General features: G+C 46.5%; 2 protein-coding genes across 2 annotated transcripts; both read right to left on the bottom strand.

The window, feature by feature from the left end:
- Nucleotides 1-37,683: 37,683 nt before the first annotated feature.
- LOC119406583 (L-lactate oxidase) lies at nucleotides 37,684-55,598 on the bottom strand. The gene is made up of 8 exons (XM_049420150.1): nucleotides 55,468-55,598; nucleotides 52,483-52,634; nucleotides 49,572-49,827; nucleotides 46,931-47,094; nucleotides 43,962-44,053; nucleotides 41,401-41,559; nucleotides 38,701-38,770; nucleotides 37,684-37,772 (listed from the first exon to the last, which is right to left on the bottom strand). Exons 1-8 carry the CDS (start codon nucleotides 55,596-55,598, stop codon nucleotides 37,684-37,686), a joined length of 1,113 nt encoding a protein of 370 aa, XP_049276107.1.
- A 13,562-nt stretch (nucleotides 55,599-69,160) lies between these two features.
- LOC119406582 (uncharacterized) lies at nucleotides 69,161-121,240 on the bottom strand. The gene is made up of 11 exons (XM_037673318.2): nucleotides 121,041-121,240; nucleotides 120,203-120,354; nucleotides 112,373-112,628; nucleotides 111,280-111,520; nucleotides 100,832-100,891; nucleotides 98,239-98,417; nucleotides 95,660-95,823; nucleotides 85,314-85,405; nucleotides 79,546-79,704; nucleotides 76,600-76,669; nucleotides 69,161-69,319 (listed from the first exon to the last, which is right to left on the bottom strand). Exons 1-11 carry the CDS (start codon nucleotides 121,238-121,240, stop codon nucleotides 69,231-69,233), a joined length of 1,662 nt encoding a protein of 553 aa, XP_037529246.2. The 3' UTR covers nucleotides 69,161-69,230.
- Nucleotides 121,241-144,179: the final 22,939 nt, after the last annotated feature.

Genomic DNA, 144,179 nt, shown 5'->3' with positions numbered 1-144,179 from the left:
TTATGCCATAAAGGAAGCGGACATCCTGTGTTCTCGTCAAAAGTAATAGCAAAAATATTGAGAAATTTTCTTCATATTAGTCGCTTGAAACAATCCACTACATTTCTCATTACAATAAAAAGTATTTCAATTACTGTAATTTCATCACTGCAATTCTATTACCGCCATGTCAAACAGGCAGGGTGTACAAACCTTCTGAAAGCCTCGGTGTTCTCCCTTAGGGTCTGTTCATGGCCTGCCCCGAGGGAGATGTAAGTTCTCGTGCCCTCTTCCAGCTTTGCCTCTGCCATGTTCTGAATATCTGCCATCGTGAACAGTGCCATTGCGCCTGCTGTCACAACGTCCCGATACTCAACCTCGTTGCACTGGAACATGCAATTCGCAGTTGTTAATCTCGTATGTGAATAAGCGTGCCATTCGTAGCTCCAGTTTAGCTTTATTTCGTATCACCCGTTTCTGTGAGACTCAGGGCGTACGGTTCAGTTTTATCATTAAAGAGCAGCTTAGTTACATGACAGGTTAAGTGAAGAGTTAGTGAAGGATGAGCGAATAAAGAGCAAAGGTCACTGTTACCATAAAAAAAAGGATTGGCAGGATGCCATGCAGGCGTCAAGAAATACCGAGGCGTTCTGGAGTTCATACATCACCAATGAATGCGTATATAAGTAGTCGTGCTCTCACTATATCCTAAGCGCCAGCAGATAAAGACCCTGTAGAGGTACAGAACCGCTTCAGTTCTCTGAACTTGAGGCGCTAAGGCCTCTGTGCTTTAAAGGAGCCACGACAACCAATTATCGGCCATAATCTGTGTTAACTCCACAAATAAGCTGGCGAAATAGCGCATTTGGTCGAGCCGTAATTTAATGTTGAATATTGTTGTAAACAAGCCAGCGGCCTGAAAGTTGAGCGACACTGGAGCACTCAGGAGCCGTGACGTTGCAAGCTGCCTACTGTGCGAGCGTCTGCATTCCTGCGAACGATTTTGTTCCATGGTCTATTTCACCTTTTTTTTCAGCTTGGCATTGAAAGTGAAGGAATTGCAGCAGCTGAAACCTTGGTAGAAGACGACGGCGCCGCTGTATGCAGCAGATGACGTCACATACACCATGGCAAAATGGCGGTCGCCGACGGTGGGCGGGGTTTGTAGGTGGCGTCTTCTGGGGATTATTTTGCACTGAAATACTCTTGTACAGTGCATTTTTCATATACGTATAGGCACAATAGACCTTCTACTCCTATTTTTCGGTGAAAACTGCAGCTTGTTGAGTGACCGTGTCACCACTTGTTGCAACTTGTTGCGTGACTTTAAGATGTGCAAAACATCAGATAAGTCAATTAAAGTATAGGGACATAATTTGTAGTGCTGAACTGCAATGTGTTAATTAAGATATATAAATGTAAAGAAGTTAGAGTGGACGAACAGACAACTTACCGCTGGTAGGGACCAGCCCCAAGATATATTTCCGCCCGCTTTAAGTTCTTTACATTTATATGTGATAATTACCACATTACAGTTCAGCACTACAAATGATGCCCCTCTACTTTCATTGGCTTCATTGTCTGTTGGTTGCATTAGCCTGCACATAGCGAAAAAAAGAACGAGCCTTTGATCGATTCTCCTTCCTTCGTGTATTCATAGCTAGTGTCTCGTCCCGGCAGACTTGATGGCCTGATATAGTATGTGAGGGATTATTGGAGAATTGCCACCACGTAAAAACGACCACGTGCTACGTGACGTCAATTGGCAAAAAAAAACAGCGTTCAACACTCGCCGTCATGGTTACGAGAGGTGCTGGCTAACATTCCCACGCTTGCATGCACAGAAATACCCAATAAAACGGACGGGAGGATGACCGCCGCTGTAACGCAATCGGTAGAGCATCGGACGCGTTATCCGAAGGTTATAGGACTGGTCCCTACCTGCGCCAAGTTGTCTTTACGTCCACTTTAATTTCTTTATATTTGTATAATACAATTGTCACACTACAGCTCAAAACTATAAATAATGCCCCTATACCTTCATTGACTGTTGGTTTCATTAAGTTGTACATAACAAAGAAAACGAGCCCTTGATCAATTCCCATTATTTAGTTTATTTACAGCAGCAATGAGCATTTTATACTTGCATATAACTTATATCCTCAGCGCAAGGACATACGTACACTTCATGTAATGGTAACTCTTTAGCTGGTCGAACATCGCGCGTAAGTACCTCCGTGAGTTAAAGCGGGAGATATCATTGTAAAGCCACACGTTTTCACAGTTTATTGGATGCTGTCAGCTGGAGCCTCACTAAGCTGCGCAACAGTTTGTGTTTCTAGACGAATTCCTCGCACATTAATTAGCATTTGTTCATGTCGTTCTTACCAAATAATTATGTTGTTTAAATGGATAACTGCAAGCATACTCTCTCATTTTATACGGCTTTTAGCCTATGCACTGTCCTTCAAGAAAAACCACACTACGTAGTCAAAAAATGCGCAAGTTTATTTCGATCAGTTGTGTAAGTTTTGTCATCATTACACATTTTCTCTCCGTCTCGTCGTTTATGTTTATCAGTGCTTTGGTTTTATCTGTTTAACATCGCAAATGCTTATATTCTATTGGAACTATGTTCTAGCATTACAGTTATTGTCTTGTTAAAACCGTAATACAAGCATTTGTAAAACCATCTGCGCTGTGTCGAAAGTCCCATACTCAGTAATAATAAAATGTTTAATTTAATTGTCACAAGTATGCTGAGGCTCGAATAAAAATTACAAAAGGAGTCGGTTATAAAAATACATACATGTACAAAAATTCATATTTTGCTATATCAGCTGAGATTTCCATGAACCGCTGCTGAACTTGAATGGTAACAATACGCCCGGGAAGATGGTTTGACACTTTCGCAGTGGACAAACGGCAAAATATGTTGCCTCTAAATTTTGAAATGCCGACCTTAAGACAATTCTGTAGCGGCTGTGAAATGCAACCACGAAAATCGATCACCTTGTTACGAAGGCAACGATAGTGACATAGTTTGCGAAATTATCGTAGACATGTTACGGCCAGATGAGACAGGTTGCAAGCTTGGGAGGCTGTAATTAAAGTGACTGCGGCTCTAATTAAAAAGAGTTAAACGATCAGAGTTATTTTGTGTGGACCGTGAAGGGGAGAAAGAACCAGAATAGGAACACGAAAAACATTTACGAACATTTTCAGTGCCGATGTAGTGTCGCCGTTATTGCAAGTGGACCTGCTCGCAGGCGGTAGTGTTCCACGTTTGCATTTTTCTGCGAGGAATTTATGGCGCACATACGTGCATTGCTGGATAACAAGCGAAGGCATTCCGCTGTCATCGCAGACGCAGCTGGCCGCAATGTAAGCGATTAGAGAAATTAACCCTAGCCCTCACAACGTAGAAGGCTAGGCAGCCGCGATGGGTAAACTGATATCTTCATGTGCGACCTCCTGACTGTACTCAGTTGTAAACAGGGGAAAAAAATCCCAGCTGCATGTAAAGCATTCCATGGCCCTGTTGCATCGTCCTGATTACTTTATATATGTTCCTTGATAAGGTAGGCCTGACCGCAAAGCCTTGACAAAAAATGTTTTATGCGTAAGCATTTTTAGGCTACTTCTCCAGGGAATCTGTCCACCTGGAAACGTCATTGGGCAAGGGTAATCGTGGATAACGGCTCGAACTCACGACTAAACAAGTTTTTCGCGGCTAAAACCCGCCACCTTCTGAGCATGTAGGATAAAGGCATAGATATAGTTTAGACATAGACGTAGTCTATTCGGTATTAATGCCTTATCGAATCTTTCGCAACTGAAGTGCGCAGCAAGTCGAACCCAGAACCTATAAGAAACGTAGGATATCCAAGGCGATAGAGATGAGCAAGCGGTACAACACAATGCTTACTCATAGTTAGACAACTCCAGTGGAGCAACCCCACCAAGATTTATCTTAATTGTATTCTAAAGGCTGACATCAATCGAAACTTTCATTGATAAAGGCTAAAGACACTTCTGTCAACCTACCTCGCGCACTGCACATTTTACACACATATGAGTGCATGTCCCATGGACAATACCAAAACATTTAGGAGTGCGATCCTATCGGCGCAGACAAATCGATAGGTTCCTAGATTGTGGCTTCGCAGTAAAAGGTAAAAATGAAGATCGCTGCTAGAGGCGACACAAAACTTCAATGAAGCAAGCTTTTGCAGCCGAGTTCTCATGTCAGACATTAGTGCACAGCCCGCAGGCATCCTTAAATATCACATTGTCTTCAACGGTGCCTTTTATCATCGTGTATATGCTGTTATACACGCTAAAAATTTAATAAAAGCTTCAACTGCGCCCAACCGGATGACTCTGTTATCACTTGCTGCTATGACCCTGTTTCCCTTCCACTCCACTTCCCTGCTCCGCCTAGCCCTGGCCTGCCCCTGCCCTGCAGTGTCAGGCATTGTCCTGCACTACCTCTGCCATTTCCTTGCCCCTGACTGCCCGACTTGCCACGAGCGTGTGTCATACCATACCTGCATCTCCTTTTTGTTGGATAGACTGTGGGCAGTATAGCATCACTTAAGGTAGGTCACCACTTTCGAGTAAAATTTATAGTTGTAGTCCAGAATTTATAATTATGCTAGTAGCTTGTAGGGCTTAGGTAAATTTAAAGTTTAAAATCACGCAATTGCTCAAAATCTGAAAAATAAGATTTATGAAATTCGAAATGTGCCAAAATATGCATGTTGCGCCAACAGTCATAACTACAAAATGATCGGTATGGCTCACACAGGACTTGGCAGATACGTAGTGAGGACAATATCCTGTGCATCTCACCTCGACGATCACCCCATCTCTAAGCGGAGGAACGTTATGATAAAAAGACTGATAAAGTTGATATTCGGCAGGTTTTTTTGCATAAAATTAGCCATGGTAGAAAAAGTTACCGCTTGGTTTCAATGATTCTGCTTGTCTATAAAAACATCGCACGCAAAATTGTAAAATATTTATTACAAAGAAAGTTATCACTGTTCGCGTGGGTATAGAATGCAAAAAAGGATGTTTTTAGAAATGTAGCTTTAAAGACTTGAACCGAATGTCTATGTAATAAAGAACATTCAATATTTCTGAAATTCACCAGGATCATAGCTTGGGACCTCCTTCGAAGCGGCACAACCTCCTTTTGAGCGAGCAGAACTACGCCTTTTTTTCTAGCTCGTTTTGCGTCTCCAACTGACTCTTATCCACGTGCTCCACAGTTTGTCCACACTTGGTATATTGATTCTCTAACATGTGTTGGCGCTTTTTTTCGTTCTATACTTTGGCATATTTCCTGGAGTGCTATAACTTTCTCCCTAAAATTCTGAAACTAAGTCGCAGAGCAGGAAATGGCGTACGAAAAAGCACAGACAATTCAGCGAATACGCGCGCGACTTAAACAACAGAATGCCGCAGCCATGCAGTGGAAATTTTTATATGAATCAAAAACATCATGTCCCACAAGCTTTAGAACGTGCTTAGACAATGTAGCATTACGCATTATGTGTACGAAGAGACATCTATTATCAGACGGGAGGTGTTGTAGAATCAGAAACCTTCAGTTTCGGTTTCGGATACGTCTCGGAGGGGTTGGAAAAATGATCATTACTTTCGAACGGATCAAGATAACTACATAATTATTTTTTCCAGATATTCTTGAATAGCCAGGGAGCATGAAAATACTGAGTACGAAAAAAACACTTTTTTTTTCAAAAATGCGTTTTTGAAGGTGGTGACCTACCTTAATGACCTCGGTGTTCTGAATAATGGATTGTCAATCACCTGCCCCAAGGACAATGTGCCTTCTCGTTCCGTCCTTCATCTTGGCCTTGGCAACATCCTAGATATTTGCCACTGTGAGCATTGCCATTTCACCTACCCTCACAGCGTTTTGCCACTTAGCGTTGTTGCTTTAATGTAATTCACTCTTTGCAAAGTCACTCGAAACTAACAGAGTCCGGCGCAGCTTCATTTGCACCACTTCAGTTTCATTTTGTGTGAGTCGTTTCAGTCAGCGTGGGTGCACAAGCTTCAGCGTTGTCATGCGGGAGAGGTTTAATTACACGAAAGGCAAATTCTGAGTTAGCAAATGAAGCGTGAATTAAGCGTAAAACTTATTGCTAAGACGTGAAAATAGGGCCAGGGGAGCCTTCGAATTGTCAAGCGAGATTGAGGCTTCCTCGAATGTTCACTGCACCAATGAACACGTAAACAAACTGAAGTAAAATTGCTAGCCGGCCTAGTTGGAACGAATTCATCTTTTAGCCACTTTGCGGGAAACAAAGACGGACGAAAAAAAGAGCACACACGGACAAGCGCAATACGTGTGTGCGCTTCTCTTCGTCCTTGTTTGTTTCGCGCAAAGTGGCTAAAACGTAAATAACTTGTCGTGCTTTTAATATATCCTCAGTACAAGGAAAGAAACACTCTGTAGAGGTACTGCTTTATATGAGCTGAAATTCGGGCGCTAAGACCTCTGTGCTTTAAGTTGTGTGAAATTCTCTTAAAATGAATATATTTTTTAAAGAAGTGCTATTGGCGAGGTATTTTGCGAAGTTGCATGGTTAAAATTGACACCATTGAAGGAGTTACTAAATCATTTTCCTGCGCTTCTTCTATACAAAGCGCTCAAGTTATGTGTGCACGTACTTCTGAACACGAAGTTCTAAAATTTTTAAAGTGATCAAATAAGGGCTGCATTTGGCCACTGTCCAACGTCTCGCCCAGGATCAAGGTTGGAATACAAGGAGGCAATTGTGTCTCTTCGCGTTATTTGGGTTGTTTACGTGTAGGTGTCTTTTGTGCACTGATTCATCAATATCATGGCTCACCAACTAACTCATCAGTACATATTGAGTAAGGTCTTTCCATCGCAGCGTTTATATAACACATTCTCCCTTGCCTGTAGAGAAGGAGTTACATAAGCAAGTGCGTTGTACACGGTGTGGGAAGTATATGCGTTAATGAGGGGTTGTCCTGATGCAGCGAGAGCAATACCTAGACCATTAACAGTAAACTGCAGAATATGGCACTGCGGACTACTACTCACTCTTGCAATCAATTCTGTCAGTTCGTTTCAGCGTAAGCCGCGCGAGAATTTTTCATTTTTTTTTCACGGAGAGTACTTCTTAATAATTCTTACCATCTGAAATTCCATTTTCATTAATTTTATTCTTGTCGAAGAGTTTTGTTGTTAAAAAAATAGCATTAAAACTTGGACGTTGAACCATCCGTCTCATAGCCAGTGCACTGTCGTTCAAGGAAAAGCGAACCAAGGAGAAGAAAATGCGTTAATTTATTTTTATCAGGTATATATTTTATTTCCTAAAAAATGTTTTTCTACGGATATATCATCTCGTATCCATGTTCTAAAATTACTGTTCGCCTCGGTTCAAATGTGGCCGCTCCGACCGGGATTGACTTCCTGGGAATGTAGATTAGAAGAATATCAACGCATTAAACATCATCTTTGAGGTTTTGCGGTCTACCTGTATTTAACAAAGAACATATAAAAAATTCGGCAGATCCGACGTACCGTGGGAGTCGATGTTATGCGAAGCATGCGGCGGGAAGGTGACTGTGGCGTAATTTTTTTACTGAGCGACACGTCACAAAATGACGCTAAAGATTTGTATAATCTTTATACCCACACATATATGTTGAAGAGCCGCATATATATTATATGTACCAGTTGTTTACGGTTGGGTAACACTGCCAACGGAAACGTGGGTATTACCAACATCACAAGCGGTAAGCTGATATGTAGTGCTTGTACTTGACCCTTATGATGGAGAACGCACGCACGTTTCACAAACCCGTGAGCTTGTGTGGAAGAAGTTCCTGACAGTTCTTGAACAAGGTCATCATCACCGTGATCAGTGAGCACCAGCAGCTGGTCATGACTTGATATAGGATTCGGCCGTGATCGCGGTGATGAGGGCCCATGTGTAGTGAAGCATGTGGTATAGTAGATCTGTTGGAATTCGTGGATGCCTCGGTCATTTCGTCAACAAATTGTGAGTCTATAGAGCCGGTGACATGTCGGAACCTGAAACCACCCTTCTCGTTGGTGAGATATAGGCCGTCGAGGCTGGTAGGTCTGGATAGTGCTACGTAGACCAACATCAGTGGATGACGCTTATCGTATTTGTAGACTAGCTCGGCGTATGTGGCCTACGTTGCCTAGTCTACAAAGCGGCTGCCAACCAATCGGCATCACCCTCGGTCAGCATGAGGCCATCGCCCCGCCTCGTAAGAAATGAAGAGGACACTGCGTCATTCTGGCGGACGAAGTGCACTTTACGGTGCGGTGATGTGGATATCATACGTAACTTTCGTTAATGTATTCCTGCAGGGTCGAGCAATGCTTCAATATAGCTTGCTGAATCATAGGAATACAAATGTAATGTTTATTACACTGCTATAAAAGCGGAGCCAACAGTGGAACCACAGACGTTAATCTGATATGACGCCTGTATCGTGGGAGTACACATCGTAGGAGTATCATGTAGTGCTCATTGCTTTCTTGTAAGATAGATAGCAAGCACCACAACCACAACTGACGTTGCACCGATATTACGCCTGCGTAGGCGGTTTTTCCAAACCAGTTTACATACCTGGCGTGGCTCAGTGGTACAATACCTGATTGCCACGCAGAATGCTTGGGTTCGATTCCTGCTGGGATCCTAATTTTCATTCTTTCCATTCGGCAAGTCAACGCTGCCGATGTTGATTTTTCTTAACGCTCTTGCATTTAAATTACCAATGTCTCTTCTCGCAGTTCCTGGGTAGATATAAACTGTCAATCACCTGTGGCGCATACACGTACACTGCGGCCCGTGGCAAACGGGTATGTGCCACACGTGTCTAGTGGAAAGTGTTTCACGACGTACGCGACAGGATTTGCACATTATTCATGTCATGACCCTATAATAATATTCATCAAATCATCTCACCCTCCCATGCCAATTTTGGTCATCACTGGGTTAATGAGGCGACCATGAGAGCACCCAGACGTAGGCGGCTAGATAGATAGATAGATAGATAGATAGATACGTAGATAGTAACGCTCAAAGTGCCAAAGGTTCGCTAAGAAATGCTTCACATTTAAAAGGAACGAGAACCATGCAATGGGATGGCAGAATTATTGAATTGCAGCTGGCACTTTACTTCTTGTTTACAACCGAGCAAAGCGAAGCAGCACCACATGAGCTTAGCTCTTTAATCGTCGAGGCTACGGAACTTTGTACGCTCTCGTTAATATTGCTAATAAATATTGCCTCACGTCGACAGGTTCTCGTACACCACACCCATCGCACATTTAACAAAGAGCTTCTGGCGCTCACAGCGAGAAACGTCAACGTACATAAAGCCCCCAGAGCGTGAGACGACATCTTGATATACGGCCCCCTGATGGCGCTGGGGTGCGCCAGATGACACGGAATATACGGACCTCGTAAAGTATGCTTGCGTCTACTACAACTAGCTTTAAGGTTGTAGTATCCACAAACGTAGGTGTTTCGTACTGAAGTATTTGTGCACGCTTTTATACGTGTTCGGGGCGTTCAAACTTTGTAGATAACTATAATGCGCTTAGTGTCTCCTGATGTTTTCGTGTTCAGATACCATGCCATCTAAAATGCTGAAGTATTGAGAATAACGCAAAATTAAACTCCGAAGTTCAGGTAATTGGAAATTTCGGAGAAATAACACACGATAAACGCCGAATTTCTGGCAAACAAAAAATACTCCAACAAACATCCCCCGAATTTCAAAAAAAAATTAAGCTCCGTAAACACGGAGCCCTAGCTATACATAAAACGTAATTTAGTTTTTTGTTGTATTTGCGTAGTGTATCACCCACACGCCTTTGTAATTTCTATTGAACCCTGAAGGGTATTTGTAGAATATAAATAAATATCTCAATATTACAAGAATAGAGGAATCATACAAGAATAAAAATAACTATTCGCTGGAAGACGTTGCACAAGAAGCACGCGGTTTTCCCAGCGTTTACATCAGAGCTCTAACAAAGAAATCAACAGTAATTTTAGAACATGGATACGAGATGATATATCCGTAGGAAAACATTTTTTAGGAAATAAAATATATATCTGATAAAAATAAATTAACGCATTTTCTTCTCCTTGGTTCGCTTTTCCTTGAACGACAGTGCACTGGCTATGAGACGGATGGTTCAACGTCCAAGTTTTAATGTTATTTTTTTTAACAACAAAACTCTTCGACAAGAATAAAATTAATGAAAATGGAATTTCAGACGGTAAGAATTATTAAGAAGTACTCTCCGTGAAAAAAAAAATGAAAAATTCTCGCGCGGCTTACGCTGATACGAACTGACAGAATTCATTGCAAGAGTGAGTAGTAGTCTGCAGTGCCATATTCTGCAGTTTACTGTTAATGGTCTAGGTATTGCTCTCGCTGCATCAGGACAACCCCTCATTAACGCATATACTTCCCACACCGTGTACAATGCACTTGCTTATGTAACCCCTTCTCTACAGGCAAGGGAGAATGTGTTATATAAACGCTGCGATGGAAAGACCTTACTCAATATGTACTGATGAGTTAGTTGGTGAGCCATGATATTGATGAATCAGTGCACAAAAGACACCTACACGTAAACAACCCGCAAATAACGCGAAGAGAAACAATTGCCTCCTTGTATTCAAACCTTGATCCTGGGCGAGACGTTGGACAGTGGCCAAATGCAGCCCTTATTTGATCACTTTAAAAAATTTAGAACTTCGTGTTGAGAAGTACGTGCACACATAACTTGAGCGCTTTTATAGAAGAAGCGCAGGAAAATGATTTAGTCTACTATGGTGTCAATTTTTAACCATGCAACTTCGCAAAATACCTCGCCAGTAGCACTTCTTTAAAAAATATATTCATTTTAAGAGAATTTCACACAACTTAAAGCACAGAGGTCTTAGCGCCCGAATTTCAGCTCATATAAAGCAGTACCTCTACAGAGTGTTTCTTTCCTTGTGCTGAGGATATATTAAAAGCACGACAAGTTATTTACGTTTTAGCCACTTTGCGCGAAACAAACAAGGACGAAGAGAAGCGCACACACGTATTGCGCTTGTCCGTGTGTGCTCTTTTTTTCGTCCGTCTTTGTTTCCCGCAAAGTGGCTAAAAGATGATTTGGATACAGAATGACGATCTCGTAACGCAGTTTCTGTCATTTGTGACTCCTTTATCTGACGAAGAGTGTGAGTCTATTAGTGGGCCAATCACTCTAAAAGAAGTAGAACTCGCCGTTGACCAGTTACCGATGTCCAAAACGCCAGGACCCGACGGAATGTCGGGCGAGTTTTACAAAACCTTTAAATCCTTACTCTGCCCGGTACTGCGGGACATTTTCACGCAGACTTTGAATCTGGGGACCCTTCCCCAATCTTTTACAAGAAGCCACACCATCCTAATTCCGAAATACTCATATAGAGAAAAGCTTCGTCATGTTGACGGCTACAGACCGATTACACTGTGTAACGTTGACTATAAAATTTTTGTAAAAATACTATCAAGCAGACTACAATTTGCAATATCAATTCTTATTGGCTCCCACGAGACTTGCGGCCTGAAAGGTCGTTCAATACAAACCAACATAAACATCGCCCGCACAGTATTGGAACATTCTTCCCGCTCGTATGACCAAATGGCAATATTACAAGTGAATTTAGCGAAGGCGTTTGATCGGGTTCGTCATTCCTTTCTATTTTCTCTTCTAGACAATGCTAACATTGGTTCCACTATATTCAAAGGTATAAAACTATGCTACAGTGATTGTTCAACTCGTTTGATTGTTATTGGCCACCTGTCAAAACCTGTGTCGATTCACTATCCCGTGAAGCAAGGCTGTCCGTTGTCCCCACTGCTTTTTGCCCTCTATTTGGAACCACTGTGCTTAAGCGTGATTCGATCTTGCAATGTTCATGGTTTCAGTGTTTATGGAAATGAGGTGAAAATATTAGCGTATGCGGATGACCTGGCGTTCTTTTGTAAAGACATTTCCAGTATAAAACAGTGGTGTCCACTATTCGGGAATTCAGAACCATTTCTGGTGCACGAATGAACTTTGCTAAAAGTTTAGGACTGTGGTTTGGCCCGTGGGCTTAAAAACCAACGGATTTCGAGGGTATTGCATGGTCTTATGTGCCACCAAAATACCTTGGCGTTCCATTGGATGCACATAAGTCAAGCGCACGTTATTGGAAAGAACGTGTACCCAGCCTAAAGCGTTACGCCCAGACGTTTATTCCTCATAACCTCTTAATTTTTGGCAGAGCTAAAGCATGCAATCTATTCCTGGCAACAAAATTATTCTACGTACTGCAAATACTACATTGTTCCAGGGTTTACATTCAGAAGTTTCACCGAATCTTTGCTACCTTTATTTGGTCATCAAGGTACGAGGCGATGAGGCGTGACAATGTTTTTAGACCCGTTTGTGCAGGTGGTCTTGGGTTGGTGCATCTCTTTATTAGACAATTGGTGTCCCGTTTTTTCTATTTTCGGGACTGCGATCATCCGCTGCTTCGAACATTTTTACAAGTGAATCTCGTCGATGTTTTACCAAGTTTACTGGTATCTTCTAATTGTGCCCCGCCTCCCTATTTGCAAGGATTCATGCGTGAAGTTTATTTATTCTCTAGTTCACAAAAATATCTATATAATGACATATTAGATATGTTGTTTCCTGCACCGTTGTACCGCTCACTATATGTTGGATTGCCGGGACACGACGTGCTTGTGCGTGTGAAGAAAATGCCTATTTCAGCAACATCCAAGACATTCATCTACAAAGTGCATACACAGACGCTGCCTGTGAAGACCTGGTTAAGCAGCAAAGGCATCTTTGTATCTTCAGTTAATTGTCGCCTCTGTGAAGTTCCGGAAACTATAGAACATTCCTTCATTAGCATTAAAGATGTCATACCCTTTTGGGAAGTTCTACAAAGGGCTTTTAAAAAGCAACTCGATTTAAATTCGTATAGCATACGTTATCTCATGCCACCCAAAAGCCATGCTATGCCTGTTGACATGCTATTACTAACGGGTATGCACAGTTTATGGAAAACTCGCATGTTAGACAGGCATGCGGAACTCATGGTATCATCGCGGTTGCATGTCATTCAAATGGCCCTTCAACTAAAAGACTTTTATCAACAATTAGGGTTTCAACCGGACTGGTATCCACTCATCATGAAATGTATGGCTTTAATACCCTTTTAGGACTTCTGTGTAACGTTTGTACGCTGGTAGAGAGCGCCTTGAGTATTTTGTTCCATACTTATTGTAACTGCGCAAAAAACGGACGGAAACACGAAGGGCAAGAAAAGGACAGGAAAAGAACAAGGAAAAGGACATTTTTTCGTCGCCGTCTGTCACGTTTACTGCGTACACAGCTTTGATACTGAACAGACTGTGCACCGACATCTTCAGTGTTTACATGGTGAATCGCAATGCGGCAAACAGCAGCTCTTGCTCAGTACAAAGGCTTCGCCCAGGTCCCTGATGTCCGAACAACCTAGAATGAAAATATCACACAAGAGAGAGAAAAAGTATTCTGCGGTATTCAATGAACAAAATGGATAGTGTTATATTAACTACGCAGAAAATAATGACGACAGTTTGTGCTTGCATAGGTCCATCGTGTGTGACAGCGGGAAATCACAAGAGCAGCCATGAGGAAATACGTCGTAGGTGCGTAAAGGGCAGCTCACTTTTTTTATTCTGACATATTTCGTTACTTATGCAAGCGGCCCGTTGTAGCAACATTGGCTGGGCCATGATGAAGAAGGTGACGGGCGGTGATACGAAGAAAGAGTCAGCATTGTGGCAGCAGAGTGCACATCGTCACACATATCTGTCCGTCTTGTGTATAATGTTTGTTATTCACCGTGTACTTGCGCCACAAACATATACTTGATAAGAAAACGTACATAGGCTCACTCTCTGGCGCAGTCACTGGCCTCATAGAGTAAGGAAAGACCGTGAATGGTTGATTAGTGAAAGCTATGGTGGCGTTATCAGGCCCCGACCAAAGTGGAGACAGCGGCGTCTGTCAGCAGTGATGAAATACAGAACACTCAGCCGACCACGATGGTGGACTGGTGGTAAAAGCTTCACTTGCATATTTACTTTATACACGCTATAGATCCATCAAATGTACAGTCAGTGCAATGAGGAAAACTACGAGCAGCATACCGAGGATTTGCATGGTGCGTTCCACTTCCTCCCTAAGTATCTGCAAAACTCTGTCAACACCTTGCTTGCCCTGTAAGTAACAAACATCGAGGAAAAAAGCAGCAAACACCGAGGGAAAAAGTTGGCTCTCGCTTTATCAGATAGTATGAGCAATCTGTGCTAGCATTACATCGGGGCATGGAGTGCATGCGGGCTCGTAGAAGGGTCGTTTTTAGTAGCGATCAACAGTGCTGCCAGCAGTAATCCAAGCCGCGTACCTTGATGGTGTATGAACGAGATTAGATTCACGGCGAACTGTCGGCGTTGTGGGAAAACCCGTGAACGTCTGAACGCGGTTCGTTGCACGCAGAATATTCTGAAAAGGGTCCTCAAGCACATTTCCAAGTAATCATGGAATGAACTCAGTGTAGGAGTTTATCGCCCCACGAATTGATTGCCGCACAAATTTCTCGAATCCGCCATAAACGAGCGGAGTTACAGGACGTTGTCGCGCGCTTTACTCGCTTTCTCTCTTCTCTCGTCACGACGCGCGCGCTGGAATCTACGAAGGGAGGGATAAAAAGGCGGGAGGGGGAGAGTTACTCAGCGCATGTCATGACCTTGAGTGCGGGTGATGAAGGCGGTTCCTCTATCCCGTTGTGATTCTTGCGCGAGAGTGTGACTCACTGTGTAATATCACGAGAGCGTGGAGCGCAGCTCTTGCACGTTTCAGTTTCACTTTATTGATTTCGAAAGGTAATACAAGATTAGCGAATATACAGGCGAGGGTCCCAAAGTAAAAGAATTGTAGTGGGACCCTCGGTTCATTGAAAAAGCATTGTAGGTAATAACTAGCAACAGCAAATGAACAGAAATGTTGGAAAAAGTCAAAACATATTAGATACACCATTTCAATACAGATCGGTTAAACATAAAAAAAGCAAAACAAAAGAGCTTCAATGTACAAGCAAAAAAAAAAAAAGTCGGCGACACCCTGTGGCAGAAATCGCATTTGATTCAAACGCCGCTCTTGATTTATGCAGGCCATTGGCCAATGACATACTGTCCTGTGTTTGACGTCCAACAGCAGGCGCAAGCAGCTTCGAAGAGAGTGAGCGCAGGCCTCTCTATGAAAAGAGAGCGCCTGAGAAAATGGCAACTTGGCGCTCCGCATGTAAACTCTCCTTGCCACGCACGACTGCAAGCGTTGGCTCAGATATTCATGGCAGCGTCTGTTATCTGCAGGTTGTGTTTTCTCGCCAAGCTCGAGAGGTAGTTCATTAAGAATATTTAAAGGTCATCTGTGGCGTACGGGTTGGAGCATCTGGCTTGTGTACGCCATGGAGCGCGGGGGTCGAATTTCGACGGAGGCGAAGTACTAGAGATCCGTGTACTGTACGATGTCATTGCGCACTAAGTGGCCTACGGATAGGTCACCGGACAGGTAGTTTAGCACGCGCTGTCATGGTTCGGAAACTTTTGCGGTTGACTACGTGCATGTTGGAAAGCCGCCGTCTACACACCTCTCACCTCTGTTTCATTCAATGCACGTGGTACGCAAGTCCCCAGAGCACTGACCGCCCAACTGAGACCGACCGTGCGCTGCAACGCATTGAGGGCTGCAACATACCAGTTGCCGATATACCGGCTTCCGCAACAGCTGTAAGCAAAACTGGCAGTTGGGCTAGTTGGTAATACATTTCCTTAAAACTTATAATGTTGAAACGAACGGGGTGCAGTGGCAGAAACACAACACAGGGCCTGTATTGTATTTCTTCCACTACTTCCCATCCGTTTGGCCGCTGTAAGTTTTCAAAAAGAGCTTTAAGCAACCTTTGTAGCAGCCAGCACCATTCCTTGCTTCGTAACGCATGCATTCCCACATTGGCTGCAAGGTCCAATGTTTACTGCAGGTGCGTGCGTGCGTGCCTCAATTTGTTAACGGTCATTCTTTAACAGGTCCAGGTATACCGCTCCCTTGGAAATATCTAGAAAACTTCAGGAGCCCTTCCTCTATCCGTAAAGCGCGAGCAAGTGAAGCTTGCATGCGCACACCTGACATAATACCTCTCTTTCTTTGTTCCTTTCTTTATATCATTGTTTCGTTCTGTTTTTTTTCTATTCCCGGCGGAAGTGAAACGCGTCTGATTAGTTGCGAGAGTGGCGTGAGGGCGTGCCTACGCAGCTGGCATCGTGCCTGATGACTCGCGTTCCGGCGCCGGCGCCGGAACGTGTGGTAATAATAATAATATCGACGGCTTTACGTCCCAAAACCGCGAATTTATTATAATAGACGCCATAGTGAAGGGCTCCGGAAATGTTGACCATCTGCTGTCCTTTACGTGCACTAACATCGCACAGTACACGGGCCTTTAGCATTTCGCCTGCATCGAAAATGCGACCCCCGCGGCAGGGATCGGACCCGCGACCTTCAGGACAGCAGCCGACCACTATAACCACTGCTCCACCGCGGTGCACAAATGTGTGGTTATGTCTTGATAACCAGGCAGAAATGAAATGTGCGAACATAAAATTGCAAGTGAACTTGACAAAATATCTGGTTGCAAAATAAAAAAAAACCCTGATAGCTGACAAGCCGACGATCAAGAGTGCATGGATTAGTACGAAACAGCGCATACAAATGTGAATGTGACCGGCGCGTCTACGAGAGCTGGATTTCCGTACCCGGTCGGCGCCGGGTTTTTTGCGTACGACAACGCCTCCGACGAAGTGTGTAACTCATAACAAGTTTCGCTTGAAAAAAAAAACCGGCTTACGTCATACGCAAGTCCCCAGAGCACCGGCCGCCCCACGAAGACAGCCCGTGCTCCCAGCGCGAGCGCCTTGACCACGTCGGCGCCCGTGCGCACTCCGCTGTCCAGGTACACCTCCATCTTGTCACCCACGGCGGCCACTATATCGGGAAGGACATCGATCTGCAACGCTTGTGTCAGTGGCTTCAAAGTATCAGAGGAGCGTTGCTTATTGGTACACGCTTACTCGGCTTCCGGCGCCGCAAGGCTAAGCACATTATTATTCATGAATGCCGTCATTTTGATGGCACAACTAAAGTGTACTAGAACAGGGGAGTGTTCGGAACGAGTTTCGAAAAGTGAAGCCCAAACAAGGTCAATCCGCTTGTGGCGCTGCGATCGGTAGTCTGCAATGTGTCGTCGTTTAAGAGTTGCGCGTGGCTCTACTGAAGTAGTGCAGGGGTGAAATGCCCGTTTCTCACTCAAAAGACCCGGGTTCGAATCGTAGCTGTAGATGTTGGGTTTTTACTCTTAGTGTCACCTCTTATAGCTGTATTGGTTTTCCTTTGTTTCTTGAAACTGGCTTCAGTTACTACGTGTTGCTCCAAAAAGGAACGCGAAATGTGAAGTAAAATAGAACTTTGACAGTCAGCGAAGTTATTTGCAGTCCTACTGCCCGGGATTCAACAAAAACGTAAAGTATCGAGACTCAAAATATTTTTTTGAGTCTTGTATTTGCGAAAATCTCGGAGGCCATACTTTACGTTTTCGTTCAATCCCAGCTGGTGACGCTGCAAATAACTGCGCTCACTGTCAAATTTGTTCTATTTTACTTCACATTTTCCGTTACTTTTAAGCAACACATAGCAACTGAAGCTAGTTTTAAGAAACGAAGGAAAACCAATACAGCTATAAGAGGTGACACTAAGAGTAAAAAACCCACCATCTACAGCTGCGATTCGAACCCCGGTCTTTTTAGTGGGAAGCGGGAATTCTACCCCTACGCCACTTCGGCGGAGCCACGCGCAACTCTTAAACGACGACGCATTGCAGACTACTGATCGCAGCGCCCCAAGCGGATTGACCCTGTTCGGGCTTTACTTTTCGAAACTCTTTCCGAGCACTGCCGTGTTCTAGTACACTCTACTCTAGCACGACGTAGCTGTCTTCTGGCTACCATGCTGAGCCGGAATTCCGAGACGATCAAATAGAGCGAGACCATCAGTTTTGCGAGATCTTACGAGATCTACGCTAATAGCCGTGCCACTAGGCAAACCCACAGACTAAACATTATTCCTTTCAGGACACACATTGACTGTTTTAAATTTTCGTTTTTTTCCATTCACTGTTGAAATCTGGAACAACTTGGATGGTTCGCTTCGCGCATTGACTCATGATGAGTTCGTTGAGAAACTACGAATACACATCTAGTTTTAATCTGTTTGCATTGTCTTAGCGGTTGTCTTTTTCTGTATTCCCATCAACGTTTGTACTCGCACCTGATCAAAGATTTTGTTGTACAGCTATGTAAGCATATCGTATCTTTATCTGTTTGTATAATCTTAGCGTTTCTTTAATTTGCTGTTTGTACTAATATATGTACCCACTCCTGCTATGTCTCGAAATCGAGACAGCAGTATTTATTTTAAAAAAACAAAAAAAAACAGCGGCGGGTGTTTTCGGCCATCACCGGCTTACAGCATTTAGGCACTGTTCCAAACCTGGTAAGGTAGCAGGGCAGAAATGCTGTCGCTCGTAGATGTCCACGCGCCCAGTGCACATCTATCTTGTGAAATATCGCGAAAGGTACAATGTCGCAAAAAATCACAGTATTGCCGTAAGGGCGAAGCAATGAACGCGATAGCAATAAATTAGAATGTTATACGAAGTAAGGCTAGCAGCTAACGCGTTTTTATTCGACCTCGCGTAATTCTGCAAAAGGTTGGTTTAAGCGAATGCGAACACTCCAGGTAGTGAAGCAGTCTTCGTGCTCCGTTTGATCTGAAAACAAAGAAGCACGAGCGCAGCACGTATACGAGCCCTCTACTGATGCCTGTCAAGATAGCGCGCGCGCCAGCTCTCGCGACTACGCTCTTGTGATCAAAGTTCATAGTCACTGCTCAAGCGACGCAACCCCCACCGGTGACCGTTAACGCTCCATGTCCCATGAAAGATTGGCGGGACCTTTCCACTTTGCATGAGGAGCATCGACGGCAGGCCTCGCAGGCGGGCCGATGTTATCTCATGCGCCCTTCGTGCGACGAAGATGGCCGGCTCGTTTGATCTCTGCTGCAGCCGCGTTCCTCTCCACCACTTGCACGTTTTTCCTAGCGTGCTGAACCTACGACGCGCAAGCCGAGCTTATCGATTTAATCTTCGTACGGAACATGACAGCTACAGCGAAAACCTCCCGGGAGTGTGTAATATAATTGAAAAAGTGATCATCAAGAATGTACGCAATATACGGCGCCTGCCATCTCGGATTGCATGGGTGGCCGCGCAGTGACGCAGAGTAGTTGCTGAGGTAGTGCAACATTTCGCTATTTTCGAAGGGATCTCAAAAACATTTTTGTTTTGTTTTCATGGTGAAAGTTCCTCGTATTTTGCCTTTGCGCCGCCTTCACTAATAACTGGAAGGTAGTGAAGCGGGAATGTACTCATACGCAGCATCCCCACTGCTTAATATGTACAGTCGCATGCATGCTTAGCGTGAACAGGGCAGCGCGTGCGGCACGGTGCTACCGACGATAGCTACCTATACCAACACGAGGCTTCCCGTGCCACTCTCAGAGGAGTTTCTACGTGAATGAAAATTCACTGGGTTACTTCTTCGGCAATTCTTTTATGTGATGCGTAAGCCTACAGGTTTACCGCAGGAAAGACTGTGTTGGCGCCCGTCCTTAGAACATTGTTTTCGGGAGGCATCGGCAAATTACTAGGTTTTCTTTTCTCTTGTTTTTTTGTCTCTTGGAATTGAAGTACTGCGTATACATGGGGTGCCACCACACCTAATACCACTACCGCCAGCGCCCCCCCCCCCTCCCAGACAACGTGTTACATTCGGAGAGCCTAAAAGACGCACAGGTGATGAAATTGGCGGCAGATTTAGCGTGGCCGTCATAACTACCGTTACGCACCCATAGAGAGCCGGCACAAGATTCCACTAATGATCTCTGCGACGAAGACCTACGTGTCATCGCTGTGTTGAGGCCATTGATAAGCGGAATGCGCACACGCCCCACGGCAATGACAACCCCATCAGCTCGAAGCGCACTGCAAGATCTGAATACCCTGTAGCCAGTTCTTGCAAACCTTCGTTGGCATCATAGATTGCAGTCTACCCGTGCAGTTGAAGTCTGCCAATACAGTCGAAGTCGAACCGTACTCTATGCCATTTTGTAAATTGAAACCTTCAGGGTATGCACGGGGAACGCTGCTGGCATGTGAGCGTATTAGTTGACCTCTCTTTCCTTCTTCCCTTTTTCCATTATTTTCCTCCACTTTCCCCCTCCCCCATTGTAGGGTAGCAAACCGGACGCAATATGGTTAACCTCCCTGCCTTTCCTTTGCTTTCCTCTCTTTCTCTCTCAATTTGAAGACCCTCAAAGTCTTGTTCACGCTGTTTCGGTCGTCATTGGTCGTTCATACATGTCTCACTCACCGTGGCCGGAGTTCCGTCTAATTGGCGACCGCCATGGTTGGATACGATGACAGCGGCTGCACCATGCCGGTGTGCTGCGAGTGCCGCTTCGGCTGCAACCCGAAAATTTGTATATAAGCACGCAGTACGCGTTATCTCATTTCAGGACAATAGCAAAAATAGCGCCTAAGACGAAGGCGAAAGGCTTGGTCCTGTGTTCTCTGAGCATGTGGTAACGGTTGCTTTCTTATATATTTTTTTCGAGGAGGTTTGCCTTACCGTACATAGTAAAGAACTCACAGTGTTATCCCCTTTCCATGCACGACATGCAGATTTTGGGTAACACATCCTACAGCTTCTCTCTGCATTGAGGAGTTTCTACGTAATTTTGTTCTTTAAGATTACGCCTCCCGCTAAACATCGGTGTTGCTCCGCAGCCAGAGCTCCTCCTAAAGTGCGAAATTGGGTGGAAGTTTCCTTGAAGGTGCACATTTGTTCGCTTATTTATTTATGGTTACTGCGATCTTGCACGATACCTCGGCAGCGTCGTCGATACGTAAGCGTACAAAACAGGAAAAAGTAACAAGGGGGAAGAACAGTCAACGAGCTTCACTCATGCTCCGGAAGCGTAAAACAAAAATTGTACGCAACGTTATTGCAACAATATTAAAGCCAATGGACAGTCAGATATAACGTGATCCACCGTGTCCTCTCGTACCCCGTTCCTGCAATACTTGGAGGCCCTTTTGCATGACGAAAGCCCAGTGGTCTGCGGGGCCTTCTCCGTAAGGCACGGGACTTCACAGCAGCTATTTGGGCTCTGGACTAACAGTCCACCCAACATCTTTCCAATTACCTCGCAAAAGGTTATCTGTCTTTCTCGCGCTAAACGGGCTGAAGACTACCAATATTGATTAGATGGGCATTCGGATCAATTCATGACTTTGTTTTTATCTATAACCTCTCCATGCAGCCTCTCCATCAATAAAAGAGTTTAAAATATTTATGTACCCTCATTCAGATCAGCGGAAAACGGGATTCACAAACACAGCAGTGTCATCCTTCAGCGCGGAGCCACTAACGCATCCGCGTTCTGACTGATTAATGCTCAGTTTTAGTACGCCCCGGAAATTTCGGAGGCGAAGACAACGTACGCGTACTTCACACGTGCGTTACTAGGTAGCAGAGCGTGTCCAGATGAAAGTGCGACCAAAGAGCCCGGCTGCAGTACAGAGCTATGCATGATACGTTTTAGTGGTGCCGCTACGGTGTTTCACTATATTGGTTAGACGCTGATGGCGTTAAGTTAGGAATACGTCGAAGCACAAGGTTAGATAAGTGAACAGCCTGAGAGCCAAAGAACTGCTGTGCTCCCAGATGCATGTTCGCGCATTTGTCCTTGCACTGCAAGAAGTGTAAGGAGGGCAGTTATAAGCGTCTTGCTGGGCAAACAACGGTCATGTAGCGGCAAGAAAGACAATACAAAGAGGAAGAGAGTCGAAGCCTTCTACGTAGGCTAGGAGCAGTTAGCCGTATAAAACAGCCTTCGCCTAATCTGCAGGATGCCGAGATTGTCTTTCTCGAACGACACGCGAAGTGATTACGCCGAGTTTCGAGTGCTTTTATCAATTTTGCTGTCCACACGTAAGAGGGTATCGCGATGAACCGTGTTATATATTTATGTGTTTCTGAATAAAATATGTCATGGCATCTAGTTGCGCGTCTTCCTGTGTTTTTTTGTTATTCTGTGTGACCATCTCTTTCGCGCCTTTTCACGTCATGAGTCCAAACCAACTCGCTCTTCGAACTTTCTATTCTGCTGAATCTAGAAACAATCAACTTACCAGTGAGGACACCCTTAACAACTACAGGTAGATTCGAGAGACGGCATAGCCATTCGATATCGTTCCAGGTGGCCGAAGGTAGAGCATCCAATACGGACGAAAATTCGTCTCGTGTCTCGCGTCCAGTGAGACCATTCGGCAGTGAGGCGGCGACATTGGCGAAACTGCGAAAGTACACGAACGTTTAAGGTCAGAGGCTTAGCCGTGCTCAGGGTTCTCTGATTGAGGGAGGGGGGGTCGAGCTTTACCGCAGCGCACCGCTCCCCCCCTCCTCCTGCGGTAAAGTTCGAAAAAACAAAAGCTTTGGGATGGGTGCAAAAACGAAAATGAAGCAATGTCGTGACAACAGCCTGCCTCTGGCCCCTAGCTTTCCGCGTGGGTAAAGATGGGAACGAAACAGTTCCTGGAATGCAAACAGTTTCTATGGTCAAGGATGCTACTTCTCCGTTGTGCATTGAGTTCAATGATTTGGGTGGTGAAATAGAGCGCTTCCCCTGGTCCTGCGTGCGCTTCTGTCTAAAAAGGTCGAGCTTTACAACCAACAAGTGAACAGAGAAAGCAGGGTTTCCAGCCAGAACCACTGTTAACGAATAATTGTATTGTAATCACTCGTAATTTTTGCATATTTTAAAGGGTATCATGTGTTGAGATTTTTAGACTAGCCACGTTTCTTTTGCCTTCATCCCAAATAAAGAAATTGTCTACCGCTCGGAAAAAATTTTCTGATTGTGGTGAAAATGAAAAGATCGTTCGTCAAATCGGCGGCAACGAGCATGCTTTTGCCCAATAAAAAAAGAAATTATATTTTTAATTTGATGCTGAAAATCGTGAAAGAATGACCGCTAGCGTCATCCAACAGCGATGTGGTCAATCTACTGGTAGGACAAGAAATTCTCGCAGGTAGCCTCATTTTGCTTAAAAACAAACATGTATAAGTTGAAATGGTATTTTGCGCGCTTGAGGCAGCTTTCGGTTGCGCGAGAGAGTAATTTTTTTCTCACGCATCCAAAAAGGCGCCCTGTGGCGCTGCTTGCGGCGCCGTCTTCGATTTCGTCTGCTTCAACTCATGCGCTATGCCATGCGGCTCCCCGCGCTGGTCGTACTGTGCCGCTGTATTGTTGTTGGGATGTCTCGCATGTGCTGCGCTGGGAAGGCGTGCATTTATTGTCTCGTTTTGATGGATTGTCTTGGCTTGGATTGCGGCAGCAGCGCTAAAATAAACGCATAGGCTGCTATTACAGCAAAACAAGTGTTCTGTAATCGTATAATATCGCTTCATTTAACCGCTACCGCTCTGAAAACGACTGTTACATTCATTACAACAGTGTTCAGCGAAAATAATGTAATCCTACAGAAATCACATGTGCTTCCGGTTTTAATTTTTTACCAGCACTACAATCGTCATCGCGTCCACCAACCAGTGTTGTGGGCATGTTTCACGCCAATGGAAGAAAACCGAACGCAGATCGAAAAATTTTGTTTTAAAAATTCCTGTTCACTTTCCGGAGAAGCCGCTGCAAGGTTGGACACTTCAGACTTTCTATTGCGCTACAAAACAGAAAAGCGATGAAGGACGGTAGACAGTCCCTTTAAGCGCTCTTACGTGACCATCAACCTCATTATCGTTATTTAAAAGCGGCTCTACATGTTTACAAGTAGTCAAGGGAAGTAATCTCTTGCCAACACCATAAGCAAACCGTAGTCCGCGGATACGCTGTCCTTGGCCGCGCAAGTAGGGAGCTTAGTTGACTCATGTTTGAGTCCAAATAAGAGAGAGAGAGAGAAATTGAAGAGGAAGGCAGGGAGGCTAACCAGAAGGTAGCATCTGGTATGCTACCCTGTACAGGGGTTGGGGACCTTGTATTGCGGTTACCGAGTATTGCAGTCGCAACTACATGGCAAAAAAATTCAGTACGCGAGCGTTGACTGTTGGGTCAGTTGGTGAATCACTCTGCAATCCTTTGTGGGCATTCTGTCGACGACGTTCCATCCTGCAGTGTGTTTTATTTCGTTCAACGATTTCACAACGATTTAGTACAGCCACAGGCTTTTGTAGAATTCGTGGTTGGCAAATTAGTTCGGTACTGTGAATCACCAATGTGCAATTTATATTCTTTCGGGCCTATTTGTAGCAGTAATAAAAAATAGTTGAACGTCAACCATTGAAAACGATATTACTGCGACTGGCATATATATGGGACAAATTGGACAACACATAAACACATCAAACATAAACACATAAAAGGTAAACATCGCAGTTCATTAACTGTACCCAATTCCCTCTTCTCTTAAATTTACTGCCTCTGCTTCTGTAAGTAAAAGGTTATTCGTTCAAAGTGCTGTTGTTTTTGGTAGCAGTTCGAATATACACCAACTTTGCTTGCTTGATTGCCTACAAATGCAAAACGAGTACTATACGGGCAGTGTAACTTCCGGAAGTTTAAGTTTCGACACACTAATCACTGTAAGTATTTTGACCGACAGAGCCGAGAGGGAGTGCTCTGACCAGGCGTACTGATCACCTACTCCGCGCTTGCGCAGCTTCCCGACATTCAAACAAACGAAACTCTCGCGGTAATTTAAAGCTTTTTACCTGCCTAGACCGAAGGTCGACCTTTTTTTTCTGAATAATCAAACTTAAACAGAGTACTCTTGGTCAACCATGTCAATATACTTTATTGATTTTGTCTTCGTTATTTCGATTATTTCGATGATTTTACAATGACATGCTCCCTCGAAAGGAAGCGTGGAATGCGCCAACACACTCCCGCGTTCTCTCAATGCTTGTATGCCACTTTAATGTCGCCATAATAATTGCTTCCGACTCCTAACACACTGCTGCGATGAGCCATTCTTTATTCGACGTCACCCCCTAGAGGACTACACGGGCCGGGGCCTACCCAAATCGTGGGGCAGTCCGGACGGGTAATGTACGTTTGACGAAAAGCCCTGTAAAAATGAACGTAGAACATAATTTGAAATTTGCTCACGCACCTTTTACTATGCCTGCCAAAGCACCCTGATGTCCCTTTTTTTCCGGTACAGCAACGCATGGGAGGTCTTAATCATTATATCAGGCAGAAAAAAAAAACCAGCATAAAACCGTGACGGACTTCAATCAGGTCAGGCCGGGTGGGTGATTTTTTTTCCGGACTCGGGCCAGGTGCCGATGTGTTTTGAGTCACCGGTTCGAGCTCGCGCGTTTAAATCTTCACAATAGCCGGGCAGGGCAGGGCAGGTTCAGGTCGAGAATCGCGGCCCATGCAGTGCTACACCACTGCCTTTCTTCTCTATGGGCTATCAAACTCTGAAATTTGCAAAGTACAAACTGCTGGGTTTGTCAAATTTGCACACGTGATATTAGAAAGATTAGCCCGAACAATAGGGCAAAGAATTAAACGAAAACAAGTACACTTACCTGTTTACTAACGGGTTGTATTTAAAATCCCCTTGATCATGCACTTGTGTGCCTTTGGTGCTCGTGTGGGGCAAGATGAATTTGTCCCGGTTCGAGCCCCTGACAAGGAGAGCAACAACTTTCGTTCTGAGAAATCCATACGAATTTTCTTGTGGCTTCGTGCTACAAACGGGTGGTTGCCAAGTTCCCTCTCTTATCCCTTCTGCCACCTTGCTGGATTCCGCCAAACTGATTTTTAATATGTGTTCATGTACTTGCAGTTGTCGATGAACTCGCTCGCGCGCTGCCAATGGCTAGCTTCCTGGTTAGCTCACTTGCTAGAGCGACAGCCCCTAAAAGGAGTTGGTACTGGGTTCGATCCCCAGACCGGGAAGAATTTCTCGGCAGATAGGAAAGTTTCTTAATGACAAATCCGCAGGTATTTCTTGGTGGCTTTGTGCTACAAGCGGGTGCTTTGTAATTTCCCTTTCTTAACCTTTCCGCTACCTTGCGCTATTCCGCAATACCGATTTGCAGTAGGACAGATATATCAGTGAAACGTTTTCCACAATAAAACAGTTGAAAATAGGGCTTGGCTACGTTTGCCGCCTCGTCTGCATGCCGGATTTCTCGTGCTAGATTGGCCCTGAGGAGCAGTCTTCTGGAAGTGTGTTGCACGTGTTCATCACACCAATGCTTACCATGCAATTACCTTAAGCACTTAGGTGGATAGCAAAGCACCGTGCGAACGAAACAGAAATGAAATGTCTCTTACATGACTAAGTTCTCTAGGGTAAACTACGAAGTCAAATGGCGGCCGACTTTTTCTAAGACAGGCACAATACCAGCATTCTCACAATTTAGGAGCAAAGGCATAATCATGTATACTTCGAGCCTACGAGCCTATCTCAGGACATTCCACAAGTCGATGCTATTTCAAGTGGCCTAGTGTGTTCAATGCTACACGTTACCTGAGACCTTGCGGTAAATTGTATGCATACGCGTGGCGCTGCACGCGGTCTCCGTACACAGGCGAGTCCGCGGTGACCACGATGGCCGAGAAACCCCTGGCAGTAGCCCTTTCGACCAGAGACTTGGTAACGGTCCGGTCGCGAAAGATGTACGTCTGTTGCCATAGGAGACAGCCAGGCGCAGCAGCCCTCACGTCTTCGAGCGGCACGGTGCTGAAGCTACTCAGGATCATCACCGTGCGGGCGTCTTGAGCCGCTGTGTCACATTGAAAGAAAGCGACCTTTAGGTTGAAGTACTGTTGAGAACAGTGCTGAGTCTTTTCCGGATTCTTTAAACGGGTATGTGCTACGTCGCATGAGTAAGAAGACAAGTGCGCGGCTTCGGCGTGAACGCGAATGGCACCAAACTTTCCCGTTACCAAGTGGTTGCCTCATACCATGACGTCATAACGACGTTATCAGGGGCATCTTTGTGTTTTACTGGGATATTTGGCGCATTATGAAAGAGAACAAAACAGCGCTTTGTACAGGACAAAGTCAAAATCACAGGCACGGTGTTTGACGTCATCACTTCTTCATGTCCAAAGCGGTACCTCGTTCCCGTTCAGAGGCGCCATGTTTCACCGTCCTCTTTCTCGGCACATTATGACGTCGTGATGACGTCAACAAGTACATCATCAGGTGACATCATCGATTGCGATACGCTCTACGATGCATTTCGTATGGCTGGAAACAGCCAACAGCCACCAGGGGAACGTGCATAGACCTTGTCTTTGCCAACTTCAGGATAGATCCGATCGAAGAACCATTGGCTCTACGCTTCACGGACCCCAAAGCAGTAATGATGACGGTAAAACGGAATGAACAACTGAACACGACATACGAGTTATGGCCAATAAACATTGCATATACTGTACACACGCGTTGTCACTCATTTGCATGCGCGAGTGGGCAATGTTACGGATGATTTACGGTAACACCGAACGATCCCCAATGCTTCACCCACTCCAGGGGTGTAGCCAGGGGGGGGGGGTTAGGGGGCTGAAACCCCTCGAAATTTTTCGATTTTGCATGTGTATATATACACGCACACATACAAACGCACGCACGAACATTAAAGAAGGATGGTTGAACCCGTCCCCCCCCCCGAAAAAAATTTCTGACTACGCTTCTGGCCCACTCGTCATGATTCACTTCATGGAGATGCGTGGATTTTTTCACAAAGTTCCATCAACGCTTAGCAAATAATTCCTGGTCATGTTGGCTAAAGATAGCTAAATGGCTGCTTACGTTGGCTGGCGCTGGCTAACTATTCTCAAATCTCGGGTAGCGTTGCTAAATGCTAAATGATGAGTAGTGATGACGAGTGTTGGTCAAGTGTTGACCTAGTTTCGGCTTTCCGTTGATACAACAGCAGATATAGCCAGCAGTACTGCCCACCATAAAACTCGGTAGACAATGAGGATTTAATTGTCTGCGCAAATTATTTTATGGCGAAGCTGTCTTTCGCTGGGATCATATATTTTGGTAGTCTGCGCTTACGGAACAGAATGCCGTCCTTCAGAAAGAATTCCGTTTCATGCGACTTCGCAATCAACTTTTTCCCGACTGCGCTGAAGCAGCGATTCAACGAGACGTCCTCTTTCTGATAACGTCGTAAGGTGTTGCTATCTATACTGGCAACAGAACTCGCTAAAACCGGGAGAGGGGCGTCGCTAAGTTTCGTTCCGCCCGTTGCAGCTACCAGTTCGCAGTCTTTCGCTGCGACTGATTCATGCAATGAGTCATCGCTGTTGTGGAGGTTCAGCTTCACCCCTCCTTTTCGTACTTCACCCTCCTTGCCATCGTCGCTACTGCAGGGTACCTCCTGTTCAGTGACGTCATTGGAGTGCTGAGGCGCGTCCACTGGGTTTTCGTCGTCTTCCGTACCTACAGTAGTGGCTCCGTTCTCGGCGCTTGTCGATGTGTCCAGTGTGACAGCTCCTTTTATGTTTCCTAAGACCACATCGTACAAGGGGTCTTGCATGCACTTGGCTCGAACTTCACCACTAAAAAATGGTGTCTCCAAGAAGACGACAGCTTCGGGTAAATAACGTACTGTTCGATCAAGTAGGAATACCGGACTATAAGTCCCGGTCATTTTTCCCTTAGATACCAGCGCCTGTCGAACTACCACAGTGTTACAGCCTGTGTCTCGCAGTACTGTAACTTCGTGTTTATCCAAGAGCCCTTTCGCAACTGGCATGTCTCCAGTTCTACCAGCCGTAGCTCCTCGGCTCACCGTGGCATTCACGATCGGAATCGTCTCTCCGTCTTGTAAGACGACGTAACCGCCGTGATCCGTTGTGCCTTCTTCTTTATCTACTGAGACCACGCACGATGCCTCTCTCGTGCCCTCTCCTCCGGTGGCAAACTTCTCCCTTCTAAGACGCAACTTGTCGCCTGTTCGCCCCTGGTCTCTGTAATTCCCTTTCGTGCGCGACCAACATTCGGCTGCCCTATGCCCCTTCCTGTCGCATAGGAAACAGCGATTGTCTAACCGAGGTGTCTTCTTCCTTTGCTCTGCTCTCATACCGGAGCCTTGGGGCGCTTCCTTCTCAGGCCGCTCTCTACCAAAGTTCAGCAAAGACTGATCCTCGACGAAATTGTCGGCTGCCTGGGAGAGTTCCTGTATTGTTCGGCAATTTCTTTCCTTCAGGAAAACCCCTAATGCGGGGGAACAGCCGTTGACGAATTGTTCCGCAATGATTAGCTCTCTGAGGCCATTAAAGCTTTTCTCCACCTCTGCAAGCTCCAACCAATGATCGAAGTATCCCGAGGGCCTCGACGCGTACTGCTTGGCGGTTTCTCTATCTTCGGGCCTTGCATTACGGAATTTCTCCCGGTACCCGTCCGCGGTGTACAAGAACCGTTGGAGGAGTGCCCGTTTCAGCGTGTCGTAGTCCAAGGCAGCGGTCGGGTCCATGCGTCCGATTACAGTCAAAGCTTCCCCCTGTCATACAAAGGCTTAATTGTAGGTACGCGTCTAGGTCGTCCTTTTTGTCATTGAACGCAGGTATGAGCGTGTGGGGGCTGCACACGTTCGACGCAACGGACGCGTTCGTGGTCGCAGAATTTACGTTCTGTGCGGCCTGCGGACTAGCGACACTTTCTTGAAGCCGAAGCTTAAGTTCGAGGACCTTCATTTCCTGTTCTAGCAGCTTTTTTTGCTGCTCCGCTTTCTCGCGAGCTGCCGCGCGCTCCTGTTCCATCAGCCGCTGCTTCAATGCCATTTCCTCCTTTATAGCATTTCGCTCTTCGGCACGCTCATCGCGTAACCTTATACGCTCTTGCTCCACCCATGCCCTCAATTCCGCATCTTTTAGTCTTAGCTCTTTGCCAATACTGACGACGTTGTCATTATCCATGTCGCACCCTTGTGTTTGAGCGTTGGCTATAGATGTTAATAGCCAATCCTGGCAGGCTCGTCAATTGCGGGATGTTAGTGTGGGCCCAGGCGCTCAACCGACAAGGGATGGGTCACAGACAAGGACAGGACGTTTATACACATTGACATAAATACATAAATGGTCTAACTAAATACATCAGCTCAAAATCTCGGCCGGTACAACCGTCTCTAGCGTTCTAGTGCATGCGCTGCACGGTTCTCGCGGCCCTGACACCTCGCGTCTAGTCCGCGCACCACTCGACGTCACACACTCACACGTCCCTGTCGTCGAGATGGTCCGACGTGTCGCCGTGTCTCATGGGGTGTGACGCCGCGGGGTTGGTGAACCACCACGGCAGTCGTTGGGACGGCCGCTTCGCTGCGTGGTGGATGGCCAGACCCGTGTTCGGCCCCGTCCGAGAACACCGGTAGTCCGGCCCAGCACTGCTCAGCTTTCCTGGCTCGGCGCTCCGCGTAACCGCCCACTCGCCCGCAGGTCTCGACTAGAGTGACCTAGAATAGGGGGAGTGTCCAAAGCGCCGGCTCCTGCGTGGGCCTTTTGCCGTGAACTCCCGCGCCGCGCCGCTGCTGCGCCGGACCCGTGGGCTTTCCGCGCTCGGGAAGCGCGCGGAAAGCGAGGGGCGTCTCCTACGCGCTGTAGTTCCTTGAGCCGCGTTTCCACACAGGGCACTTGAAGTCTACTTAACTTTTATAATGCGGTGCGGAATGGAGTTTATCCATCTTTAAGCGTTGTGTTGGTGCTGGGGCAACAACAGAATGCAAAAAATCATGTGTCAAGCGGCATCAGCGTGGCCTAGTTCCGGTCACAGAGTTCGAGAACGAACGTTGGTGCGTGTGTAAAAACGCGCAAAACGGACACGCACACGCAAAGAACGAAAACAAAAACCTTATTCGCACGAGTAATCGGGCAATAGCATCACGCATGCTCGAATTAAGAGTAATAAAAAAAAGTAAATTGCACGCGCAGTCAGCTGAAATACTTGCGCGCAGTGACCGCTTCACACTACGAGCTTTTTACTCATGGTCACCACTGGTTTACTAGCCATACGCACACCGCTTTATTCGACAATTCATTAGCCTCCACTAGCTTTTTATTATGGACGGAGCACACCGGGAAGACGCAAAGGGAAAAAAAAGAGTAGAGACGGCCATACGACCGCAATGCTGTTGGCTTATGTTTTTGCTTCTGAGGTAGCGTAGAACAAGGTTCACTGTGCGCAAACATTTGAATCAAAAGCAATGCCAGGTAAACTAACTTTATTCCACAAGATTTTGCATAAAAGGCGTAATATAGAAGTTGCTTTACAAATATCCAGATATCACGCAACAAAGTTACAAATGCCCCCATTTTTGCTGTACATGCTGCCTGAACGAAAATACGGTAAGAAATCGACAAATAGAAGTGTAATATCTCAATCACTTCAGAAAATTGTTCAAATGCAGAGATCCCTTATGTACATAGCCAGAAAAAATGCAAAAAATGCACTTCGCATTGGATCGCTGACGTCAGTATGAAACGTTCGCGCGAGATGCGTGCATTGCTTCAAGCCTTCACTATACGAAATGAAAAGTTTCAAACAACTTATTCTCAACTTCAGATGTTTTCACGGTTCCCGGAGGTTAGCGTTCGCCCGGTTCAGAGACTTTACAAAAAGATGTGGACGAGTAGTTACATAAAATACAATTGTTTCCGCGACAGTTGAATGCGCGCCAACAGGGCACCCGACCGTAATTTCCCGCTTTTTCCTGATGACCTCAATATAGCGTCCACCACAATTTCGTGCTGAAGCTCCGGAGTACTTAAATAGCGAGTCTGGTCATCTCTTGAATAAATATAAAGAGATGACCAGACGGGTAAAGCAAGCCTCTTTTGTCCCGCAGACGCGTGCAATCAGCTGCTCTGAACTGAGAATCACGTTTGTTTTCGGGCGATCGCTCATAATATGAAGTGAGGCATATACACGATGATGTACTGATATCGTTTCATTTACTTTGATTTGTCTTGTTTTTTTTAAGGTTGAGCCTTAGATGCCTCATCAAACACGAAAATTGACCGTCGGCGTCCCGCGTAGCCAACACGAGTGATGCACAATATCATCACGCGATGACGTCGACAGAACTTGTGACGTTACTATGACGTCATTCAACGTGACGTCATATGATGACGCCATCACATCACACGGTCGCTTTGCTTTGCCTCCGTGATCGGGGGCCGATCACAGAGGCAATGTAAAAGCAGGTGAGGTGCAGAAAGCTTGCAATGCTTTCGATCCTGTCGGCAGCCTGTCGGCAGTCCTAAACACCGTTATGTACAGATAAAAACAAAGAAAATAATAAAAACAGCAATGCACCCGGTCCCGAGGATCACCCTTCAGATTTCTTCGACGGCCTGCAATTTAAGAAAGAAAGAAACCTTTCGGAGAGGGTTGAGGGATGATCAATGCATCGACTGACGAAAAAGATGGCTTTCGTTTTCGAGTCATCTCAGGCGAGTGCATAAGAGACCATGTCTTTTTTTTTCATGTAATTTTTTCGCATACATTTTACCCATGCGGTCAGTTCTTCAAAATGTATGGGTAACTCTAAAATGTTGACATCGATATTGGTGACCACCAAGTTTTTTATAACCTGACGGAAACAAATCGTCAGACCACACATCGTTCTGACGATGTGTGGTCTGATTATATTTCTGGATACAGAAAGCGGGTTTGTGCGCCACACACCATATGATTATTGTTAGTCGTTACGCAAATGGCAAGCATGTCAAGTTGCATGTCGATAGGTCATGGCATGTATGCCATGACCTGTCGGTCGTGTGGGCATACGTACATTCGTGCCCCTCTGTGCCAATTTTCGTGTATACCAAGTAAACGAGACGCAAGTTATGCGAGTAATTTTTTTACCTTTGGTACCGCGGCCACGCCGACTGAAACATTCGGCTTAGCATGAATAAATGGCTTGAAACAGCAGAGCGCCGGAGGCAGCCTTGTAAAACAAATCGAATGCACGAAATAAAAGATAGGATATGAAGAGTGCAAACGCGTTAGCATGCATGAGCTAGTTACTACGTGCATATGTGCTACCGTTCTCCTGGTTATCTCCAGTTTATTCTTTCCTGCAGCAAGTTTACGTTCATCATTACCACACGAAAGTAAGTTAAGCGCCTTTTCTCACGATTAATTGCGCGCAGGATGCGTTCCTCAAACAGCCGCGGAAGTGTGGACCAATGCGGTGACAAGCCAGCTGAAAGGATATATACAAAATCCCCGTTTCACAGCACACAAACACACAAGCGCGTGCTCTGTGTGATGAGTCGCTGCAGTATTATGTTGCAGTGATGCAGTATTAAATATTGCCCAAATTGCCGCAATTTTAGCTACTAGCGGCCAAAATATCACGCGCGTAGCAGACTCTCGCCGCTTTGACGCGGCTTCCGTCGCGGAGAAAGCCCACGGGTCCGGTACGGCAGCGCCGCGGCGCGGAAGTTGCGCAAAAGGCCCTCGCTCCTCCCATGTATTCCCGCGGCGCTTTGGACACTCCCCCTATTCTAGGTCACTCTAGTCTCGACCGTGACCGCGAGCACCGTCGTCGCCTGATGTAGCTTGTCGCCCGAGTCCGTCCGCAGTCCACCCGTGACAGGTTGAGCGCCGCAACGGGCCGGTAGCCGCCACGAACCCTCGTTCTGCCACTGCTGCACTGACTGCTTCGGCCCGACTTGCTGCTCAAGCGTTCCACAATCTTCTTCTTCGCACTCCCTCACGAGCGGCGCCGGCGCGCACCACACACGCACTTTCTTCTTCGTCTCTCTCCAAATTCAGCTTTCAGTCAAAAATGTCCCCCACTCGTCACACTATCTATCTATCTATCTATCTATCTATCTATCTATCTATCTATCTATCTATCTATCTATCTATCTATCTATCTATCTATCTATCTATCTATCTATCTATCTATCTATCTATCTATCCTGCCGCCTACGTCTGGGTGCTCTTTTGGTTGCCTCTTTAACTTGGTAAGGTCTACAATTAGCAAAGGACTGGCATGAGTGTATGACGAACACTATTCACAGGTCGTGATCTGAATAACTTGATTTGCCTGCGGCTTACGCCGTGACATTCTTTCACCAGTCGCGTATGGCACGTACCTGCATAGCACTGCCTGATAAATACGGGTATGAGCCACAGGTTATTCACGGTATATGTCAACCCAGGAACAGCGACAATACACTAGAAATCTTACCTTGAAAGCATCAAGGAGCTCGTGTAGCAGAGGAGCTCCTTGACGGCGTGGTCGAGCGAAAAATTCTAATGTAAGGAAGGAATAAGAATCCCACTTCAAGCCGCAATCGAACCTAAGACTTCTGCATGAGAGTCAAGTATTTTCTACCGCAAAGCTACGCCGGTGGTTCAAAATTCTTTGGGAGAATTTCGAACCACCACGTGCCAATTTTGTAACATATTTATGTGTGCTCTTTCAATAAACCTTGAGCTGCGAGTGTGCGCTTTGTGTCGTCGGTTCCTCCTTTCTTATGTTCCCGCAATGCGCCTTATTGCTTTAAGATAAGACCCTACACCAGCGTCTCATCGGGATAACGCCAGTTTTGGTTTATGTGCTGGCTACCCGCTTTGATAAAAATGTAATAAACATTGACTACGCCATCTATAGTCAAGCTTTGCTCCAATGCGCCGGCGAATGGTACTTGTCATATGCACATCATCGGACCGTTCGCGATAAAACTTGCATCTCGACTCTAACGTAAGCGCAGCGTTTTAACGCCGATAGGAGTGGGTGCTCGGCCGTCCCCCGGCCGACACGCACACGCTTAGGGTGTGCGGTCAAATCTTTAGTACAAAGTAGCTGGTTTTATATTTTGCTGCTAACGTACAAAATAATGAGACCTTCATGACGTGTCCCCACAGTTCAATGAATGAACTTTCGTAGCTCTCACTACCCAATTTCCGTGTTAGAAATTTTGGCGCGCGCAGTCCCACTTTCTGGATACACAAAGAGTGCAACTTTTCGACTGTGTCTTTTCTCGTCGCTTATGTGTATTTACAGGCTACAACTTTACTAGCAGTCTTCATTGCACATGACACCATGATATCACATGGCGTTCGCTAAGTGTGCAATAATTTTTGTAGGCTTCCTATAACCCTAAAGGGCCTATAGGTCCTTTAGGGTTGTACGGTCGCCCTACAATTTACAGTTTTCAGCGAAAAATAGATGTAGAGGGTCCATTGGTCCTATGCATATATAAAAAACAGTGTATATCAATATTTCATTGCAACATAAGCCCTAGAAGTCGCCGGCTATTAACCCCGCCCACTAACGGCAACAGCCATTTTCCCATGGCATGTGTGACGTCATGTACTGCATGGAGTGCAGCCATCGTCTTTTACCAAAGTTTCAGCCACTGCTAAGCATTCAATTTCATTGCCAAGCGGAAGAAAGCTTAAATAGCTGGATTGCACACGCAGCTGATCGTGAAACAAAATTGTTCGCAGAAATGCAGACGCTCACACAACGAGCAGCTTGTTACGTCAATGCTCGCGAGTGCACCTGTGTTGCCCGACTCTCAAGCCACTCGCGTGTTTATGAAGATATCCAATTATAAATCAAGTGCCTCACCAAATGCGCTAAAATTTCGCCAGCTTGTCAATGAACGCACAAGCATTTATTCGCGTAACACAGATTAGGATGGAAAATTGGGTGTCATGGTCCCTTTAAAGGTAAAGGTGCATGTATGGAACATCAAAGAATGTGATGACGAAAGCCTTGTTCCACCTTCTGTTGATCTGCTGTGGAACTCTCCCCAAGAAATTAGGGCCGACTGTTGTCGCAGCTTCATTAATAGCCGCCTTGGCAGCATCCTACGCTCTCTGTAACACTTGAAGGCGAAAGCCTCCAGCGCGAGGACCAGATTTTGTGCACTACATAACTAGCCGCAGTGTTTAGAGACAAACAATAAATATCCTTCAGGTTTTGAGCTGGGTGTATCAATTCCCCCACTCCGCCCCATGACGCTTTCTGCACCCGACGTGGTGTATCTCTGCTTCAGCTCCGTTCGTCCCTAGCCGTTCTATGTTTTTAGTGGCGCGTAGAACATAAGATTTAGGGGGCGATGTTATCGATTTCGACTTTATACGGGGCATGACAGCGATGGCGAAAACCCGCCGTGAGTGTTCATATAATTGCTACCGCAATAGAAGTGCTAGCACCACTCGATCGTCTCATTCCCTCAGTGATCTCTCGTTTACTGCGAGAGACAAAATAATGGCTGATCCCTCCGTCATAGGAATCGGAATAACACGAAAGTAAAGCGTGCCCTTACGGAAGTAACTGAATGTTTACTGTACATTGACATAAGAGAGTTTGCACAATGTATATTGATGTCTGACAGCAATAGCACCGTTCAACGTGTATGCACCCACTCTGATGTTTGGTAGTACATCCCCATGCCGATGACTAAAGTCCATGTAAAATTAATAAGCAAACCCTTGTGGTGGCTGTAGTAGTTAACGGTGAAAGCGTAATCAGAGAACGAGGTGTGATAGCCAGAACAGCGTCGCTGATTGGACGCAGAACTTGGACGCCATCCAGCGGCATGTTAAAACGTGATTGCACACCACGGCCGCAATAGAGAGAAACGCAAAGCGCGTCGCGAAGCCCCGGTAGCCCGGTCGCGATTTTTCTCGGGGCGAGCGCGTGAGCGGGGAACGTGGTGTTATAGCCAGGTGAGGCAGGCGCGCGTCGCAGAGCTATTTTTGGTTTGGATTAGCGTGGTGCTATGAGCGACGCCGACGCTTTTACGACGCTTAGGCTAAGATCGCCACCTCGCGGAGTGTCAAGGCACTTACAAAATTGAGCTTCTATTGAAAACACACCGAATAGGACGGACGTGTAACGCGCTGCAGATGCTAAACGCTGAGGCCACAGTAATGACGAATTACTTTACTTTAGCGCTCCCAGAGGGCACCACCACCCCGCCAACCGGGAGAGTGGTAGATATAAAAGGTGCCTTTGTAAAGCATGTGGAGTCTGTGACCGTGGCGCAGTGGATAGCGTGTCCGGCATCTGTTGTTGCGGACCGAGCGGTCGTGGGTTCGGTGCCCGTCGACGGAACTTTTTTTCTTTGCCATCTGATCGTGTGAATTTTTTCGACGTCATTTCCGTCACGGAAATACGTCACTGAAGTCTTAGTGGACCCCGGCATAAAACACTTCCGTGTTAAAAGAATAGGACATAAAAGTGTCAGTCGTAGTTATCAACAACAGAACCTTCAGAACAGAACTTCCGGTGTCATCGTTGTCTTACATGTTTACCGCGTACACATGTTTATCACGTACACAGCCGTCCTACTGTACAGATTATTCTTCATTTTCTTCAGGGCATACATGGCGAATCAGAATGTGCCAAGCAGCGCTTCTTCCTAATGACGAAGTCTTCGGACAGGTCCCGGATGTCGGCACAACCTAGAATGCAAATATAAAAAAAGAAAGGAAAACGTATTCTGTGGTATCCAATGAACAAGATGGATAGTTACATCATCTACACAGAGAAGCTTCACCACAGTTTGCGCTCACACTGATCCATCGTGTATGACAGCGGAAAACCACAAGGGCGGCCATGACGGAAAACGTTAGCGCAACATAAGTGAAGCTTTCTTCATGGCTTGAGACATCTTTCCTTAGTTAGGTCGACGGTCGGTTGTAGTAAAGTTGGTTTGACCAGGATAAGGAAAATGGCGGGCAGCGATACGAAGAAAAGATCAACATTGTTGCGGCAGATTCAGCGTGAATACACATAGCTCTCCGCATTGTAGATAAACATTGTTATTCACTTGCGCCACGGACATTTACCTGATGAGAAAGCACAGATGCGCTCACTCTATGACGCAGTCACCGGCCTCATAGAGTAAGGAAAGACCTTGAACGATTGATTCCTGAAAGCTAGAACGTTATCAGGCCGCGGCAAAGTGGAGACAGCGATGCCCGCCACGAGCGACGCGATACGTAACACTCAATCGGCCACGATGATGCACCGGAGGTTAAAGCTTCACTTACACATTCAATTTCATAAGCGCTATAGATATGTCAAGTGTACCGTCAGTGCAATGAGGAAAAATCACACCATCTCCCGCCAAAGGAAACCATGAGGCGATGCGAAGCAGCGTTTCGGCATGTCGAGCCCGCGTTTCAGAGAGGGAGTGGAGAGGGGGAGGAAAGGGGAAGTGGAGAGAGGCATGGGAGAGGGGAAAATGAGAGGGAAGTGGAGAGGGGGAGTGGAGAGGAAGTGTGTGGAGAGAGTTTGCGCATGCGCAGTAAGAGTGGTCACGCCGCACACCACCGGTTTGAACTCCGCCATCAGATGCTTCGCATCTAAAAACTAGAAACAGCTCACCGAGGAGTTGCATGGTGCGTTCCAGTTCCTCCCTTAGTATCTGCAATACTTTGTCGACACCTTGCTTGCCCTGCAAAGAACATAGTGCCGCGGAGAAAACACCGAGGATAAAATTCACTCTTGCTTCATCGGCAAGTGTGAGCGAAATGTGTTAGCATTAGGTTGGGAGATAGAGTTCGTAGAAGGAGCTTTATATAAGAGCGATGAATAGGGCTGCCAACAGTAATACAAGCGCCGTACCTTGATACTGTATAAATGGATTAGATTTACGGCGAACTGTCAGTGTTGTGGGAAAACCCGTGAAGCCTGTGAACTCGGATCATTCCTAAAGGTCTTCTGCGGCGTACTGGTCGGAGGGTAGGGCTTCGGTGCTGGAGGCCCAGAGTGGAATTACAACCGTAGGGAAGTTACTTACGTTAATTTAGTTACGCCGGTCCGCCGCGGAGGTGCAGTGGTTACGGAGCTCGGCTACTGACGCGAGGTTCGCAGGTTCGACCCCGGCAGCGGGGACCGCATTTCGATGGAGGCGATATGCGAAAGACCCGTGTACTGTGGAGATGTCAGCGCTCGTTCGGTAGCGCACCGATAGGTTGTGCGGAGAGGCAACTTAGCACACACTCGTGGGGTTAGCGAACTTTAGCGTTTGACTGTACACGTTGGAAATCCATCATCTACACACTTGTTATTTCTGTTTTATTAATAATAATTGCTGGGGTTTAACATACTAAAACCACGATGTGATTATGACAGACGCCGTGGTGGGCGGCTCTGGAAATTTCGACCACCTGCGGGTTCTTTAACGTGCACTTAAACCTGAGTACAGAGGCCTCGAGCATTTTCGCCTCCATCGAAAATGCGGCCGCCGCGGCCGGGATTCGATCCCGCGACCTGCGGGTCAGCAGTCGAGCGCGATAAGCAGTAGCCACCGTGGCGGGGTTATTTTTGTTTTATGGAATGCACTACTTTCTGTAACACTACATGCATGCTATAATATTGAGAAGTGCCCTAAGGGGAGGCGCTTATCATCATCAGCCTGTCTACACCCACTGCAGCGCAAAGGCCTCTCCCATGTTCCGCCAATCTACCCGGTCCTGTGCTTTCTGCTGCCACGTTATGCCTACAAACATCTTATTCTCATCTACCCACCTCATCTTCTGTCTCCCCCTCACGCGTTTGCCATCTCTTGGAATCCAGTCAGTTACCCTTAATGACCACCGGTTATCCTGCCGACGTGCTACGTGCCCGGCCATATCCATTTCTTCTTCTTGATTTCAACTATCATATTTTCACGTGGTCTTGACGTCGACGAAGACAGCAGTCGGCGTTTTCAAGATGAAACTGTTTATTTGGCCGAACTTGTGGCCGGGAAACGAAAAGTTAATTTACAGCAATACACACGGTATACACTGATAGCGGCGAACAGAGCGTCGACCGTCGATCAACTCACAAGCGGTGAAGCGCGTCGGCATTTTTACATGTGCCGTCCAATATTCCAGCGTTATCGCTGGTTGTCGCGCAAGTTCTAGAATAAGTTCGAGTGATCGCGTCTGGCGCGCAATCTTAACAAAACGATCTACAATAATCGCGAAGCTTCTCGAACAATCAGGCGCGGTTTGCGCTGAGCGTTGCTGACAGTCTTTGTGGGCGAAAACCGAATACAGCAAAAGTGATAAGAAATGCACGGGGCAATATCCTTAACCCCGTTTGTTCCCTGACCCACTCTGCTCTCTTCCTGTCTCTTAAAGTTACACCGATCATTTTCCTTTCCATCGCTCGCTGCGTCGTCTTCAATTTAAGTTGAACCCTCCTTGTAATTCTCCAGGGTTCTGCTCCGTAGGTAAGTGCTGGTAAGATGCAGCTGTTATACACCTTCCTCTTGAGGGATAGTGGTAGACTACCATTCCTGATTTGATAACGCTTGCCGAATGAAAATTAATATGCATAAAACTAAATTAATGTGGAAGAATCTTGGCAGAGAACAGCGCTTTGCGATAGGTGGCGAGAGACTGGAAGTTGTAAAGGAGTGCGTCTATTTAGGACAGGTAGTAACCGCGGAGCCGAACTATGAGAGTGAAATAACTAGGAGAACAGGGATAGGATGGGGCCCGGAATATGATTCGCCCCAAAAACGTGGTTCACAGGCTCAGTCTTTGCAGTGGCCAGGCAAATGCGCTAAATCGTCCTTTTTTTAACTTTTGGTTTTGAGCGACCTGTGGTGCACACCACGGCCCGTGGTATACGGGTATGCGTCACGTGACTAGAGAAAAGGGTTTCATGACGTACCTGACAGGCCTGTCATTTTATTCAGCTCATGACATGACAATAATTTTGGATACACCTTCAACCCACATGACAATTTTCGCATGTGCCAGGATAAAGAGGCGACCACGAGGGCTCCCATACGTAGGCAGCTAGATAGATAGATAGATAGATAGATAGATAGATAGATAGATAGATAGATAGATAGATAGATAGATAGATAGATAGATAGATAGATAGATAGATAGATAGATAGATAGATAGATAGATAGATAGATAGATAGATAGATAGATAGATAGATAGATAGATAGATAGATAGATAGATAGATAGATAGATAGATAGATAGATAGATAGATAGATAGATAGATAGATAGATAGGAACGCTTAAAGTACCTTTGGTTCGCTAAGAAACGCTTCACATTTAACAAAACCGGCTTACGTCATGCGCGAGTCCCCAGAGCACCGGCCGCCCCACGAAGACCGTCCGAGCTCCCAGCGCAAGCGCCTTGACCACGTCGGCGCCCGTGTGCACTCCGCCGTCCAGGTACACCTCCATCTTGTCGCCCACGGCGGCGACTATCTCAGGAAGAACATCGATCTGCAACGGTTGTGTCCATGGCTTCAAAGTATCAGCGCAGCGTCGCGCATTGGTACATGCATACTTGGCTTCCGGCGTCGGCAGGCTGCGCACAATTTTATCCACGGATGCCATCATCTTAATGGCACACCGTATCTGTCGCCTGGTGCGATGCCATAGGGAAATATACTTTCATAAAGAGCGGATACTCCCGTAGAGCCCTGTGGCCGAGCTACTGCACTGCGGTCAGCGCCGAGAGCGGCTGGTTGGATCCGCATTTTCTTCCGAGATCTGGGGCGATCATCGCCATCAAAAGTAAATGAATAAAATAAGCAACATTTTCTTTCCGGCGCTGGAGTTTGAACCTAGACCTTCATGCTTCCAAGGAGAGTCTTCATCAATGTGAATACATGTACATCTAGACCACACGAACTTGTATCTGCAGTCCAAACCAAATGTAGAAAGAGCACGCTTTTTATGCACACTTTCCTTTATTTTGCTGTAGTGTATTAAAACTTTCTATAAGACTCGATGCAGAGCTGACATGGAGGAAACTGAACATCAGCAAAACATTTCCTTTGCAAAAATTAAATGCCAAACTCACGTTTCGGAGGTCCTCCTGAAGCTGCTGTTAGACATATTAAATAACGAGCGAAAGCACTTTTACCTACGCCACCTGGTGGGTATTCAGACCCTTAGTTGCTCAGCCGCAAAACGGCATGAGTGGCCGCTTTTTACAAAAGTGTATTTCTATATGGCCACGCTGGGTTGAATTTCCGAGGCGATCAGATTTAGTGACACTGTCACTTATGCGAGATCTCACGAGAACAGCGTCAGACCCGTTCGGCCGTCTGCTGCTTACAGCATTTTGGCACGATTCCTAACGTTATAAGGCAGCAATGCAGTAATGCTATCGCTCTTAGATGCCGACGCCCACAGCACACACCTATCTCGTGAAATATTGCGAAATTTACAGTGTCACAAAATTAAATCAACCCAGAATATGCGCAATGTATGGTCCCTGCCGTCTCGGATCGCACGGAAGTGTGTGCAGCGAGCGCGCTGCAGTTGCTGAGGTGCTGCAACTTTTCGCTATTTTCTAAGGGATCTCACCAAGATTTTCACATTTTTCCCGTTGTGAAAGTTATTTTTATTTTGCCGTTTCCCCGCCTTCACTGTTAAGGGGCCTCTAAACCACTATGAGGTCAAGACAAAAGAATGGTTTCTTCCTCGCCTTCAATAGCCTTCCTAAAGCCGCTATCTCCTCCTCTACATTTATTTCTTCATAAAACAAGTGGAAAGTGTCAGCACTAAGCGTTGGGCCAATCAGAGTTTCGTGCTTTTCGGCCACACGCCGTTACTTCGGCTAGCGCACTTGAAAACGCCCGAAACGAAGCAAAATCATTTGATCGCTCACGACACTCACGCGATACAAGGCAGAGTGGGAATGCATGGCAAAGCAGGGTAGAGACTATTCAGAACCGGTATTCCTCGTATATGGACCAATGGAGAGCTGATTTTTTCATGACGTATTGGGAACAAACTCGTGGCGTCACGAATAGCGCCGAAAAGACGGCCGCCTGAAGAGAATAACGCGCTCGCTCTTTGTAATTTCAGAGGTTGTCCAGGAGCCCTCTAACTCAGAAGTGGTGCAGCTGGCACAGTATTCAACCGCCGCGTTGCCACAGCTGAAGATGTACAGTCGCGTGCATGCTTAGCGTGAACACGGTAGCGCGTGCCGCACGGCGTTGCCAGCGACAACTATCAATACCAACACGAGGCTGCCCGTGCAACTCCCACATGAGAATCTACGTCAATGTCAATTCTCGCTCAATCTCCTTTGGCAGTGGTTGAAGCGCCGCGTAAGCGTATAGTTTTACCGTAGGAAAGACTATGTCTGCGACCTTTGACGAGAGAGAGAAGGAATGCAGGAAATGTAGGGTGGTTAACTAGACTATGCGCCTAGTTTGCTACCCTACACATGGGGAGGGGGAATAGGGGAGTAAAAGAGAGAGAGAGAAAAGGATAGACACATTTCCCATCACACACACAGTGCTGAGTTTCACAGGCGGCCGCTCAATGAAGTTGCTTTCAAGTACAGCACGAGGGCACGAATGATGTCGTGTGCTGGTGCTTCCCAACTTCACAAAAATTATGATTTGTGGCGTAGTGCGTGCGTTGCTAGTGTGCTTGTATTAGCATCCACACGAGAGGTTATAACAGGCTCTAGAAATGGCGCTCTGCCAGCTTTAGCTGTGACTGTGCTGCGCTTCTCGCGCAGGCTTGGCGTTTTTTTCTTTTCATCTCTTGTAATTGATGTACTGCATTCATATATACGGATCATAGCTCAGTTTTAAAACCCTGAACTTCTTGTTCACGCTGTTTCGCTTGTAATTTTAGTCGTTCATGCATGTCTCACTCACCGTGGCCGGAGATCCGTCCAGTTGGCGGCCGCCATGGTTGGACACGATGACCGCTGCCGCACCATGCTGGTGTGCAGCGAGTGCCGCTTCCGCTGGAACCCAAAAACCTTGTACATAACCACACACTGTGCGGCACCTTAGTTGACGGCTATAGCGAAAAGTGGCGCGTGAGATGAAGCCGACAAGCTTCGATGCATTGAGTTTTTTTTTTCCCGGGCATCGGTAGTAGGCAGAAAAACACTAATACGTACTGATAGGAAGGAAAGAAGTGGAAATCTTAAGGGCTTGTTTTCCTTTGTTATACACAATATTAATGAGCACTAACAGACAATAATGCCAAGGAAAGTATAGGGGATGTTATTAGTAGTAAATGTAAGGTAAATGTGAAGAAAGAAAAATTGACGAAAAGATAACTTGCCGCGGGTAGCGACCAAACCTGCGACCTTCGAATAACACGTCCGATGCTCTACCAACTGACCTACAGCGGCGGCCATCCCCCCGTCCACTTTGTGAGGTATATATGTACATTTTAAACGTGGGAGTGTCGGTCAGCGCCGCCAGTAGCCATGACGGCGAGCGTGGAACACTCTTTTCTATGCCTGTTGGCGTCACGTAGCACGAGGACTTATTACGAGCTGGCAGCTGACCAATAATCCCTCGCATACCACCTGAAAGCGTCAAGTCTGCTAGAACGAGACCCTCGCTATGAATGAAGGAAAGAGGTGGAAATCTTAAGGGCTCGTTTTTCTTTGTTATACACAATATTATTGAGCACTAACAGACAATATAGCCAAGGAAAGTATAGGGGATGTTACTAGTAGTATAAGGTAAATGTGAAGAAAGAAAAGTGGACGAAAAGATAACTTGCCGCGGGCAGGGACCGAACCTGCGACCTTCGAATAACGCGTCCGATGCTCTACCAACTGAGCTACCGCGGCGGCCATCCCCCCGTCCACTTTATGGGGTATAATAAAATTTCTTGCGGGGCTAGTTGGTGCATAGTTAAGTATAAGACGGTGGCGCAAAAAGGGACAAGGACGAAACAGGAAGAAGAGATGTATACAAGCGCACAAGTGCGCTTGTATACGTCTCTTCTTCCTGTTTCGTCCTTGTCCCTTTTTGCGCCACCGTCTTATACCTAATTATGGGGTATATTTGTACATTTTAAACGTGGGAGTGTCGGTCAGCGCCGCCAGTAGCCATGACGGCGAGCGTGGAACACTCTTTTAAAGACGATAGTCTTTCTTGGGGAACATAAACGCCGAAATTTTGGTCTGTCTTTCTGTCTTTCTGTTTGTCGGCACGTCCCTCGATTCAGCCACCCGGCCAAAGTTGAACCACTTGCCCAAGGGCCAGCCACCTTGAACGGATGACTAGGTTCATACTTGTGTACATTGTTGAGCAAAAAGCAAACATTACGCATATCTGAGGGGCAACATCACTAGTTAAGTATTAGGTGCTGTGTTCCTTTAATAGAAAATACATAGATACGTAATTCTAGACACCCTAGTTTCTTAAGCTGCGCTGAAAATGCGACTGCGCTGAAACTTTTTTTCTGCCTGTTGGTCCTTAAGGCTTCCACCTCTTTCCTTCATTCATAGCGAGGGTCTCGTTCTGGCAGACTTGATGCTTTCAGGTGGCATGCGAGGGATTATTGGCCAGCTGCCAGCTCGTAATAAGTTCACGTGCTACGTGACGCCAACAGGCGGAAAAAAGAGTGTTCCACGCTCGCCATCATGGCTACTGGCGGCGCTGACCGACACTCCCACGTTTAAAATGTACAAATATACCCCATAAAGTGGACGGGGGGATGGCCGCCGCGGTAGCTGAGTTGGTAGAGCATCAGACGCGTTATTCGAAGGTCGCTGGTTCGGTCCCTGCCCGCGGCAAGTTATCTTTTCGTCCACTTTTCTTTCTTCACATTTACCTTACATTTACTACTAATAACATCCCCTACACTTTCCTTGGCATTATTGTCTGTTAGTGCTCATTGGTATTGATAGGAAGTAGGAACTGCTAACTAGACATTTTGCAAACCGATATATACTTTTCATTGAAATTGTTTGCCCACCTTCCTTGCTATAAATGTCGATTAGTTAATCTTGCTTAAATAGCAAGTACGATAAACACATAAAATAGTGGGACTTACTCCGTGCAATGGTCAGCAACATGCATTTAATCGCGTCATCATAGAGTGCGCTGGCGTATTTTTAAGCTCAGGCTAGTTAGTTCGGGAACACTGTATCAGCTAAGGATTGGCTCAGTGTTCGCGAGCGTTTATACCGTCATGGACTTGTGAACAGTGCGTCGTGTAGGTCTTGTAGCTCCTGTGCGATACACCTTATTTTAAACTGTCCCACATTGCTTACGCAGTGTACGTTGCCAGTTAAGGAATATAGACTAATTCAAAGTAAGTGTGCGACCTTTGATGGTTGCTCATTTCTGAGATGGTGTGCTGCTCGAAGTGAACTGGTCCATCGAACTCTGCTAACTTTCACGAACAGAGAAGAGATAGAAACTTCGCATCAAATACGCGCAAGAACAGGCAAGAGAAGCATATACAATTCAATAGCAATAGAAATATGCGTGTAGGTAACACAAGAAGCGGTAACACAAGAAGCGGTAACACAAGATGAGGTAACACAACAAGCGTGGGAGACAGAGAGAAAAGGGGGGGGGCGGTATTTAATATGGCAGACAAACTGAGGCGTCGGACTCATGTCATAGGAAACAAACTAAGTTAACACTGGTGAAAACGGCAATGTTATTACCGTGTGCCCGTAGAATTGCGCAATCAAAAAAAAGCCACAAAATGCAAATTAGGCGCAGCACGAACTAAGTGAAGATATGCGCTTTAAGTGGATGTTCGAATGCGCAGCAGCATGGTTTGGTAGGAATGCGTTTACAATATGTTCGGCTGCACGCACTGCAGTATACACAGCACTCGCATCTCGAAACGATGCACTTACCAGTGAGGACACCCTTGACGACTACAGGTAGCTTCGAGAGACGACGTAGCCATTCGATGTCGTCCCAGGTGGCCGATGGCAAAACATCCATGTCACTCGAATATTTGTTTCGTGTCTCGCATCCATCGAGTCTGTTCGAGAATGCGCCCTCGATATTGGCGAATCTGTGACAAAACATGGACGTTTAGTGCGAGGGCTGCTACTTCTCCTTTTTGCACTGAGTTCATCGAAGTGGGCCACATACAGCGCTTCACCTGATCCTGCAAGCGCTTCTACACTGAAAGGCGGAGGCTTAATGACAACGCGACAACAGAGGGTTTCCCAGCGCCGTTCACGAATTAATGTATTGAAATCGTTCATTTGAGTTTTTGTATTCCTCAAAAGTTGCCCTGTCATGAGATTGTTAGAATAACCAGTTTGCTCAATTTAATCACAATTATGTGCTCTTACGTGATCACTGACTTCGTTGCATTTTACGTATACAGTTGGTTCTACAGGTTTGCATATAGTTAACGGAAATATATCTCTTGCCGGCACCATAAGCACAAAATAAACGTCGACCTCGGCCTCCGTCCGGACTCTGTCGACTCGAGACAACGGTGATTTGCCGACCGTGGCTTTGCCTTCCTAATCGGCATGGAAGACAGTGTTGCTTTCAGCCACTGCGGCAGCGAAGGAACGATAAACCACGTTGTTTGTAGCTGCCCTCGCTACAGCTCGCACAGACTGCCGCTAGATGATGTGTTGGACCACCTTAACCACAGACCACTGTCAGAACAGACAGTGCTAGAATGCCGACCCGAACTGTCTTGACACCGAAAATCCATCAAGGCCTTCCTGAACTTTTTCGTAGCAATGTCCTATTCAATAGGCTATAGTACTCCCTCTCTACACCTTTTTTGTTTATTCGTTATTTTTTGCGCGCTTTCTCTCTGTTCGCTTTCCTTTCCATCTTTCTTTCTCCCTCCCCCTCTTATTGTAGAGGAGCAAACCGGATACTACAATTCTGGTTGATTTCCCTGCCTTTCTCTCATTTTATTATCTCTCTCTCTCTCTCGGATATGCTTTCCTTTTTTACACAAGCTTAATTGACTCATGTTTTGTATTTATGTAGTGATGTAAAAGAGAATTTTAGTTTGTCAGCAGCCTTTTTGCCATATACGTTTTTTTTACGGGTTAACGGAGTAGTATACGCGCTGTTAGGCAGCCCGGCGAGAAAACGAGAGCTTGCTGTTGGCAACAAGGCACTGCAACCTATAAGGGAGTAGGTATACGTAGGCGTATTATTAACAGAGGAGCCTTCCTACCGATGTTAAAGAAATTTGCCGAAGAATAAGGATGGGTTGGGTGGGGCGCAATCGTTAGGCATTCGTATTTACCAAAACGGCCACTTCATACCACTATCCCCAAAGCATAAAGTGAACAACCATCACACTTTGCCAGCAATAACTTACGGGGTACGAACTTGGAGAATGAAGAACCTTGTGCAGTCGACTAGAAAGCCACTACACGCATGTGCGCCGTACCGCCACCCACGAACACGAACTGCAGCAACACAGCCTTGATAAACTCAACGCTACTTTCTACTTGATAGAGCCTCGTTTGTGTGCCGGCGTATAATCGCTATCGTGCTCACCTACCAGTTTGCGGCATGTATTGCGTGTACGACTTATGGGCGCTGCAGATAGAAAAATTTCTGATCAAAAGTGTTTTATGGCATTTTTGTCGTTAGCATTCTATAATTAGCCCCTCTGATCGGTAAGCTTTCCGTTGCACTAAAGAAAACAGGTACTATATAAATTAGTTGTCTCTCCCTTTAAGCAAATAACCTTCACGTGAGCAAGAAAACTCCATGCCAACAAAAATAAAATAGCTTGTGTATCACCAAGTTCACTAGCTGAACTGCAGCATCACTTGCTATTCCATTTTGTTTCTAATACAGAACCCGCTGTTGAAAACGATATTCTGAGAAGAAGCAGAAGAAGTAGAATGGTAATATATGGCCCCCAGCCCAGATAAAATGGTCTTTTTTGGAGACTCTCGAGGGAGCACGCCACCAACCCCTCTGGCCGTACCTGGCACCATAAGGCAGCTGCGGGTAAAGAAAAAGAGGGCGCCGGACAGCGGTGTGACCATCGGGGGAGACAGGACGACGAAGACGACGGTGACCGCTTCAGTCGCAAATCGCCATCCGTGTCCGGAAGAACTCTTTTACTCATTGTCCATTCGTGCCGCCTAATTTGTTCTTAATTAAACAGTTAATTTGTTACTGGAACAGAAACATCGTTATGTGATTTTAACGAACCTGAACGACACCGACACTGTATTTCTAACATATGGCAGCGAAGTGAGGATAGCATACTGTGATTGTGCGGATCTAACCAAAGATGCGAAAACTAGAAGCAGCGCGAAAAAAACGGCGACAAAAATAGGAACACACACAACAGGACTAGCGCTGAACTCAGCGCTAGTCCTGTTGTGTGTGTTCCTATTTTTGTCGTCGTTTTTTTCGCGCTGCTTCTAGTTTTCGCATCATGAAGCGACTCGCCCAAACCTACAAGTTGTTGCTAACCAAAGATATTTCTTAAACCAAGGATATGTCAACTGTCCCGAGTGTGAGGCCTCGAAAGCTGAACGGTACCTGAGACCATGCGGCAAGACGGTTAGATACGCGTGGCGCAGCACACCGTCTCCAGGCACGGGCGAGTCCGCGGTGACCACGATGGCCGAGAAGCCCATGGCAGCGGCCCTCTCGACCAGGGACTTGGTAATGGACCGGTCACGAAAGATGTACATCTGCTGCCAGAGAAGACAGCCGGGCGCCGCTGCCCTGACGTCTTCGAGCGACACTGTGCTCAAGCTGCTCAGGATCATTACCGTGCCTGCGTCCTGAGCCGCTGTGTCAAATTGAAAGAGAGCGACCTTTAGAACACGTGCTCCCTTTTACATGACCGTGTCATTCGCCGTGTTTCTGGGAGGCGTGACTGAAGTGATTATCAAAAGCGAACGCTAAGAGATAACGCTGGAGGAAGTGGCGACACTGGGCACCGTCTTTCAGAATGGGCGATGCAGTCCAGCGCCCAAGTTCCTTTTCTGCTGAATGGCTATCGAACAAAATGTCTTCTGGCAATTTAAGATTCTGTTAAGCAATGAGATGAAAATTTCTGACCAAATTTAGAAACCCTAATTATTCGCATATTTCCGGCGCTCATCAGCGAGAGAAATCAGAGCTAAATCGCGGCTAATATTAAGCAGTACTAGGTATACTGTGTACTAAAGTTGGCCGAATGTAACTATATATATAAATAATTGCTAATGTTGGCTGCTGCTCGCCAAGTATTGGCAGATGTCTGTGATGATGACTAGTGATGACTAGTGATGAGAAATGTTAGGACAAATGCTAGTATACTCTGGCTAGTCTTGGCTATTGTCGGCTATTCGTTGACACAATAGCTGATAGCCAGCCACCAATTTGGTAGAGAACGACGATTGAGTTCTCTACGAAGCTTTCATTTTGAGCGTTTTTCTGTGCACTGGCTTGTTTGCTTACAAAGGCGTGCTTAAAATAACAAATAGCTGAGCTAGTTGATAGCTATTAAATGCGAAGCATTTCTTAGCGAACGTTTGACACTTTGAACGGTTCTATCTACGTATATATCCGCCTACATCTGGGTGCTCTCCTGATCACCTCCTTAACATGATGTAGACCAAAATTGGCACGGGAGGGTAAGAGGATTTGACGAATATGGCTGTCGGGTCGTGATAGGAATAACGTGAAGATCCTGTCGCGTACGTCGTCAAACCCTTTCCTCCAGACACGTGTGGCACATACCCGTTTACCACGGGCAGCGGTGTACGGGTATGCGCCACAGGTGATTGACAGTTTATATCTACCCGGGAACGGCGAGAACAGACATTGCTAATTTAAAAGCGAGAGCGTAAAGAAAAACCGCCATCGGCAGCGTTGACCCGACGAATGGAAAGAATAAAATAGGATCCCAGCAGGAATCCCCAACCCAGGCATTCTGCGTGGCAATCAGGTATTCTACCACAGAGCCACGCAAGGTCTATAAACTGGTTCGGAAAAGCAGCCTATGCAAGCGTAATGACGGTGCAACGTCCATTTTGGTTGTCGTGCTTGCTATCTAATTTTACAGGAAAGCAATAAACACTACATATGTGCTCCTACGATGCAGGCGTCATATCGGATTAACGTCTGTGGTTTTAGTGTGAGCTCCGCTTTTATAGCAGTCTAATAAATATTACATTTGTGTTCCTATGATTCAGCAAGCTATAACGAAGCATTGCTCGACCCTGGAGGAATACATTAACAAAAGTTACGTATGCTATTCACATGATACTTGAGGGCTGACGTGACGTCGCACCATAAGTTACCCTTTAAACGCCAGTGTTGTCGACGTGCCTGGTAAGACTACGATGTGAGCACAACTACTTCACTTACAAAAGCAGGTCGATCGAGCTCGTAACGCTTGGCTCAAATCCATAAAATACAGCGTAGAAGTACTCGCTGACTGCTTCGCATGAAACCGATTCCCACAACGCGCGGGATCTGCCGAATTTTTCATGTGAAAGAACGGGGCACACAGACACGATCACAAATACATAAGTGCAAAGAAAGAGAGAAGCGTTGTGTTGAATTCTCTCTTTGTGTCCGTTTTTGCATGCCCCGTCATTTAGCATGAATGCGTGCTTCACTAGCAGTTCAAGCAAAAGAGAACTAGTGCTATATATTGAAGAGCAGAACACTTCCAGGGCTGTTGAAACAGCCTCGATCACAAACATGATCCCCGAGTCTCTCAATCACTCGAACTACACTGTTCCTCGCCCTGGTTCACATACCCCAAGGTGCACGTACCTCAAGCAAATTGAAGCCTTTGGCCGTCTCGTGGAGCTGACACGACAAACTAGCACTTGAGAAAAAAAGTAAACTAATTCAATGAATCACTTAATCAATCATTCAAACGCTCTTCTTTCCTTCGACCTTTTACCTTGCGCTGTTTACAAAGGATATTAAGGTAATTTCATAATAAGGTAGTGGGTGTCGTGGTACTAATAAACTTGCTACCTGGGTATTTCTGCTTCCTTGTTGGTAGTAAGTGCAGGTAGTAAAATTACTAACTTGGCTGTTACTAGCTGTAAATACTACATATGTAGTGAATGTTGTGACAAGCGCTATGCTAAAGCAGGTAAATACCGCTAGTTTTTTTAAAGAGTGTTCTCTCTGTCTAGTATCACGGATGCTACGTTCTACATTCACATCTGCTAGATTAAACACAATAGTTTCATTAGACTTGAACATTGAAGCATATACCTCAGCATTAAATGATATTTGTGTAAAAAGAATACAAGTACAATGTCAAACGTTTCAGATTTCCTGTAAGAAATGATAATAAACATTGAGAATGCTTCGCACTGCTTGCCCATTTAGCATCGTTAGACCAAGGATAACAACACCGGAAACGGCGAAACGACAATCTTCAACGAGCATTCAATGACCCGTGAAGTTCACTGGACAAGGTGAATGGCCTTGCCTTTCGCAGAGCCGATCTCCCCTCCGGGGTGCGTGATGTTGTGAGCCGCTGATGGAGCCAGCCCTACCGGGAAGGATACTGCATGTCCCAACAAGGTGGTCGACGTGTTGACCCTCTCCACATCCACGAAGATCCGTGGTCGGAAAAGTATCCTGGATACACGTGCAGTGTACGATGGTGAGTGAGCCTAAAGTGCACAGTGCAACCAGAGTGAGGAACCCCGTACTCTGGCACACCCACGGAAACGTTATCAGGGCTCTTGTTCTTTACCACCGATGAGATGATACTAAAGAAGTAATGGCTGAAATCGTGATACCGGCACGACAGCTTTTGAAGTCGCATCAGCTGTCGTAAGCACAGTTTTGACTCCTCCGAGTGACTATGAGTACAAATGAAGGAAGGAAGGGAATTTTGAGGGCTCGTTCCTCTTATTTGGCACTACCATAATGAAAAGTAGCAGATAATGAAGCCAAGGAAGGCATAGCAGACGTTAATTGTAATATTTGTAAGTGTATTGTAGTAACTGTGATAAAGATGTGAAGAAAGTAAAGTGGACGAAAAGACAAATTGCCGCCGGCAGGGACCGTTGCAGGTTCAGTTCGTGTCGACGGCAAGTTGTCTTTATGTCCAGTTTACTTTCTTTACATCTTTATCAAAATTACTACAATACACTCAAAAACCTTGCAATTAACGTGCCTTATACCTTCCTTGGCTTCATTATTTGCTAAGGCGGTTGCCTTACGATTCGATGTCTGTACGCGACGTACGGCTCTATTGCCGGATACGACTTGAAAAGTCCGGAGAGGCTCCGCCCAGGTGACCGAAGTGTGGCAGCCAATCGCCTCCGCGACTAAAGAAAAAGTCCCGCTCGCGCACTCGGCAATTCTCTCCGAAGGCGGTGTCACCCGCCACCCGACACGTAACACAGTGATACCAACTTTAGGTATTTATATCTAGATCCCGGGGTTTTATATTTCTTTGAGGTAATCGGCGCCTCTTCATTGAATGTAGAGATTTTTTGAAGCCTCTGAAAATGTCACATTACGCAACTTAATAGGGGGCGTTACTGAGTAGTCACAATTTTCCAAGTTGAAAGGCTATAAAAAAACGATGGGTTTCGTTACTTGCTGTTTTTAATTTAAGAGAGCTGCGTGTTCTGCTGGAACAAGTGAAGGCGAGATCATCACACGCTTGATATCGGGGAGAAATTAAACTCTGCCTGTCAACATGGCTTTTTGGGCTAGTTGGTTAAATGCATCAAAATTTGTCATAGCTCCAGCAGACACGGACGAGGAAGACTACAGCGCTCGTCCCGTTGTGCCTTACACGTCCGTCTCTGTTAGCGCTGTGAAACCTTTTGAAAATGGTCGTCGTAAGTTTTCAGCATGAACGCGCGTATCATCATGGGCGCCGTGAGTGAATGCTGCATGCTGCTCTTTGAAACAAAGAGAAATTTTGTCTTGTTGTGCACATGAAAACGTGCCAAGTTCACGCTCGCCGCGTGCCTTCACCGTCCAAAATCTCCATGTCTAATAACTTCTGAACCAGCAGACTGAGAGAAAGAGAGCGAAAGTAGGCCTGACAGTTGGGCGAGCTGCTACGGGTTCCTTATTATGAAAACGTCGTGACGCAAAGAGACGAAAAGACTGCTCGCCCGTTTTCAGTCTGTTCGTCGGGCTGCTTTCATAGGAGTGAAAATAGTTACAAAAATATTTGACCACAGGTGAAGCTGATCGAAAGTACACAGGATGGCTACCAGCCAGTAAAAAAGAGCCCCTGAACAACAACTGCCAATTATGCAACGGTGATTGCTAATGTGGAACATTAGAAATTGACCGCCACCTCGCAAGCTGCAAGCACAAGAAACTACTGTCTGTGTAACAAGTGGCCAAGTGGCGCCATCTGCAAGCCCTTTATGTGCAATCACTTCACAGAAAACGTAGAAAAAAGGCCTTCGGTGGCTGTTAATATGTTGCTTTTCCTTCCTATAAGACGAAATGGGCCAGAGAGCAAACTATCTTTCTACTTTCTTAAAGGTGAATTAGCTTGAGTAATGACAATTAAAGTCAATCTAGGGATTTTTATTGCAATCCAGGGTATTTCAGGGGTCAGTCTAGGGATAAAACGTTCACATTAGATGGCATCACTGAATAAGTATGAAGTGCATGGCCATTTCGGCAGGGTGGCGTGAAACCGCCTTTGAGCAGGAAATGCCCCAGACTTCTAATGTTGTCACCTCCTACAGACAGGATGTTCGCACATAATTTCCATCACCTTACTGGAATGGCTGACACCTTCTGCCATCGATATTGTATCGATCGAGGTCGTGGGACGCGCCATAGCAGGATCATGGCTGCGGAGTGTTGCGGCTCACAACGTGTCAGGTTCGTTTGCAAGCACTGAATAAGTGATGGATTGGTGCACAAGGAAAACGTAGGCCTGGCCACATGCGCGCCTGCCCTCTCGCCCTATTTGTTTTACTTTGCTGTGTCCTGATTAACTCCGCTGTGGTCTTGTCCTGCTTTTTTCTTTTTGTGCCCTTCCTACATCTCTCATTTGTTTGTTTTATTTATTTTTATTTACAGCACATTGCGGTCGGAACACCAAGCAGGAGAGCATAACAAAATGTAAGCCACAACATAAGTTCAATAAAAGAAAAGATGAAACAAAAACATGGTGAAGTAATAGAGCACAACATAAAAAAGAAATATAGCTAAACTGCAGTGAAATAGCGTTAAGCGTAACCAGGGAAATACATGCAATGTCATACAGTCACAAACCTTGTTTTGTATGGTTCTGAATAGAAGAATGGAAGAGCTCACGCGTTCCATGCATTGATGGTCCGACGAAAAAAAGAGTTGATGAAAAGGTTAGTACGTGCGAAGTAAGGTTCAAGAGTGCACGCATCTGTGTCTAGTTTGTCGAGAAATTCGATGCCTTAAGTTTCTACACTAATGTTAAGTTTCCAGAAGGGTGAGTACAAACCTCTGGAAGGCCTGGGCGTTCTCCCTAAGGGTCTGTTCACGACCTGCGCCAATGGCTATGTAGCGCCTTGCGCCCTCCTCCATCGTGTCCTCGGCAAGGTTTTGGATGTCTTCCAACGTTTCCACTGCCATAGCACCTACTGTCAGTGTTGCCGAAGCCGCCAGAGCGTGAGAACGTCCAGTGAGGCTTCACTGTGTGTGGAACGTGTCAGCTAGGCTCGAGGCACAAGCTTCAGTTTTGTCGCAGTCAGACTCGGGGCACAATTTTCAGCTGTGTGGTGAGAGAGCAGTTTAGTGATATAAGCGGACAAATGCGGAATTAGAAAATGATGCGTGAATTAAGCGCAAACATTATCGCTAGCGTGCAAGAAAATGGGTAGATTAATCTCAGAGGCATCAAGGGACATCGAGGCGTTCCTCCGTAATAAAGATAATAAATATTCTAATGTTTCGGCCAAGGAAACTAGCCTTTCGCAGAGGTCTGGCCTGTGAGAAAGGCCAGTCTTCTGGCCGGATCATCCGAATAAATAATGTTATGTTACTGAATTATGCCCTTTATTCGGACACTGAACCTAGTTGCCAGGAACTTCCTTCTGAATCTATATATGTTTATATATATAGAGAGAGTTCTGTTATCCTCACCGCACGACATGTGAGCACAACACGTAGGGGCAGCACTTCATTTGGACGAGCTTCGTGCGCTGGCACCACCTTACTTTCAAATACGTGATATCCGCTGAAGTCCACATGTTTTCACAGGTTATTACATGGGCGTCAGCAGGATTTTGCCTCGGGGGGTGCAAACCCGTGTTACATCGCGTCTGGGGGAGGGGAGGGGGGAGGAGAGAGAGCTGGCGTAGCTTGGGTGGGGGGGGGGGGGGGCAAGTGCCGGTGTGGCTTGAGGGGAGCAAGTGCCCCTTTTGCACCCCCCTGCCTACGCCCATGGGTTATTACATTTATATCCTTTCGCGGCCATGTTCTAACATAACAGTTGTTGTGTTGCTCGCGTCCTATTGTACTTATTTTTAGCTGGCTAGTGAATTTTAATAACATATACCATGAGCGCCCAATCTAAATTACATAGGGATGGGTTATAAACAATACAAAGACAAAAGTTTGTACTGTAATATATCAGCTACTACCATGGTAGCTAAACAGGTAAGGTGTCGCGCTGCTAAGCTTGAGGGCGGCGGACTTGCTTCCAGGCTGCAGCGGCCGCATTTCGCGTCCATCGAAATGCTAAGACACTCATGTTATTAGATTTAGGTGGACCTTAAAGAACCCCACGTGGTTGAAATTATTTGTGATTCTTCTCTACGGCTTGCCTCATAATCATACCGTGGTTTTGGCACGTCAAACCTTAGCAATAGTAATTATTATTGCGATAGCAATTATATGGACGCTCTCGGCGGATTTTTTCCGTCACCGTCATACCCCGTATATGTATATGTATGCATATATAAATAAAAGCCACAAATAAATATAATTAAAAAGAAAACATTCCCAAGCGCTCGACCGTGGATTCGAACATGCGACCACTCGTTCCGCAGCGCGCTGCCTTAGACAATCACGCCATGCGTCATTCGTTCTACAGGATACTAACGACAAAATACAAACGCACCGTTGGTTGAAACGCACGGGACGCCACACGTGGCCAAATTAAAATTATGCGAGACGCGGGCCACGTTGCATCGTTGCCCGCACTGCATTTGCATCGTATCACTGGCGACCCACACTTGTATTCCATTTTGGGGTTGTAGCGCCGCGCCACTCATGGCCAGTCGGCCAGGGGAAAACAAGAGCGTCCCGTGGCTCGTGGTGGCGCGAGCTAGTGAGAACGCTTTGGCTCTTTTAGGCTTGTGCCGCAGAAGGGAAGAAACGAGATGGCTGAACCGACGTGACTAGAATCCGGAGGCTGAAATGACAGCACAAGAGCACAAGACCCCCACGAAGAAAAGAATTGTGCGACACAGGCGCTGACTAGCAACTGCGTTATTCCTTCATAAGCCAATGCATATATAAGCCCAAGGCAACCTTACCGCACATGCGCACACAAGATTAACTCTAAGCCAAAACGTGTAACAAGGATGATAGTGTAATAAATACACGAATACATGAAATCATATTGAGATGGGTGCAGGGGCAAAGAAGTAAAGAAGAAGTAAGAAGGACAAAGAAGTGCGCTTATGCTATATTTTAGCCTCAGGAATATGTACCAACTACAGCCAAATGAAGTTTTATCTTAGTCACCAGAATCGACGCCCGCAGGTAACGCGAGCCGTGCCTTCAGGCGAAACTGCCAAGCGCTAAGGTGCCTTGATGCGCGTTTTGACCGCTTTAGGCCAAGCGCCGTCTTTATTTTCTTGTCTTGAGGTCGCGCGCTCTGCGGTTTTGTTTGCCGCCCAAAGGAAGGCGCTGCAGGGTCTTGAGATAACACGAGTGCAAGAGTCCGGGAGTGGCTTGCGTTCTGCGCGTGCGCCCAGACGGCTCGCAGATTTCTGGCGTCACCATTTCTAAAACTCTCTAGTGCCTCGCCGGAGTTGGGATGTGCGCCTCCGACTTCTACTTTGGCATACAGTGCGTGGTCGACCACGCTCGCGCGATTATCTTTTGAGGGGGAGTTTTCTACGTCTGCTTTCACAGCAAAGTTTGCGTTGGAGCTATAGACCGCACGAAGGTCACTTTGCTCGCTGCAGCGGCCGCGTTTGCGAAAGAAGTGATCTGCTAGCTAGAAGAGCCAAAGTAGGGGTTACTTGAAGTAACAAATGTGACAGTTCGTGCTCGTCCTGTGTACACCTGTGCGTTATCTTTGTGCGTCCTTTTTTGTGGTTGAGTGCTCCAAGTGTCGAGCTGTGACAGTTGTCAGTTCGCACTCGCCTTGTGTGTTTTCTTTCCCTGTGTCGTTTGTGCTTAAGCAGCGCGCAGCAAGTTTCTAGCTGCCTGCCATTCTTCCTGTGACATTCCAATTTCTTGCTATCACATTCATTGCTTCGCCCTTGATGCTAAACTGTGACTTTTAATTACTAAATCAGCTAAACATTTCAAAAACTCGTTATCAACTTAAGTGGTTCCAATCAATGCGAGAAGATGGTTCCACTCATTCGATGGGAGTGGTAAGAAAGACTGCAAAAAATGTTAGTTCTGCATTTTGAAATGCGAACTTTAAGATAACTCTCTAGTCGCTGTGAAATGTGAACAGTAAAAATGAATTGCCTCATTACGTAGGCACCGCTCCTAAAATATTTATGAGAATTTCTCAAACAAGAGATATTACTGCGAAATGAGACGGGTGACAAGTTTAGGATAAACGAAAGAAGGGAAACTTTTTCGAGAGGCTCCGTTCTTTGTTAGACACAGCCTAATGAATTCAACCGGCAGTTAGGCCAAGTAAAGCACAGGGGACATTAATTGTCGTATTTCATTTTAGTGTAGTAACTGTGACGTAAATTGAAATGAGTTAAAATGAAGGAAAAAACCGCCCGTTTTTTCGGTGGGACTCTAACCCGCAACCTTGGAATTACGCTCTCGCGGCTCTGTCGATTGAGCTACGGCTGAAGGTGCTTCCCCGTCCCCTTCATTGGTTATTTATGCACGTGTAAAGCCTGGGAGTGCAAGCCAGCGCCACTCGTGTAGCCAAGGGGGCGAATGTGGAACACTCTTTTTGCCAGAGGGCATCACGTGGCACGCGATCTCTGCACAAGGGGCCAGCTGATCAATAAACCTTAGGGCTACACTAAGACATTAGGTTTGTCGGTACGAGGTCCTCGCATTCATTTCAAGTTACGTCATAATAATTACACTACAGATAACGGCAACAATTAATGTCCCGTATCTTTGCCTCGACTTAAATGTCTGTTGGATTCATTCAGAATGAGTCACATTGCAATTATACTTTCACAGTTGCTCTAATTAGAATCAAGCGAACAGAGTTGTCTCGTATGGACAATGAATAAGGGAAGCAAACGAGAACTGGAATATAAAAAAGAAGCAATATTTACGTACGTTTCCAGCACCGATATAATGTCACCGTTGTTGCAAGCCGACCTGCTAGCAGAGAGTTTCCCGTAAGTAGCACGTTGAGCCCTGTGAGGCATTCGTGGCGCACAAGTGTGCTTTGTTACATAATAAGTGTAAGCTTTCCCGACCTCATTATTGATTCTACTGGCTGAAATGTAAGCGGCTAGGAAAAGTTATCCGAGCCCTTCAGAGAGTAAAAAGTTGGTACGACAGCGGTATTCACACGCAGCTGTATCCCTGGGCTCAATCGTAGACAGGAAACAACGCCAGCTGTATATTAAACGTCCTGCGATCCAGTTCCATGGTCCTCGTTACTTTATATATGTTCGTCGCTAAAGGCCGCCAAACCGCGAAGCCTCATCATACAAAACGGCGAAGCTGTCCCAATTCACCTTGCGCCCTCCTCGTGCTCGTCGTCGTCGTCGTAGTAGTAGTAGTAGTATTAGTAGTAGAAGAACAAGCAGAAAAACAAGTAGCAGTAGTAGTAGCAGTAGTAGTAGTAGCAGTAGCAGTAGTAGGTGTCACGCAGGTCACGTGTCCTGAGGGGGAGTAAGTAAAAAAAAATTCGGCAGATCCCACGTACCGTGGGAGTCGATGTTATGCGAAGCATGCGGCGGGAAGGTGACTGTGGCGTAATTTTTTACTGAGCGAAACGTTACAAAATGACGCTAAATATTCGTATAAATTTTGTACGCACACATATATGTTGAAGAACCGCATATGCCTTATATAACCAGTTGTTCACAGTTGGGGAACGCTGTCAGCGGCAACGTGGGTATTACCAACACCAGAAGAGGTAAGCTGATATGTAGTGCTTATACGTGTCCCTTATGATGGAGAACGCACGCATGTTTCACGAACCCGCGTGCATGTGTGGAAGAGGTTCTTAACAGTTCTTGAACAAGGTCATCATCCCCGTAATCAGTGAGCACCAGCAGCTGGTCATGACTTGTTATCGGATCCTGTCGTGATCGCCGTGACGAGGGGTCCATGTGTAGCGAAGTATGAGGTATAGCACAGCTGTTAGAAAACGTGGATGCCGCGGTCATTTCGTCGACAAATTATCTGTCGATAGAGCCGGCGACATGTCGGAAACTGAAGTCACCCTTCGCGCTGGTGAGGTATAGACCGTCGAGGCTGATAGGCCTGGATAGTTCTACGTAGACCAACATAAGTGGATGGCGCTTGTCGTATTAATGGGCTACCTGGGCGTATGCGGCCTACGTAGCCTAGTCTACAAAGCGGCTGTCAGTTAATCTGGCATCATCCTCGGTGAGCATGAGGCCATTGCCCAGCCTCGTAAGAAATGAAGGGGACACTGCGTCGTTCTGGTGGACGAAGTGCATTTTACGGTGCGGTGATGTGGATATATGTAACTTTCGTTAATGTAATCATACGGGGTCGAGCAATGCTTCAATATAGCTTACTGAATCACAGGAATACAAATGTAATGTTTATTAGACTGCTATAAAAGCGGAGCCAACACTGGAACTACAGATGTTAATCTGATATGACGCCTGTATCGTAGGAGTACACATCGTAGGAGTATCATGTAGTGTTTATTGATTTCTTGTAAAATTAGATAGCCAGCACCACAACCACAATTGATGATCCAGCGATAGTACGCCTGCGTAGGCTGCTTTTCCAAACCAGATTATAGACCTGGCGTGGCTCAGTGGTAGAATACCTGATTGCCACGCAGAATGCTTGGGTTCGATTCCGTCTGGGATCCTAATTTTCATTCTTTCCATTCGTTGAGTCAACGCTGCCGATGTTGGTTTTCCTTAACGCTCTAGCATTTAAGTTACCAATGTCTGTTCTTGCCGTTCCTGGGTAGATATAAACTGTCAATCACCTGTGGCGCATACCCGTACGCCGCGGCCCGTGGTAAACGGGTATGTGCCACACGTGTCTAGAGAAAAGTGTTTGGCGACGTACGCGACAGGACTTTCACGTTATTCCTGTCATGACCCGACATTCATATTCGTCAAGTCCTCTTACCCTCACATGCCAATTATGGTCTACACCAAGTTAAGGAGGCGATCATGAGAGCACCCAGACCTAGGCGGCTAGATAGATAGATAGATAGACAGATATAAACGCTCAATGTGCCAAAGGTTCGCTAAGAAATGCTTCGCATTTATTAACTAACAGGAAATGATGATGATGACTTTCGGTGCAAAATACTGGGAAAACAATTCGCACTGTAATTAATTACAGTAATTAAAATGTTACATTTTTGAATAAACTAAGGCAAGGCCTCCGGGCACAAAAGAGAGTCGTGTAGGTAACAGGGAGAGCGCACTTGTAAAGACTCCGGCTGCGCTGGCGGAAAAGCGTAGTGAGGTGCTCGCTGAAACTCCATTGCCTGAGCCCGCAGGTCACGTGGTCTCGCTTTGCCCAATCAAGTGTAAGCGTGCGTACTTGAATTCTAGCGGGGGAGTCACGACACCACGTGACCTCGCTAGCCTATCACATACACTCGCGCGCTTATGCTTGGATGTCCGGCGATTTTTACTGCCTAGAACTTGCTTAATTTTTTAGATGCGAAGTATCTTATGGTGAAGTTCAATCCGGTGGTGGCGGTGGTGATGGCGGTGTGCGGCGTGACCACCCTTACTGCGCATGCGCATACCCTCTCCACTCACCCTCTCCCCTCCCCCTCACCAGCTTCCCTCTCCCTTTTTCTCCTCTCCCCTTTCCCTCTCCGCTTGCCCTCTCCCCTCCCCCTTTCCACTCTTCCTCTGAAACGCCGGCTAGACATGCCGAAATTCACCTGCGCAATGCCGCGATGAGCACCAGCGCATGCGCGTTCCCTCCCCGTCTCTCTCCTCTCTTATGCTGCCCCCCTCTCGCACGATCGCCGACCGCGTTGCCCGCTCGCCCTGTGAGAATTAACAGCCAGGCTAGAGGGAAGACAAGACGCGCGTAGCGTCCCTCTTCGCGTTCCACGACGCGAGGTCGGTAGCATGCCCAAAGAACGCCAACGGAACGCGATCATGCAAGTGCTCCGGCTTCGCATCGCCTCATGGTCCCGTTTAGCGGGAAATGGTGTAATTTTTTAATGCGTAAGCCTCCTTAGGCTAGTTTTCCGGGACATCTGATGGGTCATTTTTGTTCGTCTGCAATGTAAAGCTTTTCGCACAGGAATACAAATGTTTTATTTGAAAATACATGTGAAGCATGTACTTGAACAGGGAATTTCGCTGGAGCCAACGCCTCGACAAGTGGACTTCTGAGCAGGGTGTCGGAACGAAATGTTTTTCGTTTCGGTTTTAGTTTCGTTCCTCCGGAAAAAGTTCCGTTCCGTTTCTGTTCCGGAACGAAAAAAAAAATGTTCCGTAACGGTTCGTAACGGTTTTTTATGCAGAAATTTGAACTTAAGGTAATCATAAAGAACATTGGATTTGTGATGTAGTTACTTGCCCTCCTCTTTGGAAAGTGGGACAAGGCTAAAACACATGCTTCATAGGAGCGGAAGTAACTGTACCACGAATTCCTACCAACTAGCACAAACCAGTAATAATTTCAAAGTGATAGTATTTATTTTCTTAAAAGACAAAAACGAATTTTTTTAGTGGGCTCAACGCTTTCTGTCAAGGGAGTGAGCACAATCTCCGAAGCAGCGCGTCATTGAGTTTACTCTCTGATAGGCGAGACCGCTGTTTTGATAAAAAGATCGCCAGGCCTGCGCGGAACACGCAGCACAGCCACAGCGAAAGCTGGAAGAGCGGACTTTGTAGAGCCCGTAAAAAAGTCTCTTGGGGCAATAATACAAGTGAACATGCAAGGTACCTACTACGCCATAAATCATCCCAATTTTTCTGAAGTAGAAAAGTTCCCACTATGCCATTTTTCATCATCCTTCGGAGTCTCGTGGTACACGCTACACATCTGTAAGGCATTATGTGCACTTTGTGCTGTGACTGATGATGATAAAGAATTATGGCTGAGCACTTTGCAATGGGTCGGAAGCAGTGTTGCGGAATGGGCGCCTCCATTCCATTTCACTCCCATTCCGGGGAATTAGAACTTGTCGTAATTCCATTCCTTTCAATTCTTCGGAATGAAAAATCTTAGCCGATTCGCACTCTGGGAATGGTCGGGCACTTGATTTCCAATCCTGTAATTCGCTGACGTAGGAAAGGCATCTTGATAGTTTTATTGAGTTAAGCCTCGGTTTCTAGTACACTGTAAGAAAAAAGAGAGTCAAAAGAGGGTCATGGAACCGTGACTCTCCTCGGGTGTCCATCTGACCCCTTTTGGAAGGTACAGGCAGAAAAAAAGAGTTCGCATTTGGGAAGGAGTCACTGGACCCTCCTGAAGCGCGTTTCGATTGGCTTCGGTATACGGAAGAGCCGCCGTATACGCCATACATATCGCACGCTCGCCCTTTGGCGCCGTTGTGGCGCATTGCTCGGCGACGCAGACGGGGTTGGCGCCAGGGTGGCGCGCCGCTCTCCTCTCTCAGTCGTCTCAGTCTCCTGGTCTATTGGAATGCGTTGCGTGGATGAGTTGGTTGCACGTCTTCGGTGGTATTGACGCCGGCTCCGTGCACGAAGTGACGCTTGGAGGGCGGAATATTCATGGAACTGTGGATACGGACAACGGGCGCCAGTTAACGGTGAGTGTACTGCTTTCGTAGGCACTAATTATACAGCTTTAGCTGGGCGTCTGCAGCAGCTCTGCGGAAGTTATCTGCCAGCCATTTCCAACAGCAGCCTGTGTCCGCGGGGCTGTTGCGGATGGCCAACTATAGCTGTCAGTTAACGAGTTGCCACCGTTATGCGCGTTGCTGTACAAGCTCCCATAAAGTGAGCGATGCAAACGATAATCGAGGGTCATTTCTTGCTGATCGCACGTCGTGTGTGCACTACTGAGGGTGCAAGATGTCGTTTTGAGATGCCCTTTAGTCTACTTCATAATAACATTTCCATCGACCTTGAGTGTGCGGCGTGTTTCCACGCGTGGGAACGTGAAAAAAAAAAAGCCTGTGTACAGAACGCTCAGGCGCACTATATGTAATGGTTTTTGTTGGCTGAAAGACGGTAGTTTGAGGTGCAGATATAGTACGGTGGCTTCCAGAATGTACGCGGTAGTCATTCAAGTTGGACACGCCTCGCCGGTGAAAGTGAAAAAGCTCTAGACTTTCGACGGCGCGCGTTGTTGCGGCCGCCGGCGTGCACTCTTTCCCCTCGTTTCTGTTTGCTGTTTTCGTGGTTTGCATACAGTGCGATGACGTTGGGCGCTATAACAGAATCGAGTGAGTGTACGTGATTGTGGGAGTTATGTGCGCTAATTCTAGCATATGACATGTCTGATCTCGACGTAGACGGCGTACGCACGCGTTGGGTGTCGTTCGGGCCCTAGTACTCGCATCTGTTTATCTGAGTATTTAAGGATGGGTTACGTTTGTAAAACGTGCGGTCAGTAACCGCCCACGGCATGCCCCTGGCTGCTGGAGGATGTGCTTTGTTGTTTCGTTGTTAGCCTTTATTATGTCTGTGTGAACCACTTATTGTGTAGGTTGTGCAAACCTTTACTGCAATTTCATTTTCTCATCATAATATCACGTTCTGCTTTTCAGATACCGTTTTTCATGGTGCTCACGCTGGACAGGAGCGACAACCTAGCAAGCCACAAGTCTGATGCCTCAAGCCGTCACCACTTTTTGATTTATTCTTAATCACAAGGAATAAATATGGAAACATGATGGCGATTTCTGCTGTTCATTTAGCACCATATGACACTGTGCATATCACAGTCACACATTTTAGGTGGCTATACTCATAGAAGCATGTAAATGAGGAATACCCAAACTTCTTAATTGGAAATCACAGACAATCTTTTCGCGCTTTCTATATAACTTTGTTGGAAAGTATGTGTTGTTCTGACGAGTTTTATTAAAATAATGCTAAAACTGACCTATTCTTTTTTTTACAGTCGCTGGGCAAAACGGCAAGTATTATTGGACTTTCTTAAAACGAATACTCCACTATTTTCAACAGTAGTCGCGCAAAAGTAGAGCAAGGATCAAATGAGTAGCTTAAAATACTTGTGGAGTCGCTTGATGCTTCGGTGTGGGTCCCTTGACCCCCCTAGGAGCGTTACCGGCAAGAGTCGTCTGACTCCCTATGAGTGATAACGTGATCCTCCCGATGAGAGTCTTTGCACTCTTCCTAGAGGGTCAGGGGCCTCTTCTAGAGCGAGCGGACCCTGACCCACCAAGAGAGTCACCGTGACTATTTAAAGAGAGTCGTATACGTGGCAAGTCGGAACTCTCCGAAAAGAGTCACGCATACTCTTTTTTTTCTTAGAGTGTAGGCGCGTTGCTTATAAATGTACCGTGCTTGTAATCAGCCAAGCCATTTTAAAATACTGCTTTATTGTTAATTCGGAGGCTCTGACTTACTCATACTTGACGTTTCAAAAACGGCACGTAGACGAAAACGTGCTCTATTTTCGGAAAAAGACGTAATTCCATTCCCATTACATTCTGTGCAAAAGGTGCTTAATTTCATTTCCATTCCATTCCTCCAAGCGTTGTCCCCATTCTATTCCGGGGTCGCGAAAACGTGGAATGATTCCGGAGTCATTCCAATTCTGGTGGGGCAACTCCGCAACACTGGTTGGAAGCATTAAACAACACACTTCTCGCGCTATTAGCATTGTGTAATGACTGGTTGTTATTTTACTCTTCTGCCACGCTATATTACATATCAACCCGATTCCATGTCCGACATGACGCCTGTATAGAGTATTTTTTCGAAGGAGTTACAAGCCCCAGCGTGCAACTGTGGTGGAAGACCCGACTGCCACGCAGATGGCGCGGGTTGAAATCGCATTCGATCCTAGATTTTTTTTCTCATTTAATTTTTCTTATATCACGTCATAGCGGTCACGGACGCCGGCGGTGGCGGACAACTATGGCGCCAAAATCAGCTGTTGTGATCTCATAACAGCTTTCGCTGTAACAAACTTCAGCTCCGACAATGCCCTCTCTACGCTGGCCTGCATGACAGGCGCGCAAAAGTCTACTTGCGTTAATATAAACATCTCTGGTTGCCACTGTTTTTGTTTTTCGCACAATTTCAACATATCTTTGCTTTGGAATTCCTGCCTGAGGTACGCGCTAATACTGTACCCTGAAATATGCTCACAATACATGGGCTCAGTTGCTCCGGATAGAGAAGTTTTCTCGTGAACCGAAATACGATTGAAAAAATTTCGGTTTCACTCCGGAACGAAATAATAAATAAAGTTTCGGTTGCGTTTTCGTTCCGGTCGAAAATATCGTTTTTTTCGTTTTTCGTTTTCGGTTTTCGTTCCGTTCCGACACCCTGCTTCTGAGGTTTTTGTTTCTCCACATTAGGCGAAACTTAGAAAAAGGCATTTGTTTGCTGGTGAAATTACAGTCGAACCTGCACCCCCAATATGTCAGTGCGCTCGTGTCCCCAAGATACCTCAAAGCCATATTGCACTTAAAAAAAATATGCAGCCTGCTATCGCCGGTGTTCAGTAGTAAAATGTTGATTTGGCTCTCATAGAAATGCCACACACTAATTGGTTCATTTTGATTTTGATGGGCGACAGAACGAGTGCAAACACACAGAGAGAGAAATAAACAGTTGGAAAGAAAGAGGAAGAGAGAAATAGAAAGAAGGATAGAGAAAAAAGGCCGCAAAAGATAGAAAGACATAAAGAGAGAGAGATATAGAAACAAGCACAAAAAAGAGGTAAAAAAAGAGAGCAATTAACAGACCAAGAAAGAAAGAGAGAAAATGAAAGAAAGAGAGAGCAAGACAGACCGAAAAAGAAAGGAAGAGAGATTGAGTATCACAGAAAGAGAGAGCAAGAAATATAGAGAGAAAAGGATAATAATAAAGAGAGAGAGAGAGAGAAAGAAAGGGAAGAAAGACAGAAAAAGAAAGGAAGACAGAGAAAGAAATAGACAGAAAGATGTAGGCAGCGTAGAGAGTTGGGTGAGTTGGTACGAGTTCATTCTGGTCGAACTGCGCAGTGGGACGAGACACGAAGAAAGGCAAGAACTGCGCTCGTTTGTCTTGCCTTTCTTCATGTCTCGTCCCACTACGCAGTTCGACGAGAAAGAAAGATGTAGAAACGGACACAAACAAAAGACAGACAAAAGAAAGAGCTAGACAGAAAGAGAAAGAAAGAGGGAGAACCAAAGAAAGAGAGATTAAGAAATGGAGAGAGAAAGAGATAATAAGAAAGATAAAGAGTGAAATGGAAAGAAACAAAGGGAAGAAAGACAGAAAAAGATATAAAGACAGAGAAAGAAATAGAAAGAGAGTGAATGGTGTAGAAACAGACATAAAAAAGAGGTAGAAAAAAGAGAGAGCAAGACAAAAAGAGAAAGAAAGAGAGAGAATAAAAAGAAAGACAGAGCAAGAAATAGAGAGAGAAAATGGTCATAAGAAAGAGGAAGCGAGAAATAGATGAAGAGAGAGACGAAGTGATGAAAGGAATTGAACAAAGAAAAAAACATTAAAAGAGCGAGACAGAGAAAAAAAATAGATAGAGACACAAAGACAGAAATGGGAATAAGCGGAGACAAATAAGACATAGAACTAAAAACAGACCGAAAGAAAAAAAGAGACAGACGTAGTCTGTGTCTTTTTGACAGACCTAGTCTGTCTCTTTTTGACACACTTAGTCTGCCTCTCTGTGACAGACGTAGTCTTTCACAGAGCAACTGTGTCTTTAAGAGACAGACGTCGTCTGTCTCTTAAAGAAAGAAAAACAAAAAATAAAGAGAAACAAGGCAGGTGCCCAGCTCCGCACTTCCTTCAGGCTTGCACCAGTAAGGCTACCTAGTTTTTTTTTATATTCACAGAGAAAGAGAAGAACCGACAACCACTAATACTAACTCTCAGGAGAACAGATGCAAAAGCGTATTATGTCAAGGGAGACTCATTCAATTACTCCTCCCCCCCCCCCCTTTACCCTTGGATCTTTATACACTCGACCGGATCTTTTCCTGCCTCCTGTAGCAGCCCGCCTTTTACCAAGCGATAATTTCACCTGACATTGTACTGCCTACAGAAGGATGCCGCACTTAAAGTTAAGCAACTTTTTACACAAGCAGCTAGCAGATATGTGCTTACGCAAAAAGTAACATTGGTGTCTGAAGATGACATCTTTATTTTGTACCAGCCATGTGTACATTGTAGCTTCTCTTGCAAGCAAAACTAAAAAAAAGGGCGTCCGAACCAAACGATGTTGTGCATTAACTGTGTTTCATTTGTTGTAATTAAGGCTTAGCCACCTGAAGCACACTTTTATTTACTTGCTGTCATATCTGTCATGCCATTGCTACATTCTTGCAGTTTGCCTATAATGATCACGACAATGGAACTCCAGCAACGCACTTGTACAATAATGCCGCTCGTCACTAAAAACATTATTGTCAGCATTATTGGACGAGTACAGGCGTGTTCATGTAAGTGCTCATTGTCGTTAAAATGGATCCCTGTTAAAATGTTCATGTTTCGACTAGAGAAAAGCAGGATAAAATATGCCAGCCTAGACTGTGTGTTCTCTGTGGCCATGCGCTTTGTCGTTTACAACCAGCGACACAAAGAAAGGGAACAGAAAAAAGTTGAAGATTTGGGTGTCCAGTAACAGGAACTTAAATTTAGAAAGGCGGCTCAGGTGTCGTCGTTGCCTTTATTATTTCCAGCGCACACGCCCATTCTACTGTATACAACCTGTACATCCACATCTTCAGTGTTTACAAGGTGATTCGGAATGCGCCAAACAGCGGTTCTTCCTCAAGACAAAGTCTTCGCACAGGTCCCTGACGTCCGAACAACCTGGAATGCAAATGCAAAAAAAAAGGAACTGAAACATTCTGTGATGCTCAGCAAACAAGATGGACAGTGTTATATTACCTACGGAGGCAAGTGTCAGCACAGTTTCCGCTTACATAGGCGCGTCGTGTAGGACAGCGGGAAACCGCAAGGGCAGGTAGGGGTAAGGATCAAGGGGCTACTTAAAGAGATGCTTTCTACGTGGTTTCCCAATGGTTTGGCAAGGTAAGTGTTCGGTTGTGGTAGAGGTCGTTGAGAGAAAGTTTGTGGGCGGCGAATTGAAGAAAAGACACCAGCATTGCTACAGCCTTTTGTGCAGCGACTTGTGCAGCGTCGTATCAATCTTATTTCGTGTTCACCATGTGCAGTGCTCTCCAATATTGTGCAGAACACTCGAGCATCCTCTAACTTCGGTTACACGGTCGCCCCATACTGGAGTGCGCGTAGCCCCAATTTTAGGGCTACGCACGTTGGGGCTACGCACATTAAACTGTGCGTAGCCCCAACGAAGGCCGGGCCCACGACTGAAACGTCAATAAAGACACTTTTCCCTTGTTCGTCACACACCCTGCTTCTTCTATATCCCTCAGGGGTAAGAGCGGTTCGACTTTGCTGCCACTGTGAATGATTCCAGTGAGGTGCCATGAATAATCGTGTTGTATTAAATCTTATTTGTGCATGCACGTGTCTAACCGCACCCTAGCTGGTGTTTCGCAAAATGCTGCAACATGATGTCCCATCCTGCATGGCCTCTCTCTTCGAACAGACAAGGCGGATTAAGTCTTTTGTATACTTGCACGCGCCCAAATGCCTCCGGCTGCGATAGCTGTTCTTGGTGTGGAGGCAGGCCCACTCTCGCCCACATAACGTGTGATTAGCCACGCGGAAGCGAGGAGTGGGAGACTTTGCTCGCCAGCGAGGATCGGGGGTGAAACTAGTGCTCCTCGACCAGGCTCGGCGGGTCGCTCAAGCCAGTGGAGCTCTGGAATAGGGGCGCCACCCACCCGCTCCCTGGACATTTTTTTCTTTATTCTTTTTTTTCACAACGAACGATTTGATATATACACCGTTAGCTGTTACAATAGCTATATACAACATATATATAGATGTATATATACATATATATATATATATATATATATATATATATATATATATATATATATATATATATATATATATATATATATATCAGTGCTGGGCAGTATCGAAGATACATGTATCGCGATACGTCTCGCCAGACGAGTATCTGTATCTGTATTTCCAATACATTCAATAATGTATCGTGTATCTTAAGATACAAGATACTCCTATAGGAGTACCACCGTACGAAACAATAATCGCTGGGCCAACTTCGCTTCTCAAGCTAGCACTGGTGCTACAAAACCGCCTGAATAAAACTAAGCGCAATGACAATTTTTTTTTCCGCCAGTATCCACCCGTGATGGCAGGCGATGAGGTGCGCGCCTCCGTTTTGGTGGAGCAGAGCAACGTGACAGCGCTCGCGTAGTCTCGATAGAACAAGCGCGCGTACGTCAATGCTTAGCTCACGTGCCTTTCGTTTTCTCGATTTTTTTTTCTTTGTACTTGTGCCAATGTCATGACACTTGCACTTCTCCACTGTCCAGCGCCACGTACCACAATGCGTGTGGCGATTATCGCGCAAATTCTGATGCCGCTCCCCTGCGTAGTGCTTCGTTACGAAATCTGAAGCATAGGGTTGCTTTACGTCTCGCGGCTTTCACGCATAAGCGATTTGAAGGATCTTGTGGATGTAAGTTCGACTTACATGCGATTGACTTATATGCGAATAAGGTCCTAACTATAGCATCAACTAGTACCGATGCTAGATCTATTAGATCAAGCGCTTATCTAACAGAAGATATGTTCGTGTACCGTACCTTTTCCTTCGTCGATCGAATTCCGGCCGCGGCTGTCACATATTCGATGGAGGCGAAAATGTTTGAGGCCCGTGTACTTAGATTTAGGTGCACGATAAAGAACTCCATGTGGTCCATTTTCCGGAGCCCTCCACTGCGGCTTCCCTCATAATCGTATCGCGGTTTGGGACGTTATACCCTAACAATTATTATTATCTTCCTGCTATCTTCATTCAGAGTTTTTGAAATCATAATTTGATTGTTAGCACAAGTGCTTTCTTAGTTGCCCTTCTTTTGCATCCCGTACGTCACCTAGGGATCTGAACTGTTTTTTTCCGGTCTGGTAACAGCAATATGTCTCTTTGCTGTCCAAATAAACTCTCTGCTTTATTCTTACTTTGAACAGTCTGCTTTATTTCTGCTACTGTTTACAAACTTATATTTCACTTTACCTTACTGCTCTGCGAAGGCGATTTTGAAAACAAGTATGTAATTATATGGGTGCGCACTTAGTATACAATACCAAACATCCTGCTTACCGTTTAGTAAAACAGCGAAATTGAGTTGGCATTATAATTATGGAAATCATTAGGAGCCATATTAAAGTTGTCAGGAAGGGGATTCGAGAAACATTGCTATACAAAATGGTCCGTTTTTCTCATGAGCGTTTTTCATATACACTAAATATTTTTATTGTCTTACATTAACAGGTAAGTTCACGATACATGCTTAATTGTCATAGCTATAAGGGGGGCCGCCTGTATCGTGTTTGAATACTTATTCACGATGAATGTTTGATAGAGAACGGCTTTTCTATTTTATTGACGTATATTTGTTTTTCTTTTTTAGGCCTCCCTAATTTTTTTACTCTTACTAATCGCCAGGTAATCGGAGCTATAGGTGGAAATAGCGTGAATAGCAGCGCTGTGCTGTGACGATTTGTGCAACTTTACTGCCACGCGCTCTTATTTCTTTATTTTGGTGTGAACGGGTTTAATAGATGAAAGAACTTTATTGTTTGTCCGGCAGATTAACGGCCCGGGCTCAGATCTCCCATGTCGGGACGTGAATGCCTTGCCTCTCCGCCGCTTCACGGGCCTGCTGGACTGCCCAGAGTTGGTCGGCGAGCTTGGAGCTGCGCAGAGCGGCTTCTCACCTCGGCTTCCCACCTCTCGGCGAGGTGGGAATGGGTTTAAACCACGAAAACATTATTAGCAGCGCTCGGCTCAAGACGCGCCGCGATGTTTCGGAAGCTTCGCAGTTGTTTCAGATTGCTGTGTTAAGATTACGCGCGAATCCCAGCCGCGGCGGCCACATTTCGATGGAGGCGAAATGCTCGAGGCCCGTGTACCTAGATTTAGGTGCACGTTAAAGAACCCCAAGTGGTCGAAATTTTCGGAGCCCTTCACTACGGCGTCCATCACAATAATATCGTGGTTTTGGGATGTAAAACCACAACAATTATTAAAATTATGCGCAGGACGCGAACGCTGTAGTTCATTCGGGAGCTTACGCGAGCACCAGCGATATAACGCTGGAAGGTTCGATCGCTGATGTGACAACGCGTTCCGCCGATGATCAGAATACCGAAGGCCAACGACATTTATTGCCGCTATCGGTGTAGAACGTCCTTTGCTCGTACTATGAGTTACTTAGTTTTATGGGCACAAGTTTGCCCAATGAACAGTTTCGTGTCTGCCAGGGTGACTGCCGCCTTCTCCATCGTCACCACCACGTGACAATACAATAGGCATTTCTGAGATGCACATGTTCTCTCGTTGAAGAAAAACTGTTAAAAGATTGCACCTTAATGGGTATATTGATAACGAACGCTTAACGCCAGCAGCTAAATAGAACATGAAAAGTCATTGCAGCTTTATGAGCTCCGCGTAAACACAATGTGTCACGAAAAATGTCGCTAGCAACGTTGTTGCTGCTGTACACCGGTGATTCGGTATTGCGTAAACGGCCTTTTACAGACAAGGCAAAACTCTACACCGGTATTTGCGACATCGTGCGAAGGCTTCTTATTGACGTTCTCGTGAATAGATGGCGACCCTCTAGCTGGTCGGCAAGCTGAGCAGCGACTCCTATCAATTACAAAAATGACAAGCAACAGCCGCTGTCAGTGAAGAGCTGTCCTGTTAATCAGCCAAAAGAAACCCAAATAAGTTCTGTCGGAAGTAAACTAATGCACTTCGAGCAAGAAGGACAAAACTTTTGAGATACTAATTTTTTCAACTACTAACATTTTGAGACACTAACCCTTTTTGAGATAGAAAACCTTTTCGTGTATATACAGGCGTTCGCTGCTACCATATGAGAGTCTATATAACAGCAAATTTGCGAATGTATCGAAGTATCTAAAGATACAACTGGCAAGTATCGTATCGTATACAATTATTGCGGTAGTATCTTGTATCTGTATCTCCAATACTTCTTGCCTGAGTATCTTGTATCGTATGGCGATACAATTTCAAAGTATCTTTGCCCAGCCCTGATATATATATATATATATATATATATATATATATATATATATATATATATATAAAGGAAAGAAGTGTTAAATTCAAGGGCTCGTTTTCTTTGTTATACACAATATTAATGAGAACTAACAGACAACAATGCCAAGGAAAGCGAGGGTCTCGTTCTGGCAGACTTGATGCTTTCAGGTAGTATGCGAGGGATTATTGGTCAGCTGCCAGCTCGTAATAAGTTCACGTGCTACGTGACGCCAACAGGCAGAAAAAGAGTGTTCCACACTCGCCGTCATGGCTACTGGCGGCGCTGACTGACGCTCCCACGTTTAAATGCACACATATACCCTATGAAGTGGACGGGGGGATGGCCGCCGCGGTAGCTCAGTTGGTAGAGCATCGGACGCGTTATTCGAAGGTCGCAGGTTCGGTCCCTGTCCGCGGCAAGCTATCTTTTCGTCCACTTTTCTTTCTTCACAATTACCTTACATTTATTACTAAAAACATCCCCTATAGTTTCCTTGGCATTATTGTCTGTTAGTTCTCATTAATATTGTGTATAACAAAGAAAACGAGCCCTTGAATTTAACACTTCTTTCCTTCATTCATAGCGAGGGTCTCGTTCTGGCAGACTTGATGCTTTCAGGTAGTATGCGAGGGATTATTGGTCAGCTGCCAGCTCGTAATAAGTTCACGTGCTACGTGACGCCAACAGGCAGAAAAAGAGTGTTCCACACTCGCCGTCATGGCTACTGGAGGCGCTGACTGACGCTCCCACGTTTAAATGCACACATATAACCTATGAGGTGGACGGGGGGATGGCTGCCGCGGTAGCTCAGTTGGTAGAGCATCGGACGCGTTATTCGAAGGTCGCAGGTTCGGTCCCTGCCCGCGGCAAGCTATCTTTTCGTCCACTTTTCTTTCTTCACAATTACCTTACATTTATTACTAAAAACATCCCCTATACTTTCCTTGGCATTATTGTCTGTTAGTTCTCATTAATATTGTGTATAACAAAGAAAACGAGCCCTTGAATTTAACACTTCTTTCCTTCATTCATAGCGAGGGTCTCGTTCTGGCAGACTTTATGCTTTCAGGTAGTATGCGAGGGATTATTGGTCAGCTGCCAGCTCGTAGTAAGTTCACGTGCTACGTGACGCCAACAGGCAGAAAAAGAGTGTTCCACACTCGCCGTCATGGCTACTGGCGGTGCTGACTGACGCTCCCACGTTTAAATGCACACATATACCCTATGAAGTAGACGGGGGGATGGCCGCCGCGGTAGCTCAGTTGGTAGAGCATCGGACGCGTTATTCGAAGGTCGCAGGTTCGGTCCCTGCCCGCGGCAAGCTATCTTTTCGTCCACTTTTCTTTCTTCACAATTACCTTACATTTATACTAAAAACATCCCCTATACTTTCCTTGGCATTATTGTCTGTTAGTTCTCATTAATATTGTGTATAACAAAGAAAACGAGCCCTTGAATTTAACACTTCTTTCCTTCATTCATAGCGAGGGTCTCGTTCTGGCAGACTTGATGCTTTCAGGTAGTATGCGAGGGATTATTGGTCAGCTGCCAGCTCGTAATAAGTTCACGTGCTACGTGACGCCAACAGGCAGAAAAAGAGTGTTCCACACTCGCCGTCATGGCTACTGGCGGCGCTGACTGACGCTCCCACGTTTAAATGCACACATATACCCTATGAAGTGGACGGGGGGATGGCCGCCGCGGTAGCTCAGTTGGTAGAGCATCGGACGCGTTATTCGAAGGTCGCAGGTTCGGTCCCTGCCCGCGGCAAGCTATGTTTTCGTCCACTTTTCTTTCTTCACAATTACCTTACATTTATTACTAAAAACATCCCCTATACTTTCCTTAGCATTATTGTCTGTTAGTTCTCATTAATATTGTATATATATATATATATATATATATATATATATATATATATATATATATAGTTGAACAAAATGAAGGAGCACACTTACGAAAATTGCATATTTTACTCATTTACGTTACGGCCGTGGCACGGCCTTCGCCAGATGAGTAAAAATGAGTAAAAATATGCAATTTTCGTAAGTGTGCTCCTTCATTTCTTCAACTACATGTGCACCGGACCGTTCAGAACTTTCTTTTGAATCATTTATATATATATATATATATATATATATATATATATATATATATATATATATATATGTGTGTGTGTGTGTGTGTGGGGGGGGGCGTAGCTTATTTGCATGCATATATATATATATATATATATATATATATATATATATATATATATATATATAATATATATATATATATATATATATATATATATATATACATATATATATATATATATATAGATATATTGTATATAGCTAACACGCAACGTGCTGCATTACATTCCACAATGACAGTGTCCACACGTAGCGCTGGTAAAAGACAAAATGAAAACAGAACGGTAAGTAATAGCAGTACAGGAAAAGTAGAGTTCCATTGCAGCTCAGATGTTTCAAGCAAAGCTCTCTCAGTGTCATCTTAGGAAACGAAAGTACGTGGAAAATTATTCCCCGATTTCCTTTAGTCGAGAAAAAAATGAATATTTAAAAATGCTAGTGCGAGTGATCTACGGGATCAGGTTAGGCGTGCGACGACTCCTGGATGCGCTAGGGCAGAACGGCTGAATATTACTTATGCGCAGGTATATTCAAATTTCTACTATAGGTCGAACTCAAAAATTTCGGGCATGCGATTTTGCAACGATTTTCAAGCACAGGGATATTATTGTCTTTCGTTAGTTTTGCAGGACACTCTGTCGATTTAAACTTAGCGAGCATGAAACCTGCAGCGTGTCTTTGAACTATCTCAAGTTTCTGAATATCTTTGCCAAGTTTGCCGTCAGTGGAATAAGAAAAAGTGGAAACAGCTCACCGAGGAGTTGCATGGTGCGCTCAACTTCCTCCTTAAGTATTTGCAACACTCTATCGACACCTTCCTTACCCTGCAAAGAAAAAAGTAGTGTTGGGAAGCAAACACTTCATAGGAAAAAAAATTCATAGGGTCCCTCACGCATTCGCCTAAGGCGAGTCGAAGCCGAACGCCATCTCATCGTTTTTTTTCTTGTCAGTCGACGTATTGATCCTCATCTGGCCCTCTCCAATACCTTTGTGTACCTAACGGAGTTTTGCACTGAGCACCAGTGGACATAAACTCCTGAAGGGTGACGCTGTCCGGCACACCGCCTTGCTCGCACAGACAGCCGCTCCCGGGAGTCCACAATGTCTGTGATGGGGTCCAAACACTATTTGTTGTCAACCTCGGCCACCGCACTGCTCGCTCGCCACCAACCACTTCCACTCCAATATGCGGGCAGCCTCGCAACACATGGCAACGGCAATTGGCGTGGCAGAATTTCTTGCGTGAGCAATTGGAATGCTGAAAGCGCGCACCATTATTTTTTAACACGAAAGTGGTTTATGCCGGGATCCACCAAGACTTCACTGACGTCATTACCACCATCAGTAGAAAAAGAATTTCCATTGACGTGGGTGGCATGGGAGACAAACCCACGACCTCTCGGTTCGCGACGACAGGTGCCCGGCACCCTACCTACCGCGCTACCGACGCACATGCACGAGCCTTTACAAACGCTCCGTATATATCTCCCTCTAACAGTGTTCGATGACGGGGTGATGTCGCCGTTTAGAGGCGGTGAAATGCTGCATCATGATACTAATGAGTGCCGACAGGGAGCGCTTTGGTAGTGTCGGCGCAATGGAGTTAGAGTGTTCTAGATACGCGTCTAGCACACTCTAACGGAAGCTTTCATGCATTATTGTTGGAAACCCTGCGGTCGGTGCAATGCGCCGTGTGAGATTATTCTGTTTGGTGACGACGCAGTACGTGATTTGCCTTTTGCGTCGTGTTAGCGTGACGACTCGTCGACAGTGCAGATTCCACATCCACCAATGGCGTTTCACCGTCGCCTACTGCTTCGAGCGCGATAGCATCAGCTAATAAAGCTGCTGCAGCAAGCGTTACAGAAGGACAACGACGTTGACGGGCGAATTTCGCGCAGTGAGTGACTTGGTCCAGCTAGAAGGACGGCAGTGGTTAGGGCAACGCGTTCCCATGTTCACAGTTCCGGCTACGAGCTCTACCTCGCGCGTTCATGAAGCGCTGTGTGGTATATGCATGAGCACAGGCGTACGTTACCATGATATTGGACAGCGCACACCTTGGCGTTGTATCGTCAGATCAAGGCGCTTTGAATCAGTGCATATTGAGTACCAGTGTTCGTTACGTGCTTGTTGATGTCATCTCTGCGAGGAATCCACCCTATGCTGTGTCCACGTTCATGTTAACTATTTGACCTACCACAAGGTTTAACTCGAGTCCATGGACGTTAGTCGTCGGGATAGAGATGCGCAACTAAGCGTCAACATGGATGCATCCACGTCCAACAGTGCTATATCAGCCAAAGAACAATAGACGTTGTGCAAGCTCTCATGCATCAGTGTACAATAAACAATCAACAAATCATGGGAAGACGCGAGTCACTTTCGTGCTATACCGATTTCTATGACGGAGGGATCAGCCGTACTTTTTTTTGCATTCCTCCAACAAATGAATGTTAGGATCACAAAGAGGCAAAACAGCTGACGAGGATCAGGTAACAGCGTGTCTGTTAAAGGACGGTGGACAGATTGTCCTAGAAAAACTGGGCACCCTGTATATGCAATGCCTCTTGACTGTGAGCGTTCCAGAATCTTGGGGGAATGCTAACGTGATCTGAATACATAACAAATGGGGCGCCAATGTCCAGTACTTGCAAAATTACAGGCCAATCAGCTTACTTTCTGTTGCCTACAATACTAGAAGCCACCCTATATAAAACACTGGAAGAAATCTACAACGACTTTAAATGCACCGTGGTCCTCAGTAATAAAAGCAGTGACATTCAAATAAAGAATAGTGTAAGCCAGGGAGTACATATCTCCATTCCTGTTCCACACATTCTTATAACAGGTTTTCAGCGCCCTGGTTTGAGATCGGTTGGGAATAAGGGGTAACAGAGAATACCTTAGTAACATGTGATCCGCTGATGCTATTGCCAAGCTGAGTAACTTAGTGGACAAATTGCAGAGTTATAGCTGAATTCAACAAACAAAACGAAATGGCGTGTCTAGAAATTGATCTGCAGAAAACTAATGTTCAGCAGACTCGGAAGCGAACGGCTTGCGATAGGTAGCGAGGCACTGGTAATATAAAATAAATACGTCCACATAGAAGTTCCGAACCATGAGAGACTGAGGAAACTACCTTTTAGATGAATAGCAATGGGATGAAGTGCATTTTCCGATCGTGAATTCAACTTTACCAGCATCCCTCAGCAGGAAGGTTATATAACAGCTGTATCATAGCGGTACTTACCTAGTGGGCAGAAACATGTAGGCTTACGAAAAGTGTTCAGCTGAATTTACGGATGATGCAGCGAGTCATAGAACGTAAAATTATATGTGTAATGTTAAAAGAAGTAAGATAGCACAGTGGGTCAGGGAACAAGCGCTTGTTAAGGGCATGTTAGCTGAAGTGAAGAAAAAATTGGCATTAGTAGGGCATGTAGCGATAAAGCAAGCTAACCGCTAGTCATTGAGATTAACCGACTGAATCCCAAGGGAAGACAAGCTCGTCAAAAGGAAACAGAAAGCAAGGCGAGCAGATGGGATTAAGAATTTTGCGGGGATTACGTGACCGCAGCAAGTACAGGAACCATTGGGCTTAGGTTCATGATAATACATGTTGATCCTTTATGACGTAGAGAAGAAATAACGCTCTTTTTGGAGTATAAAAAGGAAGTAAACCGGCTTAGCTTACGTCATAGGCGAGCCCCCAGAACACCGGCCGTCCTACGAAGACAGCCCGAGCTCCCAGCGCGAGCGCCTTGACCACGTCGGCGCCCGTTCGTACTCCGCTGTCCAGGTACACCTCCATCTTGTCCCCCACGGCGGCTACTATCTCGGGAAGAACATCGATCTGGAACGGCCGTACACGTGGCTTCTCTTTGAAATACTTGGTATAAAAAATTGACCGAGTATCTGCGTGCTACGCTGCAAATGTCGTCGAAAGACGATAGTCTTCTGCAGGCCGTTTCTGCGCCGTTTCAGCGCAGCCTAAGGAACACTACGGTCTTTAGAATTACGCATATAAGCATTTTCCAGTAAAGGAACGCACCACCTAATACATACGTATTGATGTTGCGCCTCAGATATGCGTAATATTTGCTTTTTAATCGACAATGTTGACAAGTATGAACGCAGCTACCAGTTCAAGATGGCTGAGCGTACGGCAAGTGCTTAAACTGCGGCCGTGTGGCTGAAATTGAATTGTGTGACAGACAGACAGACAGACCAAAATTTCTGCGTTTATGTTCCCCAAGAAAAACTATCGTCTTTAATACTCAACTTCTTACACCGCAAGCCAATGCCCGTGGGCGCCATCATTTTCATGTCATAGCGTATCAACCGTATGGCATTCCGAGACGATCACTTTTGGTAACATTACCTTTCGCGACATTTCACGAGATTAGCCGCCGGCGTGTACGACCCTCTGCGGCTCAATGTTTCGGCACGGTGCCAAACGTGGCCAGGACCTTTGTCGCTGGTGGAAACCGATGCGCCCGGCGCCTGTCTCGTGAAATCTCGCGAAAGTAATGGTGTCACCCAAATGCGATCGTCTCAGAACACGGCCTCTGGTGTTTCAGGTCGCGCTGCTGATAAGACAGTGCGAGTTCTTGCTATCTCTCGAGAAATCTCATCTGTATTTTTCCCATTGTGAAAGTTATTGGTATTTCGCCGACGCCTATTTTTCCTGCTCACTCTAAAGCGGTGCGACTAAAATAACACGCATCCACAGCAAGCCCACGATTAAAGGTGGATATTTGTTTACACAATGAAATTCATCCACTTAGCGCTAAGTAACGCACGCACTTTCGTTTCAGCCATGTTCGGTTCCTATGAAATTGGCGTAATGGGCATTAATGGACAACATAGCCAGCATCCCATTTCGTGCCAAATTTCATAGTGACATTGCGTGGTTATCGTGAGTGCTTGCGCCTACCAGCTGATCATCATCATCATCATTTATTTACCCTTAAAGGCCCTTTTCAGGGTATTACATAAGGGGGGGGGCGGACATAAGCATCAATAACAGCATGATCATTATTATGCAATGCTAGAAAATAAAAACATAACAATAATAATAAAAATGTTTGCAAAATACAGAATACATGATTACAGTTTCAAAAGCGAAGCAAATACAGTGAAATAGGCAGAACAAGTTGTATAGATGCCGTTACAAAAAGAATTGTACATGAAATAACACTGTGATGGTGGCATATTACTGGTTGAGAAAACATGAAAGTATGTGCCTAAATTTATTGGAGTCATGCTCATTTACTATTTGGTCGGGCAACGCGTTTCATAGCTCAACAGCAGTTGGTAGGAAGGATTTGTTGAATGCTTTAGTGGTACCATGTAGGCGTTGAACACTGAGGTTATTAAACAGGCGGTGTGAAATGCGGTTGGGCGGAACAAAAATGGTGTCTCTGAGGTGAGGGAATTGATAATACAGTTTGTGGAAAAGGGAAAGTTGTGAAATCTTACGGCGAAGAGATAGACTAGGTATGCTGAGGGAACATTTGATGGAAGTTATACTAGTGTGCCAGTCATAGTTTGAAGCAATAAGACGTACCGCACGATTCTGTACTGCTTCGAGTGAGTCAATAAGACAAGTCTGGTGAGGGTTCCAAATCGCTGAGGCATACCCAAATTTTGTCCGAATGAGCGTTTCGTAAACGAGTTTGCGGACAGGGATTAGGGACAGAAAGAGTGATTGCTGGAGGAGGCCAAGCGATTTGGAGCAGTCTTTTATAAGGTTAGTTATGTGCGCAGTCCATGTGAGTTGATCGGTGATTGTAACTCCGAGGTAACGGTAACAGTCGACTTGGGTGAGCGCCGAAGATTTGAGAGAGTACCGGTAATTCAAGGTTGAGTGCTTGCGGGTAACACATATGTACTAGCATTTGGAAACGTTGAGGGACACAAGCCAGACAGAACACCACTTTACAATTTTATAATAAGCTGGTCATTGGTGGAGGATATGCGCCGATAGAGGACGCAGTCATCAGCGAATAATCGAATGGATGAAGAAATGTTGGCTGGGATGTCATCTATAAAGATCAGGAACAGGAGAGGTCCGAGCACTGAGCCTTGTGATACACCTGACAAGACAGAGCTACTTGATGACTGAATGTTATCGATGACAGTGTGTAGTGAGCGGTTCGTGAGAAAGCACTCAATCCATGATAATACATGGGTGTCAAGGTTGATGCAAGCAAGTTTTGAACTTACACGACGATGGGCGATCCGATCGAACGCCTTTGAAAAGTCAAGATAGATAACATCAGTTTGAAAACGGGAATCAAGGTTAAGGTGAAGGTCTGTGGTAAACTCAAAGAGTTGTGTTTCACATGAGTAGCCCTGTCTGAATTCATGCTGCTTGGGAAAGAAAAAAGAGTGCTTGTCTAGATGAGATGCGATGCTGGAATACAGAATATGCTCTAGGAGTTTACAAGGTATGCAGGTTAGAGAAATTGGGCGGTAATTAGATGGATTGGAACGGGTACCAGGTTTGTGTATGGGCACAACATGGCTGATTTTCCAGTCATTCGGAAGAGTGGAAGAGTCAACGGACTGAGTGAAAATCAATTGCAAGAAGCAGCTAGATTGCGATTTGGTGCCCTTTAAGGCTTTAGCCGTTATGCCATCCGGGCCTGGTGCACTGGAAAGTTTGAGGTTGTCGATTAAGTTCGCGATTCCTTGAATAGTTATAATGACCTCCGGCATTGTCGAAAAATTACGAGATGCTAACGTAGGAATGTTGGCAATAGGTTCATTAGTGAACACTGAGCACAAATAGGAGTTCATGACATCAGGACGCTCATCCCCTGGAACAGATGACCCGTCAAAGTTAATAAGCGCTATACTGTGACATGAGGTGCGTTTTAGTGACAATGATTTCCAGAATTTGCGAGGGTTGTCTCGCAGAATGCTCAGAAGGTCCAGGTGAAAATATTTACGCTTAGAGTGCCTCAGCAAGCCGGTGTATTCACGCAGCACTGTAAAGTATCTGTCCCATTTTTGCGGATTGTTACTTCGCTTGAGTTCACGGAAAATCCGCTTTTTTTTCTAGATAGGTTTCGGAGGTTATTGGTATACCAGGTCCTCCCGGCATCACCGTGAATGCGCAGTAGAGGAACATAGGCATCAATAAGAGACAAAAGTTTGCCCTTATAGAGTGCCCAGTTTTGCTCAACTGTACGGAGAGAGGCTGACCGCTGGAAGTCTTCGAAGAAAGATTCCAGCTGATTGTTAATTTCGGGAAAGTTTGCTTTGTTATAATCTCGAATGTACTTGGTCGACGGCTGACGGTCAGGGAGCTCAATGGCTGTGTTAAAAAGCAAGATGTTATGGTCTCTAACACCTTGAATACACTGTAAGGAATTAATTTGTTCACTAATTTGTTCAGTATGTTCACTATATACTGCAAGTTTCGATGTCGCGTTTCATTCCGTGATCAATGTACTTCACAGTGTTCGTCTAGACTCTAGAACATTTTTTTTTGTTTTCGAAGCTCCTAATTGTTGAATACCTGGTTTTCGTTTCGCGATCACTATCGACAGTTGCACCAGTGTGGCCTTATCCATATAAACGTCTGCTGCTGCTACCACCGAAACTTCTGCTGTTACAACAGGCAGAGGCGGCGCGACAACAGAGCAGTCGCCCATGTGACCCGTCACTAGCAGTGAACCCGAATTGATTCTAGTCACACGCGGTTCTCCTAAAGCAGCTGAGCCGCCCCGTAGGATACAGCCATCAAAAAGTACACGTCCCCCAGAGCGCTATGGCTACCAAGTGTAGGCTGCGATGCTGCGCTGTTGTGAGACATTCTGCTCTGAGACAATCTGCTGTGAGACACCCGATCTGCTGTGAGAAACTGTTCTCGGTGAAACTCTTCTATTGTAGAGAGGAAAAATTCTTAAACGTGGGGTGTCACTGGAGCCGACGTTTTGACAAGCGGCCTCGCCTTCTTCAAAGCTGCAACTTGAAGAAGAAGACAAGTCCGCTTGTCGAAATGTCGGCTTCAGCGAAACCCCGTGTTTAAGAATTTCTCACATCTTCTAGCTTCCATCTTCCCCTGAACTTCTGACTTTCTCTTGTATGAACGAAAGAAGGGGAATTTTAATTTTAAATGAACGAAAGAAAGGGAACTTTAAGGGCTCGTTTTTCTTTGCTAGACACATTATTTAGAACTAACAGACAAGAAAGCCAAGGAAAAAATAGGGGATGTTATTTGTAGTAATTAAGATGTAAATGCGAAGAAAGTAAAGTGGACGAAAAGGTAAACCGCGGCCGGAAGGGACTGAACCTGCGATCTTCGAATAACGCGACCGATGCCCTACCACCGAGCCACGGTGGCGGTCATCCTGCCGTCCACTTTATGGGGTATATATGTGCATTTAAACCTAGCAGTGTTAGTCAGCGCCGATCGCAGCCATGACGGCGAGTGTGGAACACTCTTTTTCTGCCTGCTGACGTCACGAAGCACGTAATCTTTTTACGAGCTGGTAGCTGACCAATAATCCCTCGCATACTACCTGAAGGCATCCGGTATGCCATAACGAGACCCTCACTATGAATGAACGAAAGAAGGGTAATTTTAAAGGTCTCGATTTTCTTTGCTACACACAACATTATTAGAACTAACAGACATGAAAGCCAAGGAAAGTATAGGGGGCGTCTGTGTTAGTTCTAATTAATCTTGTATGTGCTGTAAGACATTCTGCCCGGGAGACTATTCGCGAGTGTTTCATACCTTTGAAGTGTCCATATCTTTCAAATAGCTAATTATTTATTCATTCATTTTTTGCATACTTCTATATAGCTAAGCATATGACACAAATACGTTGTTGTTAATGTACACAGCCTTCTGTGTACATCCACTAACTTGCTATATTACTCTTCCTTGCAGGTCTTTTTTTGTAAGGAGGGAAATATGTTGCATCTGGCTTCGGTTTCTTGATAACTGCTCATGGTGACACCAGTGTCGCCTTATGTATATAAGCATGCGCCCATTTGAATAAAGGGTTTCTTTATGTTAGTTGCTCGGCCACTCCTCATTCAGCGGCAGCGCGTGCCGCCACTGAATGGTCGAGAAACACCAATATTTCTGTTGCATATAAAGACACCGCTGTGGCAACCCGTTAGCACTGTCATCTCGCATCGCAGCAGTTAAACGGGGTGCAAGTTAGAATTGTGCAAATTCGCGAGGTCACCACTAGCGCTGCTAGCTGATATGAGATTTAAACCGCAGTCCGCACATGTCACAGCTAGGAAGGGAACGTCACAGCTAGGAATACATCAAAGCTATGAAGTTCGACGCTGCGCGTTGCTCCATGCGGGAAACGTGATCCATAGCTCAGAGATCTATAGTAATCTGTAGCTCCATGACGCTGTTTCAAAGACTTTGGAAGCCTTGTTTCCGCTGTTTTCGTAGTCTTTGATCATTGTGCATGCCTCACTCACCGTGGCCGGAGTTCCGTCCAGTTGGCGGCCACCATGGTTGGATACGATCACAGCTGCTGCACCATGCCGGTGTGCTGCGAGTGCCGCTTCGGCTGCAATCCGAAAAGTTTGAATGTAATCTCAGAGTGTGCGGTATCTTAGTTGACGGCGGCACAGGAAAAAAGCCCGTGAGATGAAGGCTAGGCGGTTCGCCCCGCATCTATGTTACGTCCTATAGCTGTTATCTTTGCATTATGCCACTCTTGCTTTAATTGTTCTGAAATGGGAAGCATTTTCTTGTGGGCCGAAGGCACTTCGATCCTGTCTGTCTATATACCGAGACGCCCACGTCCGGGCGCTCTCGTGGACGCCTCCTTAAAGAGGCCATGACAGGGTCATCAACACACTGCGCTTTTCAGCGAAAGATGGAAGTGGAGCGTCTATTGTACCCGCATATATAATTAAAACGGATTCTAAAACAATATTTCATTGCAAAATGAGGCCTAAATGTCGCCGGCTGCAAGTCCCGCCTACCGCCGGTGACCGCCATTTTGCCATGGCGTGTGTGACGTCATGTGCTGCATGGAGCGGTGCTGTCGTCTTCTACCAGCGTTTCAGCCACTAAAAATTGTCCATTTTCAATGACAAGTTGAAGAAAGCTAAAATAGCTCCACTGCACGCGCATCTGACGACGAAAAAAATCCTTGGCCGAAATGCAGACGCTCGCCAAGCAACCAGTTTGTTACGTCACGGCTTGCGAGTGTCCCAATGCTGCCTAGCTCTCGGGTCGCTCGCGTGTTTATAAAAATATTCAATGACAAATTAACTCCTCGAGCAAATACGCTAAACTTTCTTGAGCTTGTTTGTGAAAGCACAGGGATTAATCCATATAACCAATATTATGACCGAAAATTGGGCATCATGGCCCCTTTAACTTGACACATACAAAAATGGGCATAGACGGACATGAGCGTATTTCGAACGGTGAAGACATGAATAGCGGGACATGACTCTCGCGTACGTCATGAAACCCTTCGTCTTAGTCACGTGCGGCGCATACCCGCTTACCATGGTCCTTGAAATGTGGGTATGATCCACACGTAGATGAACGCAAAGAATAAAGATTACGTTTTGAGCTGATGGAGAAGAAGAAGAAGCCGACCAGTGCGGACGTGGAAACATCGGCTTCCGCTATCTTGAATGACTGTGCGAGGTTTTTCACCTCAACTCACCGTAAATTTCAAGCCAACGAACGCAGAAGGTTACACGGATTCCGTGGACACCGGATTTATTTCGGTGGGTAGGCTCTTTCCCCATATTTTGCCTTCCGAAGTGCTAACCGCGCCGCAGCCTCGCTAACCTTGACGGGCTAAGCCTAGCTCCGGCGAACCAAGGCGGGTAGGCCTAGGCCTAACCCGCAAGTTTCCCCCGTTCACCATGGAAATGGTAGACGGCGAAGCAATTTCGCCTGAAGAAGCGAATGGCCCGGGCTGGATTACGGCTTACAACCGTAAACCAAGCAAGAGCAAAGCTAAGCAACCTCAAGACGCAAGACCCGCAAGTACACGAGGCAGACGAAGGAACGGCGGCCGCACCACCGGACCGAGAGGCGCGTATGAACGCCTCGTCGCCACCTCGAGACTCCCTCAACTACCGAGGGACACATACCGCATCATCGTCAGGCCCCGAGACGGCCTCAACGTGGCTAAAATCACACCGGTGCAGTTTGAGCAATCCCTGGCAATGGCCGCAGCCCTGGCTCCTCAGAACCTCACGGAAGACTCAATTTGCCCTAACGTAACCCAGAATATTTTCGTCGTGTGTACCCCTAGCGAACGAAACGCACGAGCCTATACCGCAGTACAGCAACTCCGCCTGCGAGACACCTTGTACCGAGTTGCGGTATACCCGGCTCCACCTGACGACACCTGCAAAGGCGTCATCCGAGGCATCGACCTCGACCTCAACGATAACCAGCTCCGAGAACTGATCGTCACAAAACGCTACCCCAGTGCTCTGGAGGTGAAACGCATCAAGAACACCCCAGCCGTGACCATCCTATTCCAAGGAATGCAAGTTCCCAATTATGTGTACTGCGGGGCGAGCATAATTCGATGCACGCTTTTCCGCAGGCACACGGAGGTTTGCTACAACTGCGGCAACCTCGGCCATCGTGCAGACGTTTGTCCCAACCCCAACACAACGTGGTGCCGGACGTGTGGGCTCAAAGCCCCACCCGAGAACCACCAGTGTAAGCCCCACTGCACCCTTTGCGGCGGACCGCACCCCACCGCCGACAAGGACTGCAAGCGCAAGTTTCAAGTTCCGTACATCGTGCGACAACGACGGCGCCGACGTCGTCAACGTGGCCGTAGCCGCTCCCGGGGACCGAGCGGAGCCAGCTCCCGCAACTCCAGCGCCACCTCGAGCACCTCCGCGGCATCCAGGAAAAGCCGCTCCGTCACACCGGCAGCGAGACGTCGCAGCGCCCTCCACAGCCGCTCCCGCTCCAGGGGACGCTCCCCCTCCCGCCAGGCCGGGCTGACATGGGCGGATCGAGTCCAAGGGAAGCAAAAGTCGCAACGGAGCCCACCACCAACTAAACAGGTAACGCGGCCTTCATTGCCAGAGCATGAAAGCGAGATAGTCACAACCCTACGCCAAGAACTAGGAGGCCTTCGGGCCACCACACAACAGCTCACCACGCAACTAAATGATGCGAGGCAACAGATACAAGCTCTCACAGCCCCTAAACCTGTACCCTCACCCTCGGTAGACGTTAGCAAACCTAAGCGCAGAGCCCCCTCACTCTCAGAAACGGTCAGTGGTGACAGCGACACATCACAAGACACTCTAAAAGAAATCCCCCCTCTCACACGAGAAAACAACGAAAGTATCCACACCTTGTCACGCCGGGTAGAAGCACTAGAGCAAAAAGCCACCATAAAAGCTAAACACATAGCGAAACAAGCACTTCCCACGGATCCGACAGCACACCTGCCTGGGCCAGCTAATCTAATCTAATCACCATGGCTTCCACAACCCAAGACACCCTAGAAATTTGGCAGTGGAATCGCGCTAGCTGCGCGAAGCGCAAAACCCCACTGCAGCAGTACATTAAAGCGCAACCCAAAAAGCCTCACGTAATACTACTGCAGGAAACCTTATGTGACAAGCTCACACAATCGGGTTACCACTCCATCTCACAACGACGGGAGACCAAGAGAGGTATAGCCATACTCATCAGTAAGAAATTCGCTTTCATTGAACACGACATGTTACCCACCCGCAGCCGCCTAGAGGCGATACTCATCGAACTCATACCAAACGGATTATTAAAACAAAGCGTTTTTGTTCTCAACGTTTACAGCTCCCCGTCGGAGTATCGACAGTCCTTCCACGCGCTCTTAACAAAAGCCACAACCCTCGCGCGAAACTCTCCGCTCATCATAGCAGGAGACTTCAACGCCCCCCACCCGTCATGGGGTTACCCCCAGGCAACGGCCAAGGGCACTAACCTCACGCGAGCAATAGACGACCTGTCCCTCACACTAATTACAGATCACCGATTCCCTACGAGACTAGGCACGTCGGTACGCCGCGACACTACACCTGACTTAGCATTCACCCGTAACGTCACAGGCCATACCTGGACCAATACGCAGGAGAACCTGGGCAGCGATCACTTCATCATACGCACCGAACTACCCAACGCAACAGCCCCACCCCGTACATTCACGCTAACGGACTGGGATGCCTTCCGCACCCTCCGCAAAAACAACACAACCGCATACAACACATTCACCGAACTACTGTCCTCACTCTGGGAAGACGTAGCCAAAACAACGAAAACCATACAAATAGAGCTCGACGTCCCGAGAATGGACCCACACCTCGCACACATGCTCGAGGCAAAAGCATCATTACTTGCACGCTGGAAAACACAACGACTCAACAGACGCTTACGCAAACGCATAGCAATACTAAACCGAGACATCACCCAATACTGCACGGAGCCCACACGACTCCAATGGCACGAACTCTGCTCGGCAGTCGACGGCCGCATGCGAACGGGGGTAAATGGAACCTCCTAAAACACATGCTCGACGACCGCCAAACAAAAGACAACCAGAGTCACGCCATAGACCGTCTCCTTCACTCGCACAAAAAGACGGGAGGACGGAGACAACCTTCCTTGAGGAAATCGCCAAACGACACCTTCCCCTACACACCACACACCCCACCGACTACCCCCAAATAGAATGTGTAACAATACCCGAACTCGATGACCCCTTCACGGAGTCTGAAATTCGGGAAGCCTTGCACAACCTCAACAGTAGATCGGCCCCTGGTCCCGACAGGGTAACCAACCGCCTGTTGCGAAACTTAGATACCAAGCCATCACACTACTCACGAAAGATATAAATCACATGTGGGAAACCGGCCACGTGCCTGAACATGGCGCACGGCCACGGTGGTCTTCCTCCCAAATCCTGGCAAACCTCTCAACTTTGACAATATACGCCCCATCTCCCTAACCTCATGTATAGCTAAAGCAGCTGAACATGCTATCTTTAATCGCGTATCGCGCTACATTGAGGACCACGAACTCTTTCCATTCAACATGGTACGGTTCCGACCACACCTCTCAACACAAGACGTCATGTTACTGCTAAAGAAGCACATCGACTCAAAAACGAGAGATGTCCGCGGCATCCTCGCCCTAGACCTCACCAAAGCATTCGATACCGTTTCCCACCGCTTCATACTGGAATCCATTGCCAGCCTTGGCCTCGGTAAAAGATTCCAGGCATACGTCCGTTCTTTCCTGCAAGACAGGAAAGCTCAACTACGAGTATCGCAACTCACATCCGACACATACACATTAGGTCCCAACGGGACCCTACAAGGGGCAGTCATTTCGCCCCTCCTTTTCAACATAGTAATGAAGGGACTGTCTGACAAACTCCGCGACATCCCCAACATAAACCATGCTCTTTACGCGGACGACATCACCATCTGGTGCCCGGGAGGTTCCCTGGCGGAAGTAGAGCAAGCCCTTCAAACCGCTCTCGATATCACGGAAGCCTACCTACAAAACACCGGGCTGAGACTGTCACCCACGAAATCCGAATTGCTACTGTACCGGCCATCTCGCCAAGGCGTTCGTAATCTAACCCCTTTACACGAGCTTTCCATAGCACTACAAGCCAAAAACGGGCAACGAATACCCCGCGTTGACTCCATACGCATTCTCGGTCTCCTAGTCGAGGCCACCGGGTGCCATGCGCGTACAATAACACATATCACAACTAAAACGGAAAACATGCTCCGACTGATCCAGCGAGTCTCGGGTCGCAGGCAAGGCCTCAGTGAGGCCAACCTCCTGCGCATATACCACGCGTTCTTAATGAGCCACATCAATTACGTCGCCTCTGCCCACAACTGGACAAAAGTGGAAAAGATTAAGCTGAACACACTCATGCGCAAAAGCATTAAACAAGTCCTCGGCCTACCCCAAAACACGAGTACCTCCTGTCCCGACCAACTAGGTATGCACAACGACATCGATGAAGTGATCGAGGCCCAGACCACAGCCCAAGTGGTCCGCCTCTCCTCCTCGAAGGCAGGCCGTCGATTACTAAACGAAGCCGGCATGTCCTCACACCCCTACCTTGAACGCGCAGTAACCCTCCCGAAATATGTCCGAGAAACCTACATGGTAACCCCATACCCGCGAAACGTCCACCCACACCACAATAAAGGCAGACGCCTGGCCCGCGCTCGCGCTATCCTCGACCGTACCGCCGCGAATCGCGGCTCTACCGTGTTCGTCGATGCGGCGCAATACGGCAACTCCTCCACCTTTGCACTCGCAGTAGTAGATGGCGATGGAGCCCTACGCTCAGCCGCCTCGGTTAGGCTAGCAACGAGCGCCATAGCCGAGCAGGTCGCCATAGCTTTAGCGATGACCGACCCCTCGCACACTAGCGTCTTCACTGACTCTCGCGCCGCCATTCGGGCTTACGAAACCGGCAACATCGCGCGTGAAGCAGCCCACATCTTACAAACACGAAAGCACACGGGTTCGCACTGCCTCTCTTGGTTCCCTGCCCACATGGGCAAAGACGCCCATTCCCGACAACCCAACCTCAACGAAACGGCTCATGACCGAGCGCGAGAGCTCACCCGCCGCGACGATCAATCAGCCACCGAAGAGCTGGGCCCAGACATAGAGTTTAACGACCCCTTACTAACCTTCCACGAAATCACCTCTCACTACCGCAACAACAGATGCCGATACCCATTACCACACACAAAGCTCGAACGTGCTCAAGCGGTAGCCTTTCGCATGCTACAAACAAGATCGTACCTATCACGCGGCCGACTGAGCCATTACAACACAGAAATCACTCCCCAATGCCCAGATTGCAGAGAACTCTATTTTTCACTCTCGCACATGCTATGGCAATGTCCCGCGTTACCTCAGGGACCTCTCACCAGTGAGTCCGACTGGGAAGAGGCACTCAGGAGCTCCGAGCTCCACCAACAACTCAAGGCAGTCCAGAGGGCCCAAGAACTGGCGGAACGCCATCACGTTCCCGCCCCGACTCGGGCGTCGCCTACGGTAGCGGCTGCTAGGGTGTCCCCCCTGGATCCCCCGGCGGCCTAAACTCCTCAGGACCGTTGAATAAAGTTCTTGACTGACTGACGTTTTGAGCTGGAATCGAACCCAGGCATTCCGCTTGGCAGCAGAGTTTTTTACCGCAGAGCAACGCCAGTGTTTGAAAATGCTTCGGAGAAATACCCTGCACAGGCGTCACGTCGGGGCAAGGTCAAGTTTGCAGTGTTGGCTGTCCGCTTTCATGTTTTTGTAATAAGCAATACATATGTACTCCTAGTATCCGCAAGCTATATAGTCAGCCGTTGCGCGGCTCCGGAGGTATGCGCCGACAACTGCTACTTATGACAGACACTTCATCGCACCGTAGCGTGCACTAAGTTTCGATAAAACTGACCTCTGTGCTCTAACGTGGGCGCCCACGTTACGTCGGACTATAAGCTCCCTTTTGGACGTCAGTGTTGTCGATGACCTCGGTAAGCCCACGGTATGCGCACAGCTAATCAAAGTACAGACAGGCGTCGATCCATCCCGCAACGTTGGGCTCAAAACAAAAAATAAATGGCAAAGCTTGCGCTATGTCGCGCAAGGGTTGAAGCAGAGAAGCTGGGTGATTCTGAAGTCTAGGTCGTTGCTAGGCTTTAGCTAGGTGATGGTAGGTCCGTGGTTCTCAGCCATATATGTTTCGGGTACCCCTTTTGGACTGGTAGAAATGATAGGGACCCCTTGCAGTGAGAGAAAATGGGCAAGGGGTCCTAAATTAACACAACATGCAGCGTAAATAGGTGTCTTTTGTTTCTCCCCGGCAAAGAACGGCTTTTCAATGAGGTGTGCGGTGGGCAGCCGCATTCAACCTGTTTCGAGCTGTTTGCTCTTCACGTATGCAAGCACGGAAAAAGCTTGCTTGCGTGCATATGTCGTAGAAAACTGCGAAAATAAATTTACAGCCCTCTCATGGAGAAGGGGAAACGTAAGTCATCTCCACCGCAATGCAAATTGTTATGCAGTGAAGCTGATTTTGCGGCGGCCTACTTCGGCTAGGTTCAGTTACGCAAGGACAATTTGCCAACCAAACCATATGGCTAGTCGAACGTTCCGTACTGCGAGCATTCAGTACCGTCGTTTCGTCAATTTCTGAAGCCGTTGCCGAAGTCGAGCGCGAGGCGTCCGTCGCCGCCCTTAAGGCTGGTTGCCGCCCCTAAGCTTTCCATCGCATAACCATGACAAAACGGCAGAGAGAGTGGCAAGTTACGTGGTTAATCACGCGGACACGGATGGCGAGGCGGGGTTTGTCATACTAGCAGCGGTCGGAGCAGCGGAGGCGGCGGATGCAGCTAGTCACGCGGTATGCGTTTCTCGTTCAAGGCCAAGTGGTGATACAGGGCGAAACTCGCTCGACTAGGCCAGTAAAGTTCTTGCTTTAAAATCGGTAGTGGCCACTTTCACGGGACATAGTGTTCCCGCATAAAACGGGTTTCTTTTTCGAGGATGAGTTTCGCGGAACCCCAAAAATTGGTTCGCGGCCCCCTTCTGAGAACCACTGTGCTAGGTTGCTTCTAGGTTGCTTCTCAGCGCAGAGAGGTTCGAGTTAAAGCACAAAGAGTCACAGACACGACACGGATGCTTAAACTCCAGAGACAGAAACTGGCGCTGAAACCAAGCTTTCACACCTCCCGTAGATCTACGGGCACGTCGTCGTTCGCGTAGGGCTTCCATCGCTTCGTGGTCTTCTCGCAGCCATCGCTGCTTTTATGTTCTCTAGTATTCTCTCGTTGGTATACGTACCGCGGAAGCACTCCATACATATGCTTCAGCGAAGCTGAAACGTGCGGCCACGCTGTTTACCACTGGCTTAATCCCGATGGTTTAGTAAAGCTTTTTTCAATTACTGGTTACGTCTGTATAGCTAATTGGCTTTGCCCCTCTGTTGCCTTCTTTATTTTTAGTCGACCTGAGGTAAGGTGTTGGATTTACCCGATTCCTGTGGCACATATTCGTTCATGATGATGATAGTTTTTTGTACACAAAAGCAACGAGGCTTTTGTATATAACCCTTTCGCTGAAGCCTTCCCAATTAAATGACCAATCTGCACGCCTATACCTTTGATGCCTATGGCTACACAGCTGACATGCATCAAGATGCACGGTCAAACAACTCGTTATTGTTGCAGGAGAGCGCCGATTCGCGGCTGTGACCACTCGAACCGAGAAAGTTCTACATAATGTGGTCGGTTCCAGAACATTCACTCCCGCTCACTGAATTGATTGAGCTGTGTTAAATAGAAATTATAAAAACAAATACGAGAAACTCCACGTAAAATACGAGCAACAACAGGGAAAAAAATCACAGCATATCCATGGGGTGATTGATGATTAGTGGGGTGAAGCTTCGAAGGGAATCATCGGTAAACCGTGAAACTCTTCCGTGAAATTGGCCCAGCACCTCCTGCAAAGGGTGTGAAACACCGTGTATATATTAAACATCAAACTTTTATTGTACTGTTGGTTTACGTGGCCCCTTCATTATCCGCGCTTTGTGATCGGTGAAATGCAGGGAAAGTGTCCGCTCCCGAGCGAAAGAGAAAGCGCGCCAAGAGCACCGCGTTCCCCGCTCGCCCTGTGAGAATTAACGGCAAGGCTAGAGGGAAGACACGACGCGCGTACCGTTCCTCTTCGCGTTCCACGGCGCGAGGTGTTCAGAAAAATTTATTGTATCACAAACGGTTAACATCAATAGCATGCCCAAGGAAAGCCAACGGAACGCGATCGTGCAAGTGCTCCGGCTTCGCATCGCCTCATGTTCCCATTTAGCCAAACATCTTGCTCAAGGTGTGCTTTGCGTTTTTCGTAGAAATAGTTTCTTTATCATGTACATTAAGACGAAAAGTTGAAAGCTCGCTAGAGTATATCGCCCGCAAAGTATGTCTTTTAGTGTGAATAAATCAAGGAACACTACGAGATTGTCTTGTAAATTATGGTATATAGTGAAGTGCTCATCTAGTGAGAAATTCAGTAAACTAGAGCTGGCTACATACATACATACTACTACTACTACTACTACAGAAAAGGGAACGACCCACACCCTAAGGAACTTCGCCCCTTAAAAATTCAGTTGTGGCATGTGGCCAAATTCACTGCGTGAGCTATATGAATGCGCGTATATGTTGGTCATACGTAAGAAAAATAACGAAAGAGGAAGAGAAGGGTAAATGACTGACCAGGATACTCGCAAGCAAATCTCCGGTTAACTGTGCTCAGGCCGTCGTCACAGGTGTCACACACAATGTGGCCAGTAATTGTGAGAAGCCAAGTGAGTGGGATTCGATTAAATATATAAATTTCATTTGCAAGCAATCCATGGATCTCTCAAGCTTGTAATTTTTCATAAATCATGGAGGTGTTAAAAGGAATATAACCAGCCAACTTCATCCAGACCCATTGACCTCGAAGAAACGCCGGGGTTGGCCTTCAACACCTGTGCATGTTAAGAGCGTCATTGCCTTTATGCGTATACGAATGCGGGGACGACCCCAAACAAAAACCAGAAAAGTCAATTCACCAATTTAGCGGATAGGTAGATAATGGGTTAGCTGATGATATGCGCGTTACGTGAACGTTCGAAGGAAAACCCGCATGGTTTGACGCGCCACGTGTTCACGGTTTTGCAGCCGCACGCATCACACAGCCCAATCCAGTACCACTTGTAGAACCATTGCGGTGCCGTCTATAGAACCGATGCACTTACCAGTGAGTACACCCTTGACTACCACAGGTAGTTTCGAGAGACGGCGCAGCCATTCGATGTCGTCCCAGGTGGCCGATGGCGAAGCATCCATGTCACTCGAATATTTGTCTAGCGGCTTGCCTTTATTGAGCCCGACCGGCAATGAGGCTTCGATATTGGCGAAACTGTGAAAACAGACGCGCGAATAATGTAAGAGGTGCTACTTCTAAATCGTGCACTGCGTTCAATGAAGTGGGTGATGTAGAGCGCTTAACCTTGTCCTGCAAGCGCTCCTGTCCCGAAAGGCGGACGCTTGCGGACCGAACTAAAAAAAAATCGCACCATCTCCGCTAAAGGGGACCATGAGGCGATGCGAAGCCGCGTTTCGCCATGTCGAGCCCGCGTTTCAGCGCGGAGGGGAGAGGGAGATGGGAGGGGAGATGGGGAAGTGAGAGAGTGGGAGGGGAAGGAGAGAGGTGGAAGTGGGAGAGGGGAAGTGGGAGAGGATGCGTGTGGAGAGGGTTCGCGCATGCTCAGTAAGGGTGGTCACGCCGCACACCACCGCCACCGGTTTGAACTCCACCATAAGATGCTTCGCATCTAAAAGTCCAGCCAGCTCCACTTCGCGAACGCTGTCGAAACAGCGAAGCTCATGCCCGTCATTCATCAGGCTATATTGTACTTTCATGTCCTTCAAGTGTTCGCTGGCGCTTAGCTTCGGCCTCCCTTGCGCGAACATCGCGGTTGGCTCGGCGACGACATGCCCGTTCTCGCGTCAGCTCTCGCTGAAGGCTGTTTCACATGCCGCGAATACAGAGGAGAAATCGCTCGGTTCGCCCTATTCGCTCTGTTCGCCACCGCCGCTAATGGCGGTTTCGTTTCACATGGACTTCGAATGGTCTGCGATTTCCGCTCTGCGACTGGCGCGGCGCGCAAAGTTGCTTGCTGCCGTTGTTTGTTGCAGACACTGCATAATTTTCAAATGTAATGTAAGAATCTCCGCGTTATGATAGTCTTAACTTTTAACACCGGTAGCGAAGAGCACGGTTGTTTTGTCATTAAAAACACTTTCCAATCTAAATTCACTTGCAAATGCGCAATAGTGGACATAACCAAAACAAACTCGTTGGCGCATTTTCGACGGCTCGGCCGGCTCGGCTGAATTTCGCCGGGTCTCGACTGAAAAATCGCTCCGTCGCTGCGAACAGAGCGAAACATTTCCAACATGTTGATTGCTCGCCGCCGACCGCTGCGGCGAGAGCGATCGGCCGTTTTTTTTCGCTACGAGCGAATTCGCAGCCTGAAAATCGCTCTGTTTTGTGTAATGTGAAACGGCCTCGATGCTCACGTCGGGTGGCTTCTTCATCGGGAGAACGAGATATGTTCGCCATTCTGAAAGCGCAAACTCCTGAGCTCTGACACTGACACGCTATTTTACACTGCACCGCGCTTCACCGTCACCCCATCTTGGCGCGTTTCTCGAAGGTTCACCCCTCGACACCCTCCGCCCTCGCCTTCGCGTATCGCAGCACGAGGCAGCCCTCCCCTTCCTAACGAGCTCTGGCCACTCTACAAGGCCATAGGCCACGTGACCAGTTCTGCGCCGACCCCGGACATGTAATCATCGACTAAGAACAGTTTAGTTGTTTAAAAAGTGGGTTTCCCAACGAGCGCGTTAAACAGATTGTCATTTCTGCATTTCTTCTATAGGATGGAATAAGTTCTAGATGACGAAATATAGGACGTGGAAAGAGGTTTGTGGGGACACCTTACCGACAGGGTCTGCCAGACCAACCCCGAAGTAGCAACGTCATCAGCACCACCACAACCAACAGGAAATGGATACAGGGACTAAATATTTGTCACGTGACAATAACTGAGAGTAAAAGGAGTTTATACGTGATTGTCACGTAACATCGACAGCCCCTCCTTGCGCCTTGTCCCCGTGTGTCGTCTTCCTCTAAATTTCTATTCGAAATATTGAAACAAGTTTAGGAGTATATAAAATAGCGCGTTTTTACGTGCCAACAGTGAGATCGTATCATGAAGAACAGTGTAGTTGGGCCTACTGACTAATTTTAACCGGTTCTCTAGCGTGCACCTATATGTTAGCACACGAACGCTCCTTTTTCGTTTCCTAAGTTTTCCCTCTGCGTATCTGCACTGTCGCGCCTTTGGTCGAATGCATAACCACCTCGTTACTTTGGCACCCTGAAATCCCAGAATTTGAATAGTAAAATTTTCTCTGGGATCTATACCTAACTGCTGTTATCACGTGTCCACGTCGCGCTCAACGGGACCTTCAGACCTCGCAGAGTACCGATTAAAAAATTTAGAGCCCTTCCAAATGTTTGTTGAGAGAGAAAGCCAGTGAAGCTGTTGGGTCTGTACTTTTCGGAACACTAATGGGAGTATGTGCGCCTGCATTTTGAAATTAAACAAACATACAGTAAAATTTCGAGGATGTTTTTGAGTGCGTCCGACAGAACTGCACACACGCCACCCAAAGTGTTCTCGAGAAACTTCCGCCGGCATCTCGACGTAGCACTAGGAAAGCGTGCCGACAGCGAGGAGTCGTCCGTGCGTTTGGCTTCACTTACCCGAGTGACGTCGATGGCCTTGGCTCGACGGCGACGCGCACACTCGCGCTCTTGGGCGCGCCGACGTTCCTCGTACTGCCACTGCTCGCTTTGGAAAGTACGACAGGCGTCCGACCCATGGCGACTCGCGAGTCCAAAGACCAACCGAAAACATAGCTAGCGCGATCTCTTACGTCACCCTAAAGAGACAGGGCATGCAAACACGGACACAAAGATAACTTGCCGCCGGCGGCAACTTTGTTTGTTTGTCGCCTTAAGGAGACTGGCTCACACCCACGAGGGGAATTGGCCACACTGACAATTATAAAGGGAAATGTAAACCCTATGAAACTTCAAAAAGAAATAAGAACGAAACGCAATGTAAATAAAAAGTGAAACAGTTAAGAAATCAGAAAATCCGTAGGATAACGATTGAAAAAAAGGAATAATAAAAAAAAGGGGGGGGGGAATGTGGTTCCAGTGGTCGGTAGCACTAGCAGCGCACTCTTCCGGTAGCTTGAATGAAGTTGTGTAGCGCAGTCATAATAGCACTGCGGCTTGCCCCAAACTGATCGCCTCCAAACAACAACAGGCTGGAAGTAGTAAACTGTAAGCCCAGCCTACCAGTCGGCATTTCCAGAAACTGTAGCACGGCTGGGTGTGCAGCCGTCACCTAACACCTGTAATCACGTGACATGTTACGTCACGCTTCTCTTTATATAGCTCTAACCAAACGGCCATAAAGTTGTTCTTCACCCGACTGCCGGCCTCGCTACATGGTGGCAGCGAAACCCAGCGGATGCGTCGATGGCGTCCGCACTACTACCGCCCCCGAAGCCCATGGAGATGTCACAGGACCCTTGGGTTGCCTGGAAAACTTGGAAAAGTGAGTTTCTGCTCTTTTCCACCGCTACAAGATTGAACGATCAGCCAAAGGATGTTCAAGCAGCCACGTTGCTAGTCACCATAGGCGAAGAAGCTCGAAAGGCATACATTACCTTCAAGTTCGAGGAGGCGGAAGACAGAAATGATGTTGAAGTTCTAATTAAGAAATTTGAGGAGCACTACAGCCCGCAACCAACTTAACATTTCAAGAATTTCTATTTGGTTCAAGAAACCAAAAGGCAGGCGAAACGTTTAACGAGTGGCTAACAGAACTGCGTGTGTTAGCGAAGAACTGTGAATTTGGGAATCTTGAAGACAGCATGTTGCGCAGCCGAATCATTTTGGGCACAACGGATAAGAGCCTGCAGCAAAGGCTGATAGCCGAAAACCCGACGTACGAAAAGACTGTCGACATATGCCGTGCGCATGAACAAGGCAAAGAGCATTTTCGAGAGATAAGTGGAGCAACCGGATCCAGTGAAGGCACCTTTGTAAACGCAGTCGCAAGAGAAAAAAATGTTTGCTACAAATGTGGGGCTCAAATGCATCGCAGTGACATGTGTCCAGCAAGAGGAAAAACCTGCCGAAAGTGCGGACGGCTGAACCATTTCGCTAGAGTATGCAGGTCACCGCGGAACGTCAGCCAACAAATGCGAGAGCTACGAGCAGAAGACACAGATTTTTTTTTACAAACGTTGACTGTCGGTGCAATAGCTACTGATGACTGGAGCGCAACTGTGTACATTGAGGGCCATCCCATCACATGCAAGCTAGATACTGGCGCCAACTGTTGTGTCATTTCAAGAAGCGATGTTGCAAAACTGCCAGATAAACGTCAGCAAGCTTGCAATGTTAAGCTCACAGCATTTTTTGGGCACACAACAGCCGCGCATGCGCAAGTTCACTTGACACTTTCGGCCAATGCCAGAACCAAAGAACAAATGTTTTTTATTGTCGAAGAAGACGTCCCTGCCACTTTGAGTGGTGCAGCAGCTGAAAGTCTTGGCTTCATCTACCGTATGCGAGACATACAGCAAGAACTGTACCCGCCAGTGCAACCTTTTGCAGACGTCTTCGAAGGACTCGGGCAGCTAAAAGACTTCGAGTACGACATGAAGCTCAAGCCAGGCGCAGTGGGCGTCGTCGTTCCAGCGAGGAGAGTCCCCGTGGCTCTTCAGGACAAGGTCAAGGCCGAGCTGCAGCGCATGGAAACCCAAGGCGTCATAACAAAGGTAACGGAGCCAACCGAGTGGTCTAGCCATATGGTTACAGTCGTTAAGAAGGACAAGGTTAGAATTTGCCTGGATCCTACGGCGCTAAACAAAGTGCTGCTGCGGGAACATTACCCAATGCCGACCCTAGAAGACGCAGCCTCACAGGTATCGGGTCCACGTACTTCTCAACACTCGACGCAGCGTCAGGTTTCTGGCAAATTAAGCTAACAGAATCAAGCTCAAAACTCTGCACGATGAGCACGCCGTATGGGCGCTATCGGTTTCTTCGAATGCCCTTCGGCATCGCGTCAGCTCCAGAAATCTTTCAAGCAGCTATGCATCGCATTCTGGAAGGCTTGCCGTGCGTAGTCGTGATAATGGACGACATACTGCTTTGGGGCCGCACAAAAGAGGAGCACGACCACAACCTGTCACTTTTGTTATTACGCTGTCGCGAAAACAACCTCAAGCTTAATCTAAAGAAATGCACTTTTTTGCAGCCTGAAGTCCGCTACCTCGGGCACATTCTTAGCACTGAAGGCCTCCGCCTGGACCCAGGTCGAGTGAAGGACATACTGGAAATGGAAGAGCCAAAGAATTGTAAGGAACTCCAAGTCTTTTTAGGCATGATGAATTATGTACAACGTTTCATTCCTAACATGTCCGACGTGACTGCCCCCCTAAGAACATTGTTGCACAAAGACATTGCGTGGGTTTGGACTGACGCTCAGCAACGGGGTTATGAAACGTTGCGTGAAAGCTTAGCAAATGCACCAGTTCTTGCTTTCTTCGACGCAAATAAGCCAGTCGTCCTATCAGTTGATGCCAGCCAAATGGGCGTTGGCGCTGTGCTTATTCAAGACGGCCGTCCCGTCGCATTCTCGTCACGTTCACTAACAGAGGCACAGCAGCGCTACGCTCAAATTGAAAAGGAAACATTAGCCATTGTGCATGGTTGCGTCAAGTTTCATGATTATATCTTCGGCCAAGAAACTGTGCTTGTTGAGACCGATCACCGCCCGTTGGTGCCGATATTCAGCAAACCACTTCATCAATGTCCACTTCGCCTGCAGCGCATGCGTTTGACTTTGCAGCGATATCACATTAACTTGATCTACAAGCCAGGGAAAGAGCTTTTTCTAGCTGACGCCTTATCTAGGTTTCCCAGCAAACAGCTCATGCAAGAAGAAACGGAGCAATTTCACGTGAATGTGCTTCAATACATTTCAGCTTCGCAGCAGCGCCTGAGGGACCTTCGTGCGGCAACGAATGACGATCCTGCCCTGGTCAAGCTTCGAGGTTACGCCGAAACAAGCTGGCCTGAAAAGAGCGAGGTGCCCGAAAGTGTTCGTCAGTACTGGTCCTACAAAGAGGAACTGCACACACAGGATGGTCTTGTTTTTCGCAGCAACAAGTTAGTTATACCAACTTCACAGAAACACGGAATTATGTTGCTGCTACATGCTGCGCACCCGGGAGTTGAAAAGATGAAGGCGCGGGCTAGAGACATCATGTACTGGCCAAATATGTCGCGCGAGATAGAGCAATTTTGCAAAAACTGCAGGGTCTGTCAGAAGTATCAACCGCGGAATGCCAAAATGCCTCTTCATAGCCACGACATCCCAAAGCTTCCCTGGGAATTTGTTGGCATGGACCTGTTTTTCCATGAGGGCCGGGAATTTGCCATAATAGTAGACTACTATTCTTTCTTTTTTGAAATCCGTGAACTCCGGCAGAGCACTGCTAGTGCTCTGACATTATGGTGCACAGAATTGCTCGCCACACATGGCTTACCGTTGCAGCTCTGCAGTGATAACGGCCCGCAATTCCATAGCCAGCTTTTCAAAGAGTTCCTGCAACAACTAGGCGTTACCCATATTACGACAAGCCCTTATCATCCCCGCTCCAATGGTATGACTGAAAGAGCCGTACAAGAGGCAAAAAAGCTTCTAAAGAAATGTTCACGCAGCAGGGTTGATTTTTATATGGCGTTGCTAGAATGGCGCAACATCCCCAGAGATGATGTTCTGAGGTCCCCTGTGCAGAGACTCATGGGACGGCAGACCAGGACCCTATTGCCTGTACCAACCAGCCACCTGGAACCAGAGGCAGTTCCAAGCAAAGCCGTTCACAGCAGGCTCCAGGAGATCCGTCAAAGCCAGAAGGTGTATTACAACCGTGGAACAAACGATCTACCGCCCCTTTCTCCAGGCCAGCCAGTGTCCACATACGACACCCTCCAGCGAACGTGGTCGCCTGCGGTACTTCTAAGGCCAGCAAACACGCCCCGGTCAGCAATCATAAGAACAGAAGATGGTCGAGAATTCAGGCGCACAAGAGAACACCTGAGGGAGAGGACGACGCACAGCGACGATGGCCCCAGAGAAGACCACTTTCCTCAAGAGCTACGCCGAAGCACCAGAACTCGCCACCAGCCCTGTCGATACCCGCAGCCAGAAAGGCATAATTAATTTGTTCCCTATTGAAGGAAGATGTAGCACGGCAGGGTGTGCAGCCGTCACCTAACACCTGTAATCACGTGACATGTTACGTCACGCTTCTCTTTATATAGCTCTAACCAAACGGCCATAAAGTTGTTCTTCACCCGACTGCCGGCCTCGCTACAGAAACATTCTACGGAGTGAGGCGAAATGGCCCCATGATAGAAAAAAGTGATCTGTCGTTTCCGTTTCATTGCAAACTGCACAGAGATTAGTTAATGAGAAGCCAGATTTATGCAGGTAATAATTTAACCGGGGAACTCTACAGCGAAAGATTATGAGGGTCACCTCGCATTGACGTGGTGGTGTTCCATGGGAACTATAATTGCCGGTACTCATCTGATTGTATGGGAGCTCTTTCGGTGTTTTTAGATGCGAAGCATCGTATAGGGGAGTTCAAACCGGTGGTGGTGGTGGTGATGGTGGTGATGTGCGGCGTGACCACCCTTACTGCGCATGCGCATACCCTCTCCACACACCTCATTCCACTCCCCCTCACCACTCCTCCTGTCCACTTCCCCTATCTCCTTTCTCCTCTCCACTCCCCCCTCCCCTCTCCCCTCCCCCTCTCCACTACCTCTTTCCCCTCTCTACCACTCTCTCCATGTCCCCTCTCCACATTCACTTTCCCCTCTCCTCCCCCTTTCCACTATTCCTCTGAAACGCGGGCTAGACATGCCGAAATTCTCTCCTCCGCAACGCCGCGATGAGCGCCAGCGCATGCGCGCCCCCTCCCCCTCTCTCTCCTTTCCTACGCTGCCCCCCTCTCGCACGCTGTCGACCGCGTTGCCCGCTTGCCCTGTGAGAATTAACGGCCAGGCTAGAGCGAATGCAAGACGCGCGTAGCGTTCCTCTTCGCGTTCCACGACGCGAGGTCGGTAGCATGTCCAACAAACGCCAACGAAACGCGATCGTGCAAGTACTCCGGCTTCGCGTCGCCTCATGGTCCCCTTTAGCGGGAAATTGTGTAATTTTTAAGTATAACAGACGTTTGAATCTTTCTCCGGTAATTGTCTTTTCGTACACTTTACTTTCTTCACATTTATATCCTAATTACTACAAATAACATCGCCTATACCTTCCGTGGCAGTATTGCCTGTTATTTTTGAAATAATATTGTGTCTAACACGAAAAAACGAGCCCTTAAAAGTCATCCTATTTCCTTCATCAGAAGCATGATGCAATAATGCGGCGTTTTCCGCGATCGTGATCAATACAGTCGACTGAAGAGGAACTGGATTGGGACGAAGAGGAGTATTGAGAATAAGTTTATGGCGATAATAACGGGTTACTAATATGTGAAAAAAGCTTCGCTTTTTTCATACACTACGTCAAGCGCCGAAACTTCTTGTAGGTATAATTTCTTAATGTTTCTATTCTGTGAACGACCCTATTTTTTTAGTTTTACAACATTTTATTAGATCATTCTATTCTTGGCAATCCCCCACAGTGAGTGTGAGCCGCAGTTATTAGTGAGCAACTTTCCCCTTCGTGTCCTATTAGCGAATGTATAAGGGACCTTGTGAGTTTTAAGTGCAATGCAGTTATAGACTGAAAGCGAACGGCGCCCATCCGTGGTGACGCAGTTCCAAGCGAAACAGTCGCCGACCTTCGCCGTTAGGCTGAGAGAGGGCGCCACCATCACATCACCGGAAAGTTTCTCAGCGTATCGCCGCTAGGGACGCTCCGACGCAGCGGCCGAGGAAGAGGTCGTGCTTAATAATTTCAACTGAAAAAACGCTGCAGAAAAAATTCCAAAGCGCACAGACCCTGGTTTATATCGGGTTCCCGTCAGCCTCGTTAACGAACTAGGACATAACACTAAAGAAGCACTGTTGAAAACCGTAGAAAAATGCTTACACGACCGGCAAACACCATACAGTCGGCCAAAAAGTACAATGAGCTTAACTTATAAAGGCAAGAGAGAAAAGGATAACATTCGCTCGAATAGACCGCTAACCATTACTTTGGTACTATACAGGTCGGAAAAGTAGGCAGTAAAAATAAAAATAGAAACGTGGGTAGAACATAACGATATTTTGAGAAAACTTCAGAATGAATTTCGAGTCGGCAGGTGGCTGGACGATAACCTAGTTCTTACTCAACGTATAGAAATATCTAAAATAAAAAGCAGGCCCCTGTACGTGGCTTTCCTAGGCATCGCAGAGGCGTGTGACAAGGTTAATCGGGAAATTTTGTGGTAGAGATTGAAAGAAGTGGGCACAGGCGATGACCTCATATAGCTTTTGAAGGAGATACAACGAGAAAATACAGTTTGCCTAGATTGAGAAGCAAAGACGACATTGATATAAGTAAAGGGCTGAGACAGGTATGTCCTTTGTCCCCGCTGGTATTCATGCTGTACATGGTCAATATTGAAAAACCGCTAGAAGGCAGCAACGCTGCTTTTAATCTGCCGCACAAACAGGCTGGCGTGATGATTGAGCAGCGGCTTCCAGGTTTATTTTATGTTGACGATATTGTCTCACTTGCGGACCACCGAGATGATATACAACGCCTGGCGGATATAGGCGGAAGGGAAGGTGAAGCTCTAGGACTAGGATTTACCCGAACAAAATACGGATTGATGGTATTCAATGACCCAAATGATCAAGTGGTGTCAACACAGGGCAAAGAAATACCGAGGGTAAGCAAATACAAGTACCTCGGAGGGTGATGGGTACATGTAGGTACAGGAAAAAGACCTCGGCAGCAAAGAGAAAGAGGAATGCTTCAATAATGAAGCACAGAGCATTATGGGGATACAATAGGTACGAAGTGCTTCTAGGTCTGTAGAATGGTGTGATGGTTCCGGGGCTTACATTTGGGAACTCAGTGGTGTGCGTGAAGTGAGAGGTGCAATTAGGACTGGATGGGAATCAAAGGACTGTGGGACGCCTCACGTTGGGCGCTCACGGGAAGACGACAAATGAGGCTGTAAAGGGCGATACGGGATGGACAAGTTTTGAGGTGAGGGAAGCTCAGAGCACAATGAGGTTCCAAGAGAGGCTTAAGAATATGAAAGAGAGTAGGTGGGCAGAGAAGGTATTCGTGTCGGAAGAGCGTTGAATCACAGTGAAGAAAAAGAGCTAGGAGACTCACCAGCAAGTATACGCTGACAGTGTAGGCGGCATGGCAACAAAGATCGTTAGGCGAAAAGTCAGAGAGGTGGAGAAGATTTAATGGATAGCAGCGATGGAAAAAAACTGGCTCAGAGTAACTAACGAAAAGGCAAAACGAAATCAGGAGGGAGACATTTTATGATAATTCAAGGGGAAGCGCTTCACGAAAAAAGATCTTGAAAAGAAACAAAGGGACAGGGCATCCATTGCACTGCCCCAGCATTCCCTTATTTATTTATTTATTTATTTATTTATTTATTTATTTATTTATTTATTTATTTATTTTATTTATTTTATTTTATTTATTTTTACATACTGCAGCCTCAATGAGGCTATTGCAGGAGTGGGAAAAGAAAACAAAACAATAACAGCAAATCAACATTCATGAACATGCTTCCAGAAATTCTTTCAGTGGTAAGCAACGCACACTTCCGGGCAACAAATTCCAGGCTTCAATAGTTGCAGGAAAAAAGCTATATTTGAACATGTCAGTGCGGGTGAAAAAAGTTGTAATGTTAAGGGCGTGGTCGCTCCGCGTAGACAAAGGTCTGGAGAACTGAAGATAACTGTCTAGAGTGTCGAGGCGGGGAGAATTGATTAGATTGTAAAGGAACTTGAGGCATTCAACGTGGCGACGCTTCGCAAGTGTAGTGAGACCTAGTTGAGGAAGGCAATTCGATGGAGAAAAATCCCTGTCATATCTTTTGCATACAAAACGCACAGCTCGTTGAGCTGTGCGTTTTGTATAAAGTTGAGCTGCCTACAACTTTTTTATCATACGCTGCTGAAATCCCATGCGGCTGCCGTAGGAGTGTTGGCATACGGAAGAATTTCGTGGCTTTAAACAAAGCGTTGTCGGCAATATGTTCTCGTAGCCAGATCTCTGGCTTAGGTGAGACAGAGACTGTTGGCCATCGGCGCTGTGATTTGTTCCCCTTTGTATTTCTTTGCGCGCTGATCTCATTGCAGTTACGGTATTTAATCCGTTGAGAACCATGTGTGTAACGAAACGGCGTGCAAGCAAAAGACGAGATAGGTTTTATATTGTTACGTGCACAAGAGATGTTTAAGGGGTATTTAATGAACACCGAGGCACAAAAGACCGTGGTGATCGGAGGAGCAGCGTCGTCGTCGTCTTCCTCTTCTCCAGCTGCTCTCGATTCCCTCTGGCAGTGACACTTCGTAACATTCCTCCTCTCTCAGACGAAGGCCTCCGGGCGAGTCATTCCTGCTTCCTTCCCGTGAATGGCTTCAGGCGGGCAACATGCGTCACCTCAGTCTTGCGTGAACGGCGGCCACTTGCAGTAAGACGCGCTATCTCGTAATTGACATCGCTTAGACGATCGAGAATAACGAACGGGCCGGTGTAGTCTGCGAGAAGTTTTTGGCTCAAGCCGCGTCGGCGTACTGGAGTCCACAGCCAAACACGATCACCGGGAACATAGGTGACATGTCGGTGTTGGCTGTCATAGCGTGTTTTAGAGCAGTCTTGCGCGGCCAATGTACGTAGGCGTGCAAGTCGACGAGCCTCTTCTGCACGACACAATGTCTCGGCGATTGACAAATCGTCTTGGATAACAAAAGGAAAGACAGTGTCCAGCGAATGACGCGGTGAACGTGCGTACAGGAGGAAGAAAGGGCTATAGCCTGTGGTTTCGTGCTTCGCAGTGTTGAAAGCGTATGTCACGAACGGTAATACTTCATCCCAGTTTTTGTGGTCCGAAGCGACGTACATTGATAACATGTTTATCAATGTTCGGTTTGTGCGCTCGACGAGGCCATTAGTTTGCGGATGATAAGGTGTTGAGTGACGGAACTTGGAGGCACACGAACGGAGTAATTCTTCCACAACATCGGCAGTAAACTGGCGACCACGGTCACTTATTATCACTCGAGGAGGCCCATGTCGAAGTATGATGGAGTGGAGTATAAAGTCAGAAACCTGGGCTGCCGTGGCGGAGGATAAGGCTGCCGTCTCGCAGTACCGTGTCATGTAGTCGGCACACACAATTATCCACCTGTTGCCTCTCGAAGAACGCGGAAACGGTCCGATCAAGTCTATGCCGACCTTTTCGAACGGAGTGCTGGGTGGATCTACTGGCTGGAGGTAACCGACTGGAGCTGAGGTAGGTCGCTTGTGGCTCTGACATTGGGTACAACTAGCCACATAGGTGTCAACTGTTTTGCGCATTTGAGGCCAGTAGAATCGGTCTTTGGTGCGGCTTAGTGTTCGCGTGGTCCCTAAGTGACCAGACGTCGGGTCATCGTGCGTAATACGCAGAACAGATGTCTGAAGAGACTCGGGAACCACCAGTAGAAAGCGAGCGCCCGTCGTTGATAAGTTCCTCTTGTAAAGAAGGCCATCTCGGGTGCAAAATCGGCCTTCGCTTATGGAGCCTTGCGTTGGAGGAAAAAGAGCTTTCAAGCTGGGGTCTTTGCGCTGCTCAGCGGCGAAAGTCGAAGCATCCGGAAAGTCAGCTGACAGAGAAGCGATAAGATGGTCAAAGTTGTCGGCTTCACAATCTGTCGTCGGTAGTGGCATCCTAGAAAGGCAATCCGCATCAGCGTGTCGACGGCCACTTTTGTACGAAATAGTGAATTCGTATTCTTGTAGACGAAGGGCCCATCGAGCGAGGCGTCCGGATGGGTCGCGAAGGTTGACCAACCAGCATAGAGAATGGTGATCTGTTACGATGGTAAACGGGCGACCGTAAATGTACGAGCGAAACCGCTGCACGGCAAATACGACTGCGAGGCATTCCTGCTCGGTTACAGTGTAGTTGCGTTCAGGCTTGCTTAAGGAACGGCTTGCATACGCTACGACATGTTCTTTGTTGCCAGAGCGCTGAATAAGAACGGCGCCGATGCCGACGCCACTTGCGTCTGTGTGAATCTCTGTTGGAGACGAAGGGTCGAAGTGCCGAAGGATTGGTTGTGAAGTTAACAGAAACTTCAGCTGGCGAAAAGCGGTATCACAGTCAGGGGTCCACTGAAACGGAGTGTTCTTGCGTAGAAGATTCGTGAGGGGCTGACAGATATCCGAGAAGCCGGGTATGAACCGCCGAAAATATGAGCAGAGCCCGATGAAGCTACGAAGCTGTTTCAGAGATCTAGGAGGTTCGAATGATGCAACGGCTTCTGTCTTCTGTGGGTCAGGTCTAATGCCATCTTTATCGACGAGATGTCCTAACACTAAAGTTTGACGCTCAGCAAAATGGCACTTCTTTGAATTCAACACAAGCCCAGCCTTTTCAATACAGTCGAGCACAATATCCAGACGAGTATTATGCTCCTGAAATGTGCGTCCAAAAATTACTACGTCATCAAGGTAGCACATACAAATCTGCCATTTCAAGCCCCGCAGAATAGTGTCCATGAATCTTTCGAATGTCGCCGGCGCATTACACAATCCGAACGGCATCACGTTGAATTCGTACAGCCCGTCTGGGGTAACGAATGCCGTTTTTTCCTTGTCAGCTGCGTGCATTGGAATTTGCCAATAACCGGACCTTAAATCAACAGAGGAAAAATAGGAAGCAGAATGTAAACAGTCTATGGCGTCATCAATACGCGGCAGCGGATAGACATCTTTTTTGGTAACGGAATTCAGTCGGCGATAGTCTACGCAGAATCTCCACGTACCATCTTTCTTCTTCACAAGAATGACTGGTGCGGCCCAGGGACTCGCCGATTCTTGAATTACTCCCTTCGTTAGCATCTCTTGCACTTGCTCGTTGATAATCTCGCGCTCTGATGGTGCCACTCTGTAAGGCTTCTGCCGTATGGGATGCGCGGACGCGGTGTTGATTCGATGACGTATTCGAGACGATGGAATTGAGGGCATTTGGCTGCGTTTTGAGAAGTCGAACACTTTAGAGTGCTTGGAGAGAACGTCAAGGAGGGTGTGACGTTCGCTTTGGCTAAGTGACTTGCTGATCATTTGTAGCAGTTTTAAATCATCTGACCGTTGAGAAGCTACATGTCCGTTCTCGCCTGCGGCATCGAGAAGAGCCACCAGCGTCGTAGATGATTCGGGGTTGAATGCAGCAAGTTTCATGCCACCAGGCAACACTGCAGGCTCCATTGAATTGTTGATTGCCCACACACTTGTGCGTCCGTTAACTACAGACACCACGCAATGGGGGACTAAAATGTTCTTCTTCACACAGGCCCAAGGAATCGGTTCGAGTGTGGCGTCGAACGTGGCGAGGTCGTTACTAGAACAAGTCACTGGAACACGCATGGCAGAGAATGCAGGAACGACCGTGTCCTCGGAGACAAAAAAACTGCAATCATCACGCGGTGAATTCTCCAAGAGCGCAGCTGGAAAACTACCGTGCACGGAAAGGTGCCCACTTCTGCAGTCAACGGTTGCCCCACACTCCCGCAAGAAATCGATTCCCAAAATAATGTCATGCGTGGATCGCGTAATAACAGCAAATTCTGTGGGAAACACTTTGCCGCACAAGGACACATCCACAGTACAAACTCCCACAGGACACAACGCGTCACCACTCACACCACGTAATGTCACTCCACGACTCAAACAAAACATCACCTTAGGCCCAAGAAGGTTCTTGAAATTAGCACTCATTACACAAATAGTCGCACCCGTATCCACAAGTGCCATGGTAGGGACACCATCAACAAGTACGTGAACTTTGTTCTTGAGCATAAACAATGACGGAGGTATGTCTGTCGATAGTGCCTGGTATCCTGCGGCCTCACCCCCATTGGCCGCACCTGCTAGTTTTCCGGCGGCGGTGATTGCGTACGACGCCGCGGCGATGGGGATCGTGGAGCACGTGGAGCTGGCGGTGGAGTCAAGCTTCGATCAGAGGCCGGCGACGGGTAGCGTAAACTGGCAGATGTGCGTGGTGGCCGTGGCGTAGAGAACGTGTGGTCAAAAGGCTGGGTGTCCATGGGCAAGGGCTCTCGCTGGTATGAAGGGCGGTAGTTGCAGAAACGTGAGATGTGACCCGGAACACCACATCGGTAGCACACCGGAAGAGGTCGGGACACACGTGGCTGCTCAGAGTAGCCAGCCCTATGAGAAGGCGTAGGCTGGGAATATCGCTCTTCACGGGCACCGTAGCCAGCCGAAATTCGCTGAGGGAAACGAGGTGAGCGCAAACGTCGTTCGTCATTCGAGGGTGGCCGATACGAGAACCCAGATCGCCGTGTGCCTCTGTATTCGTCGGAATCTGCCGAATTAACTGATGGTTGCCATGGAGCCAGAGTAGCCGGGGTTCGTGCGCGTTCTGCGTCTCTTGCATAGCTGTCCTGGAAGTCGCTGGGGTCATGAGAGATTCGCTGACACCGAAACAGCTCTTCTCTCACAATCTGCCGTATTGTCGATGCCAGGTCATTGGGCGTCATTGTGTCGACACTAGCCACCGTCGGGACGTTGGAGAGACGGCCAAATTTTGGCGCTATCCGTCGCATCTTTAGCGTTTCAAATGTCCGACAATGCTGCATCACGTCGGACACGGAGGTCAGGCTCTCTTTTAAGATCAGGAAATTGTACACATCTTCCGCTATCCCCTTCAGAACGTGTCCAACCTTATCTTCTTCAGTCATCCTGGCATCCACTATGTTACACAGCTTCAAAATTTCTTCAATGTACGTGGTACACGTCTCACCTGGAAGCTGTGCCCTCTGAGCCAATGTCTGCTCCGCCCGCTTCTTCTTCGCGTTGGAATCACCGAAACACTTCTGTACTTCCTCAACAAAACGATCCCAAGATGTGAACATGTCTTCGTGGTTCTCGTACCACATGAGAGCTGTGTTAGTCAGTGAAAATACAACATGACTGAGCTGCTCTGACGAATCCCAGCCGTTGCTTCTGCTCACCCTCTTGTATTTCTTCAGCCACTCGTCCACGTCTTCTCCAGAGGTCCCGCCAAAGTTCGGCGGAACTCGATAGTAAGGCAAGGAACCTATCGCTGTCGCCCTCGAAGCACCAGCGCTCTGGTCGTGAGACATCTCGATCGGCGATGGTGGGAGACCGGCAAGACGGCGGCTGCGGCGAAGTCCAGGTAGTAGTGCTTCCGTCGTGGGGTTCGTCGTACCCCGCACCTTCCACCAATCTGTTACGTGCACAAGAGATGTTTAAGGGGTATTTAATGAACACCGAGGCACAAAAGACCGTGGTGATCGGAGGAGCAGCGTCGTCGTCGTCTTCCTCTTCTCCAGCTGCTCTCGATTCCCTCTGGCAGTGACACTTCGTAACAATATTATTAAAGTTATGAGGTACATAGAAGGAACAACTGGTACCCGATTCTTTTTCAAGCAGATCATTTACTGCATTCTAAAAGTTTAGAAGCAAGGTCGCAATCCAGCATCCTGAGCACACGAACCCAACACAAGGCATTTTTCAAGTCGAGGCCACTATAGCTGGCTCAAGTGTGAGAGCTGCAAGCTTGAAATTTACCTGAAACTAGGCGGTGAAACGCCCATATAGGGGTGGTGCAGCTTGCCGTCACCGTGCACGGGTGCGTCTGCGGTGACCACGATGGCCGAGAAGCCGCTGGCAGCGGCCCTCTCGACCAAGGACTGGGTAATGGTCCGGTCACGATAGATGCACGTCTGCTGCCAGAGGAGACAGCCAGGCGCCGCGGCCCTCACGTCTTCGAGAGACACGGTGCTCAAGCTGCTGAGGATCATCACCGTGCCGGCGTCCTGAGCCGCTGTGTCAATGTGCAAGCATGCGATACCTTTAGAAGACGTGCTCAATTTTGAATGACGCTGTGATATCTGCTGTTTCTGCTAGACGACATTGAAGTGATTAGCTAAACAAAACTCTATGAAATAACGCTGGAGCAAGAGGCGACAAAGAGCGATGTCTTTCGATTGTCTGATGCAAACAAGATGAAGAACAGCGACAAAACTTATTCGCCCAAAGACGTCGTTGCCTCTGAAACAGGGGAACGGCGTGTGGTCGCGCCCCTATTTTAGGACACCGCTGGCCCTCGCCCTCCTTTCCGCCCTCCGGATCAGCCTGAGCTACGAGGCATTGGACAGCAATGCCTCCTACGTGAACCTCGTGTTGTCATCCTTGTTTTTGGTTTCAGCCCTGCATTCTCGTGTGATGTGATGTGGTAGAGCGTCGGTGTGCTCCCACACCACGGGCATAAGTCTCTGTATAGTGTGAAGCAGGGTATATGTAATCTATGTATGTTTGTTATGCGTCCGTTTGGAGCCTACGCAACGCCGCAGTGTCCACGGATGAAATGTTTTTGTGCGGTTCTGGGTAGAGTCTTCTCAAGTGCCTGCAATATTGCAGGATCTCTTTGCAAGATCGATGGGTGTCGGGTCCTACATGATGTTGCCATCGGCAGCTCGGTAATTAGTAACACTTCGAGCCACCTCATCAGCACAGAGGTTCCCAGTAACACCCCCGCGTTCCGTGCCAAAGTTATTGTTTGGGTATAGCTAACGTTCAGTTCTCTGCTGATTTCGGTAAATATTCGGAATGCCTTCGATCAGTCTTTTCCCTTCTGATAGTTTCAGGGGCGTAGGTTTCAAGGGGGGCTCATGGCGTTTTAGCAGGTCCACCCCCCCCCCCATCATTTTTCCGTATTTTCACGTACCGCCTATCGAAACAGCCACGTGCGCCGCAAATCATCCCAGATTTTTTTAGAGTTCGATTTCCCTGTTCAAAAGACACTTTGGTGCGAATATTGTTGACCCTTGGTGTCCCTTTATCTGGTTGTGGAGCGCATAACCATCTTAATTACCCTGCAAACAGAGGTTTAGTTCAATGGATTGCCATTTTGCGACGCAGCGACATGCTCATTAAAGGGCTCTGCTCTCCCAAGTTGAGCCATACTGCCGCGAAGTAGTAACTATTGTTGACTAACCGGACGCTCGGGAATAAGGTGCGGAGACGGTATTGTGAATCAACCTTCGCGGCTTGGACGCCTTGAACATGAAAGGATTATATGTATATCTTGCTAGCGGAGGGCCCAAAAACGGTATGGTGATCTCTAATGGCTGACCAGGGACGTTTGGGTCTCTTGCCCCTGTACGGGCAGCGGGAGGTCGTTTTCGACAGAGACGGCCGTCTTTTTACCTAATTGGCTAATACCCCTGACCACGGGCAAAAGTACAGTACTTTGCAGTAAGCCCCTTTCGTTGCTCTGAAGGACCCTTTGCAGGAATAAGTTCCGCCGATGAAACACGGCTCCACACAAAGTTCTTCAGGTGGTTCGCGGCCTGCACGGTTAGCTCCGGTTTCTCAAAAATTCTTGAGATAACATATCTTCGATTTGCTGTACCAACTAGCCCACCAGTCACTTTTACTGATCTAGAGATAAACTATGCTACGCGTGTCGCAGTTATAGTCATCATTTATTTTCAAGCTTAAGTTGGATGCGGTGCTGTTTGCGATAAGTGATGTGGTCATACGGTGGCAGACTTTGCAACAAGGTTTATTGCAAGGGCGGCAGCCCGCAGATTTATTGCGTGCGCATTCAAAGGACGTGAGTAGGTCATGCAGATTTTGGGCTCTTCTGTACGTCACACGTGGTGGTTCTGGAAAAATTGATTTCAGTCGTTTCCTCTATAGAAGTATGTTATGGTGCTTTCTTAAAACGGCATTTACGTACTTCGAAGGCGCAGCAAAAGTTACAACAAGGTTAGCAGGAAAAAACCAGCTGTTTGTTTTGGTGTTTTGCGGTCCTGGTTACTAGCTCTTTTGATGGCGTCATAGATAATCTTGGTTAGGAAGGAAGGAAGGAAGGAACAAGCGGAAAGACAGGGAGGTTAGCCAGTTCTTAGACCGCCTGGCCATCCTGTGCTGAAAAAAGGGGTAAGGGGGATAAAGGATGATAGAAGAGAGATGTTACAAAAGAAAATAGGAGAGCAAGAAAAAGAAAAAGAGAAAACGAAGGAAAGGAGAGTACGACACTGGTTTAAGTTTTTCTGTTTCAGTAGAGCACCACGAAGCTGCGCACAATTGGAATTAAAATCAGATTCTTGGGAGCATATTCTTTTCATGCGAAGGGCCTGAATATAGGGTATGCTGGTTTTAGAGTGCTTGACAAGTCCCCTATTGAAATGAAAGTGTTGTTTAGTATCAGTTGCCTTTCTGTAAATTTTAGTGCTAAGTTGACCACCACACATTTTCACTGTTACGTCCAGAAATTTAATAGTTTGTCCTGAAGGGTATGAGAGAATGAGATGGACGGATCAGCGTTATTGAAATCGTGCATTGACGATAAGAGATGTGGTTCACCGTGTTGCCAAATTATGAACATATCGTCAACGTACCGCTTGCAGTACAATGGTTTAAGTGAACGGCTTGCTAGAAATTCGTTTTCGAGGACGCCCATGAAAAGATTGCATAGTTAATGCCTATGGGTGTGCCCACTGGGTTGCCATTAATTTTAAGGTAATGAATGAAGGAATCAATTTGAAGTTCTTAGAGTCCAAGACGAAGTTTAAAACGGTCACCAAACTGGAGCGATCAATTATTTTATCACACATAAACTCGTAAGAGTAAAGTACTGCCCGAATTCCATCTGCATGAGAGATGTTCGTATAGAGGGTCGCTAATTCCAAGTTAACCTGGAGCGAATACTTGGGGGGGGGGGGGGTCAGAAAGGTCGATGATGTCGGACAAGTGGTCATTGTCTTTGATATACGGTGAAAAAGGACATGGATTTGGTTATTTAGTGTGTCTACAAATTGGCAGATCAGTTCCGTAACCGTACCTATGCCGGAAACGATGGATTGACCGGGGTTTCCTGGCTTATGTATTTTTTGCAGGAGGTAGAAGCGACCCAAGACTGGACTTAGTGGAACCAGAAAATGCAGAGGCGAATTAGGATTTTTTTTTTGCTTTTCGATGAGGCTAGTTAGTGTGCTTATGAGGACAGACTTAAACTGCTCAGTGGGGTCTACGTCGAGGCGCCCGTAAAAAGTGCTATCGGAAAGCTGTGTGGAAGCCTAATTGTATACGTTGCTGGGCTAGTTGGTTCATAACCTTCAAAATTGGATAGCGCGAAATCAACAAGGACTACAAAGCAACAGATGTACAGGACAGGCGCCTGTCCTGTACATCTGTGTTCCTTTGTAGTCTTTGCCGATTTCGCGCTATACAATTTTGAAGATTGTGTGGAAGCTTCGCTGTCATAATCGTCCTTGTTTAGCAATTCCACTGCTCTACCTTTATCGTTGGCTTAATTATGAGGTCACCACAGCCTTTTAGTTGCTGCATTGTTGCTATTTCATTCTATCCAAGGTTACTTTTGAACGGAGCCTGTTTACGGTAAATCTCTAGTACGTCGCGTTGAACGGCAGCGGTATAGTGGTCTGGGCACTTATCTCTTTGGATAGCTGGGGTCCAATGTTTGTAAGATGGCGAAATGGAAATTATGGCATTAGAAGGGTTTTTGTCAAGGACGTAATCTCGAAGCCTTAAGTTTGTGGCAAAAGTGCCTAAATCCTTCATCATTTAAATTCACTAAAACCCCCTGTCGCTGGGCAAAATGTGAGTCCTCGTGACAACAGCGAGATTTCTTCAACGGAAAGATATCATATGAAGAGAGGTTCACTACGTTACTTCATGACGGTGGGTCACCTCGAGATGTGGATTTATTAGAGTGCGAAGAAATTTCATCGGTATGAATCATAGGAGAAGCATGACGCGTGGTAACTTGTGCCTCAAATGCTTCTTTCTTTGAACTGCCTGTATTTCAGCTGACTTTTTTCGCCGGTACTCTGCCTGCAGCGCGCATTCATGGACGGCGAGTGTATGATGAGAAACTAATTGGCTTTCTCGGTTACGAATGCATTTGAGCAATGTCTCGTAATGTTGTCGACAATGCGGACGAAAGCAAAATAAACCTTCGAGAGCACCTCATTCCACACGGAAACCCCAGGACCAGACATGTTCTCTATGGCAGGTTTTACAATAATTCCAAGGCCTCTCGGTACGATGCTGGCTTCGAACTAAGTTTTCAACGTAGATATACGGAATTCGCACCGAAGCCACTTTTCTACAACTTTACGAGCTTTCCTAAATATTCTGGATACAGAAAAGACGGATGAGTTTTTACCAGAACGTGCAGTTGATAGTCACTGTGTCTTGATTTTTACAGGGTGGTCGGTGTGATGAGCTCGCAGGAAGTAGCGGGAGGCTTGAACAGTAGGGGCAAAAGAAGTCGAAACATTGATAGTTTTGCACGAAGTAGGCATCGGCTGTTGTAGACATGGCGGGCTTGTTCGGAAGGGAATCATCCGTCGTCGACTGTACTACCGCAGGAACCGTATCGTAGAGGCGGCTAGAACGTGGTTGGTTGTTCAATGCCCGAGGCGAGTGAATGCTAAACTTCATGGTTGATTTCGACACCACTAGGACTGGCTAAAGTTGATCGTGTGACGTTGACCTTGTAGGAGACTGTGACGGTGGACGAGGGACGCTCCGTAGTTGGGAAGCCGACGAGCCGCTCTCTGTGGAGCAGTTGGGCTGAGGTCGCATTTTCCAGTTGGTGCTACGTGCCCGTACTGTTCTGTTCCAGTGATGCAAGCAGATGCATACCACCTTATATGGACATGCCAAGGATTACAGTCGGAACGCTCCCGTCATCTCCTGCAAGTTGGTCTTCGCTACAGTGACACAAACATTTATGACCGATGGATACATGACAACACATTCCACTAGACACTTCTTCACTTCATACACAACACCGGCCTCACGGCGCACATTTAACACAAATATACAAATATCATGCCTAAAGGGCAAGTCTATGTGGCACATAAAAAACGAAGACAAGGAGTGGTTCGCTAGGTACAGGTTCATCCTTATTGGCTTCCCTAATTCGCTCATGCACCGAGAGACTGCTTGTCGGGCGAGCACTTGTTGGACATAAGCTCGGTTAGCCTCTGTTCGTCTGAATAGTGTTGGTAGGGCTATTTACAGAAGAACAGCTCAATAGAGGCCAGCTGGTCAGATCAAGTGTTGAAGAGAGGTGGCCGGCAGAGACTTCATTTGTCGTCACATTTTCCTCCGCTGGAGCGGGGTAAGCAGCGGGTGCACAACTTCGCCAAGGCGAAGACGTCGTTGAACCTCATCACGAAACGTCGAAGGAGCATCATAACATACTTCTACAGAGCGAACGACTGAAATCAATTTTCCCAGAACCACTGCGTGTGACGCACAGAAGAGCCCAAAATCAGCGTGACCTACTCACGTCCTCATAAAGTACACGCAATAAACCTGCGGGCTGGCGCCCTTGCAATAAACCTCGTTGCTCCTCTAGTTGCTCCGATCTAGTTGTTCTCCTCCCTGCGTGTAATGTCGTACCCATTTTTCGCAGTAGTGGGATACCAACTGCAAATATCTGATCTGACAGGATACCTCTTAGGTGCTTTGGTGTGTTTGTATTCATTTCCAAGGCCAACTCTCCAAAGAAGAGCTCTGTGCCGGCTGGCGAGTGTGCCTAACGGCTGTTCTGCGCTATGAGATGGGCCAAAGCCAGCTCACCAAACGTATCGTGGAGGCCGAGGGATGGAAGCTTCTCATTAGAAGTGTTGCGTAGCAACCTCAGGGCTGTCCTATATGCAGTCCTTGTTATTGTTCAGCCTTTAATTTTTTTTTCTTTCTATTCATACAAGTGTTCGAATTTTTTTTTTTCTGAATTGCTATTGACAACTCTCTCTCACTCAGCTACTTCCAGATTTTTTTGACGGCGTGCAATGAATATTTATGATCGTATACATCTGCCTTAATAGGTCGCATATTTCCAGCGCCCAGCACTGGGTAATAAGTTCATTTATGGTTAATTTTGAGTAATGTTAGCTAATGTTGGCAACTGGCTAAATGGGCTGCCGATGACTAAATGCTTGTGAATGTTGACTGTGGCAGTAAAACTGTTCGCAAATGTGGACTGTAGTGTTGCTAAATTAAGCTTTAAGTTCACTACCGTTAGTTAAGTAGGCGCTCCGCGGATATAAACGAACCGTACTCCTTTATGCATCTCTACCCGGTGATTTAGTTGCCTACAAAATTTCGTTCTTGAGAGTTGCTAGGTGCACTTGCTTGCAGCTTGTTTGCTCAATAACCATTCTTCCCCAGCAATTAAAACAAAGAGAATAATTAGCGCTAACAAAGGACAAAAAGCGTCCTGGATCTTTTAAAACATCCCCTATCATGGACATCGTCATTCATACAGCCGAGCTACATTATTCCCAAGCGTCGATGTGACATATAGCACTGGCTGCGGCTTTTAAGTGAATCCTTGGTGTAACGTGCCTTCGAGGACATGGAGGACTCTGGCAATCTTGTCGAACTTACGAAAAGATCTTGCGATTGAGAAAAAATAAAAACGTTAGTTTATCAGCTATGTGACTTGTGGGCACGTGATTCATGAGGACTGAAAAAGTGTTTAAAGGCACCCGAGATCTCAACGATATCACATTCCGTTAATACCTTAGTCGGCTGGTTCGTGTTTTGTGACGCAAACAAGCGATATTAACATATCGCGTGGACGTGTGGCTGCAGCACAAACAATATTGAACTATGCTTGTATTAAATCGGTAAATAAAGCGGTGACCCGTGCTTTCCGTGAGCATTATAACAACTTAAAGTTCAGCGATAAGATAGCATGCCTCTCAGAGCCACCCCCGTACGACAGCCGACTTCAATTGCATTAGCATGGAGACTATGCAGTGACACACTCGATCGAAAGGCATCACTTATGACGCAATTACTGCTGCTTAGCTTTTCAATCGCTCATTCCTTGAGGCTGTGGAGCATCACGCGCACGAAATACTTGGTATGCGGTTCTCTAAATTGCCATCGGAGATGTTCAATGAAAAGCCCTCTCCACAATCCCAGTTGGAGTGACCCACTTGAGGTGAACAAAATAGTTAGATCCAGACATTAGTAGACATTGGCATGCGCGTAGAGTATCCCAACAATACTACTTATATTAAAAACACTGTACAAACCTGGGACATATGCAAATTATTGTTTTTGCATGCGCTGTCATTTCCTTAAAGCAAAAGAAACGATCTTATTCCTGTGAGCACAACTCGACAAAGGTCAAAGGCAATGGCATAACGCGTTGACGAAAAGTTCCCCTTACCAGCTCTGCGCCCACAGGACCCTTCTTTTTCAATCGGGTAATCTAGTTGCCCACGACGCGCGTTCCCTAATGCTGAATGCAGTTATCCTGAGAAAAACAGCACGGGAAACGGCTTAAGAGAATTTCGTGAGTCGGTCGTCCTGAGCGTAGTACACGGTTCAAGGACTTGCCTTTCACAGAGGCGATCTCTCCGTCAGGGTGTGCCATCTTGTGACCCGCTGATGGAGCAAGTCCTACCGGGAAGGATACTGCACAGCCGAGCACGGTGGTCGAGGTGTTGACCCTCTCCACATCCAAAAAGATTCGTGGTCGGAAAAGTATCCTGGGTACAAGTGAGAAATACGGTGGTGAGTGAGCCTGAAGAACTGTTTCGTGCATCAGAAAGGAACAGGCCGTACTCTGGTAAACCCATTGAAAACCCGCGCCCCTCTTGTACTTTACCTCGGATGTAGATTATGCTAGAACTCGTCGCGCTCAAGTTGCGACATCGGCACGATAGTGTGCTAATATGCATCAGCTATTGTCACCACATTTTAGGCGCATCGTTAAAACTGTGTGCGCAGCAGTGCCTGTCGAGTTGCGATTCGATGTCTGTGTGCTACGTGCTGCTCTAGATGGCCCATGTGCGCATGAATTTTCTTGCCATATACTGGAATAAATCAGAGATTTTAATAGGAGTGAGATGCCAGACCAGCCGCTGTAAAAAGTGTTCGCGATGTTTCGCTTGACAGCCATACACCAAGTTTGACAAGTCCGTTTACAGGCAATGAATAGGCGGCTACCCGGTCAACAATGCCCACATTGGCCTCCCTGTCTGCCTCCCTCCCTGCCTGCCTGCCTGCCTGCCTGCCTGCCTGCCTGCCGACCTACGCGGCCATTTAATCTCCTTTACCTTAATTTACCACGCCTTGATTTGCTGTGCTTTGCATGGTTTTGTGCAAAACACCTCCAAGCATAGCAAAATGTGCGTGCTTCTCTATACTTTGATAGTAGATAGGGAGTACAAACCTCTTGAAAGCCTCTGTGTTCTCCCTCAAGGTGTGTCCGTGACCTGCCCCGAGTGCAATGTAGGTCCTTGGGTGCTCTTCCAACTTGGCCTCCCCCAGGTGCTGGATATCTTCCACCGAAACCACTGCCATTGCATCTGCTCTCACTGCGTCTTGGCGGCCAGTCTCGCTGCTCTGGAATCTGTGCTTCACTGTTGCCATAGTCAACCGGGAATAAAAGGTAAACACAGCTTAATGAAACCAAAAGATAATGAAGCTAAGGAAAATATAGATTACATTATTTGTGAGGTATTAACTGTAGTGCAGTAGTTATGGCATGAATGGAAAGGGAGTACATTGGATAAAAATCAATTTGCCGCTGCTAGGGACCGACCCTAAAGCGGCAAGTTGATAAGTGCGGTCCCTATACCCATAGGTGTATCTACTGGGCGGGGGACATGGGGGGCGGAGCCCCCCCCCCCCCCCACTTTCGACAGTGGTCACGGTCGGCTGCACACTGGGAAACCATGAACTGAGGCGAACTTTTACTTCTACACAGCAATCACTTAATTATATAATGAAATTTATCCAGCGCTTCTGCTGTGGAGAACGTCTCCCGTGTCTCACGACCACGCACCGTAGAGTCTCTGCCGGGCAGGCCGCCTGTGCGACGCTTTGCGCTACAGCATTGCAGAGAATGCTGAGCAGCTTCTTCTCTTAAGATTAGAGCACTCTCTCATAATTTTTTTCTGCTCTGCCGGGCCTGAAACTGCGGGAATTCGGCAAGGAATTGTGCAAATGCAGGAATTCCGAATTGCGGGAATTGCGCAAGTGCGGGAAGGAACCAGTGAACGTTACATGGACCGATCAGAGGCTCTTCCTCTCTCAGGAAATTCGTTTTCTTTCATAGGAAAGGAGTGGCATCACCGCTGCTCTACATCCAATTGCCTATGAGTCGATGAGTGCGCAGAACTGTTGAATGTTTAGCGCGATGGCGTTAAGCAGCCCCTGTCGCAGGGATTCCGGAGCCGGCGTGAGCATCGTTGGCTGTGAGCGAAAAATCATCATTGTTCGAGATCGAAAAAATCACCGTGGATGCAAATAATAAAAGATGATGTACCCGAGGTGGAATCGAACCCCGGCCTTCGGCGTGACAAAGGAGGTGTTCTACCACACAGCCACGTCACTGCTTGGAACTGCACTGAAAGTAACTAACTTTCATGCTTCACGAACCTATGAGTCCTGTGTACAGGTGTCACAGTATGAGACGTAATATCGCAGTAAAACGTGGCGCAAGCGTATATTGCCAGGGGGCGTCACATCTTGCGAATTTCATAAGGAGTTGGTGGTTTAAAGCTGGCCACCCTTTACAAAAGGCACACATATTACTGCGCGTATTCCCTTACGAACACGTAATGGGTACATCGCCAACTTCGAAATTGTCACGAGAGTAACTGCTGCTGGTTTAAAGCGTGCCACCCATTACAAAGGGCACATACATTAGTACATGCATTATCTTATACACATTTAGTGGGTACACTGTTGTTATAAAAGTGCAGTTGAAGAGGGCGGAAACCTTCACCTTTACTATAAGTATGTTGTGTGTGTGTGTGTGTGTGTGTGTGTGTGTGTGTGTGTGTGTGTGTGTGTGTGTGTGTGTGTGTGTGTGTGTGTGTGTGCATAATGACAAGCTACATAGAGCGCGATGAGGATGGGGCCGGATATAACTATCGTGTTCAGCCCTTAAAGGCGAAGACTAAGCATCGCCCAATTTTTAGTTGGGCCGCAGTGGGAGAGCTAAAGAATGCGTCCGCTTGAGTTTCCGATTAATCTGATTCGCCTTTCCAACGTTTTGAAATTAATCTAAAAACGTTGCCCTTGCTTATCATATGGTAGTTTGCAGCGATCGCGGGGGCTTGGAACAAGGCGAGGAATAAGGCAGTGGACTTGAATACATTGGGACACCCAGCTTTCAAGCTTGTCCCTCAACTTGAGCTACCGGACCAGGGAAATGGTCAAGTTCCACATTTTCTGGACTAATAATTGTTGGGATTTAGACTCTCAAAACCATGACATGATTATGAGAAAGCCCGTAGTGGAGGGCTCCGCAAATTTCGACCACGTGGGGTGCACCTAAATTTAAGCACATGCGCCTCCAACATTTTTGCCTCCATCGAAAGTGTGGCCGGCGCAGCCAGGATTTGATCCCGCGACCTGGGTTTTCTGGACTAGAGAGACTGTAGTGATAGCCGGGCTAGTTGGTCTTGAGTTATCTCGCATTGAATAGCGCAAGGCCAAATACAACTCGGACAGCAAAAAAGCACACACGCGCAGCGTTGTTTATTTCCCTCCCTCCCTCCTTCTCTCTCAGTAAGGATGAGTTCACAAAGTTGCACACGCGCACAGACAGCTCAACATCGTTATTCTATACAACTGAAAATATTTATTATACTCATATGAATCCATCTCGCCAGCTGCTATAAGTAGCCGCTGCCAATGTGATCGGCGGAGAGCCTTCTTAAACTACATTCAGAATGAGACACTGTACGGATATTCCAAAGAATGTTTAGGTATTGTTCAGCATAGTAGTTCGCTGTTTAGTGTGCGCACGTCATTTTAACACTACGCGATTTCACAGATTTTTGACGTCGCGTAACAAGAAGCGATTTTTGACGAACGGCTAAGAACCAATGACCAAGAATATGTTGTATTGAAAAGCGCGTACTTTCTTATTTTTTATGTAGTCGTGCTTGAGTGCTTATTACGCAGAGAACAATTTTGGGGTCATATGTTTCATCGCGTTACGAGCAGGTGCCGTGTGTATGACCCAGAAAATTTCGACCAATCATAAACAGCTAACGACCAATGCGGAAGGAAAAAAATGCGGGGTGTTTTTTATTTATTTTATTTATTTGTAAATACTACCATCTCTGGGATTTTCGTAGGGTGGGAAGTTGAACAATACATGATATGGTACGACGAGATTCATGAAACAGGTGGTAGGTGCAACCGGGTCACACATTTCGCGCGACCGAAAACAGAAAATGGGTTGACAAGAAAGGAAACGCAGTTACACAACTGTACATAAACGTGCACATGCATATAAAGTATATATATAGCAATACGTTACATTCGTTTTACGTTACATTCACCTGTATTTCTTTTTCAAAAAAAATGTGTACTTACTTGGAGGGGCCGGAGGGCTTTCCGAGCAAAGTAGAAAACAGCGCAATACAACTAAGACAAAGGCCAGCGCTGTGCAAGGGTAGTCCTGTTTGGTCTTTATTGTCGTGCATTATTGCGCTGCTTTCTCTATGAAGGTCGCACGCTCCAAGCAAAGTTGCAAATACAAGTACGATCAGTATAAAGAATGTACTACGCCCCTATTACAACAAAGTCTTACTTAAAAAAATGTTCGGCACATCCCACGTACCGTGGGAATCGATGTTATGCGAAGCATGCGCAGGCAGGTAACTGTGTCGCAATTTTTCACATTGAGCGAAACGTTACCGAATGACGCTAGAGAAATGTGCAAATGGTACACACACACATACTTTGAAGCGTCAAACATGATTTATAGAATTAGCTGTTTACAGTTGCTTAACGATGCCAAAAGCAACGTAGGTGTTACCAACACCAAACGCAGTAAGCTGATATGTAGTGCTTCTATTCTTCAATACTGAATAGCGCGAATTTGAGTAGGACAATGAAGGAACACAGAGGCACAGGACAGGCGCTACTCACAACTAAGCTTTATTCAGAAAAGTTTCCCCAGATATATACATAGCCGAGTGGCACGCACAAGCGCACTGCACGTAAGCACGTGACAGTCACAGTTGCAGTTGTTAGAGTTGCGTTACAGTTGTTATGCTTATACTTCTCCGTTATGACGGAGAACGCACGCACGTTTCACGAACCCATGTGCATATGTGGAAGGGGTTCTTGGCAGTTCATCAATAAGGTCGTCATCACCGTGATCAGTGAGCACAAGCCGCTGCACAGGACTTGTTATCGGATCCGTTCGTGGTCGCGGCTACGAACCGTCTTAGTGAAGTGCAAGGTATAGTAGAGCTGGTGGAAACTGCGGATGGCTTTTACGACGAAATGATGTATGATGCCATCTGCCCTGGACGTGGAACCGAGGTCTTGTGACACCCTGTCCACATCCAAGCCGTCTTTCATGCCGTCTAAGAACCAGGCGTCGTTGGGTTTTGATAAATGAACGCTAAAGTCACCAGTGATCATGAGGGACACGGTCCTCTCGCCAGAGTTACTGTAGGAAGCATCGACCCCAGCTTTTGCGTAATCCACGTGGTCGAGGTTGTGGAGCACGTGGATGAGTGGATGGTAGCCTAGCGTCTTCGAGGGGTGCTCTCTCTTCAGCTCCCTAACTTGCGTTGGCCGAAGTGGTGTAGTGGTTACGGTGCTCGGCTGCTGACCCGAAGGTTGCGGGTTCGATTCCGGCCGCGGCGGTCTCATTTCGACGGAGGCGAAATGCTAGAGGCCCGTGTACTTTGCGATGTCAGTGCACGTTAAAGAATACCAGATGGTTCAAATTTCCAGAGGCCTTCACTATGGCGTGTCTCATAATCATGTCGTGGTTTTGGGACGCAAAACCACATCAATTACTATTATTATCACTTTCCTTCTCTGTCAATGTGAATGTTACCGGTTACTGCGTTGACTAAGACTCTGTTATCACCTGTGGCACATACCCGCATAACATAAACTCTGCTATGCGGGTATGTGCCACACGTGGCTGAGGGAAAGGGTTTCATGACGTACGCGACAGGTGTTTTGCGTTATTCATGTCATCACCAGTGAATCGTGTTCGTCATACAATGATCCTTTGCTGTGCCAAGTTCGGTATATTACAAGTTATGGAGACCGCCAGAAGAGCGCCCAGACGTAGGCGGATAGATAGATAGATAGATAGATAGATAGAAACGCCCAAAGTGCCTGAGGTTCGCTAAGAAATGCTTCGCGTTTAAAAGAACTTGTCCATGGTTGAGGTGTTCACAATAATAGTAATATAACAATAGCAATAATAACAATGCGACAGAAACGCTATTTCGATTAGGAGCAAACAAGGCAAAATATCACATACGTAAACCTAAATATCTGCAAGAAAGTGTAGTAGTAATTGCGGAAAAGGAAATTTACAGTCACTGTTGCCTACATTAAAAACGCAATTATTAGTGAGCAGCTTCTAGCCGTTAACGAAATTTCATTGAATGATACAAATCTATACTACAGGGGAGGCCGCCATCGGCATAACTTTATTTATGCATAAAGTTCAATAAAACTTCTCTTGGGCCTGGTTGGTACATAGCTTTTAAGATGAAAACTTGAGAGCAAACCCGGACGGACCACAAATAATAGATTAGACCAGCACTGGCGCTGTGTTTGTCTCATCTATTCTTTGTGGTCCGTCCTGGTTTGCGCTGAAGTATTCATCAACCATAAAGTAGTGGGGGTAATTTATAGAAAGCGTTGCTTGAAATACTATTACATGCATAGCGCGTATATGTATGGTTGTCCCAGTATATGCTACGTAGGACTGACTACCTTTGCTGTAATGTTATTGAACACTGCTAACCAAATTTTATATCTGTATATGAAGAATCACATCAAATTTCTGTGCGAGTAAAGTTCTCGTCTCTCTCTCTCTCTCTCTCTCTACATATATATATATATATATATATATATATATATATCCCCACTCAGAAACAAGTTGGTACGCCACTGCCTATATCAACGGCAGGTTGAATTTTCAACCACTGCATGTCTTTTCCATTCATGTCATAACTGCTGCACTACAGTTAACCCTTTCGGCCCTGGCGGTGTCAATTGACACCATCACACAACATTTCCCCTAGCACCTCGGAAATGAAACCAAAACTGCCCATTCTTGGGGGAATACTTCTTCAATGATCCCCACTCCGATTGACACCAAAATGGTGGCATGCTTGTGGAGCTGGGAGCCGCCAAGAAGAAGAAGCTTGACCGAAGTCATGGGTGACGCCGAGGCGGGTCAGCTGAGGCGGCTAAGCGCAATTTTCAGGTCGACGTACCGAAGCTGTTTCAATGAGTATCACACAGAAAAATGAGACGTGGTTCACATTTGGTGTACTCTAGTGAACAGCTGCAAAAAAGATGCCATTTTTCTCATTTCACAGCCGCTGAGCCGTGATGACCTAATTCGATATCATGTCTGTAAGTCCAATAATACTTGCACCACTGGCTCAGTTTTTCGTTTGTGGTCTTCTGAGGTCATAACTATTAGGAAAACAAGCACAAAAAGGGTCCCCGACCAAAATAAAAAATCCAGGGCTGAAAGGGTTAATACCACACAAATAATGTAACCTATGGCTTCCTTACCTTCATTTTCTTTTGGTTTCATTAAACGGAAGCTGCAGCACTTGAAAAAATGACTGGAATGTGTAATCATAGTTTGATTCCTGCTGAATTCGAAAGCAAATGTAAAAATTCACAGAAGCGGACGCAAATAACATTTCTTGGCAACAAACACCGGCTGCAACCGCAGGGCTTCTTGAAATGCTGACCGAACGCGGTGACGTCATCGTCGATGTGCCGCGTCATTGGCACCATCAGCATTGTTAAAGCATGGCCTTCGCGATCTGTTCCACCAACGCACGCAGCCGCCACTAGTCACGGAGGCCACGGTTGGAGATTAGACAGTGCTGCGCTGCTCCGCCAAAGCTACCGACTATGACGTAGTTCCCGTGAGTTCGTTTCCACGCCCACACTTTCGGCGTCGTCGCGTGGGCGGAGCAAGACAAACTTTTCTTTCGCGTATTTTGAAGCTCCTGCTGCAACAACAGGGAAAAAATTACGCCATCGTCGACAATAGTGTTGGTCCTTGATAACAACAAAATTTTACCGAATTCCCAAACCACTTTAGCTTCCCTTTAAGTTGTGCCTGACAAGGAAAACGAGCCCTCGATCAAACCCCTCCTTCTTCCGGGAATAAGAGTGTCATTCGTAACTTACTTTTCACCACTTCAGCTTGATTGCGGGTGACGCGTTTCATTGAGACACAGGCAAGAACTTTCATTTTCTCGTTACGGAGACCTGCTGCGTTATATAACAGAACAAATGCAGAGCTAGCAAAAGATGCATATATCAAGCGCTGAAATTATTGCTAACAATCGAAAGAAATCGATGGTGGAATCTTGGCAAACATCAAGAGACGTCGAGGCAATCCGATATTTTACAGCACCAATAAGTTTATATACGGCTGTGATACACTCGGCACAAAAACATAAACATTATGCAGTGGTATCATTTTACTTGGCTGAACATCGTGCACTAAGTACCACAATACTTCAAGCTGTCCTATATTCTCTTAAAATAAAGTTTTTTTTTTTTCACAGAAGCATTGTAGGGTCGTTGGCTTGCATAGCTGGATTGCTAAGAATCGATAAAATAATACAAGAAAGCTCCTTTGTTTTTGTTATCACTGTGATCACCGTCCTCCTCCTAGTCTCTTTCCGTTGCGGGACGAATTCAACTCCCCGCGATCTCCAATTGATCTCCAATTCATCTCCAATCCAAGTAATCTCCAATTACTTGGATTGGTCACATGCTTGTGAAATATTGCTACGTAGCTATTGCTACTTATAGAGTACCACTTTCCAAAGCTATTTTGCTCTTTAGGTGATTAAACTCAATCATATGGCTTATCCTGTTAGTACTAACCTTCGTAATTACTTCTTATAATACTGAATCGAAGCTGATAGGTATAGAATGTAAGCTTTCATACCTCTTTTCTTGTACTAGGTTGCTTTCTTGTTTGTATGCTTTCAGAAGAAGCTGCTCATAATACGGAGTCAGTTTCTTTCGTTGAATTCCACTAACATTCCTGGTTTGTTGTTTCTAAACAACCTGACATATTTGCCCACTGCTTCTTATCTTTTGTGTTTGCTTCCCACTGAGTATGGTATGCGCATATTCAAATGTTGATTCAACGTCCGCGTAGAATTTTTCTACTTATTCGTAGTCGTCAATGCACTTAGGGGTGTAGCCTTGAGGTACTTTCCTTTATATTTCCTATTTAGTTTCATTACCACGCGTGCTACCCTCTCATTGACACTGTAGAATTCATCAATGCTGTCTGCCATGCCTCCTTGGATTGAAAGCGTCGCGCCATGCTCTCATTTTTCCGGAAACTCTCAATAACAGAGGACGTGCCCATTAGTCAGTACTGTATATGCATCCTAAACCCGCTAAGGCAAAAGATATCCCAGTTCATGCCTGCTATCTCACGAATAACTCTTTTGGTTTAAATCCGTAAACAGGTGGTGGGTGCTCGAGCCGACGTTTCGACAAGTGGACTTGTCTTCTTCAAGGCTGCAACTTGAAGAAGACAAGTCCACTTGTTGAAACGTCGGCTCGAGCACCCGCCCCCTGTTTACGGATTTTTTCATCGCAAGCTTCCATCTTCCACTTCCTGCCATTTTTCTATTGGTTTAGCCTCACTTGACAGTGTCCTTGTGCTAAACGTTGCCAAGTTCAATTTCCGGTTGCAGAGTGCAGAGTTCAAGAGATAATTAGCACAGACAGTTGCTTCAAAAGTCCAACCACCACCATGGTCAGACACTCCTCAACCGCTTGAGTCTGAGGGCCAGGGTTGAATAGTCAGCTTCATTTTGGGAAGTGAGTACAAGAAACGCCATCGTACGTTTTCGTTTACCCTGGGGTTAACCATCCGGCACGTGCATCAACCAGAGAGATCCCCCACAAGAGACAGCAACGCCTGGTAGCGGCGTTTCGTGACGCCACGCAGTTAGCCTGGCAAGCACATGCCTCGATTACTGAGTTTTCGTGTCGGGCTAGGTGCAAAAAGAAAAGATAATCGCGTCCGGCCGCCAGAGGAAGTTATTCGAGTTGCACTATATAAATTCCCTCATTAATAAATAGACAGGGGGCAGTCGATCATGAGCAGTCGAAATACTAAAACCGTGTTTCGAAAACTCACCTAAATATTTCATAAACAGTGGCGCATCACCTAAGTATTTCATAAAATAGTGGCGATCTTAGAAGTATTGATTGTTCTCGTTCTCAAGCGCATAAAATGAGCGCTCGTGTTGTCGCCTTTGTCTCTCTTGTATCCTGTTGTTTTTTTAATACGGCACCTACACAAACTACTTCAAGCACAAGATTCAACTGCCTAGCTCACCAATATTCATTAAATATGACACTCCCAGAAGATCTTGAACGTCTTCTGTGTGACAGCAGGTGATAAGCATCATGGAGACAGTCTCTGAAGGCAGCATTATATACCTTTAACGAGACTCGAGCGTAGAAGTGCTGCATATTCCCGGCCGATGGCAAAGTAGCACCTGTGTGTTACACGCCACGAAGGTGCTGTTGAGGAGCTTGCGGGTCACGAACCTTAACTAAACTTTGTAAACAGTGTAATTGATGTATGTGCTGTTATGTGTTTATCACTGCATATACCATAATCATCACCCAACACCTGCTTTGTAGCATGTCAGGCGAATAGCCAGGCTGACATGTCAAGGATCTCAGTAAAGCACCTCTCCCTCTCTTTCTCTCGTTTTTGCTGCTCTTTTGTTACAATGGTGACCTTTTACGGCTAAGAGCTGTGCAATAAAGTGGTTGCACGCTTTCGCAATGCGGGAAACATATATATATATATATATATATATATATATATATATATATATATATATATATATATATATATATATATATAGAGAGAGAGAGAGAGAGAGAGAGATAGAGAGAGAGAGAGAGAGAGAGAGAGCTTAGTCTTGCATGCCGAAAAGCTCTAATAAAAGAGATTGCACCCTAGCAAAGAGATACTTTGTTTTTCAGGCAATCGTACGTAAGAATTTTTTTCTTAGAGAATAATAACAGCGCATGCTGGTATAAGAAACAGGACAAAAGAAGCAGAGGCAAGGAGCACTTCGCGAAAAATTCCTAAGTGAAAAACGCTACAGCGAGATGAAAGGGTTGGCGAATTTAGGCTCAATAGCATGGCACCTATGGCAGCAATAGGCTGTAATTCGAAAGAATGGAATGAAGACAGCTATTTTATATCAGCCATGGATTCTGTAGAATTAGAACAAGAATATGAAAAAAAAATATTTGCTGACGTTACCAGTGCCGATGTGACGTGGCCGTTATTCCAAGCCGTTCTTCCTGCAGCCGGTACTGTTACCTATCAATATTTTCTGATCCTTGTGAGCTATCACAGGTGTGTGCGTTTTTATGTAATGACCGACCGCTTTATATTTCGATTACCCGTGCACCGAATTCGTACGTTAGCGATTACGAAAGGTAACCCGAGCCTTTGGGGCACCGGAAGTTTATACGCCGCGATGGTTTAACAGGTGCATTCATGCGCACCTGCCTCGGTGAGCTCACATGTGCACAGGAAAGGAAGCTAGCTGTATTGTAAACACTGCGCAAACCCGTTGCACGGTTCTCGCCTGATAGGCGTAGGCTTTCTTACGCCTATCGCTGTCGAATTCTCGTGTCAGACATGTTAGTGAGCACGCCCTAAGCAGCGAGAAATACTTCAAGACTTTTAAGAGCAGATATTCCCTAATGTTTAAGTGGCTATGGACCACAATTTTAGCGAAAATACGAACTGCACATGACAAGATGTCATTAGTTATTGCTCGCTCCTGTTGCAAGAAATTCTTATATTTTTATAGCTGTAGCAGTGATGTTTTTATTTGGTGAACAAATGATCACCTTTAAAAGCGTGAAGTTTTGCTCAAATTAAGTTCGTACAGGCTACTCGACAAGCGTCCGTACCCACACTGTCAATCAGAGGATATGAAAATGTGCGGAATATAAGGAACCCCCATATATATAATTCAGGTATTACAAGAAAACATTTGATTTCGTTGAAACATCCGCAGTCATGAAAGTATTAAGGAATAAAGGTGTACAACCACATCTACAAAACACTGGAAGAGCACTACAGCGGCTCTATAGCCACCATAGCCCTCCATAAAGAAAGCGACAAATTTCAAATAAAGAAGGGTGCAAGGCAGGGAGACACGATCCCGCCAATGGCATTCACCACGTGCTTACAGAGGTTTTCGGGGTCCTAGATTGGGAACAGTTAGGTATACGAGTTGATGGAGGATACCTTAGTAACCTGCGATTCGCTGACGACATTACCTTGTTGCATAACTCAAGAGACGAGTTGCAAGTACTGATTACTGAATTGGACAGAGAAACCAAAAGCGGGGTCTTAAAATTAATATGCCGAAAACTAAAGTAGTGTTCAACAGGCTCGGAAGCGAACAACCGTTCGCGATAGATAGCGAGGCACTGGAAGGGTTAAAGGAATACGTCTGTTTAGGATAGGTAGTCACCGCAGGTGCGAACCGCGAGATTGAACTAGAAGAACTAGAAGAATAAGAAATCGGTCGATCAAATTTAACTAATATTCTCAGATAATGAACGGCAGTTTACTGGTATTCCTTTTACCAGAATAAGACACCAAGTACATCTCGCACACTCGCACGATAGAGTTTGGCTCAGAGTCAACGTCGTCTTTGCCACATACGACGCTTAAGAAATGGCAGCAGCAATGATCACTGCGAAATTCATAAAAGGTCTGTGACTCTTTGTGGCTGCAAAACATGCTGCCGGGAGGCCATATACTGGGTACTCCAAATTGGGAATTGAAAGACAACAGATGGGCCATATCGCTTGTATGTCTGGCAGCGCTGCCGCTGGCGGCACTCTTCAACGCAGTCGATGAGACGGTACCTTTGTCTACCGCGGTACACTTGGCGTTAAACATGTACGTTGGATACCATAGGAACATCAGTCGGAAGGAGTTATTGTTCACACCTCTTAATATCGTTTCCGAAGACACGTGTGTAGAAAATGCTTGTTCTCCTAGTCAGTGCCTGCTCATAGATATTATTTTGCCGGCATTAACGCACACATTGCCGTCACTGCCTGCCTTATAGGTAGGGCGCCGTGTTTATCGGAGTTTTTTTCTTGTAAATCCCCAATTCTTCGAAATTCGGAGTTTTACATTATTCTCGAAACCCCAAAATCTTAGATCAATTCATATCTGAATACTAAAACATCAAAACTCACGAAGCACATTTTTTCCAGAAGCTTTGAATCCACAAACGTATATACACACAAGCGAAATGAACGCAAAACACCTGTATTTTTGCGTATAACAACATTATGCTTAAAGCTTATTGTGAAACATGCAAGCATACTTTGCGAGGTTGCGGTCAGTGATCGAAGAGCGCTCCTTTCGATTGACGACTCTGAGATTTGAAAATGCCCTTTCAGCGTTAGCGCTAGACACAGGAAGCGCCAGAAGACGCAGCGCGCAGCGACAGAGCACTGGCCACTGGGAATTGTGAAGTCTCCAGAACGACAGGAGTTCAACAATGTTACATATTTCATGGCACTGATAGTTCGCAAAATCCCTCAGGAGCTGGCTCATGTCGCCAGTTTCAAGAAGAAATAAATAAAAATTTGATACATAGGTCTCGAACGCGCAAGGCAGCTCATGCTTCACATTTGGATTCACAATTTGAACACAGTACCAAAACGACTCTTTGGTGTACTGTAGTTGCTCGCACAGGTTCTTCCTAGAAGACTGGCTCCACTTTTCGGGGACAGCAGCGTAGTATCCGTGAAAGTCTGGAACAGTCGTTAGGCGGTCAGTCTCGTCAAGGAGGTCCAACAGACCTGTGACATCTGATACGAAGATCTCGGTTGGATCACGCCATTGACTGATAAGTGCGTGCAAACAAACCCCTAGTTTGGGATTAACTTGGTGTACCAGGGTACTCTCTGCCTCAGGCTCCTTGATGATTGAGAACACGGCAGACAAATTGGTCTTCAGAAAACTCATCTTAACGAGCAAGTCGTGCACAGCTTCAGGTGATGAAATAAGACACTTGAGCTTCTCACACTTCATTCCCTTCGTTTCGTCACTTCTCAAGAAAGACAAAATGGCGCGCCAGTTGTCCAAAATATATTATAGAGCTTGATAAGAAGAGCGCCACCTCGACAGACATACGGTTTTCAGTGACTTGATTGACATCCCTATGGCCAAGCACACAAGACCAATTTACGGCGCAGCTCCCGCGACGACTTCAACAAGGCAGGAAAGTGCACAACAAAATCTTGAACTGCGTTAAACGAGCTCGTTCTGATTGCATCCTCCAGAGCGTTGTTGAGTAGATGGCACGTACCTTTGAAGTGAAGCGCCTTGAATTCGGAGTTGCCGAGTTCAAGTCCTTGTGAAACTTCTGCATGTAAGAAGCTGAGTCGGAGCACAATACAGCTACATCGCCTAATACAGCTACGCGCGCTGAACTTTAAATCGGTCAAACCAGAAGATGTATCAATGAGCGTTTAGAACTTTCCCTTTCGATAAAGAACGGAACCAGATCATATTGGCCCTTGAAATCGGACTTAATCGGATAAATCCGAATTGTCAAACATTTTGCCGGCGAAAGTTGATCGGATTTTTTTCGGATCAAAGTGAAAACACGGAGCCCTACTTATAGGTATACGAATCCCTTTACCAGTGCCTCCCTACCTATCGGAAAACGTGGTTTTTTCCCGAGAGTGTGGAACATTAGTTTTCTGCATATTAATTTAAAGACCTACCGCAGATCCAAACCATGAGACTGACGTAATTAGAAGAATAAGAACGGTGTGGAGCGCATTTAGCGGGCGTTCACAAATCATGAATGGTAGTCTACCACTATTTCTCAAGAGAAATGTATGTAACAGCTGCACTTAACCGGTACTTACCAACCGAGCAGATACCGGAGGCTTATAAAGAAGGTTCAACCTAAATTTACGACGACGCAGCGAGAAAACGGAAGGAAAGTGATAGGTGTAACCTTAAGAGACAAGAAGAGAGCATAGCGTGTCAGGGAAAAAACGGGTGTTAAGGAGATCTTAGTCGAAATCAAGAAGAAATGGGCATGTGCAGGGCCTGTAGCGCGTAGGAAATTAAGACTTACTGGTCATTAAGAGTAACAGATCTATTGGATTCTAATAGAAGAGAAACGCGTCAGCGAGATGCAGAACGTCAGGTGGGCTGATGAGATTAAGAAGTTTGCGGGGAAAACCTGAGCACACCAAGTACAGCACCGCGTTAACTGACGAAGTATGGGAGAAGCCTTTGCCCTGCAGTGGGTGTAGTCAGGCTGACATTGAATTGCTCCGGCATCTTTTAGACACATCTAAAAAACAAGAAAAGCGTAGGGGGCATCCTTTGTTATTTATAACTGTAGTGCAGCAATTATGACCCAAAGAGAAATGAAATAAATGATACGAAAAAAGAATAGGTCAGATTAGCACTATTTTTTTTATGTTCCAAGCATGAACGAAGTGCGAAGCTGGGCGGCCTTTGTTTCTCTTTGTATTTGTCATTCTTTTTTTCATCTAGTTCTTTCTTTTCGTCTTTTTTTCTCTACTTTTTCTATTTCTTCTTTGTATCTGTTTATTTCTATTTCTTTCTTTCCTTGTATTTATATTTCTTCCTCTTTCTAGCCAACTCTCTCTGACTCTACTTCTGGCGTCCTCCTTCTTTCTATCTCTTTCTGCCTATATATTTCTCTCTCCTTTTTTCTGCTTTTCTTCCCTTTCTTTCATTCTCTCTATGCCATGCTTTACTCTCTCCCCTCCTATATTCTCTCCTTCTCACCCTCACTGCCCTTTCCCACCCCCTCGGTGTACTATACTAGGCGAGGCTATGATATTCTCTCCTGGCGTGCCTGGTAGCAGAGCGGTTACGATGTTCGCCTTCGAATCGTAGGTATGCTGGACCGAATCCCGCCTCGTTAAGAATTTCTCTCTTTCTCTTTTTTTCTCACTTTCTCTCGTTCTTTCTCCTTCTCTGTATTCGTTCTCTTACCCGTCAGAGTTATTCCATCCCACGCCGGACAAATCACCGCACGTGTCCCGAGAGACAAGCAGAAGATGAAGAAGAGGACCAAAATATCGCGCACCCGTTCATGAAGATGATAGCTTTCTGTTCGCACATTACGACGGACGGCTGGCATAAACAGCTCCGTGGACCCAAACACACAACCTTCGACTTATTCGTCAGATTCTCTAGAAAATGAGCCACGACGGAGGGCAATCCCCCCGTTCTATTAGTTTTACTTCACTGCGTGTAATTAATGGGAGTTTTAGACAGCGCCCCTGGTAATCAGTGCGACGAGTGTGGAACACGCTTTTTGCCCTCTGGCAAAAAGAGTGGTGGACACTCGCCGCCTTGGTTACGAGCGGCGCCGACTAACACTCCAAGACTCTACACAGTAAATCAATAAACGGTACCAAATAAACTGAGCACAGTAGTTATGGCATTGCTCCATTAAAGCTAACGCATACACCGCCGCCTTTTTCAGGGTTCCTGCTTTCCCACCGATATTACAGCCTCTGTCATAGCAAACTGGATCAACCCCAGATGCAGTATGACATATTAATTTGCTTAGTTGACGCACAAGCTGTCGAACGTTGCGGCGCACCTAGCGCAATCTGTTACAGGCCTACGCGACGCACATGCTTTCTTCCTGCACTATAGTGCTGCAGAGGTGCTGGCTAGCGGCTCTCTGCTCTACAAAATTTAAACAACAAACGCTAGCGAGATTTTATCCCCTCTGCAGCAAATGTACACAGCCATGCCTAACATTAATTTAAAATCTCTTGAAGCGTGCGGCTTTTCGCATGCGTCAGTGATGATCATTGATAATTTGCGTACAATATTTTATACGTGTGTGTGTGTGTGTGTGTGTGTGTGTGTGTGTGTGTGTGTGGTGTGTGTGTGTGTGTGTGTGTGTGTGTGTGTGCGCGTGTGTGTGTGTGCGCGCGCGCGTGTGTGTGTGTGTGTGTGCGCGTGTGTGTGTGTGTGTGTGCGTGTGTGTGTGGGGGGGGCCTTGTGTGTGTATGACGTAACTAATAAACCGTCGAACCGCCCTATGGTGTCCGGGCAAGGCTGGGCAAAGATACTTTTCAATTGTATCGCGATACGATAGAAGATACTCGGGCAAGAAGTACTTGAGATACAGATACAAGATACTTCAGAAATTATTGTATCCGATACGATACGTCCTCATTGTATCTTAAGACACACATTTGCAAATTTGCTGTTATAGATCTGTATAATGAAGCAGCAAGCAGACATCAGAATGTTTGCTTGAAAATGTCTTAACTGTTAATATCTTCGTTTAATTTTAATGAAATGTTTGTTTCATTCCTAAACAACTTACTGGGATGTGTTTGTCTGTTTAACATGACAGCTCTTTATACGCCGCGCTCGCCGTGGTTTTTGCTTGACACTTTTGTATTTGATTGGTGTCCCTGCTCTACTTGCCGACCAGCTAGCGGGCTGCCATTTACTTACAAGAAAATCAGTAAGAAGCCTTCGCACGATGGCGCGAATACTGCTGTGCAGTCTTACCTTGCCTGTATGCGTATTATTGTTTTCACAATGCGCGATCACCTGACAGGTAAAGCGAGGACACCTGGGCTAGTTGGTTTTTACTGTTGCTATACACCTGACAGGTGTGGAGCAGCAGCAACGCTGGTAGTGATATTTGTTGTGACGCATCGTGTACACATTGAGGACATAAAACTGCGATGATTTTTCATATTCTTATTTGCTCACGTAAAGCGTTCGTTAGCAACATATTCACTAACGTGCAATCTTTTCCCATTTCTTCTCCGAGAGAACTTGTTCCGCCCACAGACCTCTCAGTAGTATTATAGTGGCACAAAGCGTCGCAGGATACCACTGCTATTCACACTGTTGCCACTTATGGCTCCGATTACCTGGTGAAAAGAAGTACGGTGATCTAAAAAAAGGAAAACGAATATATTTCAGTAAAATAGCCAAGCGGTTTTGTATCAAACAATCACGGTGAATAAGTATACAGGGTAAGGTGGCAAATTGGTCAAGTTGGAACATACTTGTGACGTCCCTTCCTTGTGTTTTCGTGTTCTTTTTTGCGCTGAGCATGTTTAGTCTACAGGGTGTTTCACGTAAGTAGAACCCAAAATTTAAAAATAAAGTTGTTAACCGCGACTGGATGAAACCAACGCCATATAGTTTACCCTCATGTGACGCTCGTTGTGGCATTTTTTATATTTCGCCTAGTTGGCTTGTGCCACATTTTTATTATGCACTTTGGGCCCAAGTGCGTTTCGTCACGTCGTAGAGAGCATTCCAAAATGACTGACCTAACTTTTTGGCGACACATGCTGCGTGGTGATTTTATCCGACTTTTAAAGAAAGCCCACGAAATATTAAATAAAACCATGTGACGGTGCTCATGCGTTACCGTACTGCAGCGCTCTCAAATGTGCTTCGAGCGAAGCAACCGGCGCGCGGACCGTCATGCTATCGCTTTTCAGGGACGATGGCGTTAACTTCCCGAGTGTGGCCGTCAGAAATGGTGACACACAGTGAAGCCGTCGTCAACATTTGATGTCGAGGTCAGACAATGAAAACCTATAGAAAGTGCCTATAGATTACGTCGATTACGGCATAAAACGGCTTGCAGAGACACTCATTAGGAAAACGGAGTACTTGGTAATACACTTCTAGAATCCTTTTTCCTAACATTCTTCAGATGTTTTCTTATAATTTCCATTATTATAATGCAAACTCAATTGGGCTAGTTTAGTAAGTAGTAAGCAGAATTTTTGTTATAATCCAGGCACACCCAGATTATTATAAATTCGTCCACAACATCGCCTTGACATAACAGCAAACACAAATGTAATGTAGATAAGTAAATAGTAGGAATAGCGCAGACAGTAAAAAATAAGAATACACCAGAGTACGTATTTTAGCAGCAGGTTACAAATGAAATACTGCAAAGCAGGCGGGAAAAAAACAATACAGAGACATAGGTAGTGTATGAAATGCAAACGGAGGACAGCTAAGAAGGCACTCGTGCTAACAATCAAATTATGATTAAAAGAACTCCTTGAACAATTTAGCAGGAATAACAAAGATACAGCACGCCAAGATATATTGTGTTACAGAAGGGGTGATACTGAAATATTGGCAGCGCAGGCGAAAGGGACACAGAAGGGGAACACAAACAAGCGCAGACTGAAACTTCATTTATTCACAGAAGATAATATATACCAGAAAAACATGAAGGGAAAGTGAAATACAGGTTCCACTATAATCAAGTGTCGTCAGCGTCTCCTCTATTTTTTCAGTGCCTGGGCGAACGCTCTCCTCGGGCCGTCGAGCGCGCGCTCCGCCTCCGCTCGCCGCTGCCGCGTGGCGGCGCTGTCCGAGTAGACTACGGGAAGCTGGCGCTGAACAGCCGCGTGTATTACGAAGCTCGCGAATTCGTGTTAGTATCCGAATTTATTTGAAACGTGCTTCTCGCAGACTTTCACAGGTACGGGGGTGGGAAAAAACGCAAACAGCGGCGCGCTGTTTTCGTCACGATCTGACCGTGGTGCCAATAAAAGATGCTAGATAGTTTTTTTTAGTGTATCATGGATGGCTCTCTCTCTTTATCAATCTCCAGGCTAGAGCCGCTTAAAAATAAATGCGAAACAGCAAGGAATGTAGGTGCCGCATGTTTGCGTTTCTTTCCACCCCCACTGTACGTATTCTGCAAGCAGTCTGCCAGGCCGTGCTGCCGGTTTGATGCTTGCATTCGAGTTTGGCAGCATTCGCGTTTTATTTTCAATTTCAGGCTATTGCAGCCACGTCATTCGCATACTTAGTATGTCGTTACTATTGCGTTACACTCTGCAAATGAAACGGAAAGAAATCACGATTGTCTTTTTTTTTATTTTCCTTCATTGATAAAGGAAAAAAAACTCACAGGGTCCCTTATGCATTCACCTGAGACGACTGAAATGCGAAGGCCATCTGCTTTTTTTTCTTCCCAGTCAATGTATTGAACATCCCCTGCCTCCCTTCGAGGTTTTTCTGCACCTGACGTGGTTTTCTTACAGCCTCAAGGATCGGAGGCACCGCAAGCTTTCTGCACCTCAGATGGATATGCACTGCCTCCGTGATCGGCCCATTTTGACGAAGCGAAGATATAATATGACGACGTCATGTGACGTGACGCCACGATGATGTTACAAAGTTTTATTATCTGTGACGTCATCACGTGATGATTTCTTGCATCACTCGTGTAGACGCCACCGGCGGTCAATTTTCGCGTTTGAAGAGGCATCTAAAGCTTTCGCCTAAATACACCGCTCGGCTGTGCCTTAATAAAATTCCAGCTGCCGCTGGTGTTCGGGAGAGGTGGCTTGCAGTAATTAGGCGGGATAATTGGTCTCCTAATACATAATCAAACTACAATAGAATATTTCATACAATATAAGAAGCGGCGGCTTAAGAAGGATGCCGTAGCGTCAGTTTTTGCAGCCTACCCATTACGTTTGCAGCCCAAGGTAACAACTGAACCAACCATGGCAAGTATCACTAAGCGTGGCTGTGCTGCGTCCAAACTGTCAATGAATGAATGTACCATTAGCAACACTGCCTTGCGATTGCCGCCATGTGCAACGCTGACATTAGGTACCGAATCTGAAGAATCGCAGCCCATAGACACCACATGCGCAACCGGCGAAACGGCCGACAGCCATCATGTACAGTGTTACAATGAATGCGAGCCAGATACTGAGGCTACAACAACCCGCCGACAAAAGCAAAGACGAACTCAACCAACTGACAAGAGGCCGCATTTTTCACATCTATCACTATAACTTTGGGCTTGAACAACAGCGTCTGTTCACACACATCAGCCAGCATTGCAGGAATCGTGCGGCATATCCAGCTGAATTTTGTTAGTTTTACAGCGAAAGCTGTTATGCGATCAATCCAACGGCCGTTTTTGGCGCCGTAGTTGTCCGCCGCCGCCGCCGGTGTCCGTAACCACTATCGCTCGAAATAAGAAAAAAAAAACGAAATAAGAAAAAATTCCAGGATGGAACGAGGTTCGAACCTGGGCCCCCTGCGTGGGAGCCCAGGGTTCAACCTCTGAGCCATGCCGGTGCTTGAAACTGCTTCGCAAAAAGGTCCTATACAGGTTTCATATCGGGAAGGAACCACATTAACATGTGCAATATAGCGTGGTAGAAGAGTTCAATAAACACCAAGCGTCGCACAACGCGAATTCTGTAATCAGGCATCAAACAATGCGAATTGCGCAACGAGAAGGTTGTTGAATGCTTCCAACCCATTACAAAGGGTTCCGCCATAATTCTTCATCGTCATCAGGCACAGCATCAACAAAGTGCGCATAATGCCTTACATGCGTTTAGCAGGTACAACGGCTCTCCGTAGAATGACGAAAAGTGGCATAATGCCTGCTTTCCTACTTCTAAAATATTACAATGTAATTTTGTGAAGCATAGCATAGTGGGTTCCTCGCAAGTGCACTTGTATTAGTTGCCAAGGAAGCTCATAAGCGCATGATCCATTTCCTCGGGGTCTCAGTAAAGGTCTTCGCCCCTCCCCCACCTCTCTCTCCCACGTCAACGTATGTTATACAGTATGGCGGGAGAGGGACATAGCAACCGGGCGTCACCTAATGCAAATTACATAACTGGTGGGCCGTTTAAAGCTTCCAACCCATTACAAAAGGTTGAGCCATAATTCTTCATCGTCATCAGTCGTCGCCTCAACAAAGTGCACTTAATGCTTACAGACGTGTAGCTGGTGCCTCGCTTCTCCGCAGAATAACGGATAATGGCTTAGTAGGTGCTTCCGAACTTCATAAAAATTGTAATTTATGGCGTAGTGGGTACCTTGCTCGTGTACTTGTATTAGTAGCCCCAAGAGAGCTTACAACGGTGCTTTAGAAACGCCGCTCTTCCAGCTTTCGCTGTGACTGTGCTGCGATTTCAGCGCAGGCCTGGGGTTTTTTCGTACCACCACAATTTAACTGATTTAAGCTCTGAAATTGTGCAATCACTTGGCATAGTTCTGCATTTTCTGGCACCAACTGTTGCTTTCCCTCTGTGGCAACAAATGTAATTCTCAAAAGCTTTACGAAAGTAATAACTGGTGATCACGTATACCCCTGGAAGCAGCCTAGTGACATTTCGTGCTATTTAGCGCATGAACTCCAGGCTTCTGTATGTCTGCTATACCAGCAGGTGGTAGTACGCATCGGGCACCTTTAAGCGCGCAAGCTTTCAGTATTAGCTCCTGGCAAATGCTGCTTTCAAAAATCCGCTTTCAGACAGTCAAAAACGGACTATCACTCAAGCGAACCTAAGGGTGACAAAACAATCTTCCGCTCGTCACTGGCATGCGCCCTCTGGTATGCGCCTAGCAGACGACGCGCGAGCGCCTCGATGAAATAGCCGCGAACGACACATGCCTTTAAAATGGGCTGGGTCCCCAACACGACAGGCGCTTCATGATTCCCATTTACAAGTTTTCATTATACTTTAAACAGCGCGAATACAGTCGGAAACTGAACCATATAGCAGCTTCGAATGCAGCCACGGCATTCGTTTCCGCGAGCGACGATGCGACGGCGGGTCTACTACGGTGGTGGCGCCTAGCGGGAGAAGCCGCACTAACCCCGACGGCCGGTTCCCATTGGGCTCCTCTCCTTCGCCCAGGCACAGAAAAATAGAGGAGGCGCTGGTGTCGTCCATAAACGAGATTTCACAACCTAAAAGCGAAACAAAAGGTGAGTTGACACAACTATTGATATTCTTTTTAATGAAAAAGGCATCCGCAATCTCCCTAGTTTTAGTGTCACAATGGGCATATAAAACAGACGTCCGCGAAAATTCAGGTACGCAACCACACTTTGTGCAATGGGCGGACAAATGTAAACCCTAAGCGCGTGGTAGTGTTCTCGCAGGCGCACATTCAGGCAGCGCCCAGTCTGCACGATGTACACCGTGTCACAAGACAACGGGATGCAATAAACCACTTTCGACCCACACTTAGTGAAACAATTGACATGTTTAACACCACAACCATTCTTCACGGGGCCTGCGTTCATTTTGCTTTTCGTGCCAATATTAGAACACATCTGCTGCAATTTTTCACTGGCGGGAAAAACAACGTCAAGGGGAAATTTTTTGCACATTTTTTTATCCTATGCGAAAACCCGTGCACATACTGGGACAACCGCAAACCTCTGTCGCTTTTTTGCATCTTTTGTAGGGCATCCTTTTACAGCGAAAGCTGTTATGAGATCACAACAAGGACCGCTTTTGACGCCGTAGTTGTCCGCCGCCGCCAGTGTCCGTAACCGCTATCGCTCGAAATAAGAAAAATAACGAAATAAGAAAAAAATTTCTGGATGGAACAACGTTCGAACCTGGGCCCTCTGCGTTGGAGCCCAGTATTCTACCTGATAACCATGCCGGTGCTTGAAACTGCTTTGCAAAAAGACGCAATGCATGCTTCATCTCGGGAAGGAACCATATTAACATATGTAATGTAGCGTGGTAGAAGAGTAAAATAGGAACCCAACGTCACACAACGCGAATTCTGTAACCAGGTGTCACACAATGCGAATTACGTAACGAGTGGGTTGTTGAATGCTTCAAACCCATTACAAAGGGCTCTGCCATAATTCTTCATCGTCATCAGCCACAGCATCAGCAAAGTGCACATAATGCCTTACAGGCGTTTAGCAGGTACCACGGTTCTCCGCAGAATGAAAAACATTGCACAGTGGCTGCTTCCCTACTTCACAAAAATTATGAGTTATAGCGTAGTGGGTTCCTCTCAAGTGCAATTCTATTGGTTGCCAAGGAAGCCCATAAGGCTCCCATGACCCATTTCCTCAGGGTCTCAACAAAGTTAATTCCCTCTCTCTATCTCTTTGTCACGTTGGCGTATGTTATAAAGCGTGGTGGGAGAGTTAAATAACGTCCGGGCGTCACACAATGCGAATTAAGCAACTAGTGGGTCCTTTAAAGCTTCCAACCCATTACAAAAGGCTCAGTCATAATTCTTCATCGTCATCAGCCGTCGCCTCAAAAACTGCACATAATGCCTTACAGATGGTACCTCGTGTCTCCGCAGAATGCCTAGTAATGTCGTGGTGGGTGCTTCCCAACTTCACAAAAATTATGATTTGTGGCGTAGTGGGTACGTTGCTAGTGTACTTGTATTAGGAGCCACAATAGA

Source organism: Rhipicephalus sanguineus, chromosome 10 (genome assembly GCF_013339695.2).
Source record: "Rhipicephalus sanguineus isolate Rsan-2018 chromosome 10, BIME_Rsan_1.4, whole genome shotgun sequence".
Lineage (NCBI taxonomy): Eukaryota > Metazoa > Arthropoda > Arachnida > Ixodida > Ixodidae > Rhipicephalus > Rhipicephalus sanguineus.
The sequence above is the reverse complement of the archived record's forward strand: the minus strand, read 5'-3'. Positions and strand labels throughout refer to the sequence as shown.

Coding starts and splice junctions, on each gene's coding strand:
- LOC119406583 (XM_049420150.1), bottom strand. CDS start 55,598: ATGGCAGTGGAAACGTTGGAAGACATCCAAAACCTTGCCGAGGACACG. Junction 49,828..52,482: donor GGAGATCGGCTCTGCGAAAG/GCAAGGCCATTC, acceptor AATTTGACACAG/CGGCTCAGGACGCAGGCACG. Junction 44,054..46,930: donor CGTCAAGGGTGTCCTCACTG/GTAAGTGCATCG, acceptor TTTGGGTTCCAG/CGGAAGCGGCACTCGCTGCA.
- LOC119406582 (XM_037673318.2), bottom strand. CDS start 121,240: ATGGCAACAGTGAAGCACAGATTCCAGAGCAGCGAGACTGGCCGCCAA. Junction 112,629..120,202: donor AGAGATCGCCTCTGTGAAAG/GCAAGTCCTTGA, acceptor ACATTGACACAG/CGGCTCAGGACGCCGGCACG. Junction 111,521..112,372: donor GTTTCACCGCCTAGTTTCAG/GTAAATTTCAAG, acceptor AGTGGATGCCAG/GATGACTGAAGAAGATAAGG.